This window comes from Quercus robur, chromosome 3 (genome assembly GCF_932294415.1).
Source record: "Quercus robur chromosome 3, dhQueRobu3.1, whole genome shotgun sequence".
Taxonomy (NCBI): Eukaryota; Viridiplantae; Streptophyta; class Magnoliopsida; order Fagales; family Fagaceae; genus Quercus; species Quercus robur.
The window spans coordinates 33,091,827-33,236,005 of record NC_065536.1 but is presented as its reverse complement, the minus strand read 5'-3'; the positions used below and the strand labels follow the sequence as shown (position 1 = coordinate 33,236,005).

The 144,179-nt window shown below is 34.0% G+C and overlaps 5 protein-coding genes and 1 long non-coding RNA gene across 12 annotated transcripts; 4 read left to right on the top strand and 2 right to left on the bottom strand.

Annotated features, from left to right (window-relative positions):
- The first annotated feature begins 16,595 nt into the window (after positions 1-16,595).
- On the top strand, positions 16,596-20,299 carry LOC126717841 (transcription factor bHLH111). Of its 6 annotated transcripts, none has more exons than XR_007652759.1 (7): positions 16,596-17,004; positions 17,652-18,399; positions 18,893-19,042; positions 19,170-19,235; positions 19,375-19,412; positions 19,832-19,870; positions 19,973-20,082. XR_007652759.1 is itself a non-coding variant. In XM_050419764.1 (7 exons), the coding sequence occupies exons 1-7, from the start codon at positions 16,679-16,681 to the stop codon at positions 20,138-20,140; spliced, it is 1,569 nt and encodes a 522-aa protein (XP_050275721.1). In that variant the 5' UTR covers positions 16,596-16,678; the 3' UTR covers positions 20,141-20,299. The 6 variants fall into 6 exon arrangements, 4 of the variants coding, with proteins under 4 accessions (XP_050275721.1, XP_050275725.1, XP_050275723.1 ...); XR_007652758.1 differs by having other exon boundaries at positions 19,164-19,235; XM_050419764.1 differs by having other exon boundaries at positions 19,164-19,235; positions 19,347-19,412; positions 19,973-20,299.
- A 23,796-nt stretch (positions 20,300-44,095) lies between these two features.
- LOC126717840 (uncharacterized) lies at positions 44,096-47,257 on the bottom strand. The gene is made up of 2 exons (XM_050419763.1): positions 46,829-47,257; positions 44,096-45,161 (listed from the first exon to the last, which is right to left on the bottom strand). The coding sequence occupies exons 1-2, from the start codon at positions 47,152-47,154 to the stop codon at positions 44,291-44,293; spliced, it is 1,197 nt and encodes a 398-aa protein (XP_050275720.1). The 5' UTR covers positions 47,155-47,257; the 3' UTR covers positions 44,096-44,290.
- Positions 47,258-71,963: 24,706 nt separating this feature from the next.
- Positions 71,964-89,944, top strand: LOC126717837 (protein CHROMATIN REMODELING 19). The gene is made up of 12 exons (XM_050419762.1): positions 71,964-72,671; positions 72,759-72,876; positions 76,367-76,407; positions 76,662-76,912; positions 76,986-77,166; positions 78,170-78,355; positions 78,443-78,616; positions 78,766-78,924; positions 87,146-87,223; positions 87,345-87,481; positions 89,203-89,421; positions 89,559-89,944. Exons 1-12 carry the CDS (start codon positions 72,156-72,158, stop codon positions 89,719-89,721), a joined length of 2,223 nt encoding a protein of 740 aa, XP_050275719.1. The 5' UTR covers positions 71,964-72,155; the 3' UTR covers positions 89,722-89,944.
- Positions 78,933-87,076, top strand: LOC126717838 (uncharacterized). The gene is made up of 2 exons (XR_007652757.1): positions 78,933-85,297; positions 85,332-87,076. It is a non-coding gene; the product is annotated as an uncharacterized LOC126717838 (long non-coding RNA).
- A 7,720-nt stretch (positions 89,945-97,664) lies between the features above and the next one.
- On the bottom strand, positions 97,665-98,174 carry LOC126719544 (uncharacterized). The gene has a single exon (XM_050422080.1). The coding sequence runs from the start codon at positions 98,172-98,174 to the stop codon at positions 97,665-97,667; it is 510 nt and encodes a 169-aa protein (XP_050278037.1).
- A 33,991-nt stretch (positions 98,175-132,165) lies between these two features.
- Positions 132,166-137,239, top strand: LOC126717836 (protein indeterminate-domain 5, chloroplastic-like). 2 transcript variants are annotated; one of them, XM_050419761.1, is made up of 4 exons: positions 132,166-132,330; positions 132,526-132,721; positions 132,986-133,382; positions 135,901-137,239. In XM_050419761.1, exons 2-4 carry the CDS (start codon positions 132,571-132,573, stop codon positions 137,090-137,092), a joined length of 1,740 nt encoding a protein of 579 aa, XP_050275718.1. In that variant the 5' UTR covers positions 132,166-132,330; positions 132,526-132,570; the 3' UTR covers positions 137,093-137,239. The 2 variants fall into 2 exon arrangements, with proteins under 2 accessions (XP_050275718.1, XP_050275717.1); XM_050419760.1 differs by having other exon boundaries at positions 132,174-132,330; positions 132,498-132,721.
- The last annotated feature ends 6,940 nt before the right edge of the window (positions 137,240-144,179 follow it).

Here is a 144,179-nt window from a genome sequence, read left to right as displayed (position 1 = left end):
ATATAAGGAGATATCAGCCAGATCCGACTAGATCTCTCTGTTTATATGAGGGTTCCTTTATCATCCACAATAATATTCCGATCAAAGTTTTTTGTTTTCTCTTTATTCCGGTAAGATTTTTCTATCTCTCTTCATCAATATTAGGAGATATCAGCCACATCCGATTAGATCTGACTTGATATGAAGAGCTCTCGAGATTCTCAACAGATTCAACCAGATCTGATGAAATCTTGACTAGATTTGGAAAAATCAACTCCCCCTACCACAAACCCAACACCAACTGCCATCCAATGAACCCCAATCCTACTCAATCTGATGTTCCTTCGTGGTTAGTGATGAGTTCCGTTCTTCTTCACAAGAAGTGGTTGGGTCAAGTTTGGGTTAGGCACAAACTCAACCCAAATTGACCCGTGAACACCCTTATCCATACACATCACCCCAAGTGTCATACACATATTACACACATCAAACAGGCTTATCACTAAGACTCCAAAAGGTAAAGTGGGGGTTGATCCCGAAATCCAATGTTGACACTATGGATAAGGAATGCCAAAAGAAGAAAAGAGAGGTAGGGAAGAAAATTTTTAAAGCCTAGTTCTGATATCATGTTAAAATCTAAGGAACAAAAGAGAGTGATGTAAATTTCATATTGAAAAAGAAAGGAATTAGGAGAAAAGAAGAACACAAGGGTTAATATAGTTTTGGCTAACAACTTACCTCCATAGTGGAAAGCTTAAATGAGTACATTTTTTTACAATGATAAAATATGTTTATGATAAACCTTAAGTAGGGTATTCTATAGGAGTTTGGTAAACCTTATACGTGCAAGTTAAATTTGTGCACTCGTATGAAGAATGGATGAGCTATCTAACAGTACATTTTGATTAAAAAACTTGAAAGTGATAAAAATGGAAGCTTTAACATCATAAAGTCAAGAGAAAAAGAAAGCATTCCAAGGAAAGTAAAGAGAATAATGGAATGTACGTGGAAAACCCTTACAAAGGGGTGAAAAACCACTAGTGAGCAAGGGTGAATGTCCCTTACTCCTTCAAGCTCTCTATTATGTAAAAAATGGAAGTTTTCCTTGTACAATGATGGTGTTCTTCCTAAAAAAGAGGTATTTTATCTACCTCACTTCCTTACAAACATTCTACTCTTTTCTCTAATGTTCTCTCCTAGTTCTTGCCCTAATGGTCCAACAACATGTTCCTCTTATAGTCCAAGGAATGTTTCTAGGTATAAAAGATAGGTGTCAAACCATGATTCCCCCATTTGAACCCTAATACAACTGTTGTACTGTGTAATAGCTGGAGGAGAGAAAGTGAGAACGCTGAAGTTAGGGTAGTGGCGTAGAGAATGACCCTACCACTACGTGGGGAGCAATTCTTGGACAAGGAAAGGGACATCAGAGGCATTAAGAGTGATGCACGTGTCCTTGATAGTGGTCTAGCACAAGCACAACCAATAAAAAGAAGGGATTTCATAACCTCTAACCACAGGGGGTCACTATCTCTCTTTTGTAAGTGCTAGATATCCATGTCAGGTGCAAATCTCACTCTTCTCCAAGATGGTCACGCCGTTAGCACAAACCAAAGATCCTTTTCCCCAACCAATGTTTTCTCTCCTTTGCTCATGGCCATTCCATGTGTACAGTCTGGATCCAGCCATGTCAGCATTCTCATATGCCTTGGCTGGTGTACTGTACATTAGCCCCCTAATTGTCAATGGCGCTTGGTGGCTAAAGTCTTTATAGTCATATTGTATTAGACTTTAATGCTTAAGCAATTATGCCTCGTGACTTTTGAAATTGGACACGTGGCTTTTGCAGGTGTTTCTATTTGTTTTGGCATCACTTTGTTTCCCGCCCTTGGCAAATAGACATTACTCTTCATAAATGTCGTGTCTTTTCACTTGATTCCGATTGGTGATTTAAAGAAGAAAATATCTCCCTTTATTCTTCATTCCTTTTGTATCTGCACAACTTCTTCTTCTTTAGAGTAAAAGAATCCCCCTTTATCAACGAAATAGCCAACTTTTCTTCTACGGGTTCTAACTCTCCACAAAATGACTCCACCTCCTCGAGCAATGACTCAAGTTCTTCCAATATCTACAATGCACCACCACCCAATCCTGAAGGGCAGGAGAAGGTGTAGAGCTTTCCAAGCAGGCTTTGACTCAAGCACATCGGCCTCCAATGAGTCTGATTCTGACTCAGAGGAGTCAGATTCTTCTAATGACTCCAAATCTAGAGATGATGAAGGTAAGGATGAGGAGGAAGAAGATGAGGAGGAAGAGGAGGAGGACATGGCTCCACACTACCCTTAGGAAGATTATGATTCTGAGGCAAATGAGGATGCCTACAAACCTCACTCTCCATAAGTTGTTCGCCTTTAAGTCTACAATTCCTTTTTTTTTTTTAGGTAGGCCATATTATTAGCCTTAGGTTGTTAGTCTTTTGTTTTGTAGTTGTAATGTTTATTTATTTATTTATTATTAATGCAAGAAAAGGGATGATAGGCCAAAAGGGTCATAAAATGTAAATTTGCCTTTCTTTTTGGAAAGCATATATATGCTTAATATAAACATATTTGTTTATTTTCAAATTTACTGTGTAATCAAAGTTTGTTTATTATTATTGCCATTATGTTGTTACCTTTTTCGTTTGGAATTGCTGCACAAAGGAACAACACATAAACATGTCAGTTAACCAAAACACAAGACAAGAGTAAAAATTAACTCGTTGGTGAAGCATCACACCTTTTCGTTGTCCCTGCAAAGGCCTTTTTTTTTTTGCTTTTTGTTAATTGATTCTGTTAAAAACTAACTCTTCCCTTGTTAACATGTGTCCATAAATTTGAAAAGGTTCCACTTTTGAACAGCTCTTTTTAGAGGGAAAGAGAGCTCTAGTTTGAAGTATAAAAGGAACGAAACTGCCTAGAGTATAAAAGAAAACAAATCTATCTCCTTCCCCTGTTTTTCTCATTCTTTCCTTATCTTCTCTTCTTTAAATCAAAACTTCAGAATCCTCCACAAGCATGAAAACCATGGGTTTCAAACGTAAATTGAGATCCAGTTTTTCGAAGATTACAGATCCTTTAACCCCTAAGATTAATAGGTCACAACAAGAGGGAGAAGAGAATCCTTCCACAGAGGAGCAATGGATCATCCCCCCTTTTTTCAAAGACTACCTGTTTAACAAAAATTTCGATTGGGACTCTGTTCCCTATTTTTCAGATTCTCCTTACAAAGCATGTGGGGAGCCTAATGATCTGTTGACTATGGATCTAGACTTGAAGCATATTCCTTGGCTTGGTACTTGTAGAGGAGATTTTGCTCCCACCACTGTTGTGGTATTCAAATCTCATACCTCTGTTTCTAAAGGCTGGAGGAGTTGTTGTCAAAGGGTGTTGACACATCCTCCTTTCATGGATATCTTACAAAAAGTATGTCTTGTGCACACAGTGTTGGCATTCTCCAGCTTGGACATCAGCAAGGATAATGAGAGTCTCCTTTCTCTTTTGTATCACTGGAATTCTACTACCCATACCTTCTTCATAGGGTGTCAAGAGGTCTCCCCTTCTCTTGAAGATGTTTATGAGATATTACGACTCCCCCTGTTTGGTGATGAAGAAGTGGCCAACATTTCCCTATCTCTTGATAAGGCCAAGGCTATGAAATTTCTTAAAGATGCAATAAAGAAAACTCCAAAGAAGCCTATTCTGAAGGCGGCAAGGAAGGGAAAATCCTCTAATGATGAAATGCCAAAAGACATCAGTTTGGTGTTAACAAAGGTTCCAGAGCCAACTTTTGGGGATGGATTAGATATTTTTGAGGAGAATATGCTAATGGCATAGATGAAGAAGCCAGCCCAGATTTTTTGAAGAAGGGTACAGACTTCGTTGTAGGAAAAGGTAACTCTAGCCCTTATGAACTTGAAGCTTTCATTGCTTTCTTGTTTTCTCCCCATCTATTTGAAAGGTATCCCCATGAGAAAATCTTAGGGAGACATTTCCCCTTAGTTGTTAAGTTAGCCAAAGGATATTCCTTTCCCTTTGCTCCTTATTTCTTAGGAACTTTATATTCTCATTTAGATCGTTTCACCCTTGACCTGCAATGTTCTTAAGGTAGATTTCAGATAGAAACATTTGCATCTATAGCATTTTTACAAATCTGGTTGTAGGAACACTTTAGGAACAATGCTTATGTCCCCAAAGCTTTGAATTCCTTTAAAACTAGCCTGCCATCACCCCAAGGATTGCCAAGATCATGGTGTTGGAATAAGGTTGTGGTATCCTCTAATAGCTTCCTTTGTAAGGTGCTAGATGACCCTACTAATTGGACAGCTAGACCTTATTCCCTTCTGGAGGGTACCCTCCCTCCTTTGTTCCATTATCTGATAAATAAAATTGCTTCTCGTTATAAAGATGTTCCTTGGTCTGAGGAGGAACTTTCTTTTATTGCATGCGCCTTTATTTCCCATTTTCAAGCGCGCTTTCAGGATGATTTTGAAACCCAAGCTTATAATCCTCAGAGATTTGCCCGCCAATTTGGTTTTGACCAAGGTGTACTAGGACATCTCTCTACCCCAACCCTTCCTGCTATAGTAGCGTCATTGGCTTTTAAGAGCAAAAATCTCATTATGGTGTTGGTGTCTGGTTCCAAAGTTCCTTTTGCCTCTCCCTCCAGAACTAGATTACCTTCACCCAAGTTTAAAGCATGGTGGTCTGGCATTAGGGAACGTGTTAGGAACTTTAGGGAGAGTGGGTCTCAACGTGTGGATATTCCACCCATCTTCCAAGGTGATTTGACTTTGAAACTCTCTGCCAAAGCCAAACCTTCAGCCATCAAGAGAAAAGGGAAGAACCATGCTTCTACTATGAAGAAACCAAGAGTACATACCTTCTTCTTTTACTTTGTTATCTTTGTAATGTTCTTCCTTAATCAATGGCGTATGTGACTTTACTTTCTCCTTTCTCTTTTTGGACCTTTGACAAGTTAAGGAACCTGTTCCTCAAACTTAAACCAAAGTGAAAACCACTCTTTTGGCACTAGAGGCCTCTGTACAAGAAGTGGTTTCTAAGGAGGAAACAAAATCTGATGCTGAAAGGGGGGATTCAAATTGGGTGTATACCAACAATTTCCAAGAAAAAGAAGATTTCACAGAAGCCACATCTAAAGATCAAGAGAGTGAAAGCACCGAGGCAGACCCCAATCCACTAATCTTATTGCTTTCTCCCGCTTTGAAAGTAGTGTGCTCTAAACTTCTTTCAAAGTATCTTGAGATAATGAGGGATAGTGACAAGTGGACACTACCTCCTAAGAGCTCTATGTTGGAAAACATTGGGTTTGTTGTGTCCCAATTATAGTATAAAGGTAAAGAGGACCATCTCACTCTCTCTTTTGATGAACTCCTTTCCACACTGACTGAAGTTGATGGCATGGGTTTCAATGTTGGGTGGCTGGTGAGCCGTGTCATGACATTGAGAGACCTAAAAAAGGTAGGGCACTTTGTTCATGCTTCTTTTTCCTTGCTTCAACAGTTGAGAGTTAAAAGAAACTCTTGTATCAATAAAGTAGATGAGATAAAGTTGGCCATGAAGGCATGCATCGCTTCAATCACTCAGCTCCAGGAATTCATAACCAAACTTCAAAGGGATTTGTCATTCACACAGGAAGACTATTCTGTCCTTCAAACTCAGTTAGAAGGTGTCAAAGCAGAACATGATTCTTTTGATGAAGAAATTAAAAAGTTGGAAAGTGAGCTAGGAGCTCTGAGCCATCCAGACTTCTCTCTTGAAAACATTAACTCTCTTACAAACATTATTTAATTTTCAAGTTGTAATATTTTATGGTCAGAGGAGAACTATTTGTTAGTAAACTCTATTATTTTTGTTATTCAGTTAGGATATTGAACTTTGCATGCATATCATAAATAGTAGAATATAAGATAACTAAATGGAAAGGGTTTTATTTAATAGAGATAAAATTGTGGAATAGAAAGTATCAAATTACAAAACTAAGCATAGTACTTCTTAAGGTGAGCTCCGCTAATGGGGCTATATGCCTTCATACTTGTCTGATCTTTCAACCAATAATGTCAAGTCTGGTGTGCTTTTGCCACACCTTGTACATGAGGTGCTGTCTTCCAAACAAGTTCTCCCACTTGAAACTTTCTTTCTTTAACTTGGCCTTCATGCCTTGCCTTCATGCTTGCTTGGTAAAGGCTGTTATGAGAGGCAGCATTGTCGTGTTTTTCTTCAATGACCTCCAGAATGTCTTCTCTGGGTATCTCTGCTAGCCTTACTAAATCTATTAGGATAATAGCCTCTGTGCCATAGACTAGGGAAAAGGGTGAGGCTCATGTAGCTTGTGATTTGGCTGTTCTGTGAGCCCACAGCTTTGTAAGAAGTTTGTCTCTCCATTCTTTTCCATTCTTCTTAGTTATTTTCCCCAATATCTTTAGTAATATTTTGTTGGAGGTCTTAGCTTAACCATTTCCTTTGGGATAATAGGGTGTTGATGTGTGAGCTATGGTGTATCATTCCGTTAAACGGTGCATATCCTTATTCAGGAATGGTGTGCCATTGTCCGAAATGAATCTACTTAGTACGCCAAGACGACATATTATATTTTCCCTCAGAAAGTTAGCCACTAAACTAAATGTTGCTTTCTTCATTGCTACAGCTTCTACCCATTTTGTAAATAGCTTAATGGCTATCAATATCCAAGCACATCCTTTAAAGGGGGATTTATAGGACCTATGAATTCCAACCCCCAATTGTGGAAAGGATATGATGCCATAGTTGGGTGAAGGCTTTGGTGGTTGGTGTGTATTTCATGCCCTCAGCTTTGACATTCTTGACACTTCTTGGTGAAATCTTGGGCATCTCTTTCATGGTGGGCCAGTAGTATCCTTGGTGCAAAGCTATTTGTCATAGCTTTCCACCAGAGTGTCCTGCTGGCTCTCCCTTGTGCAAATCAGAGAGAATACGCTTTACTTCTTTATTGGGAATGCACACTAACCATTTCCCTTGGAAGCTTTTCTTGAACAACTTCCCATCCACCAGTTTGAATCTTGTTGATATTTCTTCAGTTTCTCTCTTTTTAACCAATCAACAAGTAATACACCTTGTGAAAGGTATTTTACGTACGGATCCTGCCAATCTTCTTCTTGTATTTCACTGTTCAGCAATTCTACTTGGTCTGGGGGAATAATAGAACAAGTATTGCAATTTTTTTGCTCTTCCTTAGCATCACTAGCCATCTCTGGCCAAAAGACCCCTAGCCTCTGCAATCTTTTGTATAGGCCGATATCAAGGTTTACCCCCACACATCTCGTGGTGCAACCTATGCAGTCATGTTAGCCCTTCTTGTCTTGAGACACACCTCATCAACAACCCTTCTACTTCTATGAAAAACAAATTCCCATTAATCTTAAGGAAGTCCTTCATGTTTGATGGCAAGTTCGATCCAATATCCCTTCCCTGGACCATTGACTTCAATAAGGGTTCTCGCCAATCTTTTAGAAGGCACAATCCGCCTTTGATCAAGCCAGGTTATTTCTCCACCCTGAGGGTCATCTTCTCTTTATTTAACACAGACTTGGTGGCTAGGGTGGCCAGTGAATCAGCCAACTTGTTCTCATTCCGGTTAATCACTTTGCATTCTATAAATGTGAAATATTTCATAAGATCCTGCACTACGATCCTGTAAGCAACCAAGCTAGGATTCTTCACTCCATAGGTTCCCCCTACCTACTTAATGACTAACTTAGAATCCCTAAACACCTTTAATTTCCTTATGCCAAGTCTCTTGGTAGCTTTCAATCCCACTACTAGGGCTTCATATTCTGCTTCGTTGTTTGAATAGGAGAAACGTACCTTATAGGCAAACGTGTGTTCCTCCCTTGGTGACTTCAACACTACTCATATCCCTCCTCCCTAGGATGTAGACGAGTCATCGAAGTGCATGGACCATTCTTGCTCATTTGTCACCAAACCTTCCTGTTAGGGAAGTGAGAAATCACTGGTCCCTGGGAAGTTGGCTAGCAAGTCGGCCACTACTTTCCCTTTAATGGCGGATGGCCTTATGCACTCAATATCATAGCACGCTGTTAGGATGGCCCATTGAGCCATTCTCCTAGACAACTGAGGGCGGGTTAAGAGGTACTTTATAGGATTACTCTTGGTCACTAATTGTACACAATGCCCTAGAAAGTAGTGATTAAACTTTGACATAGTAAAAGCTAAGGAAAGGCATCCCTTTTTAGCCGTGAAGTATCTCAATTTTGGTCCCTTTATAATCCTGCTAATGTAGTATACTGGCCTTTCCATACCTCCCTACTCATGAGCTAATAATGCCCCCAGTGATTACTCTATAATTGCCATGTACAGCAAGAAAGGCTTACCAGGCAATGAAGCCACCATGGTATGAGGATCTGGTAAAATTGCTTGTATCTTCTTGAATGCCTTCTCACGTTGATCACACCACACAAAAGCCACTCCCTTCTTGGTTTTTTTGACTAAAGGTTTCAAGATCTTAGCTAACCCAAGGATAAATCTTCTCAACTAAGACACTTTTCACACAAAGCTCCTTAATTCTTTAAGGTTGTTGGCAGGGTAAAAGCAGCTATTGCCTTAGCTTTTGTTGGATCTAAATCAATCTCACTGATGGACAAGGAATCCTAAGAACTTCTCTAAAGACACCTCGAAGGCGCACTTGGAAGGGTTCATTCTCAAGTTGTACTCCCTGCACCTCTCAAAGACCTACCTCAGATGCAAAAAATGTTCAACCAAGCTCTTTGCCTTTACCACCAAATTATCCACATAATCCTCCACCTGCTTGTGCAACATGTCACCAAAGATCAGAGTCATAGTTCTCTAATAAGTGGCACTAGCATTCTTCAATCCGAAAGACATCATTTTGTAATAGAAATTCCCAAAAGGTGTCCTAAAGACGTTTTTCTGAGCATTTGATGGCTCCATAAATATCTGATTATAACCACTGTAGCCATCCATGAAGGAAAAGCGTTCATGTCCAACAGCTGCATCTACTAGAATATCAACATTGGGCAATGGGAACTTATCTATAGGGCATGCCCTATTAAGATCCCTAAAGTTCACACAAATTCCTATTTGCCCGCCTTTTTTCTTCACAGGAACTATATTGGCCAACCATTCTGGACATTTGATCTCTTCTATGAACCTTGCTTTCAAAAGCTTATTCACTTTAGCTTTAATCTTTTCCTCAACATCTAAGCGATATTTCCTTGCTGGCTACTTTACAGGCTTGGCTTTGGGGCAACATTCAGCTTATGTGTGACCACCTTTGGATCTAATTCAAGCATCTCGTCATAGTCCCAAGCAAAGACATCTTTATACTCTTTTAGGAAAGCTATCAATCTTCTCTTCTCCTCTTCTGGCAGACCTTTACTTATCTTAACCATTCTTTCTTTTCCTCCATCGTTGAGATTGACTTCAACGAGTTCCTCATGAACATTCTTCACGACATCGTTCATACATTCAAGGGCTTCCTTAATAGGTTTTCCAGCCATGCATTCCCCTCTTGGTTGTTGAGCAAGGAAAAAGGGATTAGGCATGCGATTCTCTTGACCCCCTTTCGTTAACCATCAAAACTCATAGACCACCTTGCCATCAGGCTTGGTGATCTTTTTAATCTTAGGAGGGCCTTCCTCTCCAAACGGCCTTCACACACTGATGATATGTGGAAGCCACTGTTTTGTGTGCATTAAGCTAAGGGTGGCCCAGAATAACATGGTACAAAGTATCACCATTCATCACAACGATAAGAGTGCATGCTCTGATAGGTTCTACCATCAAGTCTAAGGATACATGTCCTAGGGTACGCTGTTGCAATGATCCTATCCCTGCCACTTGGAGTGGTTCACAAATGATTCTTTCTTATGGAATGATTAAGGCATCAATGTTGGGAGAGGCTGAATATTGGTGGAGGCATCAGTATTTACTAAAGCCCTCTTAATCTGGGAAGCTCCCAAAAAAGTAGTAACATACAAAGGCCTCTCGCCATCCACAACCCTATTGGCTAAATCTCTGGCAGAGAAGGTCACTAATTTCCTAGTCTCTTAATATGCCACCTGCAATACACTTCCCTTGGAGGCAACTACTCCCTGGCTCCTTTCCACTACTCGAGTTAGGGCTTGAGCTGCCTTTCTTCTAGCCAATGGCTTGAGGCCCATCCCTTTGAGAAAGGCATGCATTCTATCATCTTACTGAATTTGCAACGTCATCTCTTCATCCTACTATGGCGCAGGTGCAACGCTGCTACAGGCTATATTCTCAGCCTCTCCTTCCATAAGGTCCTCACATCCTATGAAGAAAGTCATTGCCACCTCGGGTCTATGCATTCTTTGATCTGCACACTTTCCAATCTTGATGACCAAATCACCCTTGGCCACTTTTTCATGGAATGTGTTTCTTAGAGCATAGCAGTTCATGGTGTGGTGATCACTCCTTCTGTGGTATCAATAGTAAAGCGCACCTTGCTTTTCCTCTTCTGTTGGTTCACACTTGCACTTAGGTAGGACAACAACACCATCCTTCACTCAAGCTTCAAAGATACTGTATAACTCTTTCGCCGAGATAGAAAAAGGAGGAGGAATACCACTTCTCTATTTCTTTTTGCCCTTGGCAGCCTTCTTTGGCTCTTCTACCACAATTACCTCCACCTTTTTGCTCTCCTGCTACCAAGGCTGTCTAGGGGTACTTATGGCTTGTGAAGTCGAACCTTTGGAGGGCTTCTTCACTAACATGCTCGTTCTCTTGGATGCTTCTACCAGCCTTATAAAACTTGAGATTTGTAAGTTCTCTAAGTAGGGATGATACTCATATAGCATGCCAACAATGCAAATGTCCACCAATCTTTCTTCCTCTACAGGATCATAGCACATCAAAGAGAAGTCTCTGAACCTAGGGATGTAGTCTAGTAACTCCTTAGACACCTTCTACCTTTCCTGCTACAGATTTGATAAAGTAAGCTTCTCATCCAAAGAGAAAAACTTCTTCATAAACTGGGTAGCCATGTCATTCCAGCTCAAAATCGACCCTAGCAAAAGGCTGGTGTACCAGGTGAAGGCATGACCTTCCAAAGATTTGGAAAACTCCCTTAGCCTCAGCTCGTGGTCATGTGAATGAGCTGTCAAGGCATCCACATACCTCCTAATATGCTCTTTGGCATTCCCAACCATGCCATCATACTTAGGGAAAATGGGAGGTGTGTAGTTGGTAGGATAAGATTTCCTAAACATCTTTTCAGGGTAAGGTCTTGTATCAATGTAAGTAGAGCTTTCTGCTTTTTTCGTCTTGAGCAGAATGGCAGCAATGTCTTCCCTAGTTAGGTAGGGAGATGCTTGAGGTCCCTTGGGCTGTGAGGGTACCCTTTGGTTGAGAAGATGGTCAAGATTCAACCTTTTAGTCTCTCCTTGAGGTCCTTAGCCACCTTGTGGTGTCCAAGGAGTAACTGTCCTCTGGCATAAGGACTAGAGCTCTTCCCACATGGAGGCCTAAGAACGCTAAAGGTTCTCAATGGCTGCCATGAGCTTTCTGTTACTAGGCTGTCTAACCTCTTCAAATGATTCTGAGCCTTCATTTGCATAGAGACATTGTCTACATTTACTTCTGCTTGCTAGTTCTCTCTTGAGCCAGCCTAAGCGCTTGTGTTTTTATTTCTTGGAGGCATCGAATGACCAAGGAGAAAGATAAGTGAAAATAAGAATGCCGAAGAACAAATGGTATACAACTAAAAGGAAGAATAACCAGAGATTCTGGGTTCAATCCCTAGTGGAGTTGCCAAAAATGTATGTGCAAGTTAGATTTGTGCACTTGTATAAAGAATGGATGAGCTATCTAACTGTACATTTTGATGAAAAAGCTCGAAAGTGATAAAAATGAATGCTTTAGCATCATAAAGTTGAGAGAAAAAGAAAGCATTGCAAGGAAAGTAAAGAGAATAATGGAATGTATGTGGAAAGCCCTTAAGAAGGGGTGAAAAACCACGGGTGAGTAAGGGTGAATGTCCCTTACTCCTTCAAGCCCTCTGTTATGTAAAAAATGGAAATTTTCCTTGTATAATGATGGTGTTCTTCCTAAAAGAGAGGAATTTTCTCTATCTCACTTCCTTACAAATTTTCTACTCTTTTCTCTAATGTTCTCTCCTGGTTCTTGCCCTAATGGTCCAGCAACATTTTCCTTTTATAGTCCAAGAAATGTTGCTAGGTACAAAAGACAGGTGTTAAACCATGATTTCCCCATTTAAACCCTAATATAGTTGTTGTACTATATAAGAGATGGATGAGAGAGATTGAGCACGTTGAAGTCAAGGTAGCGGTGTAGAGAGTGACCCTGCCACTACATGGGGAGCAATCCTTGGACAAGAAAGGGACATCAAGAGCATTGAGAGTGATGCACATGTCCTTAATAGTGGTCCAATACAAGCATAGCCAATAAAAAGGGGGGATTTCATAGCCTTTAACCACAGAGGGTCACTATCTCCCTTTTGTGAGTGCTGAGTGTCCATATCAGGTGCAAATCTCACTCTTTCCTAAGATAGTCACACCGTTGGCACGGACCAAAGATCATTTCTCCCAACCAATGTTTCCTCTCCTTTGCTCACAGCTATTCCACATGTAAGGTCTGAATCCAACCACGTCAGCATTCTCACATGCCTTGACGAGTGTACTATACAAACCCTAATTAAACTTATAATAAATTTTCTCCTCTTCGATCATTAAAATTTTCCCACATAAATTTTACACTATATTTGACAAATTCCAACCCAAAAATCAGAATAAAAATCTCATATTTAAGAATAAAATCAAGAACTTACTAAATAACGGTAAAAAAATTAGAAAATAAAATAAAATAAAGGAATTAAACCCAAGAAAGCCAACCATTCAATGCCCTGTTCATACTCTAGACAATGCACCAAAAATAATGGTAACAATTGATGGATAATAATGTAGGAAAAAAAAAGAAAAAGAATAGAGCATTTTTATTGAGGGAAGTAGTATGGACTGTGGATTAATAGAGACAAAACCAACAGAGGCCTTAGTCAGCGTGCCATGGGAATTAAGTACTAAAAGCGGCTTTGTTGACATGAAGTCCACAAAGATAAGTGGGTAGTTCCAGCTTAATTTGGGCTTCAGCCGTAAGGACAAGCTCGACATTGACATCTTGCTTAAGCATTTATTGGACTTTAAAGTGTGTGTGGTTGATAGGGTTGTCCAGACCCGACCAGAGCCCGATAACCCGGCCAAACTACCCGACATTGACCCAATTCCGGCTCGAACTAAAGGTCCAGTGGATCAACGGTGGGTTTCCATTCTCAAAAACCGACGTCGGCAGGTTGAGTGGCGAGTTTGCATCTCCAAAACCCGAGCAACCCGAACCCGACCGAAGTTGTAAAAAAATCCGGCTAAATCTTGCAAAAACAAGCTAGATCTGGCGAGATCTCGACCAGATTTGGTGAGATCTCGACCAAATCCAGCTAGATTTGGTAGGATTTAGCCAGATCCGGAAAAATCCAAGCAATTTTTAGCAAAAAAATGCAGATTCTGGCAAGTTTTTCCAGTTTCTGGCGAAAATTTCCAGTTTCCAGCAAGATTTTCCAGATTCCAACAGGTTTTTCCAGTTTCCGGCGAGATTTTCCAGATTTCAGTAACACTTTTTTTTTTTTTTTTCAAATTTCAATGCCTTTTTTATTCCGACGACCGACCTGGCCCAACCAACGCTCACCCTCACCCGAAACCGACTCGAATGATTTTTCCAGTCGGTTTCGAGTTCCTCCGTCGTCTACCTGACGCAAGTGGGTCGAGTACGAGTTGGGTCCAAAACCGACTCGTGGACAGCCCTAGTGGTTGAGATAGGGTTTATTATAACCATTCTCTTAGAAGAGCATCTTATAGGTTCAATATTATTAGGTAGAATTGTCTTTTTCTTTTTCTTTTTCTTTTTTGAGAATAGTAGAATTATCTTTTTAATTCCTATATTTTGGGTACTTTCAATTTAGTCAAGTTTTTTTTACTTCATCATTTTGGTCTTCAAGTGAGGGACAGGGACCAAAATGATAATAAATTGAAAAATATATAGATTAAAATGAAGTTATAAAAACTTAAAAACTAAATTAAAAATACTGCCAAAATAAAAATAAAAATAAAAATAAATAAAAGAAGAAGAAGAAGAAGAAGAAGAAGAAGAAGAGATAATTCTGTTATAATAACGAGTAATGCAAGTCAACTGGCTTGAACCCAATGAACATAAATATAGTACGACAGGTTATAGGTCAAGTGAGAGACGCACTTCAATGAGTGCTAGAGATAAACTATGATTATTATTACTATAATTATAATACAACTGAAAAAAAAAAATGGATAGTACAAACTTCCAAACAAAAATGAAAAGGAGTTCTAATTAAACAACATTTAAGATCTGTTTTCTCGAAGTTACCAGTTGAACAATCGCACTCATTTTGTACTGAATTTGGTCAGAGAATTAGGGATATATTATAATAGTGGTATCTAACTACCTACTAAGATTTCCTCTCTCAGTCAATATATTTAGTAATTTACTTAGTTAAACAGGTACTGATAGTTTATGTTGTAGATAGCCTCCAATCTTAGTATGACCAAAATACGAAAACAAACATGCACATGTTAACAAAGACATGCAAGCACAGAGACAAACACATATTGGCAAAATGTCCAAAAGTGCATGCATATTTCTATTGTTGCGTTTGAAAAATCTCCATGAATAATGTGCCTTAATTTGCTTAATCTGGCAAAAGGACAAAGTTGCGCATATTATCCGCTTAGTGCCTCTGGGATTCATCTACCTACCTGATCCATGAGAACGATAATATTGCAATCTCATATTTTCTCTTTTGGTAACACTGTTCCTCTTCATGAAAATACTGTTTTACACCTAGATATATATACTGGTATCTCCTCCTACCAAATCTCGGCACGCGGCTAAGACCTAATCACTAAAAAGAGAAACAAAACTCACAGTTGCACCACTGTGGAAAGTCGTCGTTGGCTATTGAGACAAGCACTTATACTCCATTTGTTTTTTTACAAAAACGTTACTTGAAAAATGTTTTCCACATTTTTAGTATTTGGTGCGACTGAAAGTATAAGGAAATGGAAAATGAACAGAAAACAAGCTCAATATAGCAAAATATATATTTTTTGCTTTTTAAGAGGGGGAAATATTATTTTAAAATGTTGCCGACTCAATAATCCACAACAAGTGAACTTCACACTACAAAAAACTCTCCTAACAGTAACTTCTCTCTCTCTTCACAAACCAACCATTAAACATCGTTGATAATTTGTTGACTAATAGTTGACCAGCATTTACTTTTTCCCAAATGGCCTTTTTATTTCTCTTTTGGCTTAAAGTAGTTGTTTTTTTACCTAATTTTTCTGGTAGATTCCGAATTGGGTTTCGTTTCCCCATTTGAGACTCCTAAATGATCCAAAAAATAAGAAAATATTCTCATTTAGGCTTTGCTTTCATAAATGAATTTTTTATTTATAAAATTATTTGGAATTATAAGAATTATTGATGTTTTTTCATGTGGCTAATTTGATAATTGTGGGGAATTTGAACTCTAATTCTCTTAATTAATAAAAGATAGCAAATTATTCTACAGGAGGCTCTTGATAGAATTGATGAATTTAAATATTTAATTATTTAGCAATTATTCTACTATTCAAAATTTCATGTTTCTTCTTCCTCCTCCTCCTCCTCCTCTACTTCTTCTTCTTCTTCTTCAATATATATATATATATATATATATATATTTCTGGAAGGATTAAATGTGCCAATTAAATTGCTTATAATCGATTATTCTGGTAGGAATACAACAAATATACCTAACATTTAAGGTTGTTTCCTGCTCATAACACAAATTCTAATAATTTTTTTAAGGATAAAACTTAGTTACAATTCTCTAGGTACAATATTAGGATCCCATTAAATTAAAGCACATATTTCCATTGCATTTAATTATTCTTAGAAATCAATGATAATGATAATATTGTTTGTATTTTATTATTCAATACAAAAAGATGTTTGGATTTAATTGAAAATTTTAAATTATTATATCTAAGGTATTTTACTTGAAATTTATCTCTCTTTTTTTGCGTAAATTATAGCATTTACGAACCTCCACCCCCAAATAATAATAATAATAATAATAAACAGCAAAAAAACATGCAACTATATATATCCATTGGCTTACGAACCAACAGTGTTATGCACCCTATCCACCTGAAAAATTTGTGGAGTTATGCACGCCGAGAGAGAGAAAACTGAGAAAAGGTTGTCCAACCAAATTGGCAAATTGGAACCCTAAGGCTAAACCAAACTTGTCCAAAAACATTTTGGCAACTCTGAGCCAAACTCATGCTGGCCCATCCTCCTATATAATAATTACCCACGATCTCGAGACTTAGTGGAAAAACTCAGGTCGCATATTTTATTGTCTCCCCTATTATTTGATAAAACCTACAAAAACTCGTACGTCACCACCATCGTCTATATTTCTCCTTAAATTTCAACCCTCCACCATCATAAAAGAAAAATAAATATTAGAGAACCTCAACTCTATACCTATCATTTCCACTCTTAGTTCTTTGTGTATGTGTGAGAAAGAGAGAGATATGGCTGAAGAATGCATAGAAAGCTCTGTTGCTACCTCTTCTTCTACACCTACAAACTGGTGGGATATCCCTGGTGCTTCCGCTCTTCCTGCATGGAATAATAACCCTAACTCATGGCACCATCAAAACCCTAACTCCAACTCTTCTTGTGAGGAGGATGTTTCAATATCCACATCGTTTACTAATGCTTCCAACCACTCGGGCTTGACTGTCGAATCCTCTCGCCGGCTTGCTGAGCCTGCTTCTTCCAACGATTTGATTGGAGAACATGCCTCTGATAATAATCTTTGGAGCCATGTTCTTTTGTAAGTTTATTACTCTAATTATTGCACCCTTTAAATAATAAGAAATAAATATAGTTATAATAGCACATGAATATATTTCCATGACTACCGACTAGTTTCTATTATATCTTGATGTTTGTTTGATAATTTAGTTGAGTGGAATGAAGAATCTTTTAGCAAAAGAAAAAGAGATTGGTGCTCTAATGGGTAGGTCTACATTAAGGTGGTAGGTTAGGTTTTCCACTTTGTTTCCCACTTTTCTACCTTTTTCTTTTCTTTTCTTTTCTTTTTCTTTGAAAACACGAGGAGCTTTCTTTCCCTGTTTCCTGACTTACCTACTAACAAATCGGTATTGTTATTTATGGTAAGAATTATGCTTATTCTGAATCTTGTCTTCGTTATGGACGTAAGTTATCAAGTCGAATCATGTTAATTCTCTGTATTCTTTTTATTTTTTATATTTCTTATTTATAATCAATTCTCTGTATTCTCTTTGTTTCATTTTCTCTACGTTGTTTTATTTTCTTTCATCTATTTTCATATATGAAAATTAGTTCTCCATAACCAGCCTATGTTACTAGCTTGGGTTATAGTGCGAAATGATAGTTTAGTTGTTTTTCTTGTGAAAGATCACTAACGTATATATATATGAATATTGAACCTTGCAGAAGTGTTGGAAGCAATGGAGAATTGCAAAACAATCAAGATGTAGAAGAGAACTTTGTTGATGCATTATCATCCAAGAGTATGTCAACTGGGATGTTTGAGCCTGCCTGTGACTACTTGAAGAAATTGGACAACAGCTGGGAATTCACAAACTCTACATCATTCAACAATTTTGAAAAGCATATAAATGGGTTCAATGATAGCGTACTTGATAATGAAAGGTTAAACAAGTTGTCCAATCTAGTTAGCACTTGGTCTATTGCCCCTCCAGACCCTGATGTCAATCGCCAATTTGACCCCCAAACGTGCAATATATCTTTGAGTTCTTCCATGGATCATTACTCACAACCTGATCTTTGTCACATGAAGCATGCCTTCGCTGATTCCACATCATGTGACTTGGGAACAACTAGGAATTCTTCTTTATTTCCATGTTATAGTCATGAAATGAAAGTTGAGAATGAACGCCGTGAGACTGAAGCCCCAGTTGCTTTATTACGAAGATCATTCAACAATAATGGTCTTGGATATCAAATTGGAGTTAACAGCTCATTGATGGGAGATAATCCCAGATCATACTTCTATGGGATGCCTAATTCTTCTTCTTGCAGAAGCATAAAAAGCTTTGCAGATGTTATATCTTTCAGTAATCGCATGGGCAAGCCCTTGATGGACATTCATGCACCTAACAACTGTTTCAAATCTTTGAACACCTCTGATTATAAGAAGCAAGGGCTGCAAACTTCTATGGTAACTATTTTTACCTTTTTGGCCTCATTCCTTTATACCTAATTACCTATAGAGTAGTTTTAACAAGGTAGCATGAATATTGATATTTCAAACTAATAATCATATCATGTATATATTTAACACTTTTGATATAGATACTATTGGATACGATGAATATCTATTAAAAAAATCTCTCTCACTCACTTTCTTCATTAAAATAACAGCTTCTTAATTAGCTATTATTTTACGTTTTAGCATTTTCTATATATTTTTAAACTAAAATTAGCATAATATGTGGTTTAAAATATTAATTTATAAAAATTAATTATCCTTATTGTATCGAATCCTAATTCTTCAAAAATTGACCTATCCATCCTTGTGTCTATATATATACGATACTTGTAACCATATTAAAGCTTCCTAGGTGTACTTTCATGACTCTTGATCCATCAAGGGTTTTTTCGTTAATTTTTTTATTGTCTCTATAATTTGTTCTTTGTCACAAATGTTTCAGTTGAGAAATTCAAGTTGCTCCATGCAGACTAGAAATAATGGAAAAGGACAGGGAATTGCAAATGAAGGAAAAAGGAAAAGGTCTGAAGATGGTTCAGAATCAGCCCTGAAAAAACCAAAGCAAGAGAATCCTACAGCTTCATCAGTAAAGGTATATAATGAAAACGTTATTTTTCAGGTTTAAAATAAAATATTAAAAAATATATATATAAAAATTAAAAGAAGAAGAATCGTGTAGATTACTTGAGAGAAACCTTTTTCATACTTAATAGGTGCAGGCACCAAAAGTCAAGCTTGGGGACAGAATCACGGCCCTTCAGCAAATTGTGTCACCTTTTGGAAAGGTTAGCACATGAGCACTATGACTTTCTTTCTTTCTTTTTCCTTATCCTTTTTTGTTCTCCCATTTTAAAACATTAGCTTTATTATCGATTTATGTTTCAATTGATTTTCAGACTGATACTGCATCTGTGCTCTTTGAAGCTATTCAATATATAAAGTTTCTACAAGAACAAGTACAGGTGATTTAATCATTTGAACTCTTCCTTTTTATTAGCAGTAGTAGCAGCAGCATCAATTATAAGTATTTTCATTGCCACCATATACTATTTCTATATAAATTAACGCAAGAAAATATTAATGACACAAGCAATGAAAGAAATAAAGACTATAAGGATGACATTGACTAAAAAAATAGACTTCTATACTTGTCCCCTATTTGAATGAAGTGGGACGAGTAGCTGTAAAAGTCTTAGCACCAAAACAAAACCAACAAAAGAAATGATCCTGTTCCTGAAGTAGGAGCAGCACTTATCATATCAGTACTATTTACATTCTTTGTGACAAAATAAACACCGAGCCTATTGTTTGTTTGCAATTTCTCTATAAACATAAGAATTAAATCAATATTGATGATGCTACCTTTTGATACGTTTTGCAGCTACTGAGTAACCCTTATATGAAGACGAATTCGCACAAGGTAAAATAAAATAAGCAAGGCTGTAATTAAGTACGTGTTAATCACTTTCTAGGACTTGAAAATAGAACTCAGAAACGATTCTTCTCTTGGTGATAATTTCAGGATCCATGGGGAGGCTTGGATAGGAAAGATAAGGGAGACACAAAGCTTGATCTCAGGAGCAGAGGTCTTTGTTTAGTTCCTACCTCATGTACCCCTCAAATTTACCGTGAGAACACAGGATCAGACTACTGGAGTACACCAACATATAGAGGGAGTTTGTATAGGTGAACTTAATAAGTCTATACCTAGTTTAAATATCTTGCTATCCATTGTACCTTTGTTAGCAGAGGTGCACTTAATTAAGCAGCTCAAGAAATTAAAAATAAAATGTAATGTTAAATCAATGGTAAATCAAGAGAAGCATTAGGTTTCTTGGTTGCCATGGTAGGCACTTCATGTTTGTGTATCTTTTTGCCAAATTTAAGCAAAAAAATCAAAACAATTACAAAAAAGAGGTTTTCACACCCCCCCCCCTCACCCCCCAAAAGAGAGAGAGAGGAGCATAAGATTTGCATGGGTTGGACATAAACGTCTACATTCACAGGTAAACACGGAGAATTTTCATTAACAAAATATGGAATTTATAATGGTAGCAAAACCAATAATAGAATCGAAATACTAAATATACGCTTAAAGAACTCTCTACAACAATTATTACTTGCTGAAAGAATTTCTAGTTACTTTTGCTAGCTTTATTGTATTGCCACATAGAAAGAATTATCAACGGGCCGCCAGAATAATGTAGAATCATTAGATGCTTTGTTATGATAACACTATGTCAAAGTAGTCAATATGGTATCAATCCTACCTATGGTATGTACTGTATTGGATATTAACTGATATTGATTCTTTTCTAAAACATAGCAGATAAAATATCGAACTATATCGATTAAGCTATGGAGTATGGATATTGTGTTTCGGTCTATATTAATGTTTTTGGCCTATAAAATTAAAATTAATTTTAAAAAATTAAAAAATTATATATTATAAAACATGTAAATTAAGATAATTCATTAGGTTAATATATATACTTAAGCTAATATTTGAGCTTATCAAATATATTGATATTACCTAGTACCAATTACCAAAATATTTCATTCACCTAACCAAACTAAAACAATCTCTCGTAGGATATTGACTACTATATGTTATATACCAAACTATTATTATTATTATTATTTGATAATTGAAGAGGAGGGATTTGAACTTTAAATACTTTTATTAGAAGTACTAAAAAATGCTAATTAAGGTACAAAACTCTTGACCAAATCTATAGTAGCTCTTAAATATTAAAAGATCCATTATATGGCCTTCATTGCTCATCATCTAGCTAGAGTTGTCATATATTTACTATAACTATAATAACAACATATGAAATATTCGTTCAAGTATAAACCATAACATATACCAACTTCCAATTGCACCGACATAAGGAATTGGACACATGAGCTTCTCCTGAATCTCCTCTGATTTTGGTGGCAAAATTATAAATAGCTTGTGATTCTAGGATATTACAAATTTTAATTCATAAATTTTATAATTTGATTCGTTAACTTTTAAACATTCCAAAATTTTGTATATTATATTGTTGATAAACTTGCATACGACAATAATATTATTCATTATTATCATATTATTTTGTAAATTTTTATAATAAAATTGATAATAATTCTTTTTTTTTTTTGCTTAAATCACCAATATATATCAACTTTTACAGCAGAACAATAAAGTAAAGAAATAATGACTTAAACTTTTTTTTTTAAATTACTTTAAATAAGCAAATTAACATGAATTTTCATATCCTCTCATACATGGAATTTTCATTCACTCGTTAGGACCCACCACAAGAAAAAGAAGAAAAAGGGGTGTGAAAACTTTAATGCTTATAATTACTGTTAAATGTGTAGATTTGATAGGTGACGTTCATGTATGGTTAAACTCAAGATAAGTTCCTATCAAAAAAAAAAAAAAAAAACTCAAGATTAGTTGGGCCGGGTTCACATTATCCAAAATGAAAAGTTCAAGGCATGTTCACAGTAAAATAGACTCATCTTGACTTTCTTGGGCCTTTGAAGATTTTGCAACGTTGTTTTTAAAGGTCAACCTAGTACAATCATTTTAGGGAGACTTTTAATCAGTTGAGAGACAGACTCGGGAGTCATAAAAAGTTACGGGTAATTTCAAAAAGTCAGAAGAAAATTTAGCTTCAAAGGTAATTTTTTTTTTTTTAAATAGTTTGGAGAGAAAATTCTCAAACTTTTCTTATATATTTTTATTAAATGTGAATTTTAAAAAATTAACTATTAGATTGCTTTTTAACATTATATTTTCAATGTTTGTAAAATTTTAAGAATGTCAAAATTAATAGCTATGTTTTCAAATAAATGTTTAAATTTTAAACTTTTGTAATCTTAAACTATGCATAAATATGTTTATGTTATCAAACAAATTTTTAAATTTTAAGTTTTTGTAATTTTAAATTATGCATTAAAAATATATTTGTGAATCGAATAGTAATTAACATATAATTTGAACAAAATTTGACATGAATTTTTAATAACATAAAAAACATGCAATCTAATAGTTAAATTTTCAAAATATATAATCATGTTAATTTGCTAGTAGAAATTTGAAAAATTTATCTCCAAATTAATTAGTTTAGAGGGAAATTTTTTCCAGTTTCAAATCATTTTGGAACTATCTTCTCCTAACTTATTATGTGGTCATTGAAGAGATAATCTATATATAGTTTTAGTCACATGAAATTTTTAATTAATCATGATTTGTTAAAATAATACACATATATAGTCTTATAAAAGTCTTATAAATCACTACCTTATGAGTTGGAGAATATTCCTCTAATATGATTAAAGCTAAACTTTGTCCTTTAAAGTTCACTATCACTTTTTTTTTTTAATATCTTTTGACTCACCCAAAATGACATCATAATTAATTGTTCTATGATTCATTTAACTTCCACCACCGTGTCAACAATAGATGGATAATGAAGTATAATGCAATAAAATTTTATTAAGATTATATATATGGTAGATATATATAACACTTTAACATATATAAATGGAGGACTTTTTTTTATAAACTTTAGATGAGAAAATCTAAATTACCCTAAACTTTGAAAGTGTAAATTGCAATTTAGTCCATCAAGGATCTGTTGGATATGCATCTGTGATAACATACTGGTGACCATCTGGAGGCAATTAGCGCGGTTGGAGTAAGGTGGTGAATGGAGAATGGTAATGAAAATCCTGGGGGGTTGGCTGGAAAATATAACTTGCTCATTCAAAAAAAATATATATAAATATATATATATATATATATATATATTTCTGCGCGTATTAATTTCGGTTAATTCAATTCTTTATGCTCTATAAGATCACACTTGTTGGGACTGAAAGATTAGTATGTCGGCTTGATCCTCTAATTAACAAAGTGTAGTGCTAGGCTTCACTAGATAGGCCAGAATTATCCTTTGCAACTACACTTTTATCAATAATCACTTGGTAAGTTGTGAGTCATGACTCATGACGTATTCTTATCATATCAATTTGTAAAAATGATCACTAAACTATTTGAATGAAGAATAGTGGAGCAGCCAGCTTATATGCTTTTCAATGTGGCCGCCCTCATTATTTTGTCCTAGTGTGTGAACGAATTGTAATTTTTCCAATGCCACAAAACTAATTTCTAGAAGTATATATGTTCATGAAGGGAAAAAGTGAATGCCAATTAGCAAAAGTTCAAAGGGGAGATGAGAATAAAGTGCAAAAACCAGAGTGGTGGTGCATTTCAAGATGTTGTTGATGGTGTTTATAATGAGAATAGAAGAGACTACTGCGTCTTGACCACTACTTTTAGAGGAGAATTATGTACTTTCTTAAATGGCTGAGAGCATAGCCAGCCTCAGATTAATCTGAGAATTATGTACTTCTTTTAATGTTAATTAAAAATTTTTATTATTATTTTAATGATCACGTAAGCATTTTGTGTGTCAGCTATGCACTCTGTGTCATGTAAACAATTCACATTAATGAAATAACGGCAGAGATGACACTAAAAACGATTTCAAAATTTTAAAAATCAAAATAGGAACGAAAGAAATGTGAGGAAAATGGAAACAAACCCAAAATGTAGGAGGCAAAAAGGCTAAGATTTAATAGAGTAAAAAAATTAAAAGTAAAAATAAAATATATAAATATATAAATATATATATATATATATATATATATATATCCGGATCTTAGTCCTCGTTTTTATAGACAAGATAAAGCAGTGCTCAAAATCTCGTGGATGCTTGGCAGAACATCAATCATGCGGAGTTGGAGACTAGAGACCTACTCATTTAAAATCAGAATATTTGCAATTTCGGATCAACTTGTCCACGATCGGAATTAATGCTCGCAAGTGTTGTACAAAGGCTAGTTGTAGACCAAAGAAAGGGACTTTAGCCTAACTATAATGTTTGGCGTATGTTTGTAAATCATACTTGAGTTAAAAACCAAAATTTGAAATCTTCTAGAGAAGTATGCAGCACGGATGCAAATATCGATGGACATGACACAACCTGGGCATAGACAACAAATCCTTAAAAAAAGGGTCTCATCCACTTGCGAGCATATGTCCAAAACATATGTCCAAACACACACGTTTGGGTATTAAAATCTCTTGATGTCCATTTATGAATGGACCAGGCTCTAAGAGAGTAGGTCCCCCCCCTAATGTAAACACAAAATTTCAAGTTTGGAAATTAAACTATTGAAAGTGCCACAAATGTAAATATAAATTGATGAATAAGTGGGTAAAATTCTATGTAATTTATTCTATTATAAGGGAATAATTCTATGATTCAATCACTTTGAGAGAGGGAAAAAAAAAAAAAAGGTCTTTGATTCAAGAATTGTGCCAATGCAAATATTGATTCAAACAAAAGATGTCCTTTGTTTCAATAGGAAAATAGACTGTGAGGTCTTTGGAACAAAATTGCAATTAATTTCTACTTGTGCACTTGTTTGAGACTCTTCATTGTTCTCGATCTTTGTGCTCTTGGAATATGCTTTGTATTTGAAGACTTGTAAGTAGAAATTCTTTTGACCTTTAAAGCTGGAATCCGACAAATCTCTGATGGATCTAAAGTTACATAAGCTTTTGAAGGCCTTGGAGTTTGATTCTAGTAAAACTCTGAGACTTAGAATCATGATTTGAATGAATGTTTCTTCAAATGTTTTTCGAATTTAAAAGTTTCAATCGAATGAAGTTTTGAATGATGAAATTCTTGGAGGTTTTAAAGGTTGATTCCAGCAAAGCTTCAAAACTTTTGAGAGTGTCCCTTCTATAAGAAATGATTAAATATGTGCTTCTAAGTCTTGATGAGGTTCAGTGACAAATAATTAATTTTGATAGGCAACACATGTAATAGTTTAAATGGAGGGACTTTAAGTTTCGTTCTCTAAGAAATATATGGCATCATTTAATTTTTCAAAGTGTCTTAATTTCAAGTAGTAAATGAAAATATATAATCAAACTACTTCTGTTACTTTAAATTAAAATATTAACATGTGATCGGCACTTTCTTTTCTTTCTTTTTTTTTTAATTTTCAATTGGTGTCACTTAGCGAATTTTTGTGAGTCTTAAAATAAAAATAGTGGGCATTAAGTAGCATTTGACACTTTATAATTGGCAATTTTGAACATACAACATGGACTCAGTGGTATGATGTGTCAAATTGTGATTGGTTGAGAAATTTCATCTTTACACTTAATTTTACCTAGTAAAATCTCTTGACTTCATTCATGAATCTTAAGATCATCTTATACATGCCACAATTTTTCTCCTTTTTCTTGTGCCACTCATTCATCAAAAATGTAGAAGAACAAGTGGAGACCTCCCTTAATGCGCTTCTAAAATATTTATTTCAATAATAAGTCTAACAGCGCAAACATTTTCGTAACTTTTTTTTTTTCACAAACTGATGATATGGACAATGATGATTGGTGCATAATAATAGTAGTCTCAATGGTAAGGTCATATAAAAGAAATGTTATTCTAACCACAATGGATCACCTTAGAAAATTGTGAAATATATTTATAAAAATATTCATGTTTCTATCATTACACTATTTATTTATATGCTTGTTTGGTAATTTAATTCCAGGTCCGACTCCCCTCCCGTTTCAAATCCTCATGTTTTCTCCCGTTTTTATCTAGATGATTGACACGTGGCAAATGACACATCCAAAGGTAAAAAAAACACCATATCAACTATGAATTTTCTCTCAATTTTTGGGTCTTTCTCTTTCATTCTCTCTTTCTTTCCTTCTCTCTGCCTCTTCCTAGCTATCTCTCCAACATTATCACCTCTGCTTGAACATTAGAGGCTTCAAGATCAGAACTTGGGAAAAAGTGAATTCTGAAAGCTAAGAGAAAACCCAAGTCTGATTTTGTATTTTTTGGTTGACAAAACCCAAGTTTGCTTCCCTTTCAATCTTAATATACAACTGAACCTAAGAAAAGAAAACCATGGAGGGATAAAAATCAATTGAAGTTTTTGACGTCGAATAGATTTGGCCATTCGGTGGTAACGTGTTGGGTCTTCAATAAGCCCAAATCAACAAGAAATATACAGTAAATTATGCGGCCAAACAACTGCTCAAAACAATGAAGAAAAAAAAAACAAAATAAAGAAATTAAAAACAAGATCGAGATAGAATAAATGATGGTTTAACAAGTAAAATGAAAATGGCTCTACAAAAGGAAGACAATAACCTGCTGGTCCTGCACACCCACCTTGCACAATAGAGCTTCTTTGGCTTTTGGCAAAAGGATCTTTTATTCCCTTTTTTTTATTTCCTCATCTATTGTCCCGCTTTTACCCCCTTTTTTCCAGAGAGCTATGATCTTGGGGCCTTTGTTTCTTAAGCGACATTGACGATGTTGGAGAGAGGGGCAAAGAGAGAGAAAATGAAAGAAAGAATGAATGAAAGAGAAAGACCCAAAAATTGAGAGAAAATTCATAGTTGACGTGGTGTTTTTTAATAGGCTGTATTGACCCCTTGTGATAAATTAACCAATTAATTAGTCAAATGAATTAATTAAGTTAATTAACATGCAATATGCATGGTAGCAAAAATTACCAAATAACTAAATGCAGCAAAAATTAAATTGACACGGTAATTTGTTTATGAATGGGGAAAACCTATAGGGCAAAAACCCCACCAGGTGATTTTAAGGTCACCACTCTCGAGAATCCACTATTATCAAAACAAGTGGTTACAAGTAAAGGAATCATAGTACCTTATACCAACCTACAGTTGAACCCTTACCCCAATACCTAATTGAACTTGTTCTGTAGTGACAATCTCTCTTTTTTAATGCACGGCTTCCAGTACATGAGTAACCAATAGATGCGCGGATCCTAGTACACGACTTAATCACCAACTTGAAAAAGATGTTGGCTGCAAAGTTCTTCAATTCATCACATGATGAAGATCACGAAGCTCCTTGGTCATAAAACTCTAAGGTGTACAAACACAGCACCTTCTTCAATAGAAAGATGAACTAGGGCAAATTCTGTCTCCGGTCACAATTTGCATGAACACAACTTTGCTTCACACTCACACAACCTTTGACAGCACTTAAAATAATCCTTATATATGTTTAGGGTAGTGAGAAAAGAAAGCCCAAACATATACACACGGATTGGATGCAAAACAGAACTGAAAATCTGTTTTTCATAAATCTCGACATATAGGGTATCTATCGAGCTAGCTATCGAGCTTCAGGCTTCAGTAGCTTTTTACACCTCGATAGACACTAGCTATCGAGGTAGCTGTCGAGTTTTAAAATCCAACACTTCTTCACTTGATTCTCAAACAGACTTGCAAGGCTTTAACACAAACTTGAGACCTTATTCCTTGAAGCATTAAACACATCCTAAATCTACTCAATTACAAGTAAAGTGTGTTTTGTCAAAGGATTAGCTAATTACATAAAATGTTGACATATGTTCCTAACATGATTCACATATGTCCTAACAATCTTCCACTTTGGCAATCTGTGCCAAAACCACAATAAACAAATGAACATATGAGAGAAGTCATAAATCACTCAACTCATACTCACTTGTTGAATACAATAAAATCTATCCTAACACAAACTCTTGAAAAATTTTGCAAGAAGAGAGTTCATGGCAAGAAGATTTTGACAACCTGTATTTCTAAAACACTTTAAACAAAACTCATCAAGTCAACTTAGTGTGAAACAGAAATATAAGATTGCATACATTAAATAAGAAACATGTGTATAAAGAAATAAAAGAAACAACACATGGAAAGATAGGTGAAACGTGATAACAACATCATCAAATATATATCAAAGATAAGTACAATGTTTGCTATCACTAAGTGGTCACAAGACTAATGTACAAGAGATAATGTATCTAAAATAGAAAGAAAATAAAAAATACAAAAATCCTCACTACATTCCTCATATACACTCCCCCAATTACAAAATCTCCTATACTAACCCTCCCCCTATGAGTATGACTACTCTAATCTCAAAACTACTCCCCCTTTTTGTCATGAGTGACAAAGGGCAAGTACATCAAGTAGACATCTCATCCTCACTAGGTGAGCGAGCACCATCATCCTCATCAGCATCATCACTGTCAGTGCCATCGTCACTCTCATCCTCAGACGCCGGTGGAGATAGAGAAAAAGCAATAGTGAAACCACCCATGACAGCCTATCGTCGTGCGATACGACCAACACGAGTGTTCACCTAACACAACTCATCATTGAGAGTGTCAAGGCAAGCATCCATGCACATAAGCTATGCCATGATGGCCTCAAGTGTCACTCCACCCATAGAAGACAAAGGAACGGAGGTGGATGGAGCGATGGAAGTAGGAGGAGTCGCCGTCTCTGTCCGGGGCTGCCTCGGTCTAAGCTGTGCCTCGCTCCATTGAATGGTAGCTGCATCTATGGCACACATCACAGGAAAATAAGGAGACTCGAGATAAGAGACAAAAAAGTGGCGAAGAAGTCGCGTGATAGCTGAAAGAAAAATAAGCTTATCATGGGTCGTCGTATCTCTAAAAACATCTATAAGAGAAAGAATGAAGTGAGAAGGGAAGTCGATAGAGATATCCTCTAAGAGGGATAGCAAAAATCGAGCATGAGGCTCTGTGATAGCATTATAGTGAGACAAAGGATGAAGAATGAATGTCATCACCATGTTCAGGAACCTCAGACCTTTAGTAAAGGCCGAGCAAGGGGTGTTTTGACGGTCACCCCAAGAAGAAGGTGCCTCACAAAAAAGAGACGAGAGTTCGTCTTTGGACACTGTTCTCAGACGATTGCAACCAGGGTAGTCAGGATGCGCTACCTTAGGAACATGTAGTACCTTGGAGACAATCTTTGGAGTAACTACTATGCGCATATCTTGAACGCGAGAGAAGAAATGAGGTACAGAAGTATCAATTCTGTGCATATTGGAGTAAAACTCCTGTATTTTCATGGAAGGGCATGTGATCGAGGCGCCACACAGTGACTCCCAACCCTTACTGTAGATGACAGTGGGTAGGTCAGTATCAGAAAAGTCCGATAAGATGACTTGGCGTTCTGAATGAATGCCTCGTTTACAAAAGTTCTCCAAGAAGTCCTTACAGGCCTTCTCAGCACAGAACTGAACATGAGATGGAGTGGAGTCAGAGGAAGAAGAAGATGCCCCAAAACAAAAAGGGTTTTGGGACGGAGCGGATTTGCATTTGGGTGCAATAGTGTAGACTAACGCAAGAAAGAGAGAGAGAGAGGGAGAAAGAGAGACAATAAAAAAAGCACCAACAACATAATATAGAAGAATATAAAAGATTAAAGGTACATATGCATGAAAATGCATGAACATGTGATATGCAAACTTAAAATACATCATGGGCTTAGTCTAATCCAAACCTACCAGCACACATCATTTCAACAAAGTAAACACACATCTAAATGCATGAAACATTGTTATAATGCAAATGTGATGCAATGCATGATGTTTTAAAACTATCTGAACAAAAACCCATCCCAAAATTTTAACAAAAACTCAAAAGTTTTGAAAAAATCTCAAAAAATTTCAAAAACCCCAAAAGTTAGGTCAAAGATCATGAAATGCATGATAAAGAGGAAGAAAGTATCATACCAGATGAAAAACAATGATCTTGAGACTGAAAATGAAGTAAGGAAGATGAAAAGATTGAGTTTTGGGTTTTTGGGAGAAGTAGAGAAGCCTTTCTATCGAAAGAGATTGGGGAGAAATGAGACAAAAATCGCGAGGATCCTATTTATAGGAAATCTCAGTTTCTCGATGGATTGAAAGCTATCAAGATTTAAAAAGGCATTTTTTAGCTAACGAAGAGCTATCAAGGATTTAATGGGAGGTGTCCACAACAAAGATTCCCTATGGATCGAGGTAGCTATCGAGCATCCAGAAGGTTTCTCATCGAAGTAGCTATCGAGAGCTATCGAGAATGTGATAACAAGCAACTGAAGGGTCTCAATAGATAGCTTAGCTGTCGAGAGGTATCGAGAAGCTATCGAGATTACTTAAAAACAATTTTTCAAGAAGAGAAAAAACACAGACATGAATGCAATCAAACAAGCTACTCAACCAAAGATCCAAACAACATTTTAAGCTCTCAAAAACATCTCTCAACAAGAAAAATGTTAAGCACATAGATCCAAAACACACACACACACACATTAAATAAGTCTAGCCAATTTTATATTTCAAAAACAAGTTGAGACAGTTTAGTGAGCATACATTAACACAAGTATTCCTTGTGATGGCCAAACACATTGTACCTGCATGTGTATCAAAAGTAGCAAAGAATTTTGCGTGTTATGTGTGAAAAACATCGCAAGATTGCATAAGTGTCTACATGTTATGACGATTTGAGATATGAGAAAATCACTTTAACTCACACACAATCATAACTGTTTGATGAGGATTATTACCTTCAAAGTACATCCTATAACTCCCACATCTCCTAGAATACACGCTTGCAATCATATATAAAACATTTGATTCTTTTTGCTTTTTATTTTACTTTGCATATTTTTCTTCTAAGCAAACCATGCATGGGCATATAAGAGATAGAAAAGAAATACCCAATGATGTTAAGCATTTGACATTCCATTTTGCTATGCCAAAGCATACAAATGTCATTTTATGATTGGCGGGCAACAGTGGTGTGATGGTTATTTATGCCTTTCTCTTAGGATTTTCTAGTCCTTCCCGTCAAAAAGAGTGATACGAGTGTTAAGTATAAAAGATTACTTAATCTTACTCACCACAAACATGAGCCACAAAGCTCACTTGCTTAGTTGTGCATAGAGATGCTCATCTAAGCTACAAAAGATACAAAGTTTAGAAAACTTTGTTTCAATAGCCATCCAAGGTACACAAGTACCAATGTACACAAACACACACTGTTTTTGTATTTTTCTGATTTTTCAATTTTTTTTATAGGAAAAACAAAATAAAGCAAAACTAAAAAATAAACAAACAAAAACATGTTAAACAAAGCAATGTATAAAACTAGACTAACTCAAAACACGAAAGCAAAACACACAAGTAATGCAAAAACAAACACAAGAATGGGAGAGAGAGAAAAAGTGACAAAATCACTTAGAGCATTTTTCCTTCCACACCTTGGAAGAAGCATTCTGTTTAGCAAACCCTTAATCCGACAATGAGGGGGAAGAATTTAAACCGTTCAAGTTTGAAAGGAACATGAGAACTTTGAGAAAATCTCCAAGAGGAGCAAAAGAGGATGGAAACTGATTCTGTTTTCTCGATGCGATCATGCTGTTGCTCTGTTGAGTGGCTAACCACTTATAGCAATTAGGTCAAGTATGTCCAGCTACGCCACATGACAAAAATGTTGTTTTTTCTGTTTGGGATTTTGAGTATTTCCCTTCTTAGCCTTAAGGTTCTTAATCTCTTTTTTATCAAGCTTAGGGGGTACTCCCAAGATAGATTTACCCTTATCTATGTTCTCACTAGCTAATACATTTTTAACATTATTGTTCTCAATTTCAACATTATTTGCAGGAGGAACAAAAACAGTAGAACTAGAAGTAGCAATACTAGGAGAAGAGAAATCATACCCTAAACCGGTTCTATTGGAAGCAAATTTCTAAAGGCTGGGCATCTCATCAAGCTTTGCACTTGAAGTTCTTTCCAACTGGGCTCTGACTTGGAACAATTCTGCCTCAAGCTTCTTGGTTTTCTCAGCCAAGAAATTGTTCTCAATTCTCAGTACTCCAATGGTCTGATTTGCTTCATCAAATTTTGTGGAGTTTTCTTCTCGTTCAAGCTCCACTTTACTAAGCTAGTTGATGGTCAGCCTATACAACTTCCTGTACTTTTCTGAGACCTTGTATAACTTTGCATAGGCTGTGTAGATGTCATCTTGTTCATCCATCTTTTCAAACTTAGACTCCACCAATTCCTCTTCTTCATCCACATCTTCAACAATCCCCTCAGTAGAATTTACAATGGCAGTGAAGACATTTAGGATTCCATCATCCTTATTATCAGAATCATCCTCATGCTCAATGTCGCCAATATAGCAGCAAGTGCCTTGCTCTTCCCAATAGTCTTGAGATACGTAGGGCACTCTTGTTTCACGTGACCGAAGCCTTGACACTCAAAGCACTTTAGCCCTGAGGGAACAATGTACTGAGCGCCATCTCTAGCATCCTTCTTCCTTTTGTCTTGGTTTTTGAACTGTGAAGAATTGGACTGCCTACGGTCCTTGTCAAATCCTTTCATGTTGGCATTCTTCATAAACTTCTTAAACTGCCTCGTGATATAGGATTTCATCTTAGAATTTTCATCACCCTGAAGACTCATCAGTGTCACTGCTCTTGGCCTTCAATGCCATGCTTTTGCTCTTACTTGATTTCTCGATCCTTGTCAACCCCAATTCATAGGTCTGTAGGTTGCCGACCAATTCTGACAAAGAAATTTTGTCAATATCCTTTGGTTCCTCAATCACGGTGATCTTGGCATGAAATCTCTCGAGTAAAGATCTGAGCACTCACAATCTTGGGTTCAGGAATGGTTTCCCCAAGATTAAAGGATGAGTTCACTATGTCCTTGAGCTTGGCATAGAGCTCATTGAATGACTCATCCTTCTCCATCTTAATCTCTTCAAAGCTCATAGTGAGTCTATGAAGCTTTGAATCCTTGACAGCCTTGGTTCTTTCATAAGTTGTCTGGAGAATGGTCCATGCTTTCTTAGCAATTTCAGTAGAGGATATCTTCTTGAATTCCTCATTAGTGATGCACTGAATAAAGCATTCAATGCCCTACTATTAAAGTTTGCCGCCTTAATCTTAGCATTATCCCAGTCGGCCGGTGCTTCCGTATGCTTGGTCCAACCTATTTCCACAGTTTGCCACACTTTTTCATCTAATGATTGCAAGAAAGCTCTCATGCATACTTTCCAATATGCATAGTTAGTGCCATTAAATAAATGAGGTATAATAAGAGATTGTCCTCTATCCATGACAAACAGGGGTCAATGGATCACACAGCAAAGATTAACACCTAATCAGAGCGTGTCTGCTCAGATACCACTTGATAGGCCTTGAATGTATTGACCCCTTATAATAAATTATCCAATTAATTAGCCAAGTAAATTAATTAAGTTAATTAACATGCAATATGTATGGTAGCACAAACAAATCACCAAATAACTAAATGTAGTAGAAATTAAATTGACATAGTTATTTGTTTACAAATGAGGAAAACCTACATGGTAAAAACCCCACCAGATGATTTTAAGGTCACCACTCTCGAGAATCCACTATTATCAAAACAAGAGGTTACAAGTAAAGGAATTCCAGTATCTTATACCAATCTACAGTTGAACATTTACCCCAATCCCAACTGGACTTGTTCTGTAGTGACAATCTCTCATTTTCAATGCACAACTCCCAATACATGACTAACCAATAGATGCGTGAATCCTAGTATGCAACTTAATCACTAACTTGAGAAAGATATTGGCTGCAAAGTTCTCCAGTTCATCACACGATGAAAATCACAAAACTCCTTAGTCATGAAACCCTAAGGTGTACAAACATAACAGCTTCTTCAATAGAAAGATGAACTAGGGCAAATTTTGTCTCCAATCACAATTTGCATGAACACAACTTTGTTTCACACTCGCACAACCTTTGACAGCCCTTAAAATAATCTTTATATATGTTTAGGGTTGTGAGAAAAAAAAAAAAAAAAAACCTAAACATATACACACATATTTGATGCAAAACAGAACTGAAAATCTGTTTTTCATAAATCTCGACAGATAAAGTATCTATCAAGCTAGCTATCGAGTTTCGGGCTTCATTAGCTTTTTACACCTCGATAGATACTAGCTATCGAGCTAACTGTCGAGTTTTAAAATCTAACACTTCTTCACTTGATTCTCGAATAGATTTGCATGGCTTTAACACTAGAACTTATGACCTTGTTCCTTGAAGTATTAAACACATCCTAAATCTACCCAATTACAAGTAAAGTGCATTTTGTTAAAGGATTAGCCAATTACATAAAATGTTGACATATGTTCCTAACATGATTCACATATATCCTAACAATTTTTACCTTTGAATGTGTCATTTGTCACGTGTCAATCATCTAGACAAAACTAGAGAAAACATGAGGATTCTAAATGGGAGGGAAGCTGGACCCTTTAATTCCCACACCTTCTAAAATTAGAACAAATACAATCTTCTTTCTTCTTTTAGTGGGTCTTGGAAATCTACTATATAACTTTTTTTTTCCTATTTTTTCATCAAAAAAGTTAAAATTCTCTCTCTCTCTCTCTCTCTCTCTCTCTCTCTCTCTCTCTCTCTCTCTCTCTCTCTCTCTCTCTCTCTCTCTCTCTCTCTCTCTCTCTCTCTCTCTCTCTCCAGGAATTGTGTGAAGGGGCACTGATCTCGCTTATGCATATGTGTTCATTATTTGGTACCTCAAGCTTGACGGAAGGGCGACCAAGGGTGAATGTCATGTGACAACCACTAGCTCCTCGTGCAATTGCAGGAAGTTTGTGGAAGTAAACAGTCACTTGGGGAGTCATTAGTAGACCTATTTACAATGCAAAAGTAAAATGTATTAAATAAAATGTATAACTAACATAGTTGGAGTTGAAAAGGGGAATGGGTCCCACCGGGCGTGCCAAAAATTATGTTGACAAAAATTGTTAGCTGATGTTTAACAAAAATTGTCAAATTATATTTAACAAACATTATCAATTTATGTTTAACAAGAATTTTTAAATTATGTTTAACAAGAATTGTCAAATTATGATTAACAAGAATTTTCAAATTATGTTTAACAAAAATTGTTAAATTATGTTTAGCAAGAATTGCTATTTAGTAAAATTCATCAAACATAATTTCACCCATATGCCTTTTGGCGTATGAGTTTTATTGATTTGAGTAGTGCCCATTCAAGATAATGTATCTCTTAATTACAATCTCTTATTTCAAGAGAAGACCTTTTGATTCCAACCACGTCGTCTTTGTACATAAGTTTATTTATTTTCATGCTTGAGGGGATATGTGCTTTTATTTATTTGTACATAGGTTGCCTACGTTCCCTTGACGGGGATCAAGCAAATTCGTAGTTCTTAATGTTGCGGTTTTAGATTTAAAATCCTCACATATGGTTTTCTCCAATTTAAATGATGGACATTTAAGTCAAGTACTTGATGTTTAATTAAGCATTGACTTCATTTTGTTTTGGATGAGATAATTGATTTTAATCTCAAGATCCATTGAATTAGTTTGAAGAAGTTAGAAACTTGAAAGTGATTAGGAATGTCAAGAATCCTATTTTATTTTTATGAACAAGTTTTGGGAATTGGAAAAATTACTCAAATCAAATTTTATGGTCATTTTATTTTGAGAATTATTAACTCCAATCTTGATTAAGAAATTAGGAATCCCAAAGAATTAGTCATGTTGGAATTTGAAGGAATTAGAATCCCCACTTTATTTAAAATAATTTTGGGAGTCAAGGACTCCATTGTGTTGGGTTAAGATAGCTTGACCCCGGTTAATTAATTTAATTACCCAAGTTGATTAATTAGGTTCAATTGCATGCAAATCGTGGAGGCACCAACAAATCACCAAAAATACTAAATGCTACGGAAAATAAATTTGACACGATAATTTGTTGACAAATGGGAAAAACCTCACAAGGCAAAAGTCCCATCGGGTGATTTTAAGGTCACCACTCCCAAGAATCCACTAATCAACAATCAAGCAATTACAAATATAAGAAATCTTACCAACTGCCTTGGTGTATCTTGAAATACCAACCTACAATTGAACCTTCGCTCCAATACCCAATTGAACTTGATCTTATAGTAGCCTTCTTTCCCTTGATGCACAAACCTCCAATTTGTCACTAGCTCATTTGCATGAATCCCAATACGTGACTAACTCCAGCAACTTGAATTGTTGTTATTGGCTGCAAAGTTCTTCACTCTATCAATAATGAAGATCAAGAAGCACTTGATTACAAAACCCAATGGCGTACAAACGCAGTAGCTTCTTACAAAGAAATTAAGCACTTTTTCACTATATCCGTATATGATGGCTTTTAAAATAAGTCTTATATATGTCTAGAGTTGTGAGAAAAGAAACCCTACACATACACATAAGCTTAGGCCAAATTTCAGATCTGGAAATTCTGAAATCGTAATTCTCGATAGATCGAGCTGGTATCGAGCTTCGAATTAAGTCTCAATAGCAGTTATCTGTCGAGAATTAATGAGCAGCTTTTCTTCACTTGTTTCTTGGATCAATCTTCATGTCTTTAATACTTGACTTGAATAACATGTTTCTTGAAGTACTAAATCCATCTTAGATCTACCCAATTACACATAAAGTGCATTTTGTCAAAGAATTAGCCAATTACAAAAAATATGACTCTAACAATCTCCCCCTTTGGCAATCCATGACAAAGCCATAAACGAAAATTATAAGAGAAGTCTAACACAACTATCCCATAACTTACAAAAGTACATAAGACTAACCCTACCACAAACTCTAGAGAAACTTTGCAAGATGAGAGATCATGGCATGGTAGACTTGCAACCTGTCTTAACTAAAATTCTTAAATAAGATTTATTAAGGCATAAAGTGTGAAACATAGACAAGTTGTATAAAATAAGAAACATGTGTAGAAAAAAAGAAAAGAAACAACACATGTGAGAAAAGGTGAAAAACATTCATCATCATATATATATAGAAAGAAGAATACAATGTATGTAAAAATGGTCATAAGACTGCGGTACATGAAGTGAGAAAAGATACATCAAAACCTCACTACATCCCTCAAAGCACTCTCCCCCTATCTAGAATATCCTATGCTATCTCTTCCCTTAACATAATGACTACTCTCATATACAAAACTACTCCCCTTTTTTTTATTACGAGTGACAAAGGGTGCATCGCTGAGAGGTCGTCATCTCATCATCATTAGAAGAGTTAGAACCATCAGTATCATCATCATCATCTCCACCAAAAGAGGACTCCTCAACAGGTTCAGGTGAAGGTGAGGACGTGAAACCACTAAGGCGAGACTAGCAACGAGTGATGCGACCAATTCTAGTGTCCATCTGACACATCTCATTAGACAGATGGTCGAGATGACTACCAAAATTAGCACGCATGTGCTGAAGCTGATCCATGATGTCAATGAAAGAGACATCTGCCCTAGAAGAGGAAGAATGGGCAGATGAAGAAGAGGGTCGAGGGGTAGGGGCTGCATCCATTGTCTCCACATGTGGCCACTTCATAGCTAGTTACGTTGTACTCTTCCAAATAGACTCCTTGCTAATAGCACCCATGACATAGAAGAGAGGAGAGGGAGGAATGGTGATATGCATGTGTATGAGGATGCATGTGATAACTGAAGGAAAGATGAGCTTATCACGTGTAGCTGTGTTTCGATAGACCTCTATAATAGACTCTATCATGTGTGACAGAAAATCTATAGACAGATCCTCTATGAGAGGAAGAAGAAAACAAGCACAAGGCTCAATGATAATGTTATAGTGTAACCGTGGAGTGAGAATATAGGTCATCACTATATTAAGGATCTTTAGACCCTTAGCAAACTTAGTTGTGGAGAAATTTAGATAACCTACCCATAACATGGTCTTTTCACAAAATAGTGAGGCCAACTCGTCTCTAGAGATAGAAGAGAGACGCTTATGACTAGGGTAATCCGGATGATCCACCTTAGGGATGCGTAATACCTCGAAAATGAGCTCTAGGGTAACTACGATACGTGTACCACGGAATACTGTAGTAAACCGAGGCACAGAAGTATCGATGGCGTGCATATTGGAGTAAAACTTCTGTATGAACACGTAGGGACACCTCAAGGGTTTCTCACATAGAGAAGCCCATCCCCGAAAGTGAAATGCACTAGGTAGAAGAGTGTCTGGAAAGTCAGACAGAATGACTTGGTGTTCTGAATGAATCACCCAGCTAGAGAAATTCTCATCAAAGTCCTTTTGGGCATCTTCATTACGAAAATGAACAAAGGGAGGAATAGAAGAAGACGAAGAAGCGGAACGACGACATGAGATCGGGTTCCAGGAGGGGTCTGACTTTTTAGGTGCCATAGACAAGAAACTAAACCAGAAAAGGGAAGAAAAAGAAAACATGAACATAGCAGAAAGTTCAGGAAAGAAGGAAAGAAAGAACTATGCATGGTAATGCATGAGTATATGACGTGTAAAAGTATATTGCATCATGGGCAAAAACTCAATTCAATCTAACATCACTCACAAGATATAATCAGTCACACAATCCTAGAATGCATGAAACAATGTTGTAATGCACATAGAATGCAATGCATGAACATGTGATAACAATTAAACAAGACCCATCCCAAAAATTTTAGCAAAAACACAAAAACCCCAAAATTTTTCCAAAACTAGAAAACTAGGTCTAAATGCATGAAGAAGGTGAAAAATAGAGGATTAAGAACACTTACCAAGAAATTGAAGCTTAGGTAAGGCTGAAATCTTGAAGGGAAGAGAGATATAGGTGAAAAATGAGGTTTGGGTCGAGAGAGAAGAGATAGGTATTGAGATGTTTGAGAGTGAGAAAAATCGGGTCGAACCTCAACTATATATAGAAAAACGCAGCTTGATAGATCGAGGAGGTATCGAGAATTAATTCTCGATAGATCGAGAGATATCAAGGAAGTGTCGACGGCAAAAAGGTCTCGATAGATTAAAAAGGTGTTAAAAAGTTATCAAGCTGATAGAAGCTCCAGGAAATTAGCTCGACAGATCGAGCTATCTGTCGAGAGGTGTCGAGAACAAACCCAAAAATCTCGATAGAAGAGGCATGTGTTGAGCTGTTGTCAAGATGCTGTCAAGGAAGTATCGAGCAGCTATCAAGAGGCCAAAAACAAGGATTTTCAAGGAGGAAAAACAACACAAGATGTATGCAACAAGATAGACACTATAACAAACATCCAAGCAGCATGCTAAACACTCAAACACACTATCAACTCTAGATGCATAGCATTCCTAGATCAAAACATTCTAAACAAGTCTAACCGAATTTATTTTCAAAAACAAGTTTAGACAATTTAGTAAACATATATTACCACATGTATTCCTTGTGATGGCTAAATCACATTGTACTTGCACGTGTATCAAGGGAAGTAAAGAATATGTGTGTTGTGTGTGAAAAATTTGCAAGAAAGCATAAGTGATTCATATTATGAAGAGTAATGATATAAGAAGATCAATTACACCCATACACAATCATAACAATTTGATGGGGACCATCACATTCGAGATACATCATATAACTCCCACATCTCCTAGAAACACGCTTGCAACCATATTAAAAGCATTTTGATTATTTTTGCTTTTCATTTTCTTTGCATATTTTTTCTTTTAAGCATATCATGCATGGGCATATAGGAGAAAGAAAAGAAAATACCCAATTATGTAAGCTAAGCATGTTGATTTTGCTTTGCAAGTGTTATACCTTACCGAGCACGGCTTTTATGAATTGCACGCAGATGTTTTATGATTGACGAGTTTTAGTGGTGAGATGGTTATTTATGCATTTTTCTTATGATTTTTTTGTCCTTCCCATCAAAAAAAGTGATATGAATATGAATGATAGAAGATCAACCAACCATACCCATCACAAAAATGAGCCACAAAGCTCACATTGCGTAGTTGTGCATTGAGATGCACATCTAAGCTACAAGTGATACAAAGTTTGGTGAAGTCCTTCTTCTTACCACCCTTGCTTTTCAACTTAGCCTTAGAAGAGGAAGCTTTAGCCATATTGGTATCAACACTGGTTGTACCAAGGATGCCTTCTGCTGCCACTAATTCATTCATTAATTCAGACAAGGTATAAATCTTTTTGTTCATATTATAATTAAGTCTGAATTCTTTGAATGATTCTGGCAAGGATTGGAGTATCATATCCGCTTAGGATTCTCCATCAATGTTGGCACCTAAAACCTCTAGTGTATTCAGATAAGAGATCATCTTAAGACAATGCTCTCTTACAGGAGTCCCTTGAGCCATTTTGGTATTCAAGATAAGCCTCATAGTGTCTTGCCTAGCTAAACAGCCTTGCTCACCAAACATCTCCTTCAAACTTAATATTATGTCTGAAACTAGTTCCACATCCTACATTTGATGTTGTAGAACATTTGAAATAGATGCTAGGATATAGCACTTAGCCATCTCATTAGATTTCTGCCAACAATCATATCATTGTTTTTCCTCGGAAGCAGCAACTAATGAAGGAAAGTTTGGACATGGTTGATTAAGCACAAATTTGTGCTCTTCAGCGGTGAGGACAATGTCTAAGTTTCTTTTCCAGTCAACATAGTTTGATCTAGTAAGTTTGTTTTGATTAAGAATAATAACAAGTGGGCTAAAAGATGCCATGATTAAATCTAAAAACAATAAACATGAATATAATTAGTAAACTGTACATTATCTATTTAGCCTATAAACATATAGTATGGAACCTCAATAAAACCATAATATAAAATATGCAACAACAACCCAATCCCATATTCAATATCCCTCAGCATAGAGTGAACATTAAATACTATGATTGATTGAAAATATCTTTCATTATTAGTGCTATCTTGATAACTCTTACCAAACATTATTAATATGCCATTATTCATTTAGCCACTAAATAATAATAGTAAGAACTCAACATAGAGGATAGTATAATATTTAGTCTAGTGTACACCATTACCTAGATTCATATGTAGCCACATTTCATCTATCATCAAAAGTTGAATCTAGTAGTACCATGATACAAAACACCCTCCGCATGGAATGCAAGGCTCGAGGACAAGACAAGGTGTTTGCTCACACCACTATAAAACTAGAAGTTCAACCTTATAGTACTATGAAATAAACACCCTCCACATGGAATGCAAGGCTCGAAGCCAAGACAAGGTGCCTACTTCACTCTACTATGAACTGGTAATGGAGGTCATGAGAGTCAACCCTTGAATCTCTCTCTCACTAGAAATTTTAAAAGAAAGGTTTTTATTTGGAAAAAAAATGTGTAATCTCATCACACATGGCTTTGCACTTTATCTATGTTTTAACACTTAGTGAAATTTCAAAAAATAGTTCATTCGATCGGTCGAAAGGTATTTCTTGATCAATCGAAACATTTAATAAATCCATTTCAAAGTTTCTAGATAACTAGATCAATTCTCTATTCCTATTCGATCGATCGAAAGGAATATCCGATCGATTAAAAGGAATTCTCGATCAATCAAAAAATTGAAGAAATTCATCACAAAGTCTCTGGATGACTCGATCGATTCCCAATTCCTGTTTGATTGATTAAAAGGAATTCTCGATCGGTCAAGACTCATGAAACTGAATTTTTCAAATTTTTTCTAGTAACTGTTTTTGACATTTCACTTGAACAAAAAATAGTTCCTTGATCATATCAGAATGAGATTAAGATCAAAACTAAATTTCATTGATGTTATAGTCTCTAAGTTCATTATGACAGGGTTAAACTCAAACTTAAACAACATCATAACATCAATATCAGTTTTATCAAACAATAGTTCTAAAATACGCAGAAAAATTATTGCTAAATTTTCAAAAACATGAAAACGGTTTTCTTTGATTCTAAAACTCACTCAACACGTTATACAAACATGAGATTGAAGACCACTCTGATACCAAATGTTGGGAAAACACTTGGAAAATACAGTTTTGTATCTCATACAAAAACACGTAGCAAAATATAAACGAATCTACTTCATTAATGAGAGATAACATGCAAAATCTAAAGAATAAAGTTTCTCTCTAAACTAGTTTGGAGAGAAACCCTACAAACTCCTTATATATCTTTATATTGAGTGTGAATTTTGAAAATCTAACCGTTGAATTGCATGTTCTTATTATATCCTTAGTGCTTATAAAATTTCAAGAAGATCAAAGATCAATTACTATGTCATCAAACAAATATTAAATTTTCAAATTTTTATGATCTAAAATTATGTATAAAATATAAGTTTATTAATTGAATAGTAAATAACATCCGATTTGAACGAAATTTGATATGCATGTTAAGAACCTAAGGAACATGAAATTTAACAGTTAGATTTTCAAAATTCAAACCAAAAAAGATATATATGAAAAGTTTGAAGAGTTTCTCTCCAAACTAGTTTGGAGAGAAACTTCGTTCATTTTAGAAACAAAGAACAAGACAGCGTACCTTGATGCAGTGAAATTCAAAACAAATGAAGATTAGACTTGGGATGCCTTTCAATCTTCACTATAATTCCACAATGTATCCAAAATGTGCAGTCTCTCAATCAGTTCTATATGTACTTATTTAAGAGAATAACCACGTGTCTCTCTTTAAAAAAAAAAAAAAAAAAAACTTAGAATCTTTCTCCTTTTTAATCATACATATATTTCTGCACTTAGCGGTTACTTTATTTAATAACTCTTATTAAATAAATAACTGATTATCTAATTGGGTTAGCCTTTTGGGCCAGCCCAATTAGGTTTTAGTGTGTGGCTTGGAGTGGGACCAAAATGGACAAATAAAGCTCTAGTTCCAATGGACTTTGGACTTATCTATCAATTCTTGACAAACTCAAAGTTACCATTAATTATATTCAATACCACTATATAAATATAATTGCACTCTAGGTCTTATTAATAAATTATATCCCAAAACTTTATTAAACATATAATCCCTTCATTAAAATATTCGTAGTAATACAAAGTCATAATATATAACTGTCACTTTGAAGATTACTACATCTTGATCCTTAAGTATCCGGTTTAATCCTTTAAGTTATTTATATATACTTTATGAAATCTAATTTCATAAAATACAAACTTTAGTAACTCTTTACTAAAGTGGTTAGGCCTAACACTCTGAATAACCAAACTCATTAAACTTATCTCAAGAAAATATTTTATATCTCTATAAAGAGACTGAATTTCATCTTGAAAATATGTGTTCCTTCAACATTACGTGTGGTTGTCTAACATACTGAGATTTTAAACGTTTGTCTAGATCTCACTCCTGATATATTAAAGCAACTTACATTTCATGATCGGGTTTACTATTCCCTCGTGATTGAGAGTTTATGTAAATGAGAAATCGTGAGATTTATTATTCATTTGACAGTTGTTAATAGAATAATAAATCTCACGATTTCTCATTTACATAAACTCTCAGTCGGGTTTACTATTTCCTCGTGATTGAGAGTTTATGTAAATGAGAAATCGTGAGATTTATTATTCATTTGACAGTTGTTAATAGAATAATAAATCTCACAACGATCCAGTTTAATATGTTTTATACACTTAAAACATATTAACATATCAACTAGAAGTCTTTACTTCCATAATCAAGACAAATCATTTTAATTGACATGTTATAGTCTTCGCAGATGAAATACCCAATTTCATCGCCGACTACGAACTAAGATTTTGAGTTTACAAAAAACGTGTGATTTATATCTTCTGTGACTAAATCACATACAATGCATCTCAAGAACTATATTATAATGTCCAAACATTCATACTACCATTATTTTAAATAATAATAAAACAAATTTATTATATAGAATATAATGTCATACATAGCATACAATAGGATTTTATGGCACTAATCCTAACATTTATCCTCTCAACCAAACAGAACTCTTATTAATGAACAACAATACAATCAAATTTATGTAGAAGATGAAAGGGTTGCCAACGGTGCTCCAAAGAATAGCAGCAACTCTTATTCCCATTTGCATCTAATCTGATGAGTGTGCTTAAAATCATAGTTCAGTACCAAACTTCCATGGAGTTGCTTCAATACAAACCTCTCAACCAAAACATAGCAACCAAATTTCTTCCACCCACCTATCCCCCCAAACTCCTCTACTCTTTTCACTGTCACATGCCTTTCATTCCCCCTAACCCACCCAGCCCTTTCCTGCTCCCACTTCATTCTCTCAACTATTGCTAGACTCAAAGCTACACTGCTTTGTTGTCCCACATTACTAGAACTCCTAAACCACACCAACCCGTCAGCCACATTTCCATCATCAGTTTGAGCTTCTCTTCCAGAAACTGTAACCACTTCTACTTGAACAACAGCATCCACAACCACAGTATTGCCATAACTATAATTATTCTCACATGAAAATATTTGTTCCCATTTTTGCTCTAGTGTCATCTCATAATATATTGATTTTCCCATGTTATCCTTCAATGTCTTTATTCCTTCCTTAATAAACATGAAGGGACAGTACCATTTTCCCACAACCACAGGTTGTGAGCTCATATTGGATAATGGTAAGTTGAATTCTGGTAGGCGCGCACGGAGGGCAGTGTCTAGGCCTTGTGCTTCACCTAACTCGAAATCAGGGGAAGTTGAGGCACGTACTTTCCACCCTTTTTTCCCCAAAAAATATGGAGGAATTCCATCTAGAGCTATGGATTTGGCAACAAAACCACCCCAATTATTCATGGTCCCTCCTTTACGACACATTTCAAATTGCTGATATACATTATTGGGATCCAAACATTGTGTTGGTAAATCACAAGTGTTGCCACTAAAACAGCAGACGTCCATATGATCCTCCTTTGAATTTGTGAATGCCTCCCTAGAAAACAATTGGAATATGAATTAGAGCAATTAATTAGTAAAACATGTCTTCTTCTTGGTAAGTAAATTTATATTAAAACTAAAGAAAACCAAGAACAACATCACTGGGGCATATAGGGCCAGGCATACCCCAGGGAAGAAAACAAACTTGCATTGACACTAGTTGACTAGAGGACTATGAACCAGAAACGCATCTTAACTTAAACACAAGTACACAACAAAAGGATTTGGCTTAGTCTGCAAAAGAAAAACTAAACTAAACTATACGGTGTCAATATGATAATAGTTTTATCTCAATTACTCAGTCTTTGTTGTACAGTAAGAAACAAGATGACCATGTTAAGTGTCTAGGAATGGCTTTCTAAAAACAGAGAAGTATTTCGCCAAGAAGGGGAATTGCTGTCTATATCTAATTAGTTCCCAAGCATTGCTGATAGAGAAGCATCCAGACGGGTCTCCCACCCACATTTCATCAATCTTAAACTTTCTATTTTCATTTTTCTTAAAATTGCTAGGCACTCCTCCACCTCCAGAAACATCCACTACGTATATTCAGCAGCCAGAAATTCCTATCATTGGGCAAACAAGTCACCAATAATATTGCCTATCAATGGTAAAATGCAAGTTGCCAAAACAGGCAAAATTAATTAATGTCGGAGCTAGAATTTATGTCATCAATGATAGGCTTAGATCTATCTTATTAATTAGGTCATCTTAACAGCTGCTTTTAAAACAATTGTTAATAAATTATTTTAAAAAACTTCTGACACTACTTTCATAAGATATATAGAAAACAGTAAAAAAAAAAAAAAAATTAATTGGTTTTTTTTTTCTCATGAAATATTTCTAAAAATATTTCCTAAACCAATCAACTTAGTCATCAATTAACTTTTCCCTTACTTTATATGGCCTGGCAGCCTACAATTCAGGTCGTTCAGTGCTCCTAGTTGCATCAGTCTTGGGCAATTCTTTTGCATCAGGATAGGTAATTAAATTGTAAACAAAGATAGTTTCAACATATAATAAACAAATATCAATAATGAGTAATGATTGTCATAATCTTAAGGGAAAAAGTACGTAATTTGCTTGTAAGAAAATAATTATGTAATCAACTAATTAGGCTAATAAAAAGTGATAAAAAGAATTACGGATCAATTACAGGAAAAAGTTTAACTACAAAATTGATTGTAATGTAAGACTACAATTTTACTCAATATCTTTTTATTGGAGGTGAATTTTGATAAATTCACTATTGAATTACATTTTCTTCTTATATCCTTCATACTTGCAAAATCTTTAGAAAATTAAATATTAATAGTTATGTCATCAATAAATTGTTTAAATCACAAGTTTTTGTAGTTTAAAATTATGCACAAAATATAAATTTATAAACCATATAGTATATAATATATGATTGTCACAAAATTTGACATTTGTATTAAGAGCGTAAATAACACGCAATTCAACATTTAAATTTTCAAAATATATAGTAATATTAATTTTTTTAAAAAGAAGTTGTAGCCTTATTAGGCTAGAACGAATTTTATAACTAAATTTTATCCTTAGAAAAGATATTCGGCTACTAAAACTAACCTACAGAGAAACGAGAAATCAGCAATAAGACTATGACATAAGTAAGCGTTCTTTGTGATAAGTAATGCATACCCTTTATCCTTCCCGTGTGGTTGTATCGCATAGTAGAGGTTGGAAGACAGTGGCTGATTGAGGACTGGAATGAAGATAACATTCTGAAAATGATGAGCTGTGTTACACGCGACCCCGATGCCTGTTGTGTATCGATGTTCTAGGCTCTTGTTCTGGGGAAAAGGAAGGTCCTTGATGTCATTACTCCTAAACAATCCGAAACATGAAGTGGGTTCAGCTTCTTCATCTTCGATGACCAAAATACCAGAACTCGGACCCTCTGGTGGAGGCAAGGAAAGCGCATCAGGAGACTTTCTGTATAATGAAAGAGGCCTCGTCACATACATCTCTCTAGAGTTCAAATGAACTTTGATTTTTGCTTTACCACAATTTCTTTTTGGCTTTGTAGCTTGTTCTTTGTGGTCTTTGCTTGAGTTACCGCTTAGCTGACCTGACTCCCGTATATGTAGGCCCCTTTATCATGATTGTTTTTATTAATATACCGGTGAGTCCAATTATTCTTAGTATGTCAAAATTGACTTTGACCAAATTTATTTAAGACTTAGCCTTAGCCACTTGCAAAATGGCATTACCAGAACTAGTCACTGTCAACATGGAAGGAGTCCAATATCCTCTCACTAAACCAAGACTTTTTTTTTTCCCTTCGACGATAAGAAAAATAATTATAGATCAGTTGATTACATAGAGGGAAGCACAGATAACTGAAGGATTGGAATCATTCAAATAAGGAGGAATTCATCCCGTCTTGTGGTATTGTTGGTATAAGCGTGTGTTCCAAACACTTTTATTCTTATTTATTTTTTAGCTGTTGAAAATTTATGAGAAAAATAGTTATTGGGTAATTATGAAAAAAATAGACGTTAGGCAATAATTGATAATATAGTCGTTGAGCTTTTAAGGGTTATTAGTAACCAATAACTATAGACTGTTATCTTCATAAGTAGTCTATATAATACTCATCATAACACCTTTTCTAAAGAGTCTTTTTACTACTTTATATTTTAGATATACACAATTCTACTATCTTTCTCTCCCACATATTTTTCTACAAGAATATTTGTTTTTTTTTTTTTAAGAAAATGCAATAGAAGGTTGTTCTTAAACCTTTTGTGAGTGGAAGTGCGTACATCACAAAAGTCAACGCTATAGTCTAATCATGGAGGGTTGTTTGGCCAAGAGAACTAATCGCACCAAATTTTACTTTGAGTAGCACGAATCAACCTTTAAGGACAACACTCTTTACGTGATTCTATAACACTGTGAGATTGTTCCTAAATTTACTTAAATTTATATTATTATTGCTTATTTACATTCTTGCTAATTATTTGGGATATTGTTTGTTGTATCAAACTTGTTTATTCATTATTATTTTTCCAACAATCTTAAAGGTTGATTTAGTTTCTCAAAATGGATAAACAATCTTAGAGTCATTTCAAAAATTACCAAGCTTGAACCTTTTGATGAAAATAATTTTAAACATTAGAAAGAAAGAGCTTTGCCCATCTTGGAATTTACTAAAATTGATAGCGTTCTCCATGAACCCAAACCCGATGATCTTGAAAAATTAGCAAAGTGGTTAAAAATAAATATATTATGTACACATACTATTAAGTGTGGTTTAGCTAATAAGTTATTTGATAATTATTGTCATTTTACTTATGCTAAAGATTTATAGGATGAACTTAATGGTCGTTATCGGTTTGAGGATGAGGGTGCTAAAAAATTTGCTACGGCTAAATATATGTTGTTTCAAATGTGTGAAGAAAAAATTGTTTCTAACCAAATTGAAGATTTTCAAAAATTAGTTTCTGACTTAGCCAAAGAGGGTGATAATTTACTTGAAAGGTTTGTGGCTCATGGCCTTGTTTATAAGTTGCCGGACTCTTGAAAAGAGTATAAGCACCAGTATAACCATCATAGAACCTATTTACATTTTCAACAAACTATTGTTGATATTCAAATAGAAGAGACTAATAAGATGTCCGAAATTTCTTCTAAAACGAAGAATTTGCTTCCAAGGCTAATATTGTAGAGAGAGAACCCTTTAGACCTCCACAAAACAATAAGAAATATGATCCTAGAGGCAAAGGAAAGTTTTATAACAAAAATAACCCAAATCCTCAAATCCAAAAGAAAAAATGTAATTGTTTCAATTGTGGTAGGACAGGTCATTATACGGCAATTTGTAGAGTGAGAGGAAACTTCAAAAACAATAACAACAATAAAGGCTCAACATCAAACAAAGCAAATGTGGTGGAAACCGAAGAGGTCATTGCGGCAGTGGTGTTCGAGGCACATTTGGTCTCAAGTGTGAAAGGATAGGTAGTAGATTCAACTTACACAAGACATATTGGTGCATTCAAATAGTAGTTTACTTCCTACACTCCAATAGTGGAAGGCATCGAGTTTGTTTATGTTGTGGACAATAGGCCTGTACCAATGAGTGGCAAAGGGAAGGTACTCTTGAAACTAACTTTCAGTAAAACTCTTTCACTGACCAATGTCCTCCATATACCTCATTTTCGACACAATCTCATCTCGATACGTTTGCTTGGTAAAGCTCGTATTAAAGTTCTATTTGATGGTGGCATAGTTACTTTATCTAAAAATGAAATCTTTGTTGGTAAAGGTTATGATAATGATTATCTTTTTGTACTTAATGTTGATCAAGTCATTAGTGAAAATGGTTCATCTTCTTTTTCTTACTTGGTTGATTCTATTGATGTGTGGCATGGTAGACTTGGACATATAAGTCTTGGTTACATAAAGAAAATGAAAGAAAGTGGAATCATAAACTCACTAAGTGAAGCAAACATGGAAATATGTGAAATTTGTGCCGAAACTAAAATCACTAAGAAACCTTATAAATCTGTAACAAGAGAATCCAAACACCTTAGTTTGGTACATAGTGATGTTGGAAAAATATATGTTTGTATCACATACAAAACATACGCAGCAAAAAAATTAACGAATCTATTTTATTCACAATTGATAACATGTAAATTTCAGAATATAAGAATAAAAGAGTATACCTTGATGATGTGAAATTCAAAACCAAATATTAGAAGTACTTAGGAACACTCTTAATCTTTACTCCAATTCCACTTGTGCCTAAGAAGTGTGGTCTCTCAATCAGTTTATATGAATGTGTTTAAGAGAGAATAAGAGAGTGTCCAACACTCACATACAAACCATTTCATTCTCTTACAAAATTATGTATGTTTCTCTCTTTGTATCTAACTGATTATCTAATTGGGTTAGCTTTTGGACCATTCCAATTTGGCTTAAGTACGTGGCTTGGAGTGGGAACAAATAAAACACTAGCTCCAATGGGCCTTGGGCTTTTATGTTAACTCTTGACAAGTCCAAAGTTATCATTAATTATATTTAATACCACTATATAAATATAATTGCACTCTAGACCTTATTAATAAATCATATCCCAAGACTTTATTGTACATGCAACCTCTTCATAAAATATTCATAGTAATACAAAGTCATGAATGCAGACTGCCACTTTGAAGATTACTACATCTTAATCCTTAAGTACTCAGTTTAATCTTTTAAGTTATTCATCACATATTTATAAAATCAAATTTCATAAATATATACTTTAGTAACTCCTTAGTAAAGTGATTAGGTCTAACACTCTGAATAACCGAATCCATTAAACTTATCTCATGGGAATATCTTATATCTCCATTAAGAGATTATAAATTTCATCTTGAGAATATATGTTTCATCAACACTAAATGTGGCTGCCCAACATACTAAAGTTTTGATCGTGGCTTTATATCTCACTCCTGATATATCAAAGCAACCTACACTTCATGATCAGGTCCATTATTCTCTCAGAATTAAGAGTTTATGTAAATAGAAGTCATGAGATTTATTATTCATTTGACAGTCATTAGAAGAATAGTAAATCTCACAGTGGTCCAATTCAATATGTCTTAACTCTTGAAACATATCAACATAACAACTAGAAGTCTTCACTTCCATGATCAAGACAAATCAACTTAGTTGATATGTTATAGTCTTCGCAAATGAAATGCCCAATTTCATCACCAACTACGAACTAAAATTCTGAGTTTACAAAGAACTTGTGATTTATATCTTCTGTGACTAAATTACATAAATTACATACTATGCATCTTATGAACTATATGATAATTTTCAAATATTCATGTTACCATTATTTTAGATAATAATAAAACAACTTTATTAATCACAACATTAAGTCATACATAATGTCATACATAATATCATACATAACATTATACAATAGGATTTAAGGGTACTAATCCTAACAAGTGACTTGGGTGATTTAAAACACAAAATGACTAGAGGTGGTAAAAAATTTTATGTCATCTTTATTAATGACCATTCTAGATTCACTAAACTTTATTTACTAAGAACCAAAGATGAAGTTTTGGAAATTTTTATAAAGTATAAAAATGAAGTTGAGAACCAAAAGAATAAAAGGATTAAAAGACTTAAAACTGATAGAGAAGGTGAATATGAGTCTAACTCTTTTAAAGAATTTTGTGAACAAAATGACATAATTCATGAGGTAATTCCTCCTTATTCACCTAAATCTAATGGAATAGCCAAAAGGAAAAATAGAACTCTTAAAGAGATGATGAACACTATGCTTGTTAACTCTAGGCTATCTTCCCATATGTGGGGGGAAGACATTCTTTCAGCTTTCCAAATACAGAATAAAGTACCTCATAAGAAAACTGGTAAAACTTCTTATGAACTTTGGGAAAAACGTAAGCCTAACTTGGAATACCTTAAAGTGTGGGGGTGTTTGGCTAAGGTTATACCACCTGAGCCTAAAAAGAGAAAACTTGGTTCTCGAACATGTGGTTGTATGTTTATTGGATATGCTAGCAATAGTTCATATTATAGATTTCTAGTTATCAAGAGTGATATTTTAGAATCTTATACTATTATTGAATCTAAAAATGCTATAATTTTTAAACATTTGTTTCCTTTAAAAAATAAGGAAAAAGTATTGCATGAATCTATTGATACTTCTAATGATCTTGTTGATGACGGGCAAGAATTAAGGAGCAAGCAAGCTAGGGAGGAAAAGAGCTACGGTAATGATTTCCTTGCCTATATTGTTGAAGATGAACCTGTAAGTTATTATGATGCAATTAAATCTATTGATGCACCATTTTGGTTGGAAGCTATTAATAGTGAATTAGATCATGTTTGAGAATTATGAAATAAAAATTCTCTCAAGTTTTGGTTCAATGTTTTCTCAACTAGAATCCTTGACTCTACCAAAATCTCTCTCTCTCTCCCTCCTCCTTAAATCTAAATTTTTGTTTGGTAAAACAAATTGGGTTGGGTTTCATGAGGAGTTCCTAACTCCATACATAAAGCTTTAGATACGAGTCCTTGACTCGTAGATCTTGTTTGAGAATTACCAAATAAAAATTCTCTCAAATTTTGGTTCAATGTTTTTTTAACAAGAATCTTTAACTCTACCAAATCAAATTCATCAATGGAGTCCTTGACTCTACCAAAATAAATTAAGTCCTTGACTTTACCTGTAAATACTATATTTTGTTCACCCTCGATTTGCGTGTTGGACCTCAAAAATTCCAAAAAAAAATATTAACTTTTCTCCATGGGGCCACGGAAACATATAGATTGAAATGGTACAACCCGTTTAGGCATTGGAGCACCCAAAGTGCCATTTTAGGTCAAAATGACCAAAATATCCTAGTCAACCCTAGGTTGACCAAAAGTCAAAATTGGTCAAAATCATCTCAAAACAACATTTTTTATATTTCTACATTAAACCCAAGCTACTTAGAGGTTTTTGTCAACTTTGACCAAGTTTGACTAGAGATTAACTCTCGGAGGCACCAAAAACTTTAATTTTGATCCAACCATAAAAATAGGTTGAAACTAGTGTCATTGCAAAGATTATTGAATTCTTTTTCCAACGACTATTCATGGGTCAAAATCAGAGTTAAAACGGTTAAGATATCTTGAAAACCGTGATGGGCGCATCAGCTCGCTTCCTAACGTCATAACATTTGATCCAACTATTGAATTTTCAATTTCTTTAGTGTTCTGAAAACTAGACATCTAGATCTTTTCAAGGACACCAAGATTGGCTTAATTAGAGTTCAGGAAGGCCTTCAAATATGTGATCGAATCAGAACCGAAAAGCTGGAGGAAAAGGACAAAACTGCTAACATCAGTAATTTTGGGCTTGCATCCTTGCCCTTGTTACTTGCGCCTAGGAGGTTGTGCCCTTGCTCTAAGCATCCTCACTCCATGCATGTACATGCAACAAACAAAGAAAGCATCCAACAGACAAGCAAAGGAGATAACAAAGAGGTAAAGGGAACATGAAAAGAGACATACTAGCAAAGATAGCCAAACGGGGGCAAACAAACATGTTATCAAACAAAAAGGGGTGTCCTAGGAGGAAAATGTAGGTTTGAATCGAGTGTCCATAGTTTCATGAGATTGGAGTATGGATGACACTTGTGCTATCAAACAAAATTCCTATTAGGGACTCGAGGTCTCGTGTTAAATGATGGGACGTGTGGCTGAGTGAAATAACCTCCTACCACATGCCCCACTCCCTTAAATAATTTCAAAAGAAAAGAGGCATGTTGCTGAAAATCAGCTACAGCCTACACCAATTACTCGTGAAAGATGCAAGTGAAGTACCACACATTCTTTGCAACTTCTACCCCTTTATCTAGTTAGTTGAGAAAATTAAGGAAGTAACTGCTCTTCAAACTCCCTATAAATTAAAGAGGTCTGGCCAAGTCAAGGTGGCATGGTGTTGAACTTTTGTTTGTTTTCCAAGTTGACATAGTCCACACACAGCATTTGTCACCTTACTGAGTTTAGGCATTCCCAGAACAGCATCATTTTTTGACACAATTGATAGTTACTTGTAGCTAGCATGCCCCATCCTTTGGTGCCATAGGTCTTCACTTGGCATTCGAATGTTGTTACATACAATCTCAGCATCAGGAAGAGCGTAGCAATTGTCTAGTGTGCGAATTCCACTTATAAGTTGCTCACCTAAGTCATTTAAAACTAGACACTTCCCTTTTGAGAACAACACCATGAAGGCTTGATCACAAATCAAACTTAACCTCACTAGATTCACTCTCAGCCGTTCCACATACAACATATTTGCAATATCCAATAGTCCTGGTAAAGAGATGGTTCCCTTTCCCTTTATCTGGGATTTGCTTCCATCACCAAATGTGACATTACCACCTTTCTTGGATTCAAATACTTTGAAGAGAGTGCTGTCTCCGGTCATGTGTCTTGAGCAACCACTATCAAGATACCATAGACAAGTGTTCATAAATTTGAAGGCTAAGTGCATAATGAAGCATACTTTGTGCTTATTTTTTAAGTCATCAAGTATGGTCTTTTCTTTGATTCGATAGCCACATGATTTTACCTTTGCCTTTATCTTTCTGAGACGTATACCCTTACAAAGAGCAATAATTAGCGGTCTACATGTGGGATATAATTTCATATATGTCTTTCAAACAAGTTTCCTTGTCACCAATCACCTCAATTTTAAATTTTTTAAATTTCACTAGATATGTGTTCGTCAAGTTTTTATTCATTTGTATTAATAAAATTGTAACCTGTAACTCTTGTCAAACAATTTCTCTGCCATTTCTGTTATCATCTATTGGGTAACATCCTATCTCATTTCAACAACATTTGAAAATACGAGCTTTAGTGTAGTCATTAAGTTTGCATCCCAACCACTAAATAATGCATCAAAATCAATAGTATCATTTGTCTTTCTTCGATCCCAAACAATATTTCTTTTTTTTTTTCTTTGATCTATAGTAGCTCATGAAAGAGTATATTTAGTTATTTATTTTTGAGGTCCCTTTGAAATAAATAAATCATATGAAATTTAAATGGTTTTAGATTATATTATTAGGGCAATTGCACAATGGGTGTTGCAAGTCTCTCATTTTCAAGTGACATATTGTTTAGTACCTTATTTTGTACCTAGCATCATTTTATAAATATTATGCACAAAATAAGGACTAGGATTAGATATAACATATAAAATACTTTTAAATTCAATAAGTATAAAGAGCTTTTATACAAGTTGGGAAAAAAATATTATTTATAAATTTGAAGTGAACATAAAAATCAATTATCTTTTTCATATGTTTAAAATTTAAGTTTAGATTTGTCAATAGTCTTGTAGATCAATTGGCAACTCCTGGTATTTTCCACATAAATGAATAGGTTTCAAATCCTCCTACCCCATAGTTGTAGCAAAAAATGATATTATATGTTTATGTTTATGTTTATTTTTTCGTATACATTTATTTTTTTAAAAAGTGCTTTTAAATTTCTTAAAACTTTTGGGAGTTGAGTTTTAATCAAATAGTATTTCAAATATCTTTTGTTTTGTTATTATCTTTGATTTACAAATCAAATCCAAGAAACCTCTCTCTTGAAAGCTCTTTTCTTTGCATTCTAATGATAATGATTAGAAAAGTACACTTGGTTAACTTCTTTATTTTTATTTCTCTTTCTAATAGAAAGCCCTATACGTTTTGAGAAGGAACCTGTAACACCCCAAATATTTTTTTTAAACAATTTTTCCAATGACAATTTTATCTAAATTTGGAGTTTATTTTATTCAATGTGGTTAATTATTTTATGGAGGAGTTTTGAATATCTGAGCATATGATAATATTTAGTTAATTTTGGAATTGGCCAATTTAAATATGGGAGAAACTTTAAGGGTAAAATTGTAAATTTTATCCCAAGATCTTTATGGAAGTATAAGAATGATCATTTTCAGGGGGTTAGGTCACGGGTTCATTCTTCTCTTTCCCAAAACCATGAATACCATATTATGAAAATTGAAATTGCCTAAAAAAAAAAAAAAAAAAAAAAACTAGGTGGTAATTGAAAGTATATGGCAACAACCTGTTTCGTGTTTTTTCCCCCTTGATGTGGACATTTCCAAGTTGTATTGAGAAAATTAAAATTTACAAAACTAAATGAAAAACAAAAATAACAATTAGGTGATGATTATCTAAGTATCAACATATCACATGTGTGCCTGTATATTTCTAAGTTTCTTTAATCTATCCATATCACCCTAAAATTGGCATTTATGAATGTTTTGTGAATCAATAAATGCTTGTGACACACGGATCTTATCTAATATATATCTTTATTCTTGAAATTCAGATTAAATAAGCATCTATAGTTTAAATAAAAAGAAAATAAGAAAAAACAATAAAGGGAAAGAGAAAGAAATAACATGCCTAATGTTTACAAGGAAAAGAAAGATTATTTTCATCTTAGAGCCTTAAAAGGTTTGATTTGTTTTATTCAAATTTAATTACTTAACTTGTATTCATTTCTAATGTAATCATTATGGTTCACCTACAAGGTATAGGATGCCAAACAAAAGGTCATTGCAGCTATATATAAGGATTTTAAGGAGTCGTATGTGGAGTTGCCGCGTTTTTTGGCAAGACTGAAAGATTCAAGTCTGAGTACAAAGTTTAAGTAACTAGTGGACGATAATTATGAATGGGAACCTGTACATTCAACTTTGTATTTTGGGCATTTGGTCCATCAATTGTTGGGTTTAGGCACTGTAGGCCCGTGATTAGCATTGATGCAACCCACCTATACGACAAATATAAAGGGAAGTTGATGATTGCAATGGCAACAGACGCTAACAACAAGATTTATCCACTAGCTTTTGCCATTGTCGAAAGCGAGAGCACAGAGACTTGGGGTTGGTTCTTGGCTTGCATAAGAAGGTATGTTACCAACCAGACAGATCTATGCATCATATTTGACAAACACCTTGGAATACAAGCTATCTTTAGAGACACTAGTACTCGATTTTTGTAGCCTCCCATGACACAACATTGTTACTGCCTCCGTCATCCATGCAGTAATGTCAACACTAGATGGAAAGATGAAATTTTAAAGAATCTAGTATGGAGGGTAGCAAGTACTACCCAAAGGCAAAAGTTCAATACCACCTTCGAATTAACTGAAAATCTCAAGTAGGAAGCACACCAATATCTCAGTGATGTGCCTAAAGACAAATGGGCTTTGGCTTTTGACGAGGGTTAGCATTATGGGGCGATGACTACAAATGTTTCCAAGTGCTTCAATGGTGTTTTAAAGGGTGCTCGAAGCCTAACCATTACGACAAAGGTGATACACATTTTTCAAACTGAATGCTTACTTCGATGATCGTTGCAATAAGAGTATAGAGCAATTGAATTCAGGTAAAAAATGGTGTAAATATGCCTTGGTTATCTTCATGAGAAAGAAGGCGTTAGCAGAGTATCACAGGGTGACGAGATTGAGTGCGTAACAACAATCCTATCAAGTAGATACACCACATAATCCAGGGAGTACTGGTGGGAGGGATCACACGCATGGAGTTAATTTCCTGCAGAGAACTTGAACATATGAGAAATGAAAACTGTACAAGATACCATGTTTAGATGTCATTGCAGTTTGTAGTAGATATTAACATGATGCAAAGCAGTATATTGTCCCATGCTATAGCATGAATGCATTGTTCTGCAGCTATGCACCTATTTTCCTAGCATTGAAAGATAGATTAACTTGGTTGGATCTTGAAGAAACTAGAAGGGTCATCCCTAACCCCCGATTAATCCAAGAGAAAGGTCGCCCTGTATCAATACGAATTAAGAATGAGATGGATGAGGGAGGGAAACGGCCAAAAACCACACCATGGAAGGAGGGGGGGAGGAAGGTGCAATGTGGTTTGTGTAACCAAGAGAAGCATAACCGAAGAACATGCCCTAAACGGAACGAGATACCGATGAGTAGTGGTCTTGCGAACTAGGTACACTAAGTTTTACCTATGTTTTTAGTTTATGATTATATTGCAAAAGTTCCAGATTTTTTTTCTCCCCTAAAAAAATTAAGATATTCTTTGAATTGAGGGCCTTGACTTAGATTATCTCAAAATGTTGCTTGATTTTATCGATATTGATACCTAAATCGAAGATAGCCAAAGATTTAGAGTATCAAAGCAACAAATGTTCTCTTATGTTAGCTCTTAAAGTTGTATATTGTGGTTTTGTTATTTTAATTTTCTATTCACTTTTTTATTTAACATAATATCTATGTTTTCAACCAACATCAATGTAGTGGTTATCTTTAACATAATATTTTTGCTTTAAATCAAGCTTCAGTATGACCAGGCTGCTTGTCTTGTGCTATTACTCTAAAAAAAGAGGTCGCACTAGAGAATGATGCTTCCTATTGGTAGTTAAGGAGAGGTGATTAGTTAAATTCATTTTTTTCATGGTTATGTTTCAATCTTCCATTCTTTTCATTATAAATGCATACATATTTGAAATTTAATATTCATAAATTATCATATTAGATGTTGATTTCATTTATTCTTTTTCCCCTTCTGTTACAACATCACCAGCGTGTATTCTTGACCACTTAAGAAGATTGGAATGTCTCTAGGAAGTTTCCTAAGTCCTACATGCAGCCCATATAACTGTGAGTCAATTTTTGTCATTTACTTTCTGTTCAACTGTGTTTGCCATTTTATCATTTTTATGAGTTATAAAGAGTACAAGGGAAATACACTTTATTTTAAAGGCTTTATTCTCTTGTGATGAAATCAATCAATGTCGAATATATTTAATTTGTAGGGAATTTATATATTGCAATCATAGGAATGGACCCTTTATACATGTGCCTGATGTTTTTACTTGCATGAAGAATCTTTATGCTTAAGAATTTGTGGTATTGTTTTCAAAAAAGATGAATGCTCTTAACAATTGAGTGAAAAGGCAAAGACCAAGTTGCAATTTCAAAAAAAGTCCCTAATTGCCCTCACTTCAGCTCCTAGTATTTGCTTAGGCCATTGAGGTATGTTCATAAGCATTACTTTGTGTGGTCTTGAATTAAACTATTGAAAACTCTATCAAAGTTTGATTAACCTTATTATAGATCGAACACTTACTTTGAGCTTTAGGTTGATAAAACAGTCACTCGAAAAAAGCCCTGTCAGAGGTGATTTATGCATAAATTAGCTTGTAACTGTATGTGCCTGGTCACGAGATTGTTACTGCTTAGGCCAGGGCATTTATAGCTTAGTGGGGGCCAGGTTAGCCAAAAGTAAAGGCATTAACTTATAAATTAGTGCACTTGACCCACAGCTTTTCATAGTCACCTTGTCACCAAATTAATCAACCTCTTTTTCTCTACATTGAATTATGATCATACATTCTTATATTACTCTCTCCTTAGTTAGCCACATTGTTTAGGCCAATTTTATGTATATTGCTTCTCTCTAATGAACACACTTTTTTTTTCTTTATAATATAATCTAGGGTCTTTTTTTAAGGGGGCAGTAACATATTTAGTTGAAGGAAAATATATGTATATTTCAAATAAGGTATGGCTACAAATAAAATTTTAATGGAAGTAAAAATTCTCTTAGTAAAGACCAATAATTCTCCTGGTGTGCCTTTGATGTTACCTTAATCCCATCAAAACCTCTTACTTTCAAATGGGATTATGTGGTTTTGATATCTAAAAAAGTGGAAGAATTGGGGCATATAGTACAAAGGTTTATCTCTCTCTCTCTCTCTCTCTCTCTCTCTCTCTCTCTCTCTCTCTATATATATATATATATATAATAAATATTAAAAAAAAATCAATCCCATGGGAGGCAATAGCCACCCTGGCCTCCCTTTGCTTTGCATTTGATCATGGTCTACTTAATTCATATCGGTACTACCCCTGCCACATCAGTTGAGATGTTCAGGAGGGGACATGTGGAATTGCAATTTTTTTTAATATCCTACTTAGGAAGAAATAAATCTTCATCTTCCTTTTGTGGTATTGTTGTTCTCTTGCCAGGGTTACCATTATACCTAGGTGTACTATGACTTGAGCGTTGTTGCAAAACCTTGGGAACTGAGTATTCTGATGAATTTCTTTGGTGTTTTTTTCCTTATTGAAGCAAAAAATTTAAAGTCTGGTTTGTTGACAATTGAACATCTTGCCTTTTCAGGTTGAAAGGGCAACCTTAGAGCCAAAAAATGCTAATGAAAGAGTGTTAAGGTTGGCAAAGGAACATAAGGTGTGTTTTACATTCTTTCTCTTGAGCTAGATCTTAAAGAAGAAAAAATTAAAATGTGTATCAATTATATAACTTGCATTATTTATTTGTGTTTGATTGGCGATGGCAGAGAGAAAAGGATAAACTTCATAGCAAAATTTTTGACCTGGAAAAGAAACTTGATGCTAGATTGATTTGGAGATCTAGCAAATGAGAAGGTCTTCACACGTGATGAAACATATGGTGAAGATGGGGATATGGAGTTGAAGAAAAATATGGATGCAATTGTAGAAGATTTTAAGTGTTACATTGGGTGTTTATTTATTTTTAGGTTGTATAGAATGAGTTAAATATTTTACTAAAAGAAAAGGTGCATAACTGTGAGCCTATTCGGTTGTGTTGTTTAAATAACAGTATTCGTTATTTAAACAAAATAACATGTATTTTTACAATACTTTTTCACCCACACGTATTTCTACAACACATAAATAATGTTACTAGAACAACATTACTAAATGCGCCCTGTACCATTAGTAATTACTTACATGTTACAAACTAATTACAAACTTAGTACGAAACACATCCACTTCAAAACAAGTATCCCACATGTAGGTAGTAAACAAAATGACTATTAGTTACCCTTGTTTGGAAATAGTGTATAGTTTTTAATGCCCACTAAGATGGGTGAATTGAGTTGCATGATTAAGAGCAATATCGTGTATCTATAATGGATTTGAATTTTGACTCCGGAAAGCCTCTATTTCCTCTCACAAATATTATTATTAGTGATGATGCAAGAAAATCAATAGGTTGAATGCTACGGGCTATAGTGATGACTTGATGACCTGAACAGAAAAAGAAAGACTGTCAAGGGTGACCGATGTGAACCGACCAAGGACCCTCTGACGATTAAGTCAATTTTCTCTCTAAAAAACAAGGATGGTGAATTAATGAATAGTAAAACTTACGTCAGTTGAAAGAGACTTAATCCTTTTATAAAGAGTTAGGAGTGGGTCTACTTGTTCGGGTCCACTATCATCGTGGAAGATGTGTGGAGTTAATGGAGAAAATGAAGTGGATTTCGGGGACCCTTCCCACATTCTAGAATGACAAATCATGGTCGGATTGCATAGAGTGTGTAGAAAAATCCTTCGAAATTTACTAAGTGTTATTTAGTCATTTGTACCCCTATATGGCATGGATGACTAGGTTTTCCTAGACAATCATGAGGTTTGTAGACGAACCTTATTTATATTCATGATACTTTTTGTTGGTCCCCCTCGTGAATTGTTCTAGACATGGTTTGGTCATGAACGGCACACATGGATGAATTGGACTTTACTCAGCCCTCCATCAATTGCCCCCTTGTCCTTGTTTCATCCATACTACTATTGAAATTATGGTTGCTACTATTATTATTTTACACGTGGTGATTTTCCAGTGGTTGATGGATTTTCCACATGGCATTTTTGGTGTGGCTTGAGATTCGACGTCCTAGATGAAGACACGTGGCTTGATCCTAGCAGTCTACATGTTGCGTCATTTTGTTCTTCAAAAAGGTTGCCACGTGGCGCTTCCTGGTTGGCTCATGTCACTTCAATGACCCTTTTGGTTTCCTATAAATAGCTCAATCCCTCTCTTACCCTCTCACTTTCTCATATTTCCTTGCTAGAGTGTATGTGAGTTAGAATAATGTATTAAACCTGCCTTTAATGAGATTAAGACTTGGAACACAATAAGTGGAAGCCGACCCACGGGTCGGGTGGGGTTCGATGCCTAACACCTTCCCATCCCCATACCTAAATTTCGAACATGTGCTTTGGTAAAAGATCAATCTTTCCACGAAAAGTGCTATATTTATGGTTCTTAGATTTAATCTAGGTGGCGACTCCATTTCTCTGCCATGGTCCAACCTAGGCCAAGGTGTACTCACCCAACTGCGAGGATGACACTATGCATTGTAGGCACTTGTGCCCACAACGCACACAGCAAGCAACACGCATACATGGGGCAGGGTGCAACTCTCTGCAAAGTTGCGTGGGATTCGTATGTCCAAATTTCCACCTTTGTAACTCGGCAAACGAGCAACAACAGGTTCACTATCCAAGAACTTGTTTTGCTAGTTGCAAGCAAAAGACAAGTGACTTACCATCCTAGAGTTATTAAAAAAGAAAAACAAACATGGCCAACGACCTCAACTATCAACCAAGCAAATAAGGTGAAATTATAAGCTAAAAGGATACATCTCTATGGTGTCCATTTGGGGCTTTTGCCTTAAACTTCTCTAGATAGTTTCTATCTCTATCTTAATCTCTTCTGATCTGGTGAGGATATTGCCTCTGTGTGACTTCTATCTCTATCTCAATCTCTTCTATTCTAGGTGGCTCTTACCTCAATTCTAATGTACATGTTCAATTCCAAGAAGGATATGTACTCAAGTTCTATATTCTTCTTTTCTTGACTTGGTGCAACCCATTTGGGCATCGAAGCACTCAAAGTGCCTTTTTCGATCAAATTGACCAAAATGCCCCTAGTCAATTCTAGGTTGACCAAAAGTCAAATGAGTCAAAGTCCTCTCAAAATGAAAATTTTCATGCTTTTACATCAAACTTAAGCCACTCGAAGATTTTTGTCAAGTTTGACCTGACATTGACTCTTGGGGGCACCAAAAACCCTAATTTTGATCTGACCATTAGAACGGGTTAGAACTAGTGCATTTTGAAGATTATCTAATTCCCTTTCCAACGACTATTGTTAAAACGGTTGAGATATCCAGAAAACCGTGCAAAGCGCGTCAGCACATTTTCTAAAGCCATAACTTTTGATCCAACCATTGAATTTCCAATTTCTTTGGTGTTTTGGAAACTAGACATCTAGAGCTTTCTAGGGACACTAAGATCAGCTCAATCCAATTCTGAGAAGACCTTCAAACATGCATTCGAAACTGGACCAGAAAATCTAAAACTGTTGATGTCAGCAGGGGTGGCTGGCGGCCCTTGTGTGGTCGGAAGCCAAAGGGTCAGAATCAAGCTATAAATGCGTCCAGACCCCTCATTTTACAAAAAAAAAAAAAAAAAAAAAAAAGATTTTGGGCAGTTTTCTAGGTAGATCCTTTCTCTCTTTTCTTTAATTTCTCTCCCAAACATATCCAAACACTTTTGATTCTTCTATTTTCCCCTTAAATCACCGGGTAGTGTTCTTGCACCTAATCTTCCTCTCCTTGGTTCCATACCTTGGATTTGAGGTTTAGGGGTATAGATGTAGCTCTTTAGCTACAATCCACACCCTTTTATTTTCATAACTTTTTCTAACTTTTTCTTGTTCAATAATATGTTTTATCACTTCTCCTAGCTTGTTCTTACTTTATTTTGCTCCCTAGCATGTTTTATGGTTTTTCTAGTATGTTTCCTTGCTTTTTGCCATGATTTATTGCTTTGATGTTGTTGGCCTAGCCCAAGAGGGTTAGGATATGTCTAATTACATGTTAGTGCTTAGATCTACATGCTTATGCTTTATATGCTATGCTTATGCTTAGATCTACATGCCTATGCGTTCTTTGCCATGTTTATGCCTAGATCTATGTGTCTATGTTTAGATCTATGTCTCTTTGGGCCCTGTGTCATGCCTATGCTTAGATCTATGTGTTTATGTGCTCCATGCCACATTTTTGTGCTTAGATCTATATGTTGGTAGCTTATACCATGTGCTTTTATAACCCTTTTGTCCCTTGATATCTTCTCTTTCTTGTGTTTTGGCCCTTATTCGTGGGGTGTAGATCTAGATCACGTGGTCTAGATCTACATCCACACACCTAGGCCTATATCAAAGGGTTTGGATCATTTCCTTATATGCATATGTATGTTTACTTACTTCTATACTTTATGTCTATGCTTGCCTCTCAGATCTAGGCTTTGTCATGCTTTGTGCCCCCTGTGGGCTTGTCCTTGTGTGGTTACATCCATCCCTCTTATGGCTTGTTGGAGTGTAACCACTTGTGAGACGCATCCTAGTGATGTTGGTTTGCTCGATGCATACCCTTTCTCTACCCCATGCAATGTTCCTTGCCATGCTTGCTTTGTGCCACCAGTTTGGCTTTCTATGCATTCTTTTTGTATGCTTGCCTACATGTTCATGCATGACTCTTTGCTTATCTGTGTCGTCCATACTCTAATATAATGGAGCTATGGACACTTGTCTATACCCCTTATACTTTTCTTACTCCTTGCTTAAGCCGCGTTCCTTGGGTATGTCAATATCTGTTTTATATCTCTTATACCTTATTGGGACATACCCTTGGAACATTGGCAATGTCTGATTTACTTTTCTGCTCTATGTGGTTGTATTGTGCATGATGTATGTATATCTATATCTGTTTGTATATGGGTGATTGTGCACTTTGTATGATGGACTCTCGTGTCTACGTGAGTGACCTTCTCTAGTCATGAGAGCTCTTAAACTTGTAGTATAGGTATGTGCTCAAGGCGATTGTCATAGGTTCAAATTCATGCTATATTGTGTGTGGGATTAATTGTAATTTGATTGTAATTTCTTCAATCATTTTCCCTGTATGTATGTGTGATTAATTGTAAGGGATGAGTGTGAGAGATCGATGAAGAATCAAGCTTCAAAAGTTGAACAAGTGGATTTCGCAACTGGCTCGCAACTGTCTCCCAAGAAGCAACCTGCAAAAAGAGCCACGTATAAAGCATATGACTGGAAGATGAAGTGTTGTGCCATGCTAGATTTTTCGCGACTATCTCGCGAGTAAGGCTAACCCGCGAATGACCTGCAAAACTTTGTTTGGCAAAAAGTTGTGTTTTGCTTTACCAAGTCTTTACCTACACTATATATACCCTCATTACTCACAAATTTTAAGGAGTGATTTTCAGAGAGAAAACCCTAGAAAATACACTTGAGAATCAGATATTGTTATACCCACAATCATCTATACATTTCCTTGTGGTCTTCCTCAACTCCTACCTCTCTATCTCTATATTCTTGAGAGGTTGCTAGCCCAAACACTTACCATACCCATTATGAGTGTAAAGTGAGATTTTGGTGCTGCTGGGAAATATTGGAAGGAGCCATTCATTGGTGAATGCAATCGGGCTGAATTGTAGGATCCGAAAAGCTAGAGAAGACAAGGCTCCGAGAAGTCAGTTAGAAGCAGGAGCTTGGAGGGCTCAAGTACATGGGGTAGACTAGGCTTGGAGGGTCTTTTGTTATTTGTGTACTCTAAATTTGACTTGGAGGGTCACGGAGAGGTTTTTCGTCGAGTTCTTCAGTTTCCTTTTCTATAACACATCTCAATGTTATCTTATGTTTGCATCTCTCTTCCCTACTTTTTTAGCTTTCATTTTATTGTTGATAATGGATGAATATGGCTTAGGGTAGTGTTAACGGTTCTTTGCGCTTATTTACTCTTATTCTGCACTTAGTATAAGTTAGAGTAAAAGCTATCTAGCCGTAATTTTTAATTAGGGGTTTAAACAAGCTCTTGGGTTTTTGCACAAATCTGAGCTTTCAGTATGCACGATCATTGCGGTGTGATTGTCTCGATGCATGTCACCCAGTGACACTGGTTTCCCCGTGTATGCAACACGCATTAACACGCTTGATACTTTGAAGGGTTTTGGCTCATCTCAGTACGAGCATGTCGATACATGTTGTATACACAAATGCAAAACCCTGTCGATGCGCCATAGCGCACAAAATGCGAAACTTTGCCGGAATTTCGCCGTGAAAATGAGACACACTGTTGCCATATTCTCACAGTGAAAACTTGGTGAGAATAGCGTTTTGTGTGCTATGATGCACTTGCGGCAAAGCATTGCTAGATTTTCGCCACAAAAATAAGGTGAAATGTTGCTGGATTTTTGCCGTGGAAATTTGGCATTGATTCCAAACGCGCTGAGAAAACATCGACTGGGACCATACTCATTCCAAAATCAAACCTCAAAGCCCAACACATTTAAAGCCCCATAAGCTAATGCCAATAGCTTATTTTCAATTGCCAATGTCTAAAAATTACGGTTTTACTAAAACAAAGGACTGTCCTTGGACAGACGTTGTGGGGTGTCTAACACCTTACCTACATTTAACTAGACTTCCGAACTCAAGAATCAAGATTTTTTACCCATCCATATTAGATTAGGAAAAATGACCTATATTGTGTGCACGATCAGCGTGGTGTGATTGTCCCGATCCATGTCACCTAGTGACACTGGATTCCTTGTGTATGCGACATGCATTAACACGCTTGATACTTTGAAGGGCTTCAGGTTGTCTCAGTACAGCATGTCGATAGGCGTCGTATACACAGACGCGAAACCTTGTCAATCGCCATAGCGCACCAAATGCGAAACTCTGTTGGATTTTTGCCGTGAAAATGAGGCCCCCTGTTGCCATATTCTTACAGTAAAAGCTTGGTGAGAATAGCATTTTGTGTGCTATGATGCACCTGCGGCGAAGCGTTGGGGGATTTCCACCACTAAAATAAGGTGAAATGCTGCCAGATTTTTGTTGTGAAAATTTGGCATCGATTGCATATGCACTGAGAAAACATCGACTGGGACCATACTCATTCCAAAATCAAACCTCAAAGCCCAAAATGTTTAAAGCCTCGTAAGCTAATTCCAATAGCTTGTTTTCAATTGCCAATGTCTAAAAATTATGGTTTTACCAAAACAAAGGGCTGTCCTTGGATAGGCGCTATGGGGTACCTAACACTTTCTCCACACGTAACCAAACTTCTGAACTTAAGAATCAATATTTTTTACCCATCCATATTAGATTAGGAAAAATAACCTTTTTCTTAGCTTAGGATCGGTAATAAAATCAAATGAAGTTAGGTGACCAATCATACCTTAGAAAAACCCAATGATTGGTGGGGACTTCACTTACCCTTGGTAATTTCCTTTAAATAGATTTATATTCCAATCACACATCCAAGGTACAACACACCTCCATAACATTTATTGCATCGAGAGAAAGGTGCACGAGCATTGCCATGATGGGTGATCAAGTAACCAAGAGGCGTCGACATATGTGTTCACATACTTAAAAGGCATGCGTGCATGTGTGTGCATGCTTTTTCCTACACATTTCTTTACCAAAACATTCTTCTAAGTTAAAGTTTCATAAGATTAAGCTCTAAATCAATCCTAGGCCTTTGAGTGATGTCGTCATTGGGAAACAGGGGCATGAGTTGTAAGGGGTACAAAATGAGATGTCTACGAGTATTCTATGATGGACGATCCATTGTACTTAACCTTATATATTAGCTTACATATTCTCCACTCAACTATCTCCATATAGAAAGAATTTGTACACCACACCCAAGGATCTTCCTATATATTTGTATCCTCCAAACATGGGAAGTTAAACATGAAGATCTCAAAGCATTAACTCTGTATGCTCCCTGTAAGGAAAGAGCCAACATTCAAGGGAAACATGGTTAGCTCTACATCACTATATAAACACCAAGCCTTCTCCTTTCTAAGGTACATAAAATTTCCTAGTTCTCATACTTTTAGATTTATTGGAGATCATTCAGTTACTGAATTAACCTTTGGAGGGTCTTTGGCTGGCACCTCATCGGTGCTCTCTATAGGTTCTTCACCTTTCATTCTTTTGGTACCCCCATGTTACTATACGCCTGGATGATCGACTTATTGAAAATTTTGTGCATCATCACCATCTTTCTTCTCAAAAAGTAAGATTTATATGATAGTTTATCATTGTATTTTTCCAAGACCATGACCTTCATTACTATTAAACACGTTCTTAATAAATGTCACATTTGTGAAACTTCATTATGAAGTATAAGAGCACAATTGTGGACACAAGGGAGGCTTTGGAGTTGTCGCCTAGTTTTTGCAATGGTTTAGGAACCATATATATAGCGTTTTCCCAAGGAAGGACCTTTTGATCTTACTACCAGATATATGAGTTCAGAGTTTAGGTATACTCTTGGAAAGGTGTTAGGCACCCAAGATCACCCAACCCTAAGGTTGGCCTCCCATCATTGTGTCTTACGTCTTAACCTTGATAAAACCACGTTCAATACTTGTATCTTAAACTCACACACACACTAGCATACATCTAAATATACAATGATGGCATCATTCATCCCAAAACAACATATCATACCTATCCATAAAAGCAATAAAGAGCCAAACCCATACCCAAATAAACCCTAGCATACATCTAACATGTGAAACCCCATCATACATATCAAACAAAGTAGCAACCAATCATGGCAGCAAGCAACATCACATTATTAATTAAGAGCATGGTATCTATTTTGTATATTCATCAAGAAAAGATTAAATCAACCAAATGCATGTTCATATGAATGCATGACTTACCTTACTTACCTTGTAGCACATTAGCACTTATGACATCATGAATGGGCATGTGAATGCATCTTCATGGCATCAAAGCAAGAAACAAGCATAAAACCCTAATTTAGGCATGTTAAAGGCAAACAAGCATGTGAACAAAGCAAATAGAAACTTATGGAGCATAAAACATATAAAAAGAAGCTAAATAGAACAAACATGTGAAAACAGAACTACCAAACAAATAAAATTAGCGTTTCTGGGCTGCGGCCTGCGCATGCAAGAACAAGCTTGTGTGCACATAATTAAGCCTGCGTTCGCAGGCAAGATTATGTGTATGTAACCTCTTACCCAAAAAACCTAAAACACAAAAACAGAGCAGAACCTTAAAATGAAAATTCTAACAACCTAACATGCATAAAATATGAAGACAACTAAAAAACTAACCTAAGCAGATATACATAAACATAAATAATGCAAAGAACTAGATTAAAACAAAAAAGAAAGACTAAAAAAGAAAAAGAAGGGTTGAAGTTTGATACCTCAAAAAGGAGTTCCCAAGCTTTGATTTTGACCGTTCACCTCAGTCAAATATATCACAAGTCACCAAACAAGCAATTAGCAACGTTAAACTAAAAGGATTGGGGCTAGAACAGATCCCAATCAAATAAAATTGACTTAAGGGTGGTTTGTGAAAAAATCCCTTTTGATTCACTATTTTCTAGTGAATCTTAGGTTTTTCCCATGGGATTTTTGTGTGTTTTGAAAATGTATCATGTAAGGCTTTATATAGTGGAAAAAATAGGGTTTGGAATGGCTCCCAGACGATGTAGGATTCATTCCAAACCTAAGTCATTATTGCAGAAAATTGCATTTTTTATATTTTTGAAACCTTAGCTGCGTACGCAGGAGAGTGCCTACGTACGCATGCTTTGGCTCACGTAAGCAGGCCACTGCTCACATACGCGAGCCGAGGGCCACTTTGGTCTTTTATTTCCAAAAATAGATTTTTGCTCATTTAAAATGTTATATTTTTCATTTTAACACTCCTCAAGTTAATTTGATATCTAATTGGGCTTTAAACTAGCCTTGGGCCTTGGAGTTTGAGCATAATTGGGGAATGGGTGTCCAAGTTGTAAGGGGTACAAAATGCGGTATCTACAATAGTGGTGGAATTAAATTTTTTAGCTTTTAGCATCTCAAAAACTCACTTGATCTATTTTAACACACCGCTTTATAACACACCCAATATTAAATGGTTCTACTTTTTTACCACTTGATTAAAATAATATAAGGATTGATTAAAATAATAAAAAAAATCACCACAAACCAGCCACAATCATCACAGCCCACGACAAAAAAAAAAAAAAAAAAAAAAGCACAACCCATCACCACCAACCACAACCCACTGCCACAGCCAAACATAGGAAACCCATAGCCAAAATCAACCACCACCACCACCACCATCAACCATACCACAACCACATCGCCACTAACCACCAATCCAAACCATCCAAAGCCAACACAACCCAACCGCAACTTTGCCGAAACCCAGCCACATCAAAAACCACCACACAAACTTAGCCACACCTAAAACCCACCACAAAATCTAGCAACCTACGACCATGATCCACTTAGAGAGGCACGACGGTGACGATCCACTGAGAAGTACAAGAGAGAGAGAGAGAGAGAGAGAGAGAGAGAGAGAGAGAGTAAAGAACAAAGAAGGGAGATAGGGGCAGAGAATGAAAATAGAGGTTGAGTTTGAAGAAGTGAACGAAGAAAGAGAGAGAAAAACGTTTGGGTATTAAAAAAAAAAGGTTTCATTGTTTGGCAAACAGCTATAGTAATTGCTACAAATAATAGTTTATTGTAGCAATGAGCCAAAAAAATTTAGCTATGGCACCATTGATGTAAGAGTTTTTTCCTTTATTTATTTTATTTTTATATATATTTGAGGTGCTAAAATAGTTTTTATATTTTGTTTTAATTTTAATAATGTCAAGTAAAATTATTTACTTAACAAACAATACAAAGAACGAAAATTAAAATGTGTATAAAGATAGAACTTTAAATGAGAATAGCCACTAAAAAGAAGAAGGAAATATTAATTGCTAAATATATGAGATTTTTTCGAGCATCGCACGATTTTGTAGCTAGATAAAACTCTTCCTATGGCTGAGTAGTAGTGGATTTAAAACTCTTTAGTTTACTGAGTAGTAGTTAGTTTAAAACTTGCATTTTGACATAATAAAAAAATTAAGAAAAAAAATCATGTGCAAAATTGTGAGATTACCAAAGCTTATGTGGCAAAATATTAGAAGATAAACTAATAGTCAAATGAGCAATTGGTTTAAAGTTTTCAGTTTGCTAAGTAATAGTCAGTTGGAAACGCTTATTTTGACGTAACAAATACATTAACAAGAAATGATGTATAAAATTGTGGGACTACCAAAACTTATGTGTCAAAATATTATAAAATCAACAAATAGTCAAACGTCTTTGGAAAGAATTCAAATATTAATTTATGTCCCATAAAAAAATCATTTATGAGATGGTTGAAAGCCTCCAATCACATTAATTGTCACAAACTTTTATGTAGTAAAACCATAGTTTTAAAAATCGGACCGGATTAACCGATTCAATTGATACCAATCCAATCCGGTAAAAGATTCCCCAAAACCAGCCAAAAACCAATCAAGGACGGATGAAAATAGGGAACCATGTGCTTTTTCGACTATTTAACGGTATTAGTTTTTAAAACCATATGTAAAACTTTGGCAAAATTTGCTAAGCAGTAACTTTTTAGAAAATGTTTTGGTGAATAGCATGTGGCTGAAGTTAAGTAGTTATGTAGACTATTTTTGGAATTCGAGTTTATTAAAATCGAGTTCCAACCCAAAATTGAGTTTAGCAAACTTAAGGTCCAACTAGTCTAGATCTGATGTTGAATTATAATTAAAAAAAAAAAAAAAAAAAAACCATGTGGAACTCAAGTTTAGTAAACTCGAGTTCCAGCCCGGTAAAAATAAGGCATAAAAATAACAGTTTGCGAGGCCAACTACTTTGTGGGAAATGGGAGTGCATTTCATTTGGCTTGAGATATGGAAGAATCTAATGTCATACATATTATCTTTTTCTATTGAGATTGAGTCACGTAGAGGACACCAAATACCAAATCCCATTGAAAACTCAACACGCAATTAGGCTTCAATAGAGTTAATTGAGAAACATTTCTTCTTGGGCTAACAAAGAAACTAATGGCTTAACGTCTTACTAACGCCTAGAACTTGAGTTTAGCAAACTTGAGTTCCACATGTTATTATTATTATTTTTAAAATCCATATCAGCCAGTTAAACCAATTGAAAATCGAGTTTAGAAAACTCGATTTTAAGGTGCATCTCGATTTTAACAAACTTGAGTTCCAAAAACAATTTATTTACCTAATTAACTTCAACCACATTTTATCCACCTACTAAAAACTACTCTATAGCAAATTTTGCCGTAAAATTTTGGTACCATTAGCATTTTCTTGCACGGAAGACACAGCTTCGCTGTAACCAATCAAAACGCAACGTATAATTTCGCGGGGCCCGCCCTGCGTCACTTTCGAGTACCGCCCTTTTTTCCACCTCGTGTCCTTCTAGTTTCGCCCAACCAAAAGAAAAAAAGAAAACAAAAGGAAAGCACAAATGGCGCTTCGTCTCTTTACTTTCAGTTTCCAAGTACATCCTCCCAGTCGTTCTAGTCCCTCTCTCTTTTCCTACTCTACGAAGTCTAAACCCTCACTTGCCTAAACCAAAAAACCCCCCAAAACGCACCGTTTTTTAATCTCGACGAAGAAGAAAAATGAAGCGAGTGTTCGAGGAAATCTCCGACGACGAGTGGGAGAACCACAGCCACTCCTTCAAGCCCTCTCGCGTCCTCAACACCACCACGAACCCCACCCCTCCGGCGATCGAATCCTTCGCTTACGGCTCGTCCAAGCAAAACCCGAAGGAGGACATAGTGTTTGATTTGGAGGACGACGATGAGGATGTGGTCGAGGCCGCCAGACCTTCCGTGGCGAACCGTGGCCGTCGGTTCGTGGTGGAGGATGAGGAGAGCGACGGCGACGACGGCGATAAGGACGCGGATATCGCGCAAGTGTACAACGTGAAGTCAAGCGATGAAGAAGGAAATGTTGAAGCGGAAGCGGAAGAGGAAGAGGAGGAAGAGGAGGAGGAGGAGGATGTGGTGGCAAAGGCTTTGCAGAAGTGTGCGAGGATATCGGCCGAGTTGAAGAGAAACCTGTACGGCTCCTCTGTCACCGCCTGCGACCGCTACGCCGAAGTCGAGTCCTCTTCAGTCAGGATTGTCACTCAGGTCATTGCTTAGTTGTGGTGTTGAATCCAATATGATTGAAAATTTTGCTTTTTTTAATGGTAGCTGATGTAGTTTTGGTACTTGTAGGATGATGTGGATGCGGCATGTAAGTCACAGGATTCGGATTTTCAACCGGTTCTCAAGCCATATCAACTGGTTGGTGTCAATTTTCTTCTTCTGTTGTATCAGAAGGATATTGGGGGAGGTACTGTGCTTTTGCCTTTGATAGTGCATAATAACTTTTTAACACTTTTTGCTAAAAATTAAGCTGTTGGTGCTGAGGGTACACTAAGAAATGCCATATTTTTATATTTTGATTGGTAAGTTGCACATGGGTGGGTCTTGAACCCCGACCTCATCGCCATTCCCATATTATGGGAGGAGGAAGTACCAGTTGAGCTATATAGCTTATTGATTATATAATTATAGTTTTCATGAATCTTAACAGGCTGTATTACATGGACCCATTGATATTTAGCTGCAGTAGCGTGCTTGTGAAGTTCTTGGAATATTTGTGTAATGCTTAGCAGTGAAACTGGCTTAGAAAATTTTGAATCTTTATTATGTCTGATTTGATGTTAGAACAGAGATTGATGTTTGCAGAAATTATATTTGACAACAAGTAGTCAAATAAGCTACTTCTAGATTTGCAATTAGTCCAGGCTCTCTCCCTTGTGGCCTTGCCGTTGAGGCACCTTGGGTGAGGCAATTTGCAAAATTCCTCATCATAAAAAATAAATAAAAAAATTGCAAAATTCCTCGTCATCCAAAAAAAGAAAAAAAAAGAAAAAGGAAAGATATGTGGATAATAGGGGTACATATTTGGATTCTAAACAAGTGAAAAATTGAAGAAAGTTTACAATAAGCTCTAGCTCAAATGAGCTTCCTCTCTACGTAGAATGGAGTGAAGGGTGAGGTTGTGAGATTCAACTTCAAGGCCTACTGCGTGTATGTGTTAATAAAAATAAAAATAAAGGAAAAAGCACGAGAAGAATGTCAGGGCTTATTGGGGCAGTGAACAGTAAACTAAAATGGTAGTAGTTCTAATTTTTTTTTTAATATGTTAATTAAAGCTGATTTATTGAAAAAAATAGTTAATGCGAGGTGGGTGTTAGGGTTTCTATCATGAATGTTTCTGATGAAAATCTAAGAAACTATGACTATTTTGTTTTTTTTTAAGTTGGATTCAAATTGAAGAACAAGAATTAATCACACTTGGACTTTCTTAGGCCTTTTTCTTTAGGCTTCCTTTACATCATACCTAAGGATTACACAAGGGGTTTTACTGTTGGCAACTTTTATTTATTTTTTATTTATTTTATAGATTGGATTAGAAAGTTGCATCCATGTACACAAGCTACTAATTCTAGTGTAGTAAGTTGTAGGATGCTAACTCATTGTCAAAAAGTAATAGAAGTTAATTTGTAAACTACTAAATGCCAATCATAAGGATCCGATAACATAATCTGACCCGTACTAAGAGCCTCGAGCCACAGGTATGGTCCATGCCTTGTCAGGAATTGTAGATATTTTCCTAACATTTGAAACATAAGAAAACATAAATATTGTCATTGTGCTATATAGCTCAAATATATGGTGGAAGTGAGATTGTGGGTACAAAATCATCACATGTATTTGTAACTTACCGATTGAAGTAAAAACTGGGGGGTTTGGGGGGATATCTTCCTACTAGAGAGATACATTGAAAGAAGAAAAGGACTTTATGGTAACCAAAATAGCCTAAGGATTTCTCTAGGTCCTGTGAGCATAACATTGGATAGATTTGGTCTTTAGCATGTATTTTGAGAGTTTTTGCTACCTGCATGACTGGGTGTAATTTTTGGATTTGTATCCAATTATTGGATTATGAAGTTTTCCTAAGATTTTCCACCATTTCTTACAATGCTAGATAGTAAGAAGAGCATTTCGCAGAGCCTACACAGCATGATGGAATACCTGAACCATGTGTAGTAAATTTTACTCAGCCTCTTAAAGAGACAGATATTTGGCTTACTGCAGAGAAGGAAGATTTCCCATTGATTGATGAGAAAGTTCAACTTGAGAGCGACAATTCAGAGGGTTGTAAAGAGTGAGTTTGATGCATCCGTTACTGATCCACCCATTATGGTGCATGAAGTTAAAAAGCTTAATAAAATGGAAAAGATTAAAACAATGGTGCTTCCTGTGGCCCAAGATAAGTTTGTAATGTTTGCAACATTGATTTGTAATTCCTGATGAATTTAATGATGTGGTGAAACATAAAGTTTCCTTGTTATTAGTGCTACCATAGGTGATTCCAGAATTAAAGCAAGTATCCAGTGCTGAAATTCTTATCATTCAACACTTGCCTTGAGGAGGATTTTTCTCCAACCAAGATGATGCGCAAATAAATATTATTTTTAATTTAGTGTTATTTAAATTTGGAGTCAATTATATATTTATTGGTCATTACATTTTTTTTTTTAATTTCTTATTATTTAATAAGGTTAGCAGTATTTTATTAATTTTCTAGAGTTGAGGGTATTTTTGTAATTCAGTAATTCCAAGTCAATTAGAATTAGGGTTTCCTAAGTCAATTAGAATTTAGGGTTTAGTTTTGGTAGTATATAAACAATTGATTAATAAAATTTCTCTTTATCTCTCTCTCTCTGTGTCTCTCTTTTTAAGTATTAATTGTTATTGATGAGAAAATTTATACATCAAGTATATAGGGCATATACCAGATGAATAATAGCACATTTAGGTTCTAAGATTACTATCATCCATAAAATTGTAAATTATAGAAAGCACATGCTCCTGCCGCCATCATTAACTCGAGGATAGTTCTGAAAAATTGCATCTTCACTTCTAAGATAGATCTCTAACAACCCAAAAAAATTCTAGCAGTTCTTTTAAGTCAAATGCACCACATCAAGCAATGAGGTGTAGCCTTCATTATTATGCTATTTCTATGTCTTCCATATTGTGATATTTCTCTTATTTTTTTTAACAATCTAGTGTTGACTCCAGCCAACCCGAAGTGTTGACTCCTTGGTTTTCTATTCCATTGGGTGTTGACTCTAAGAAAACTTAGGTGTCGAATCCTAGGTGATTTTTATAGTTTCTACTTTTCAATTTTTGTGTTGCATTAAGTTTTGGTTTTGTTCTGTGTCAAATGTAGGAAGTACATAGAAATATTTAGTTTAATTTACTTTTATTTAATTTTGGAGTTTATTGTGTTTTTATTGGTCAATTTGAATTTTATTTTAGGTCTTATTATTGGTCAATTTGTAATTCAATAATTGGGATGTTCAATTAGAATTTGGATTTCTTGAGTACACAAGAATTAGGGTTGACTATATAAACATGTTATTTTACTCTTATGGAGACAAGGTTATAGTTGCTTGATTAATAAAAATTTCTCTTGGAATTTTCTAACGGTTTGGTGTTGACTCAAGCAAATCCTAGGTGCTGACTCCTAAGTTTTTTACCTAGCTTGGTGTGGACTCCAAGCTACCCTAGTTGTGGACTCCTAAATTATCTATTCTTATATTTTTTGTTTTTTCAATTTGTCTTATCGTGTACCATTCTATGCTTCTTAGCTGAAAAGCATATCTCTAGCATATTATAAGGTTTAATATTTTGTTTTCAATATAGGTTTGAGATTTTAGTTAATTGTAAAGATTTATAGTTGATTACCTTTGTAATTTCTACAGCCATATTGGCGGATGAGATGGGCCTTGGGAAGACTATCCAGGTATGTTGGGCTCCATTATTTTGCCTATGTCTTGCTAGTTCTTTTGACCCCATGAAAAGAAGGTTCTTATTATTTTGGACTGGTGAGTTACACATTCACCTTGTGGGTTTTGAAGCCATGATCTTTCTCTCTAACCATTATTGTAAGAGGAGGAGAAAAGAAAATGGTGCAACTCAAGTATTTGTTGTTTTTTAAACCCAATAGGTGTCGATCATTGTTTTTCTGAATAGTGTAAAATTGTTCTTTTCCGACAGGCTATTACATATCTGACTTTGCTGAAACACTTGAACAATGATCCTGGTCCACATTTAATCGTATGTCCTGCTTCTGTTTTGGAAAACTGGGAAAGAGAACTTAAGAAGTGGTGTCCATCGTTTTCTATTCTCCAGTATCATGGGGCTGCGCGATCAGCACATTCAAAGCAGTTGAACTCTTTGGCCAAAGCTGGAAAGCCGCCTCCTTTTAATGTTCTTCTTGTGTGTTATTCACTTTTTGAAAGACACAGGTTTGTTTGACTGTGTTCCATATGCTATTTGACTTGATGTTGGTTGAAATCTTATAAATGATGGTGAATGCAGTGCACAGCAGAAAGATGATCGTAAAATTCTGAAACGTTGGCAATGGAGCTGTGTGCTGATGGATGAGGCCCATGCCTTGAAGGATAAAAGCAGTTATAGGTGGAAAAATCTAATGTCTGTAGCAAAGAATGCAAACCAGCGTCTTATGCTGACAGGAACACCACTTCAAAATGATCTACATGTATTACTTGCAAAAACCTCTTGCCTAGAGTCGCTTAAATTTTCCATAGTTCTTATTGCCAATTAAGCCTAGAAACATTCCACTGCTGCTGCTGCCTTAAGAAATGAATTTTAGAGATCATGTAGTTGAAGGCTTAGTAATATGATGGCTAGTTACTGCTAATGAGCTATAGCTTAATTGTCATTTCCTCCTTTCATAATAATGATATGGAGGGTGAGGTTCCACAAAGCAGCCAACCAATCATTTTTATCTCTTCTTCATTTCCTAGATTCTTGTAATTTTTGTTCTTGATTGTTTGACCCTCTTGTACACTCCCTGTGTACTAGGGTGTTCCCTTTTTGATATCAATAAACTTATTACTTATCAAAAAAAAAAAAAAATGGTATGGAGGGTGAGGTTGTGGGTAACTTACCAATCAAAATAAAAAATGATGGGTAGTTACTATGTTGTATAATGAATTCTGAGATATGGTCTTGTGATTGTTATCACCTGGTTTAAAGGGAATATGTTGGATTCATAGAGATTATCACGAACTTAGAACAAAATATGGGTATATGGCTCCTTCTATGAAATTTGGTGTGGGGCCAACTTCTTGGCTAAGAGAGGGGAGTTAAGGGTGGGAGAGGGATTTTAGGTTATGATTTTGTTCTTTGGTTGGATTATGTGTTTCCTTTATTGTTTTTTTCAATCTGTCAATGTTTGTTGTCATCCAATAAACACTTTCTTTTGCATACAAAATACAACAGTTTTGATTGTCTTTTGTCAAGAATGTAATTATATGGCAAATTTCATCTTTTTGTTGGTGGTAATTGAAGGGGGATGGGGACTGATCTTTAATGATGTTTGTTTTCAGTAATTTGCTTTGCTCAATAATAGATTACATTTAAGTTTGGTAATTACTCTTGTATGTAACATCAACTGTTGGAGATTATACTGCAAGGCAATCAAAAATTTCAGTGACATGCAGTTTTTATGTGGTTGACTTGCTGGGTTTTTGTTCCAGGAGCTGTGGTCGTTATTGGAATTTATGATGCCTGATCTTTTTGCTACTGAGGATGTCGACTTGAAAAAGCTTTTAAACGCAGATGATATGGATTTGGTTGGTCGTATGAAGTCTATTTTGGGACCGTTTATTTTGAGACGTTTGAAATCTGATGTGATGCAGCAACTTGTTCCAAAGATTCAACGGGTATTTTAGATGATTTATTTAAAATATAATTTTTTTTTTCTCTCTTGCTTATAATTTACTCCTGTAAATGCTTAAACTATTATACAGGTTGAGTATGTTGTAATGGAAAAGCAGCAGGACGATGCTTATAAGGAAGCTATTGAGGAGTATCGTGCAGCTTCACGAGCTCGTATCGCAAAAAATTCAGAGATAAACTCAAATAATATTTTTGGAGTTCTTCCTCGGCGTCAAATCTCCAACTATTTTGTTCAGTTTCGTAAGGTGCTGCGATTTCTATTTATCACATTCTCTATGTATTCAATTTATACACTTCAAACCATTCATATATTATGTTTATCTCCTAACTTTTTTTCTGTTGTGTGTTTTTCTTTTTCTTTTTCATTTTGCCTCCTTTTACATGCTTATTCCAGATTGCAAATCATCCTTTATTGGTTAGGCGTATTTATAGAGATGAAGATGTTGTTCGTTTTGCTAAAAAGTTACATCCAATGGGTGTGTTTGGTTTTGATTGTACCTTGGACAGGGTAATTGAGGAACTTAAGAGTTATAATGACTTCTCCGTTCACCGGGTAAATTCATTTTTGTCCTTTCGATATCTCTTCTTATTTTTTAAATGCTGAAAAATGTGATGGACTATCATTTATATCTTTTGCTCATTTTTCATCTTAATAGGTTATAATTAAATTCTATGCTTCTAGTTTATTCTAGAACTCCTAGTGCCTTTGATTTTATTATATTTTTGTATAATGGTAGAATCTCCATTTTGACATACATGACAGAGATCTCACATTTTGTTCATTCTAGATCAATGCATTAATTAGTTTCCATACAGTAGGGAAGCTTGTGAATATGGAGGTTGCACACAAGATTAATTATGTGTGATTGTATGTCTGCCTTAGCCAGTGTTCATTCCACCACTTCTGTAGAATTGATTGATAATTTAAATTTTAGAATGTAATTCTTTAGGAGTTGTGGTAGTTTTTTCTCTTTATTCTAGTGTTCATTTTTAAAATGATTACCTAGTTATCAAAAAAAAAAAAAAAAAAAAAAAAGAGGAAAAAATAAGAATAATTTTTTGGACTCTCATCTGTATTTCAGTTTTGAGGATTATTTTATATTAATGACTTAAATTAGCATTAATCAGCCTTTCTTAGATGTTGCATCAATGATACATATTTTGATGAAATAAGCTTAAGCTGATCCTAATACGTTGATGGTGTAGTGGGTGGCCTTAACCTTACCATCTGCATGGGTACTTAGATCAGAATCTCTGGATATCTCTCTATTTTTGAAGTCAGGAATTAAACAGTATGTTAATTCCTGTTTTATTTGATTCCCTTGGTTGGAAGAATGACAATGCTGAAGGTTGATAATTTGAGTTTGATTAAATATGTTATTTTTATTTATTTAACCATTGAGTGCTAACTGATGATCCGCTTTCCTAGTGAGAAATTGGGTGGTCGCAACTTTAGTCTGGAAATGTAAAAATTCTCCTAGTTCATTGTGGACATGAACTTGATTGATCTACCTCTTGAAGGAGGGTCTTACACATGGATGAGTGGTTCGAATTCACCTTTGATGTCTAGGATTGATAGGACATTGGTGTCTAAGGATTGGGAAGAGCAATTCCTTGATGTTATTCAGTGAGTGTTACCACATCCGATTTCAGATTATAACCCTATCTTGTTTGTGGTAGGAGGAATGGAGAGAGGTAAAAGTCAAGTCCCTGATGTTATTTAGTGGGTTTTACCACGTCTGATTTCAGATCATGGCCCTATCTTGTTGGAGGCAGGAGCAATGGTGAGAGGGAAAAGTCCTTTTAGATTTGAGAATATGTGCTTAAAAACAGAGTGGTTTGTGAAAAAGGTACATTTTTGGTGGAATCGTTATTATTTCCAAAGCACGCCTAGTTTTGTGTTAGCTAAGAAGTCGGAGGCCTCGAAGGAAGATATTCGCTTGTGGTATACAAAGGAGTATGGAAATTTATAGGTGAAGAAAAGGAGGTTGTTGGAGGAATTGGTGAGGCTAGATGGGAAGGAAGGGGTTACAGTGATCACACTTGAGGAGAAGAGGGAAAAGGATAGAGTGATTTCAAATGTGAAGCACTTGACTTTGTTGGAGGAAACATTGTTAAGATAGAAATCTAGAGATTTATGTCTAATTCCCATAGAAAGAATAATTATTTGGGTAATTTAGAGGTGGATGGGTATATGATGATGAGGGTTGAGGTGATTGATTAGGTGGTGGGGTGGGATTTTATTGAAAGTTATATAGGGAGATAGAAACATTGCGACCGGTGGTGGATGATTTGAATTTTGATACTATTGGAGGAAGAAATTCTACAAGTTGTGCATGACATGGAGGGGGACAAAGCCCTGGGACTTGATGGGTTTACGATGGCTTTTTTCCATCATTGTTGGAGGGTTGTGGAGAGTCATATTTTAGCCTTCTTTGAGGAGTTTTATGAGTAAATTCTTCATTTATTGTTCTTATTTCTAAGAAACATGAAGCCAATAATATTTGAGATTATAGAGCAATAAGTATGTAGAGTAGTGTCTATAAGATTTTGGCTAAGGTCTTGGCATACCGGTTGAGAGGGTCTGAATCTCAAAATGCTTTCATGGGGGGTCTTCATATTTTGGATTCAAGTCTTTGTTGCAAATGAGTGTGTTGATCGTTGTATTTGAAGAAAGGTACTGGATGTAATTTATAAATTGGACATAGAAAAAGCTTATGATCATGTAAACCGAGAGGCCTTGCTTTACTCGCTAGAAAGGATGGGTTTTGGAGTTAGATGGCGACAATGGATCCATACATGTATCTCTTTTGTCTAGTTTTCAGTTAGTCAATAGCCCTTTAGTTGTTTTTTTCCCCTAATTCGAGAGGCTTAAGATAAGAGGATCCTTTATCTCCTATGCTTTTCCTTTTGATGATGGAAGTGTTTTCTAAGATTCTTAGGCGAATGGAGGAGGCTGGTATTATTAGGGGTTTCAAGGTGCATGGAGTGGGAGGTGATGAGTTATGCGTATCTCATTTGTTATCTGCGGATGACACCATATTGTTCTGTGATACTACTATTGAACAATTTCTCCATATTAGAATGTTGCTAACATGTTTCACAACGGTTACAGGGCTTAAGATTAATGTAAGTAAAAGTGAGATGGTTCCAGTTGGTGAGGTGGATAATTTGGACGAGTTAGCTGATGTACTGGGCTGCAACATTGGGGTTTCATCTATGACATATCTTGGTATGCCTTTGGGAGCCTCCTACAAGTCGTCCTCTATATGGAATCCAGTTTTGGAGAAGTTGGAAAAACACTTGGTAGGGTGGAAGAAAATGTATCTTTCTAAGGGGGTTCGCCTGACTTTGTTCTGTAGGGGTTCACATGGGTGTGGTTTATGGAGGGGCATTTGAAAAGGTTGGGAGAGTTTTAGTAAGTTTATTTACTTTGAGATAGGAATGGGGAGTAGAATCCAGTTCTAGCATGACTATTTTTGTGAAGCTTAGTCGTTGAAAGGAACTTTCCTGGATTTATTTGAGGCTGCTACTTATAGGGAGGCATTTGTTGCAGATATGGTGGCGAGCCACACTTTGGAGGAAGGGTGGAGTTGGGATGTACGGTTCCAATGTGGTTAGATGGAGTTGGTGGAGGCCTTTTTTCATACTTTGGAGTCACTGAATCCTCCTATTGAGGATGGAGATAAGATGTGGTGTTTGGGGCTGAAGGGAGAGTTTGATATAAAATTCTTTTATGGTGCATGGAGGGGATCTAGCTCTATTACTTTTCCTTGGAAGAGTATTTGGCCTGTGAAGGCTCCATGTCGTGTGACTTTTTTTGGCTGGGAAGATTCTCACAACTAACCATTTGAGGAGAACGGGCTTCGCTATTATGGATTGGTGTTGCCTTTGTAGACGTATTGGAGAGAGTGTTGATCACGTGCTCATATTGTGGTGAGGTATCTTGGTTATGGAGCTTTGCTCTTAGATTGTTTGGTGTTTTTTGGGTTTTACCCAAGAGGGTTATCAACTTATTGGCTGGTTGGAGGAATTGATTGGGGAAGCATTCTTCAAATATTTGGATATCACATTGTGCGAAGTGGATTCTTTGGAGGGAGAGAAATAATTTCATATTTGAAGATTCGGTGCTTTCCAGGGATAAGCTCATAGCTCTATTTGTGACAACTTTGTTTGATTGGTCACGTGCGTGGGGATTTACTTCTAGGGAATCCATTCCGCTGTTTTTAGATTCCCTTTCTTGTACATAATTGTCTGTTTTTCCTAGTTGCTTGTACATATCTTCTTTGCCTACTCCCTCAAGAAATGGAGTAGTAGTTTTATTCAATACAATTTTTCTTACTTATCAAAAAAGAATTAATGGCACTTCCTCCCTCCCCCCTTCAAAACACAAAAGGTGAGGTGTCAATTCAAAATCTACTGCATACGTGCTTTATGTGCACCCGTAAAAGGATGTCACTGTTATTTATTTGAGTTATAGAGTGGTATGCTCTCTAGCTTAAAAGGCTTAGGAGCACCCTGGGGAGAGAACAAGGTTGCAATTCATGACTTGAAGCAGCTTTTTTTTTCCAGACTATTTGAATGGACAAATGCTTTGGGCGTTTTCACTTTTGATTCCCTGGTTGATTTGCTTGATTGTTGTAATTTTCATGCACTTTAGTTTTTCATTTTTTTGTCCTTAGCACACTACCTGTGTGCTTTGGTTTTATTTTTTTTGTGCTATTTTCTTTTTAATCAGTGAAGTATTACTTATTTATTAAAAAAAAAAAAAGGCTGTAAGAGAGGGAGTATATGTGGTGCTTACAGGGGAAGTCGCATTATCGGCTTCTAGTCTTGAGAGGATTAGGAGCTGTCCTACCTTGAGATGTGCCTAAGGTGGTTCCATGTAAACCTGTTGTACGCTTGTGTGATCCCCCTTAGTTCTCACCCATTTAGGGATGAGAATTTTCTCCTATTTGGTTGCCTCTCATAATTGGTGCTTTTGCCCTATAATGCTGCATATTCCACTTTCAATGGTTAGGATCATCTTCTCTTTCAGATCACAAGATATTTCCTCTCTTCTATTTTTATTTTACTATTCTGCATTCTTGGGTGAAAGTATTCCCTGATGTAGCTCTAACGGGAGTTCCCTGACTGATTTAGGTCATATTTTAAATTTGATTAGAGCCCAAACTTTGGTCATTCTTGTATTTGTTAATAGATTTTAGTGTTGTATCCTTGAGATATGAATCATGGGTGTGGTTCTTTTTAACTTGTTGGCAGCTAAGAAGGTCAAAGCTGTATAGTATAAACTAAAGTAATGGATGATCCTTTTTGGTGTGGCTGGAAGGAATTTGATTTTAAACTGGATTAAATATTTTGTTGCCCAACAGGGTTTCGTCCCTTGTTGTCTTGTGAATTGGTGGCAATAGCAAAAGCAAAGTATTAGTTCAGGTAACTTGACAGAAATAAGTTAGTATTTGATTTAACAGGCCATGTCATAACAAAAGGCCTTAAGGTTAGATGAATTGAATTGCACATAAACGACAACATTCAAACCAAGAGCCTTGTAACTCAACTGGCATTTCAAACCGTTTGTATATTTTTATATTATGTTCACTATCTGTCCCCTCAAAGGTAGGGACAAAATTTAACATCTCATTTGTACCCTCCAAAATACCTGAAGACTACTTTGCATTATTTTGGCACTCTGAAGGTTCAATACCTTCACTAGGTGTATGCTAAAGCTTGAGTTTTTGCCTGCTTGAGACAATGTTCCCACTCAGTTGATCTCACTTGAAAAGAAACCACCAAATCTTTTGACCCAACAATTGACATGATACGTAGTATGGTGACACTAGGGGTGGCAAATGGACAGATTGGATCATAAATGGGTTGGGTGTGTAATTACCCATTTATGACCCGTTTATATATAAATTAATTATCCATTATCCACCCAACCTATTTAATTAGTAACCCGCCCATTTAACCCAGTATGACCCAAATAAATAAATAACTTGTTATTAGATTTTCCCATTAAGTTAGCAACTACAAAATTTCTCATAAACCAAACAGGACCCTTGAAAATTGTATTAAAATCTTTTAGCTTTAAAACAACATCAACCACTTCATTTTCATTTATTTTCCCAAACTTTCTCACAAACCAAACAGAACTTCTCCTTACCCAGACCAATACCTAACTAATCAAACAATCTTTTAAGCAAACAAACACTCATAGAACTAACTTGAACTTTAGTCTAAACTCTGAAATACAGTTTTTCCCTAATTTTCTCAAAACTTGCTCGGCAACCAAACAGAAAAATACAAAAAAAAAAACCTGTTACCAGTATCTTTCTTGATATCCTCATGCTCATGCCTCCGCTTCCGATGGCGAGCCCAATCGGCGGTACTATTACAGATACTTGTACAACCTTCGTTATCGGGCTAGTTCTCGAGCAGGTTGCCAATAATCTCGATCCGGAGCTGCCGGTCCGAGAAGTTACTATCGTTGAAAGCGAACGCGAAATCAGCATCTGTAGAAGCTGATACACTACCTCTGGTGAACTCCGATTCCATCCCCGTTCTCTCTCTAGAATTTCCTTTTGTTTGGTTACTGAGAAAATCTGAGGGAAAATGTTTGGGCTTAGAAATCTAGAGGTTAAAGTGTTTGGGAAAGTGTTTGGTTACTGAGAAAATCTGAGGGAGAGTGAGACTGAGGACCGAATGTTTGGGCTTAGAAATCTAGAGGTTATACTGTTTATTTAAGTTTTAGATTTTAGAAGGGCTTAGTGGGTATTAGTGGGTTTATTTAATTTTAAATTTTAGATGGGTTTAGTGGATATTAGTGGATTTATCCATTTAGACCCATTTAATTAAATAACCAAATGAGTCTTTATTCATTTAACCCAAATACTCAAATGGGTTGAGTTAAGACTTATCCAAATAAGGTGTGTAATGGACGGGTTCATGGATCCAAATAAGGTGTGTAATGGGCGGGTTCATGGATATAGATAAAAATTGCCACCCCTAGGTGACACGACATTTCTTAAAAAACTAGGATATGATACGTCGAGGATACAACAATTAATTAGTGAATTAATTTTTTTTTTAGGTATATATATTTTATATTTGGAATAATTTATGTTTATTTTGGATGTAAAAATTATGTAACAACTATGAAATGTTTGGAAATATATCTAAAATTAATTTAAAGACAATAAAATATTGTTTAAAGTACGAACAAGAGAGTTCAAATAAACCAGACGCCCATAAAAAGAATTCAAATAAACAACATTCAACATCAAAATAGAACAACCGAATTAAAAAATAATTTTTTCTTCCTGAGTGCATGCTTGACACGTTTGTGTCCATGTTAGATACATGTCTGACACCAGTACGTTGGCAATTTTTCCTCGTCTGTGCTTCCCAGGCTGCACCTTGGGTGGGCTAGTTTTCTTCCTTTATTTGTGACCATAGTTGTGGGCCTTACATGCTCAAGATATTGATTGGTTGTATGCAACTGTGTGTTCTATCATCTTCCACTTGGATCACGATCTTTACGTAATTGATATTTACAAGTGATTGTGATCAATTGTTCGTCAATTTGGTGGTTTTCAATTTTTCATCAACTCATCAAAAATGCCAAAGAAGCAGTTCTTTACTCTATTAGGCCACATAGATGAACGTACAAAAAAAGGGTAATTTTGGCAGCCCAACCACTTACCAGTAGTATCTCCTCCTTGTCGTCCACAAATTTCAACCGATCAGTTCATTTATTCTAGTGGCGGGTGACTTGTGAACTCTTTGAACCTTCTAGAAGGAATTTGTGTCCTGCATCTTCAAAGGTTTTAACATTGTGTTCTTCTTTCCACTTGAAAGCTAATCACATGGGTTTGTTTCCCATACTAAGTTATTAAGTGTTGGAGAAGCACATTGGGTATCGTCTATTTCTAAGACTCCCTTCATTCCAATACACAAGTTTTCCTATACCCCTAGATATTTGAAGTGGTTGGAGGATATTCTTAGCTCAGCCGCTGCAACCGCAAAGTGCTAAATGATGCTAGGCTTTATGAAGCGCTATATGCCTCAGTCTTCACCTGGTATCAAAATGTGTTCATCGTGCAAGCTTTCTGTGAATGTTGGTGCCCTGTTAAAAACACTCCGCATACTTCTATGGGAGAAGTCTTTATTGCCCTTTGGTGTGGTATGTCTTGTATGTTCACATCATATCCCTATATATATATATATATATATATATATATCATATCTCTGCATACTTCTAGATATCATATCTCAATTGAATGTTGAATGTTGTCAAGAAAGGTACTCCATGCTAAATGTTTCTGAACTGACCAACCCCTTGCTAATTGGCTTCCAAGCCTGAGTCGCAACAGTGTTTAAAGCCTTCCATCAGAGTTTGTACGTTGCTTATAATCTTTAACGGATGACTATGACCCCCCTCAATTTTCTTTTTTCCAGATTATGTAAGATTAAACCAAGATGTTGAGTATATTTTTAGGAAGTGATGAACCTTTGTTTTCATTTTTCAATGAGAATGATTATGGCTATATTATAAAAATTTGTGATTGTTCATTTCTTTGGTGTGGTATGTCTTGTTCTCTTAGGTGCATACTACTAAAGAATAAAGATCCAACCGATGGTTTATGCTTGGGACCTTAATACAAACATAAATCTAATGATGAGCTGAATTTGATCTGGTTTCTTTGGTATCATTTTGTTCTAGAATTGTATATTCCTTTCTGACATCAGTATATTTTCCATCTACCTCAATGCAGCTTTTGCTTTATTATGGTGTCACTGATACAAAGGGAATCCTTCCTGACAAATATGTTATGCTTTCAGCAAAATGTCGGGTATGACCAAAGTAATCGTGCAAGTTCTTTTGGAATAAGTCTGTTTGATCCTAATTGAAGGTTCTAGTATATGTTCTTTATGGTCAAAATTTTAGATTGAGTTGTTTTCTTAATGATATAGGCGTTAGGTGAACTTCTCCCTTCACTAAAGCAAGGTGGTCATCGAGTTCTTATTTTTAGCCAGTGGACGTCAATGCTTGATATTTTGGAGTGGGGTTTGGATGTGATTGGGGTTACGTATAAACGACTTGATGGAAGGTATGCTGATCTGACATTTATAGTTTGTTCTCTTCTGACTACATTTTCTAGCATGTTGCTTATCTACATTTAATAAAAGTTACAATGCATGGATTGCATTCTTGTATGATGGATTCGTGTCAGATGCCTCCTGTTTTATAAAAGGAGATGACTGTCATTATCAATTTTTTGCACTTAATTATGGGCTACCAATGGTATTTTTATTTTATATGGTCCAAGGACACATTCAAACTCACCTGTAACTTGTAAAATATTCATTGATGTGCTCTATTAGCTTTGTATATTGTTTTTTAATTAGTTAAATCTATGAAGTGCTACTTCGGACAGATATTGAGGTCATCTGCTCTGGTTAATATATTTCCCAACATCAATTAACATATATTCTTTAAAAAAAATTCCCTTCTATTTACTTTTTGGTGGGTGAATGTGTGTTTAAGAATTATTAAATATTAGTATCAGGATTGAGAGAGGTTTCTAAGTTTTGGTTTAGCTGGATTAAGGAACTTGCTAAGATATGAATGAGATCCAATTAGAGAGGGGATGGGATGGGCTGTTGGACTTGTGTAGGTCAGGTTAGATTCAATTATGAATCTGATTATATGTAAGGGAATCCAAAATTTATAACAATAGAAAGGTGAGTGTTAATTGATTTCAAGTAGTGTAGTTCTTAACAACCACCAAGCCTTAATCCCAAAATTTTGGGTTTGAGTGTGGATCCTCAATTGACATTTCAGGGTTGGCCACATTTTTTTTGGCCATTCTACTCCATCCAAAGTCATGCTTTCTATTTATTACTTATTTGACATGTCATTTTTTACTATTTGTATTATTGTTATTTTTGGTTTTCCTCTATCTTTTTTGTTTCTTTAACTTAAAACTCACTCTTTCTCATTGTTGCATTAATCGCCCTTCTCTGAACATGAACAAACCACAATCTCAAGTGTCTCTGTCTCTTCTTTCCATTAATAGGGGTCACCCCTATCTTTATGAGTCATTTCAAATCCTATCCTTCCTTGCATTTCCCACGTGTCTATCTTAACATTCTCATTTTAGCTACATTCATTTTATATGTATAGTGCTTCTTAACAACCTAACATTTAGTATCATAGAGCATAAATGGTCTTATAATAGTCATATAAAATTTTCCCTTCAACTTAATTGGTATTTTTGTGATCAAACAATACTCTTGATACGATTCTCCACTTTATCCCCTATGTTCTTATCCTATGACACATTCTCTTTAATCTCTCAATTTTATGAATATTGTCTATTGATCCAAGATATTGAGTCTCTTGGGTACCTAAATATATGTGTTATTTTGCTCTCTTAATTTAGAGGTTGAACTTAAATGGGGAGGTGAGAACCAAAAATGTTATATAATTTGAAAAGGAGCTTGAATAGTTTGTTCCATAGTTTGTAGATCATCAATGATGCTTATTCTTGGAGCAGGGACCAAATTATGCTTCCATTGATAATAGTATCATAGTGTAGATCTTACAATAGTTACCCTAATTTGAGAGAGAGAGAGCGAGAGAGAGAGAGAGGGGGGGGGGGGGGGGGGGGGATGTTTTACAATCTTTATTTTAGTCTCATTTTTTCAGTCTGAGAATTTCTATTTCATGCTGACTAGATATTTAAACCGCTACTTATAGTTTGTTTAAATTGATTTTTTTTACCTTGAATTGTATATTGAGATTAGTGAAATTCTCTTCCAATGACAGTACTCAGGTGACAGAGCGACAAACAATAGTTGATACGTTTAATAATGATACTTCTATATTTGCATGCTTGCTGTCCACAAGAGCTGGAGGGCAGGGTTTGAACCTGACTGGAGCTGATACAGTCATCATTCATGACATGGATTTCAATCCACAGATTGATCGGCAAGCTGAAGATCGTTGTCATCGCATTGGCCAAACAAAGCCTGTTACCATATACAGGTGCTTGTGGTTCCATCCCCTTTCTTCCCAAAAGAAATTCTTCAACCTCTTTTCCAGAATACTAATTTAAATTCTTCAGTGCTGTAAATTTATATGGTAAATGGTTTTTTACTCTTATCCAATCAAATTCTTTGCAGGCTGGTTACCAAGGGTACTGTTGATGAGAATGTTTATGAGATTGCAAAACGGAAGCTAGTACTGGATGCAGCTGTCCTTGAGTCTGGTATAGAGGTGGATAATGAAGGTGAAACATCTGAGAAGACTATGGGGGAGATATTATCGGCTCTTTTGTTGGGTTAGGACACTAATTATCCTTGAGATACACTGCAACTAGAAATTCTTGTTCTGATTCTTTTGCATATTCTTCGTATAAGGTCTATTGTTGTACTATAAGTCAGGCTAGTTAGAGGAAAAAGGCCATAATTGATGGTGCATATGCCATAGGGATGTAAATTAGCCAAACAGTTAATGTAGCAGTGAAAATCAATGTTAATATAGATATTTTGAGTCGCTTTGGAAGACATTAAGATTTTTCATATAGGTACACAGTTTTTTTCCCCCTTATGGTGTTTAGTAGGATGACTTCCCCACGCAGGGCAATTATTAGTGCCAAATTGGGCAAGTTTTATTTGCTTGAGTTCCCACTCCTGTTTGTTTGAATTCTGCAGGTGATGGGAATGAGTCTCTTTGTTCTAAATGCATACACCAAATTTCTTGTTATTAAGGGTCCGTTTGTTTGGAGAAGTGGAAAAGTGGGAGGATGGCAAATTAGTGGGAGGATGGAAAAGTAGGAGGATAAAAAAGATTTGGTTTTCCCTCGTGTGTTTGGTTGGAGGGGTGGAAAAGTGGGAGGGTGGAAAACTTTTTTGTTTGATTGGAGAGAAAAAGGGGAGTATAAAAAATGTAGTTGATATAAATTGACTATTATGTCTTTGTTATATAATAGTGGGAAAGTGAGAGAGGTAGATGAGTGTAATAAAGTAGGGATATTTGTGTAAAATGCATTTCTCATCACTTTTTCCTCATTTTCCTCTCAATTTGGAAGGATAAAAAAAGTGGGCCTAGGAGGGAAAACTTCCTCCCCTATTTTTTTTTCTCAACCAAACAGTGGAAAACATTTTCCACCCTATTTTCCTCTTCCTATTTTTCTTCATTCCTGTTTTCACCCCAACCAAACACGCCTTAAAATATTATTATTGTTCAATGTATTAACTCATATTTGTGTATAATTTTAAAATATAAAAACTTGAAATTTATATTTATGGATCTTTGATTAGCTTGATATTTTCAAGCATTGAGGACATAAGGAGACAATGGGATCAAATGCTAGATTTTTAAAAGTCATATCCTACAAAGTTATCATAAAAAAGTTATAAGTAATTTGAATATACTCTTTAAATTTGTAGTTAACCTTGTTTCTTCAAGTCTTTGCTTCTACTCCATGATTAATATATACATACGTACTTTGTATTTTTCATTTGTTTCCCCTAGGCCTATGTCCGCTGGCAAAATTTGAGGGGCTATGTTTGGTAATTAATTTTATTTTGGTTTTCAAAAACTTGTTTTTAAGAATGGCAACAAGTTCTTTTTTCGAAGTCCAAAAAACGTTTGGCTAGTTGAAAAGAAATAATAGATTTTTAATATAAAAAAAATTAGAAAATTTGTTTTGGTGCATGTTTTAAAAAGGAAAACGTAAGTGCTCGAATAAAGAATAGAATAGATTATGACTTCTTGGGCAGTGTTTAGGATAGATGTGCTTGGTACGGCCGGGTTACTAACTAGCCATTGAACATTGTCCATCTCTTTCTCCCCTTGCTTGCTTTTATCATTATTTCGGTCTGTATTACTATTATGTGGAATACAGCAGATTCATCATTCATCCCAATGAAACGACAGTGGACAGCTGGAAAAAAAAAATCAGCATAATAGATCTAGTAAGTTCGAAAGAGAGGCTGATTATACCTCAATATTAAATGGATCACTACACTTGAAGTTGAAAACTTTCATCATCTTTCTGTCCTGTTGTTGATAAAATTTCTAGCTGTTGCTTAACTCATTTTGTTCCTAATAAGATATTGAAGAAAGAAAAAAAAAATCGAAGTAATCCCCACCATTTGAACATGTATTTGAAGAATCTATCACCTTGACCAAATCAAACAAGCTAAGGATCACTTTGTTCCCAACCTCGATCTCTATTGCACCCTCCCAGCAAGTAAAGCTATGGATCACGCCGTTAGGGACTCCATAGGCATATCAAAATACGATCATGTCCTGGATGGAATTAATGTAATTGGCTAATCTACTCATGGCAATTTAGAAAAGAACAAAGAGAAGAGGACGTGCAAAATGGACATTGTGATCTGAGGAGCAATAAGGGCCAGGCAAACCAATACCACCGCGAAAGACACAGATCAAATATAAAATCAATCACAACTGGATGGGCGTGCCTAACTATTCCCATCCTAACATCAATACTATCATCTAAAAAGAAGTGTTACCCATTTAGAGAGGCAATCATCTCTCCATTTATTGCGCCCCAACTAAAATTCACATTTAATACTGTAAATTTTTATGGAAGCAATATAAAACAAAAAATATATTTTCATTTAAAGATTGTTGTACCACACAATCATGGATTCTAAATAGAACAAAATTGCGTACCTTTCTTAGCAACCTAAGCATGTTGCCTCCCAAGGTATTCACGTCTTTCTCTCTATTTCTTTTTTGAGTTTTTAGAAGAATGCAGTATCATTTAGTAGTTTTGATGGCCAACCACTACTATAATATTTTAAAATCTTATTTTATTTAAGACTTCTAAAACCCAAGAGAGAGATTGGACGTAGGATCCTTAGGGATCCTAATCTTTAGCTGTAGGATTTATCAATAACTTTTTGAACGTTATTGACTTATCTTAAAACTCTTTCAAAATTATTTCTCAATTTTCTCAACCATATGAAGAAAATATTTGAACTTCTACAGATTGCAATAATGTCCATCAACACATTGCAATTGACCCCTGAAGATTAGAGAATTACAAATGAGGTCCCGTTTCATACAATTTTATATCTATGTCCTTCCACCATACTATATTCTCACAAGCCACTATGATTGGATAAATATCATTGTCATGTCCCTAACTTATGTGACCCTTAATTTCTTGATTTCATAATTTCTATTGGACTCTAAAATATCTTTAAAAAACTCTTTAAATATATATATATATATATATATATATACAATATTATATATATGAAAAACATTTTTGAAAAATGTTACCGGCCAGTTTTGTTTTGAGTCCAACTTCAATATGAAAATCAAATAAATATACTATCTTCTTTAGAGATTGATGGATTCATTGTTGAGCATTTATATATTTTACTCATTACACACATAACCCAACGTGTCTATATATAGCCTTTAAAATTGGCATGACCAGTTGACATTGTCAAAGTTATGTGCATAATAAATAAATATACATAAACCCCTCATGTTTGAGGACAATAAAAAAATTGTGATAGAACAACCTTTTAATTAACAATGATCACTCCATAACGTGTCTTTGATCGGATCCAGTTCAGTATATGTACTTGTTACATTGCACCCACTTGTTTGCTTAAAGTCACTACTTCAATGATGGAGTAAATCATCCTATCATATAGCAGCACAACAAGTGTAGGTTTCAGTGGTAATATTCAATTAATATTCACAGCCTAGAACAATTTAATAATCTATGAAAAATCATTACTCCCCGTTTTTAGTTCCTTAACCATTAACATGATTTTTTCTACAGAGGTGACATCACATGTCATATTTAAACAATGAAATATACCTATACAAGTTATGAATGTGAAAATAAAATTTTATCATCAAATAAAAATGCATAGTATTATTTTTTAGGGCAAATAATTCTAACCATTTTTATTAATTTCGTTTTGTTCCGGTCGGAATGGCCGGAAAATTTCGTATCGGTATGCAAACCGGAATTGCACACCCCTCTGTTCCACCTCGGATAAAATTTCGGCCTATTCCGGTGTGTTTCGGGCATTCCGGTTCATTTTGGTGAAATCCGGCCGAAATGCAAGATTCGGCCGGTACATGTTCAATAGCAAAAGATGAGCCTCAGTGAAAAAAAGAAAAGAAAAAAAAGAAGATGAAGATGATATTGACGATGAGAACATAAATTAAAAGATAAGATGAGATGAGTGTCAAGAAATTTACACAGAGTAATAGACCCGAAAAGGCATCCTTAGAGCTGAACAAAGCTGAGAGAGAGAGAGAGAGAGAGAGGAGATAAGAGAGACAAGATGAGAGTATCAGACGTTTTTAATAGGAGAGTATGGTTGTGATGAGGTTTTGGATGTGGGAATATTGGGATTTGGTGATAGATTGGACTTGAAAAGAAAGATGAAAATAGGGGAAGAGAAGACCAAAACACGTGAGATAGAAGAAAGAAAAATAAAAAAAAAATGAATCAAAAGATATGGCAGTGGTTGGGTCAGATAAAGAAAATGAATGAATAGTAAAAATTAAAATCATTATTTTATATAATTAGATTAAATTTATTATTTTATATCTTTATACCACTTTTTGGAATTGATACTTTTAGGTTATATATATATATATATATATAAAATATTTTTTTTTAAGGAATCCGAAACACCTTAAAACGGTATGCCGAAATAATCCGGTACCGAAATATTTCATTCCACTGGACAAACCGAAACGGGGTCCGAAACGGAATTAATAACATTGATTCTAACAATCTCTCACTTGCATTCAAAACCAATCATACATGTATTTAATACCCATTGCTTCCAAATATTTCTCAAACACCTTTTGAGACAACGCCTTTGTGAGTGGATCTGCAACATTATTGGTGGAGGCAATCTTTGTTATTGCTACATCACCTCTTTGTATAATATCACGTATCAAGTGATATTTACGTGCAATATGTTTTATCCTTTGATGAGCCCTTGGTTCTACTGCATTTGCAACAGCCCCACTATTGTCACAATAGATAGTAATGGGTGACTCAATAGAAGGAACAACTTCAAGTTCTTGAATGAACTTGCGAATCCACACAGCTTCCTTTGCAGCTTCACTTGCAGCTTCACTTGCAGCTATATACTTTGCTTTTGTAGTAGAGTTTGTAGTAGTATCTTGCTTGCAACTTCTCCAACTTATTGCTCCCTTGCCAAGAGTGAACACAAATCCAGAAATTGATTTTCTATCATCAATATCAGATTGAAAATCAGAATTTGTATACCTTTGGACAGTCAAATCCTCACCACTAAACACCAAGAAATAATGTTTGGTCCTATTTAAATATTTGAGGATATGTTTCACTGTTGTCTAATGCTCAGAACCTAGATTGGATTGATATCTACTCACAATGCTCACTGCATAACAAATGTCTGGCCTAGTGCAAAGCATTGCGTACATGAGACTTCCTACAGCCGAAGCATAAGGACAATTTCTCATTCTCTCTCTCTCTTCTTGCGTTTTAGGACACATATGATTAGAGAGATGAATTCCATGTCTAAAAGGTGAAAACCCTTTCTTGGAATCTTACATGCTAAACCTAGCCAATATCTTGTCAATATAATTGACCTGTGAAAGTCCAAATAACCTTTCTTTCGGTCTCTAAACAATTTGATTCCGAGTATATAGGACGCTTCACCAATATCTTTCATTGCAAAGTGACTAGATAACCATACTTTTATAGATGACATTACTCCTACATCATTGCCAATGAGTAGTATGTCATCTACATAAAGAACTAAAAATGTAATAGTGCTCTTACTAACCTTTTTGTAAACACAAGGTTCATCCATATTTTGTGAGAAACCAAACGATTTAATTGCCTCAGCAAAACGGATGTTCCAACTGCATGATGCTTGCTTTAGGCCGTATATAGATCTCATCAACTTGCACACTTTTGATTCTTGACCATGAGATATGAAACCTTCTGGCTGGTCCATAAAAATTTCTTCTCGAATGTGTCCATTCAAGAAATCTGTTTTAACATTCATTTGCCATATCTCATAATCATAATGTGCAGCAATTGACAATAGAATCCTTATGGACTTTAGCATGGCTACTGGCGAAAAGGTTTCCTCATAATCAATTCCAGCCTTTTGATTATACCCTTTTGCCACTAGCCTAACTTTATAGGTCTCCACCTTACCAGTAGGTCCTATATTCCTTTTGTAGACCCATTTACAACCAATAAGCTTAATACCTTCTGGTTTTTCTACTAAGGTCTAGACCTAGTTGGTATACATTGAGTCCATCTCTGATTCCATGGCCCTTTTCCAATTCTCAACGTCCTTATTAGTCATTGCTTCTTGATAAGTAAAAGGATTATTATCATGCTCCTCTGACACCATTAGATAAATCTCATTTAACAAAGTGAGTCTAACTGGAGGTCTGATAGTCTTTTTACTATGTCGAGTCTCTCGTATTTTGCTTGGTTCAATAGGCACTATTACTTGCTCTTCATTATTCTCATTCAAATCAGCCATTGGGTTATCAGTTTGTTCATCAAGAGAAACTTTTGCTCTACTTTCATTTAAGCTATAATCTTCCTCAAGAAAAATAGCATTGCTGCTCACAAACACCTTTTGCTCACTAGGATTGTTAAAATAGAAACCAGTATACATCTTGGGATAGCCAACAAATAAACATCTATCACTCCTAAGTCCTAGCTTATCCATATTATACTTTCTAACATGTGTTGGACAACCCCATATCTTTAAGTGATTTAGACTTGGTTTCTTACCAGTCCATAACTCATATGGGGTATTAGGAACTAATTTGGTAGAGACTCTATTTAATAAATAAATAGTAGTCTCCAAAGCATAACCCCAAAATGAAATTGGCAACTTTGACATGCTCATCATAGAACGAACCATATCTAATAATGTTCTATTTCTTCTTTCAGCTACACCATTATGTTGAGGTGTGGCAGGGGGAGTCAATTGAGAAATAATCCCATTTTCTTTTAGATATTCCTTAAATTGATCCAAGAGGTATTCTCCTCCTCTATCAGAGCGAAGAACTTTTATGCATTTTCCAGCTTGTTTCTCAACCTCATTACGAAATTCTTTGAACTTTTCAAAGGATTTAGATTTATGTTTCATTAGGTACAAATAACCATACCTAGAATAATTATCAATAAAAGTAATGGAGTAATAGAAACCACTTCTTGCCATGTGATTCATAGGACCACAAACATCAATGTATATTAATCCTAATACATCAGTGGCTCTAGCTCCCTTTCCTGTAAAGGGACTTTTGGTCATTTTCCCCTGTAAGCAAGGCTCACAAATTGGATAAGGCTCTACCTTCAAAAGATTCAATGGCTCATCCCTTACCAATCTATTGATTCGGTCAATTTTGATATGACCAAGCCTTAAGTGCCACAAATAGGTAGGATTAACATCTCTTTTTCTTTTAAGAGATAACACATTGGCAACAATATCATTCTCAACACAATTAATAGAATTATCAATAGAACTCAAAAAATAAAGACCATCTTGTAAAATGCCAGAAGTTACAAATTTATTATTAAACTTAACAACAAGTTTAGAAGTAAAAAGAAATGAATATCCTGAACAACCAAGTTTTGAAACTGAAACTAAATTTCTTCGCACTTCTGGCACATATAAGCAATCTTCTAAGACAAGAGTTCTACTAGAAGATAATTCTAAATAAAAGGTTCCAATGGCAATGGTTGCAATAGTTGCACCAGTCCCCATCTTTAGGATCACCTCCCCTTCATTTAGCCTTCGGGTCTCCTTGAACCCCTGCAACATATTGCAAATGTGTGAGATTGTACCAGAATCTACACACCAAGAATCAAATGGACCATCCATTAAATTTGTTTCAATAATGAGCAAATTAGGCATACCTTTTACAGGTTTTTCATTCTTCAGAGAAGCCAAATAATGGCGACAGTTTCTCTTCCAATGACCAGGCTTACCACAATGGAAACAATTTCCTTTTGCTTTCTTTTTCTCAGTGTCCTTATTCACTTTGTCACCTTGAGCCTTATTGAATGACTGAGACCCTTTTCTCTTAAAGTTCTTACCCTTAGGCTTCAACTTAAGAGAAGTGTCATATTTTTCAGCCAACATTACAGTAGGCTTTTCTTTCTTAATGAGATCCTCAGCTGCTTTCAACATATTAAGCAGCTCTGACAATGTCACTACCATCTTATTGATGTTATAGTTCATGATAAACTAATTAAAAGAATCAGGTAAAGATGCTAGGATCGCATCAACTTGGGTCTCACTATCAATTTCTGCACCAAGCATATCCAATTCGTTGATGAAAGAAATCATCTTCAGGACATGTTCCCGAACTGGAGTTCCTTCCACCATTTTGGTGGACATGAGATTTTTCATAGCAGTTTGCCGTGCACTTCTGCTTTGTTTTCCAAACATCTCTTTGAGGTGCAACATCATATCTTGTGTTGTAACTAGGCCTTGGCATTGTTTTTGCAACACATTGGTCATAGAGGCCATTATGTAGCATTTAGCCATTTCATCAGCCTCATGCCACTTATTAAATGCATCTCTTTGCTCCTCAATGGCATCAACTAAAGCAAGTTTTGGTGCCTCAGTATTAAGGACATGAGCTATCTTATCAGTAGTGAGAACAATGATTAGGTTCCTTTTCCAATCTGCATAGTTTGGTCCAGACAATCGATTTTCATCCAAAATCTTAGCTAAGGGATTAAAATTGGTCATAATGAATCTGCAAAATAATATAAAATAATATTTTCACATACATATATCCATTATATTTAGGTTTTTGAATAACTAATGATAGCTCCCACAAGAACAAAATATCATAGATTCCCAGAATAGAATATAACAATTATATTCATAAATAGTTCGAAGTGGGCATCGGGAACCATTACCTTGCATGCTCCAATAATTTCTTTTGAAATATACTGTGCACACCATATAAAGGCAAATAGATACTATTCATCATAATTTCATCTCATGTTTCTAATTTTATTTAATTTCTCTATGACTCCCGATTTACTTTTGGCCTCAAAATCAAACATGTTTTACACTATTTTAGTGGTCATGTTTATTTGGATAAGTGCAAACCATTATCTGAGTGTGATACATGTACTAGTTGTGAGAGACCGCGCCCCAGCCCGTTTTTATAGGATGTTGGGCTAAACCCATATGAATGGGTGGAGTCGTGTTATTGCCTCTCAAAATGGAGATTCGACTAGTTATATTTTCTCCTTTAGATTAAGGGTTTTACAATGGAGCCGCCACTTATTTAATAATTGGAAAAATAAGAAAACCATAATTGAAAAATTATTCATTTTATTAATTTGAAATTGAATTTACATTGATCATAGGAAAATTACATGGCTTTAGTCCTAAATACAATCTAAGATAAAGTACATGGTTTTATTTCCTAGTTACAATCTAAAAACTGAAAATTACATAGATAAGCATTTGATCTACTAACCCTTGATCTAAGTTCGAAGGCTATGTTACAAGGTGGAAAGGTATTAGGCACCCACCTTGCTCGGTGAAACCGGTCTTCTAGATTATGGTGGCCAACATTCATATCATATCATCCAATATGTTATCAATCAATTTGCATGTTGAATTTAATGTGTGTGCATGTGATAAACCCTAATTTAATTTATTAAGCATTGCATTTGGATTGAAAAATAAATTCTAGTGAATGTGTGTGGATGGTGATAACCTAGATTTAAGGATTTGAAAAAATTATTAAACAAACATGTTTTTCATACTTTTGATGTGGATTTAAGATTAAATCTAGTGATATGCATGAACATGTGATGAATAACCAATAACATGTGAATAACACATAAGAACAATTAAGAACTTTCAAACATATTCAAGGAAATTATCATTCTTTAATATTAAATTTTCATCATGGCAACACAAAAAACAAGTTAAGGGAAGGGATTATACCTTCATGCAAGACCCATATGGTGGAGGAGAAGACTCTTGGTAGAGGTCCTAAGGGTGGAGGAAAACAAGAGTTAGGAGAGGAAGAGTAAGTCTCACTCAATACCTTGAGTCTCAGGAAGACCAAGATATGACAAGTCTACTCAATTTCACTAGAACTCAAGAGAGGGGAAGAGAAGGGGTTTTTGTGTCTTGGAATGAAGGAAAGGGGGGGTTTATATAGTAGTGATGAAGGAAATATGAATGGAATGCCATTTAATGAGGGTTGACAAAGAATCATAAACCTAGACTTCATTTTAGCCTTTGGGGAAATCTGGTGCATTAAATATGGAGATTGATGAGAGTGAAGAGTAAGCAAAGTTCGGTTTTCCCGTAGATACTGTAACAGCTTGTAGAGCCAATTTTGACAAATTATATCTGCCTCAATTCTGATCGGAATTGTCTCATTTTTGTGCTTAAATTGAAGCCCTGGATGTCTAGTTTCTGGGAAAATTAACCTCATTCATAGATTCAAAATATTCTGAGGGATATCAATGAAATGGTGAGCAGAGGTCATTTGTTAGAAAATGGTTTTAGCATAATTAATATTAATAGGTCCCAAATTAGCTCCCAATTAACATTAAATGACTCCAATCACTTCCATTTCAGACTTAATTTGTTCCAAATTCACTCTAATTAAAAGATAATTGCACAAATTACTCATTGAATAATTAATGTTTAACTATCTAGTTAATTAGGTGTGTGCAACCCTACCATAAAATGTAGTCCTAATCAATCAAATTATGACACATCATCGATCTCAAATTGATTATACTTATAACCAATTGAAATCAATTGTTCATAATCACGTATAGTCGGACTCAATTTGTGATAGTGCATCTTAGTCATTAAAACTTGATTTGATGATAACTTTTAATCTGATGGTCTGATTAGGGCTCATGACTAGTCGATTTGATTGTTACAACATCAAGATCATTTTGGTGAAATGAGATTAAAGATCTAATGACCAGAATCAAGATGCATATTTTCAATGTGAAATTACCCTTTTACCCTCCATGTGAGGTTAAATACAAGTTGCAAAATAGGGTGTCAACACTAGTATGATTATGTTGCTATTTTAGCCACACCCCCACCAGTCATACACACACCTGTCTTCCCAAGAAGTAAACAAGAGGAACTACTAAACCAAAATCAAGTCTATCCTTTTGGCTTCGACATAATTTTAATTTAATAGAACCTATATTCACTGACAATGGAGGGCCATAGGAATTATTCTGTAAAATAATCCTATTTAGCACTTAATATATATTACTACTGGGACTATTTAAATATTATTCTTTATGTATCTGATACAACTCCCACTAATTGAGATTCAACACCTTAATTCGGTTATACTCAAGATTTTATCAACATAAAAAGGTGAGTCAATGAACCAAAATATATCAACATGAGTTACACAGATAAGCACATATACATGAAACCATAATAGACAATCTATAAAGCAATTATAGCACTACGGCGCACAACTCAAGATTAGATGCAAGAGACATGCCACTTCAGCAACATATTTGTGAAATATAATCAAGAATACGAAAACAAATCGGAACCAAACAATCAACATATCACATATATCAATCACGGCACAGATTTTTATTGTTCTCCACTTCTTTGATAAATAAAAAACAATTAACATATCACATATATCAATCACGACATATAGGAAATAAATCTCGGCACACATACTAGTACGAATAACGATTCAGAATCCATGATTAATTGTGGTTTGCTCTGATACCACTGTAAACTTTTGCGGAAGCAATATAAAACAAAAAATATATTTTCATTTAAAGATCGTTGTATCACACAACCATGGATTCTAAATAGAACAAAATTGAGTACCTCTCTTCTTAAGGTATTCACGTCTCTCTCTCTATTTCTTTTTGAGTTTTTAGAAGACTGCAGTATCACTCAGTAGTTCTGATGGTCAACCACTAATATTTTAAAATCTTATTTTATTTAAGACTTCTAAAACCTAAGAGAGAGATTGGACATGGGATCCTTAGGGATCCTAATCTTCAGCTGTAGGATTTATCAATAACTTTTTGAACGTTATTGACTTATCTTGAAACTCTTTCAAAATTATTTCTCAATTTTCTCAACCATATCAAGAAAATATTTGAACTTCTACAGATTGCAATAATGTCCATCAACACATTGCAATTGACCCCTGAAGATTAGAGAATTACAAATGTGGTCCCATTTCATACAATTTTATATCTATGTCCTTCCACCATATTATATTCCCACAAGCCACTAGGATTGGATAAATATCACTGTCATGTCCCTAGCTTATGTGACCCTTAATTTCTTGATTTCATAATTTCTATTGGACTCCAAAATATCTTTAAAAACTCTTTAAATATATATATATATATATATACACACACACACAATATTATATATATGAAAAACATTTTTGAAAAATGTCACCGATCGGTTTTGTTTTGAGTCCAACTTCAATATGAAAATCAACTAAATATACTATCTTCTTTAGAGACTGGTGGATTCATTGTTGAGCATTTATATATTTTACTCATTACACACATAACTCAACATGTCTGTATATAGCTTTTAAAATAGGCATCACCAGTTGACATTGTCAAAGTTATGTGCATAATAAATAAATATACACAAACCCCTCATGTTTGAGGAAAATAGAAAAATTATGATAGAACAACCTTTTAATTAACAATGATCACTTCATAAAGTGTCTTTGATCGGATCCAATTCAGTGTATGTACTTATTACATTACACCCATTTGTTTGCTTAAAGTCACTATTTCAATGATGGAGTAAATCATCCTATCATATAGCAGCACAACAAGTGTAAGTTTCAGTGGTAATATTCAATTAATATCCACAGCTTAGAACAATTTAATAATCTATGAAAAATCATTACTCCCTGTCTTTGGTTCCTTAACCATTAACATGATTTTTCCTACAGATGTGACATTATATGCCACATTTAAATAATAAAATATACCTATAAAAGTTATGAATGTGAAAATAAAATTTTATCATCAAATAAAAATGCATAGTATCATTTTTGAGGGCACATAATTCTAACAAATAAAACGTGAACTGCCCCTCCAGAGACAAGCTAAAGGGCCACCCAATTGTGCCTTGCAAGCCCACATGCAAGAAAGACAGACATCATATCAACTAAGAGGCCTTGGTTTTGGGATTGTTTTATAGAGAGAAAAGAGCCCATGAAGAGCTAGCAAGTATAAATGGAAGCCCAATAATGAAATAAAGGAATGCGACTCCAACATAAAAGACCCATATTGTTATTATGAAGAAATTGAAAAGCACGTAGTACTTGACTACTCTATCATCGGAGAGCTGTCAGCATGCCCCACGGGGACGAGCCGATCTTACAAAGATTTTCTTTAGTGTTTGTGCTGGAGTGATTATCCCGAGTCACCCCTAATCCAACGGTCTTCCTTTGTCCTAAGAATCTGATCACATCCTAGAGTGTGTGTGTGGTGTGGAATACATTTATATATGTCCATTAGTTCTGCCAATGACAGATTAACTTAAGAGCGATACGTATTTCTACTTCAAAACTTCAATTGGGGAGTTAGTTACTACTATGAAAATGAGGCATTGTCAGCGTCTATATAAAAGTTAAAACTCATACTTGTTTGTCATCACATTCTTTGTTAAATCTTTAGTAGTAAAATATATCTTTTCCTTTTACTTACTCATCAATACTCTTGTCCCTTTTCCATCCGATTTGTCTGTGTTTTTTGACATTTTATTTTATGAAAATGTTCGTACATCGTTACTTCAAAACATTCTCTGTTTCTTTTTTCCTTGTCTTGAGTATCAGTTTAGTACATGATATGTCTGTCAGCCTCTCTAAATGTTTGGGAATTATAATTAAGAACTGTTTAGAAGTAGGTGGTCCACGACAGTTGATAGTTTAAACGTGAACGAGAGGGCATGTGGTGTGTGCATAGGTTTTATTTATGGATTATACTCGCTGTACACATATTCCAAAAAATAACAAAATTCCTGACTTCAATTTTCAACTTGAAAGTCATAGCTTTAAGTTACGGTTTTAATTGTTGTTGAGATTTTGTAAAACTATGTAAAATAGTTTATGTGTAATAAGCATTACTATTTTATTTATAGTCTGTAAAAAGTTTTTTTTTTCGCATAACACACACTGCACTTTTATAACTAAAAACTTGAGTTAAATTCATAGTTTCAGTCTATAATAACATATATAAGGGTTTTACTAAAATATATATGCTCTTAAGAGTATATATTAGAAAATTATTTTTAAAAAAAAATTTACAAAAAAATAAAAAAGTGCTTAACCCTTATAAATAGTTTTTAAAAATGAATGATTAATATATGTTCTTAACTGAACTCAACGTGTAAACAGAATGTGTGGAAGAGTATTTTCCCTAGTTTACAAAGTGTACGTGCATGTCAACACAAAAAGAAAACTAGAAAAGGGAAGCAGAGGAAGAGGAGAAAGAGAAAGAGAAGAGGGGGGTGAGGTAGAAGGAAAGACAAGTTCTCCTTAGTTTGGACAATCAACGAAAGAAAGGCGAAAGCAGGAAAAAGCTGTTAGTTGTTATGTCCTTTTGGTGATAATTCCGTTCTCAAAGATACTTGTTACGTCAACAACTTAGAAAGTTAAACCCCAGTACGAATTTTGTTTTCTTTTATTTATTTCAAAAAAAAAGAAAAAAGAAAAGGTTCTTGTATTTTGCTCTTTGAAAATAAAAAAAATGGTTCTTTGTATAGCCTACAATCTACATAGCTATTGCTTAGATTCTCTCAGTACTTGTCACTGCATGTTTCTACTTTATGAGTCACTCCAAAAGAAAACCACACAGAAAAGGCCCCACAAATGACCCAACACCCACGTGTTCTTCCAATGTCACCATCACGAGTCACATGCATCAACCAGGCAAATCACATGTTTTTGTGTGTTGCCTATCTATCTCGTCCTATATATTTTCGTCCAACTTTTCCATGTCCATGCATATATATGTTCACACACATCACTATACATCTTCGGGTTTTATCTTTACAATCATGATTCATTAGTAAAATCCTATTACATTTACACCCCAATAATTATTATTAATATGGAGGAGGACTTACTTTCACACATTTTTGCAATTAATCTTTCCTTGCTATATATATTACGAATGGATTTGATTATAGTTTAGTATTTTTGATAATTTTTATGTTAGGTGTATTACAAAATATTAAAAATTAGTTTATTTAAAAAAATAAAAATTAAATTATTTGTTAAAAAAAGACAAAAAGCAAAAAATAAAAAATTTTTTTTTTTTAAAAGAAAATCCCAAACACACTCATAATTATAAGCAAAATATGCTTGTACCAAGGATGAGTATGAAATTTTCTAAATAGAAAAGGAAAGTACTATTTAGTTCAGAAGTTCACTTCAACTCCAATTTTCTTCTAATCATTGGGGAAATAGTCATCACACATCACATCGACTTCAACTCCAATTTCCTACTTTCCAATAAATATATCTGAATTTAATGCAGAAGCCCATTGGTGGTGAATTATTGGTACGGCTTAAAATTGTTCATTTTATGGAATAAGAGAATTCGATTTGCATTATTCATAAAATTAATTTGAAATTGACATAAAAAGTGGTGGATGATTAAATCAAGTGGTCACTGTAGCCTTGTAAGTTATCCAAATGGTTTTTGCTTGTCTTCCATTTCAAGGGAAAACTTGATACCATTTGAGGTATTGGAGTACCATTTTAAATAATGTCTTTGATTATATTAAAATATTAATTAAATCATATTGAAAAAATTTATTATAATTTTTTTCATCATTTTAAGATGTAAAATTACTAATTAAGTTTTGTTATATGTTTTAGTAACATCTATCTTTCAAATAATAATAAGACTATAAATTATACATGCATTTGGAAAACAAAAAGATGTCGGTAAATATCATGCATGGTTGAGAAAATATTAGAGATTAAGAAAATACTTTTACAAGTTATCATTGTCTAGTACTTTTAATTTCTTGAATAACACATTTAAATATAATATAAATGTGTAGCATATTCGTACGGTATTTAGCTTAATTAATAATCATATTTAAATTAAAGAAAATTCTCAAAATTTAAAAAAAATTAAAATTTTGAAACTTTTGGCAATAAATTTTTATTAGGATAATTTTAAACTTCTTGGACTTTTAGTAGCAATCATATGCAATTTAATATAGTAAAATTTGTATTTTACACATTCATATTAGTGCTACATTTCTTTTTTCTTTTTTTTTTTTTTTTTTTTTTTTTTGGAGAATGCTACATTTCATTTGATAAGCTTATGTCACGTGACTCACTATTAAACATATATTTTTAAAGATAATTTGTTTTTCTAAAAAAAAAAAAGTTTTAATGAAACCATATTACTAAAGGGGTAATTATAGAATATTTCTAGAGTATCATAAATGTATATTTTCTCCTCTTACACAATAGTGGGTCACACTAATTTAAGTCTTGTTGAAAGCTACAATTTATGTGAGAAAGAGGAGTTCACATTTAAGATTCTCCTAAAATATTCTATAATTATAAGTAATTGCTAAAGTAATTAGAAGTCTAAAATTAATATTAAGAGAGGTGTTAAGTCCACAATATTTTCACAACAAATCATAAGTAATTAGTTGTTATTGGTTCTAATTTGAACCTATCACTGAAATTACTTTTCTACCCCAACAATAACAACCTGTAACAACTTGCCACATAAAATTTGTTGTGAAAATGTTGTGGACATATTTAGATATATTGCCCAAAGTTTTTGTCGTATTTTCATTATAAAGCACCAAACTACCAATAGCTTTAAAACACTATTAAATCTAATTAAAACTTTATTATAATGGGTTACATCAATGTGAAAGAAGTTTCATTATGCATTTTCAATTATTTTAATTATTTACTATTTTTAGGTTTGATAAAATCTAAGTACCGATTTTCTTCTATCTCGTACTTTAAGGTAATGTTTTTTTTTTCCTTTTCTTTTAACTATTTATTTTATTGGTGATTTTTGATGAAATAATGAAATAATTTTATATATAAATTTAATTTTTAATTAACTCATGCACTTGACAAATACATTGTTAGTTATCTCAACAATTTTAATGCAATTATGATGAGCCATATGCTAGAAGCATCTTATATAATGTGTAATACATTAATTGAGTTGTGCACAAAACCCAACTATTGCTATATTAAATATTTTACAGGCTCTATTGCCTTTCTGTTCAAAAAAAAAAAAAAAAAAAAAAAAAAAAATTATAGGCTAAAGTATTCTATTTTCTTCCATAAAATTTAAAATGGTAAATTGCACCAACCTCTTTAAAGGTTCCACAAAACACTCTCTTTGTGAAAACTATGGATGAAATGACGGGAAATTATTGTGTACTCCCGGAGTACCATAAATGCGTACTTCCTCCTCTCACATGAATGGTAGGTCCCATTAATTAAATTCATGGTAGGACCCACCATTCATGTGAGAGGAGGAAGTACGCATTTATAGTACTCCGGGAGTACCTAATAAATTTTCTAAAATGACAATCCTGTGTGAGGTTTCTATAAAAAAAAATAAAAAAATAAAAAAAAGTCAATGTCTATATTTCCTAAGGAATATTCTACTTTAAAAAACATTCCTACCCAAGTTATGGACCAAATTACCCTCCCCTTAAGTTTGTATAAATGACACTCCTTGTTATACGTCCCAATTAATAGGATTATTTTTTAAATAAAATATTTCATTAGAGAAGTAATGATGTTAGAAGGCATGAACTTATTTGTTGCATTTAAAGAAACCTAAAGTTAATGAGTGTCATTTTCCCTATTTTGATAAACCTAAAGAGAATTTGGTGCAATTTTCCCTATTTAAAAAGTTCAATTCATCGTTGAAATTTAATATGTTTTACATTTTTCCCTTTCTGACATATAGTTTAGGTAATATTTTCTTCCCAAAATTATAGTTTAGGTTTTCCTTTTATCCCAAAAATACATATTCTACTGGACATCTTGAAAAGAAAAGAAAAGAAAAAGCTTATTCAATAAAGGTTGGTTCTTTGATCAAGTTTTGAATGAATTTCTAATCAAATTATTCCAGAGTTTTAAAGTCTCATTTGAAGTTTTAGACAAAAGTTTAATGAAAGTAGAAGAAAAGAAGAAATGTGTGACATTTTAAATTTTTAGAACACTATAGAACATTTGCTATTTCAAGGATCGATGAAAAAAGAATATTGTTGCCTATTTTATAATTTGGAATGATATGTGTAATGTGCAATTATCCCCCAAAAATACCATTATTCACAAAAACTAATCAAAAGGACTATTTGATCAATATGATTTTAGTGTGATATTTAGATCGGTAAAATTATTGGTACTTGATTTGACAGATTGGACCAAAATGTCAATCTTGGGTTTTAAACATTACCTTGGTAAGTAATAATGACTTTTATAAATAGAAAACAAAAAAAAAAAAAAAAAAAAAAAAAAAAAGGATTGGAGAACCTGCCCATCAACATTAATAAGAGCTCGAGAAAGGATAGAGTTGATTCGCTGGGTTCCCTAAAACAAACAAGATGAGACCTAATTGAACACTATGACTACCATGATTTATGGACTTAGAGATTTTCTTACTCTCAATTGGAATTAGTACTTATTATTTCTAACTTTGATGTCTTACTTACACATGTATTCTCCTCCTCGTCATGTACAGCATCTTAGTTTTTTTTTTTTTTTTTTTTTTTATTTTTTTATTATCAAATTTATTTTACCCTAATTACCAAAACCCATAATAGTTTCTATTTCTATCCCATTTTTGTGCATCACACGTGGAAAATGGCATCATGACTATGGTGTTTGTTGATTCTCTTAATGATCATTGCAATTTGCAAAAGATCACCATGGAGATTCTGGGTAAGCAAAGGTGATAGGCACATGCAGTTTACATAAACATCATGGTAAAACATTGTTTGGAGTAACAAACTAATTTTCAGTGCAGTTCGCAATAAGAAACTATATGCGAGACAGTACTTCGCACTAAAATAATAAGACTAATGAAAAAAAAAAAGAAAAAAAAAATCAAGGAACAAACTAGATATTCTTATTGATAATATAAAGTATTACAAACTCCGAGTCACGTGATTACAAAAATAGAGAACAGAACTTAAGTAAACAAGTCTACATTAGATGACTATTCTTAGAAAGTTCATGTGAGGCAATGACACACTTACAAGCATGAAGATAACTGTCTGATTGATTGGGAACGAGTCTGGTTTTCAGATAATGTGTGTGTATTATTAGAAAAACCAATCTCTATTTATATTCAATCTTTGACAATTATCGCATAAAAAAGTTATTGCACCACGTATGTTCTTCAAATAACTGTTCGCATGTTCATGTGCATCTCATGTGTTTCTAATTTCTAGATAATTAACTCTGCGATCCCTCTTCTCACACGTCTGTGTACTCCTCAAGTATTCAATTTAAATGGATCTGTGATATCTTAGGCTTCTTAAATAACTGATAATGGATAAAATACCCAATGCCATGGTGCCCCCAAAAATGGTTTCATTTTATACTTGACAACAATTTTATTCAATATATTAATAATGATAAAACATAAATATATATATATATATATATATGAATGTATATATGTTTATGTATTATCCTTATTCTTATCGTGTGCAACTATATTTATTTTATGAGAAATATTATGTTTACAATATTTTCACAACATTTTTACAAAAAATTTTAAGTGATAGATTGTTATTAGCTGTGGATTCAAACTAGAACTAATAACAACTTATTACTTATGATTTGTTACAAAAGTGTTGTAAAAATGTTATGGATATAGCACTTCTCTTTATTCATAAGCCCAACAAACACACATTTAAATTTATTTTTACTTAATTTATAAAGTTGTGATTTACAACTATATTTTTGTTGACTTTAATATCGTGTTAAATTTGATTTTATTTTGTTCAATAATTTTTCTTTATGGTTGTGAGATTTAATATAAGGGTTGAGTGTGAGAGTTTGGTGAAAACAATGAAGTTTGCGACTTGCTCGCGACTGGCTCGCAAGTGGACAACCTGCAAAATGCCACATGAGAAGAATATGCTGGGATCTGAACTTGCCAGGCTGCATTTTGTGTGTCACTTCGCGACTTGACCAACCCATGAGTGACCCGCGAAACTCTTTGCCTATATGATTTAATTGTGCTTTCCTCATTTCTTTACCCACATTATATAAGCCTACATTACCTACGAAATTGTAAGGAGACTTTAAAAGAGAAAATCCTAGCAATACACTTGAGAGTTAAAGATTGTTAACCCACAATCATCTATACAATTTCTCTTAGTTTTTCTCTACTCCTACCTCTTCAATAACAAATCCTTATGAGGTTCTTAGTTCAAACACTTATTTCACCAATTCTAAGTGTTGAGAGAAGTTTTGGTGCGTGTGGAAAGTATTGGAAGAAGCCATTGATTGGTAGATGCAATTTGGAGCTAATTGTGAAATCTGGATAACTAGTGAAGACAAAACTCAGTGAAGTTCGTTGGGAGCTGGAACTCAAAGGGTTCAAGTACATTGAATAGATTAGGCTTTGAGGGTCTTTTTGATATTCTTGTACTCCAACTTTATTCACTAATGGGTCATTTCGGTTTGGAGAGTCATGGAGAGGTTTTTCATCGAGTATTTCGGTTTCCTCTTCGATAACATGTCTCGGTGTTATCTTATTGTTTGCATCTCTCTTTCCTTACTCTTTATGCTTTATACTTATTGTCTATCGTATATGCATATGCTTTAGAGTAGTTCTGGCCTCATTGCGTTACACTTACTCTTATTCCGCACTTAGTTAAATAGGGTAAAAGCAATCTAGTTGTACGTTTAAAATTGAGGGTCTAAACAAGTAATAGTGTTTTACATTATTTGAGTTTTCACAACTTATTTTTGAAAGTTTATATGTAACGATAATTGTTGCCATTGGTCGTAGGTAATCAAGTGTGGTGCGAGTTGCTGTCATTATATTTTAAGTCATACACGACGCAAGCTAGCATAGAGCTTAACTTATGATATCTTGATTCTAGAAGTAAGAACCCATATCTATAATTTAGAGTTTGAAAATAGTGAATTGTGAAGGATATAATGTAGAAGAGCGAGGTGTCAAAGACTCAAGCTGGCATAGAGCTTAACCTATGATATCAGGATTCTAGAAGTAAGAACTCATCCCTCGCCGTTTTGAGTTTTAGAAATACATGACCCGGAGTTTTGAATTTGGGGGCATTTGAATTATTCAATCATAGAAGGTACTAATCGTTAATTTATGCAATGTATAGGAAAGTTTGACAAATTTTTTTTTTTTTTTTAATGATACATATTTAATTAATAAGTTTAATAAATAAAAATTCAAATGAGATAATTATAGAAAAATAAAACAAACTTCATTTAATCAGAATTTATTTAGAGGATATATAAGAGCAAACGTCATTTGATTAGAATCTCTGTATAATGTGGGTTGTTTTATCCAAATATATATATATATATATATATATATATTGCACGAGTTCTGATTAATTTAAAATGACATATTTTAGCAATACTTTTTAACTTTTTTTGAAAAAAAAAAAAAAAAATAGTTACATATTAAAATAATCAAGTTGAAAAACATAAGATTTTAAAAGCTTATATGACAATATTTAGGGGTGTGCAGCGAACCCGTCAATCTGCCAAAATTGACCCAACTTGACTCAACCCACCGGGTTGGTGGGTTAGGTTGGGTCATGATTTTTTTTTACAATGGGTTTGGTTGGGTTTAGGTTATGAGATTTACAAATCTGCCTAACCCAACCTGACCCACCTATATTTAATATATTTTAAATTTAAAAATATATATTAAAAAATATATTATATAATTTTGTTATTTATTTTTTTGCCACTCTTCCTAAATAAAACTCAAACCCTAAGTTTTTCTCATATAGTTTGTGTTTGTTTGGCATTATGCTCATGATTATTTAGTTATAAATTTGCTCTTACTTGTGGTGATGTTGTTCTAATGCTGAATTCAATAATAATAATAGTAATTAAAAAAAATTGTCTAACTCATAGGTCCAACCCGATCTAACCTGATCCACGTGGGTTGGGTTGAAAAAGTTTCTCAACCCTACCAAATCCGATCCATGCACATCCTTAACAATATTTCTAGAGAACATTTTTTGGAAAACTATCTCATTTTTTGGTGTTTGGTAACAACCTTGAAAATGGGCATGAGAATGTTTTCTAGTGTTTGGCATCCACAATTTTTATAACATTTCTTGTATAATTTAAATCTTGTATAATATTTGTATTGTGTAAACCTACCTAATGTAATCAATATAGATAAATAATAGAAAAACCAAGAATGAATTTGGTTTTTAAACTAAAATTTTGACAACAAATATAATCAAAATTAGTTGTCCAATTTTCATTATCTCAATTCTCAAATGCTCATCTTGTTCATGTATATGAACAGTATTTTTGATAAGTAATGTAAGAAATTTTATTAGAAAAAAACCAACCAAGTACACTGAAAGTGTACTATAGTGGTACAAATCAACATCAATATATATATACACCATACTTCTCATAATTTAAAATAACCATTATACCCATAAGTTCCATTTTAAATAGTTCAAAATGCCACATAGGCCAAATAGTTTGATAAATACCAAAAATTGTTATAGAACTGTTGACGGATCTGTGAGGAGAAAAAAAAAAAAAAAAAAAACCTAATTAAAAAACGGTGTTATAGAGGGGAGAAGAAATAGGGAGAAAAAAGAGAAGAGAGGCAGATAGAGAGAGAAATTTGTGGGAAGAGAAGAGGCCAGAGGGGGTGATAGTGAGGGTGTGAGAAGAGAGAAAAAACAAAGGGAAGAGAAGAAATGAGAGAGTTTATTGTGAGAAATGCTGAATGAGCAAAATAAAATATTGTTTCCTGAGTTAGAAGAAGATAATATTTATAGGAATTATGTGCTACATGAGAGAGAGATTGTTTTCCATTTTTTTTTTTTTGAAAAAAAAAAATTTATAGAAAATAAGGCTTATTTTTATATGAGTTTTCCATTGATCAAATATAGTCTTCAGTTGACCAATTTTTTTATTTTTTACTTTATTTTATATTACCAAACATTGGAAAATTTGGAAAACTATCTTTATAGAAGGTTTTCCAGCGAAACAAATAAAGCGCAAATGTTAAAAGGTTTTATTTTATACACTTTATAAATTTTAAATTTATACATGGATTACTTATCCTTCCATGCTATGGCGAACATTGCGGGTTAAGATGAGGCATTTGACTATTTGGCTTTAGGATACCAAAAACCTTTAGTTTTGTGTATTTTAGTATTAAAAAAAAAAAAGAAAAAAAAGAAAAAAAAGAGAGATGAAGAATAAATGAACGACACAATAATTTGGATTATACATGAAAATCGAGATGGACAGTGGTCTGGTTCAAATATTTAATTGTAATAAGCAAGAACAAAAAATAAAAAAGAAGATAATATAAGGAAAATAGTTTCTGGCCAAGCCCACTCACGGACCGTTTGTGTGGGACCATGTGAGGCCCACAAGTCCAGTTGGTTAGGTCCAAATAAGGCCTGATGGGGCTCACTTGCTCACTGCTCAGAGTGGCCCAATGGACCCAAATTTTTGTTTGTGTATTTTTCCGAAAGTGTTTAATATGGGAAGGCTATTAATGTGTACTGTCCGTATTTTCATGCCAAATTTTGTGCGCTATTCAGCAGCAACATTTTTTTCGTCCTCTTCCCTTTGAGGTGTTTTAGGTCATTAGGTGAAGATTTTTCATGTACATTAAATAGAATGGATTGTTTTTACCTAAGTAATAAATATATGGAAAAAGTTTAGCTACAAAATTGATTATAGCCTAAGTCTACACCTTTACTCAATATATTTTTATTTGAGGAGAATTTTGATAATTTCACCATTAGATAATTTAGATTGCTTATTCTTCTTATATACTCTGTACTTGTAAAATTTTAAGAAAATTAAAGATCAATAGTTATGTCATCAATAAATTGTTTTAATTGTACCACTGCGCACTTTTGGTGCGGTGGTCACTTTACAAGTATAAATGCTTATAGGGTGTGGGGGGGTAAGAGCCGATGTTCAAGTTTACAGGAAAGAGCTTCACACACATATACACTTTAGATTAGATTAGAGTAAAAATTCTATTTTATATCAAAGAAAAAAAATTTGTTTTAATTGTTAGTTTTTGTAGTATAAAATTATGCTTAAAATATAAGTTTATAGATAATATAGTAAACAATATCCGATTGACACAAAATTTGACATGTGTATTAAGAGTATAAAGAACATGTAATTCAACAGTTAGATTTTCAAAATATGTAGTAAAATTTATTTTATTAAGTAAGATTACAACCAATTTTGTAGTTAAATTTTGTCCTAAATATATTAAAGCTAAGGGTGTCTTCCATGCAAAGAAATTATGAATGAAATTGGCAAATTCTCTTCTAAATTTTTTTTTTAAAAAAAAAAAAAAAAAAAGAGAGAGAAAGAAAGGAAATTGGAAATTTCTTTAAATATTTCTTGTTTAATAAAATTCCGAGCAATTATAATTCTAATGAATTATGAGAATCTTAACTCATGTCAATTGCCAGATTCTAACTTACGTTTTAGGAAAGAATTGTCAATTCTTGCATACCTGTGTTCAACTTTTAAGATGAAGTCAATTTCATTCTCAAGTAGTCTTGTCTCTGTTTAAATTTTAAAAAAATTGACACTTCAAATTGATTTTGAATTTTCATACTTTTCATAATAAACTTTTAATATATGTCCCATTTCTCACATAAACTAATTTTTCTATTTTTTTTTAAATGAAGAGGAGATTTAATAATGAAAATTAATTGATTTTGAAAGTTGGGAGAATAAATTAACACATAAATATTTGAGAGAATTACAATTAATAGTTTAGGGATTTAATTGTACTTAATTATCCAATAATTGAAGGATTGAATTAGTAATTTAACCTAATATTTTTTTATTTATAAAATCAATAGGATAAAAAATTCTTAAGCCTTGTTTAGTGGTCCTAACATCTTCTCGTAACAAGGAGACTTAAAAATGAAAAAAAGGAACCTTTATTAGAATAAGAAGAAAAAGAATAAGGTTAGGTAAACTGATGTGACTAGGGTTATATCCTCGGATTGTTGTTTAAACAAGACAATTCAACAAATATATATATAGAAATGTAAGGGTACAACTAAGTCACACTAGCTTCTGTAGTTAAGGGGCTGGTCGCTAAATTCCAATTTTCCACAGGCGCACATAAATATCATAGGCATAACAAAGCCAAGTCATATTTGCGTGAAAATATATAAATGTTGATAGGCTCTTGCTTTCACTTGTGGATCTTGAATTTTGATCTGATTTAATCACATGCTTACATAAAATATTTTCACTTTGTCTAGTTAACATGGCCTCTTTCACTTACAACACCATTTGTGACTTAAATTCAAAGGATAACTTAACTGTAATAATATCCTTTTGTGGTATTTATGTTTACTGTTCGAACTCCACTTTTTCTTCAATTTAGGATGCAAAATGATCCTATGATATGTAAAGTAAATGAGGCCAAGTAGTGGTTTATAAGTCAATTGATACTTTTGGATATTTTTAACTGAAATGTTCAAGATTCAAATATTTCATTCCATAATGGAATAGTTGAATTATCAAAATGATATAAAAAGTAGAGTAATGCTACAATCACAAATTATTTTATAATATTTTTATAAAACTATTAATATGAAAATTCTTATTGGTTCTCTTTTGAGTCTACTACTAACATCATTTTTTTACTTATTAATAACTATCCACTAGATCAAACGTTTGTAAAAAGAAAAATACTACATCCATAACATTTTCACAGAAAATTATAGGTGATAAGTTGTTATTGGTTTTAATTTAAACATACCACTGAAATTACTTATTTAATTTACTTATTAATAACAATTCGTAATAACTTGCTACTTATAATTTATTGAAAAAGTATCGTGAAAATGTTATGAACATAATATTTCTCTAATACTAGTCGGTGAATTTAGCATTTTCTAAGTAAAAGGATGCATCATGCATGTCTAAATTCAAAAGAATGAGTAAATGAGAGGAGTTAGGAATTGTAAAAACAAGAGTGGGGGGTGAAAACAATTTCCCAAGCATATAGGAAAAAGGGAAAAACACAATGAAAAAGAATATAAGAGTAAAGGACGAGGGGGAGCGGAGAGTGTTGTCTTTTATGGTGTCCTTATTATGAAGCCGGCAAGGATTCTTTCAAGGTACTGGTAGGACCTACACCTCTTTCCAAGAAGAAGAAGAAGAACCGAAGAAGCAGCATTTCTCTGTGGGGTTCACTTTCTTGCCACTCAACCGTAGGACACTGGGAATCCTTACAAACCGCAAAAAGCTTCTCTATAAGATAAACCATGTCCCACACTATAATTCTTCCTTGTTTCCTTCATTTATTTTCTTTTTTAATAATCTTTTTTATTTATAAATTATTTTAATCATATATTTAAATTTGTGGGGGTGTACCGTGTATGAGAGATGACTATTAGTATTAATTAAGTGATTTTCAAAGACCAGGACTGAATCGACGTTTGGTACTTCTGTCACGGAGGATTGGAAGTAAGAAAATTCTATAATAAAATAATGCATGATTTCCTTTTAACTTTGTATGAAAGTATAATATCTTAATCATGACAAAGTCTTTATTATTCTTAATCATACCAAAAAAAATTATATTCACATTTTGGAATGTCAGTACTTTTGTTTTCATGGAATTATTTATAGGCAAGAGTTGTTATCTTGATTTTGGTCTGATTCTTTTGAATAAATAATCTGTTGTAAATAAATAAATAAACAGCAGAATAATTGACACGGTTGGTAATTCTTTTTTCGATTGTTTCTTTCTTGTTCTTCTTCATTTTTTTTTTCTTTTCAATTTTATTAGGTGTAGAGAAGACTTGACGTGAAACATGAAGATACAATCACGAAGACCATGTGTCTCACGAGACTGATTGAAAGCGGAAAATTTAAAAGAAAACCCTTTTTTTTTTTTTTTTTCATTTAATTTTGGGGAGTAGAATATTCTGTGTTTACAATTATGGAACCTTTTCAAAAGTATCCTTGATGGTCAAGATGATTTTATTACTTCAAATATTGTAAGTATGCAATGGGTTATATAAATTTTTTTTACTAGGTGAAATTATTGGAGATGAATTCATGTTTTGTTTTGTTTTGTTTTTTGTTTTTGTTTTGTTTTTATTGAAAAAAGTTATTTATTTATTTTTTTTTTATCAAACCTTGTGATGATGTAGTAACTGGTGAAATTGTTAAGTGCACCATATGTATTATACATTTCTCTCATATGTAGAACCATGTGTAAATCATGTACATAAAATCCCTATTTATATGAGTAGAGGGAGTAATACATCGAGCATACCAAATAATTTTTGTTGTGCCATGATACAGCTATATGAAGCAGTAAGCTTCCTCTATGCCCCCCCCCCCCAAAAAAAAAAAAAAAAAAAAACAAAATAAAGACATGTTGAAAAGAAAAACAAGAAAAAGAAATAATCTTGCAACAACAATATAAGGTGCTAACCCTAATCATTTTAATTTTTTTAATATTTTATTTTATTTTATGGACATTTCGTTTGGGATTAAGATTGTCTAGAATTTTTAGAGTATCTCCACTATGAAATCCTTAAAATTCTATTTATTCATTTTGAAATGACTATTAGTACTATTTTGGTATCTATTTAAATAATTGTAATGTTGCAAAATCCAATACACTCATTTTTAAAATGCATCGATAAGTACAACCATGATAGAATTACCTTAAGAACTCTTAAAGATCCTAATTAATCCTCTCGTTTGCTTCTTGAGAACAATAATGTGATAAATTACCAATTGTGCCAAAAGTTTAAGATATTAAAAGATGCTTAATTAATTAATCTTATAATTTGAACACTTTTGATCCCCCTTAAGTTTGCCCCTAAATAAAGGAGACCCAATAGGTGAGATTTTTAACTTTTTAAAAAGGAGGTAGAATGAAGGTAAGGCTTGAAGTTTGAAGTCATGCTTACTTACTACTCGATATCATGATAAATTACTAATTATCTCAAAAGTTTAAACGGCTAAAAGTTATAAATGTAATCATTTACATATGATTTTAACACAAATGATAGCAATGATTTTTCTATTTTGTTGTAAGGAAAAAAAATAATTCTTGAACTGTTTCAAAAATTAATTAACTTACATGGAAGCATTTTTACAAATTTTTATTCATTTTTTTTTCTAAATCCAATCGTTTGAGAACAGATATTTATATTTGCTTTCTATTTTTTTTTCTTTCATATAGAGTTAACATTGTTAATGTGAACGAGTATAATTATCATTATGAGTTGTAAAGTAACATTTCAAGCAAAATTTACAAAAGTGAGTAACTATAGTATATTTGGACTTAAGACATATATGTTTATGTTTATTGAGTTATGGTGATGTTCCATCATATTATACAAAATTATATGAAAGTATCATTTGAAACTCCTCCACCTATTTATCTATTTTGCAATTGGAACATAGGCAGGTGTGTATTGCTCAGACAAGACTACAAGCCCACAAAGATGATCCTTGAAAAGACACAACTGAGGACAGTTTGATAGGAATAACTCTTGGAAGCTTCTGATTGAGAGGAAGTAGTGCTAATGTAGTGGTAGAGACTTATATGCTTAAGGGGAAAGGTTGTTGAATATATAAACATGAATATAGGTTGGTTTCTCATATTAAGTGAATTTTTTTATTTATTTTTTATTTTTTATAACTTTCATCAAAGGAAAGAAACAATTTATTCGTGAACTGCTTCAAACATTAATTAGCTTAAGTTTGGAAGAAATTTTCCAAATTTTCATTCATTTCATTTTTTGTTTCTTTCTAAAATCCAATTATTTGAAGAAAAAAAAAATGTAAACAAATATTTTTATTAAATCCTTCCTATTATTCCAGAGAGAAAGTCAGATAGAGTTTAAAATTGTTAACTTGAATGATTAGTATAACATGTATGTCAAATTTTATTGAATTAAGATGATGTTCCAACATATTATACTAAATCATCATTTGAAGCTCCTATACATATTTATTTATTTTGCAATTGGAATAGGGATAAGTGTAAATTTAACAGACAAATCTACAAGCCCACACAGATGATCCTTGAAAATTAAGACCCAACTGAGGACAGTTTGATAAGAATAACTCTTGGAAGCTTTTGATTGAGAGGAAGTAGAACTAATATGTGGTGGTAGAGACATGCATACATTGCCTACTTTTTTCCGTCCGAGGAATCTGGTTTAATTCTCTCCTCGTCCTTCTTGTGAGCCAAAAAAAAAAAATTGTTTTCGTCAAGGTGAATGGCAAGATTTCATTCTGTAATTATAAATTCATATAGCTAATCTTCGTCCAACGAAAAAATCATCTAACTTGAACTGGTTATAAAGGACCCATTAGATTTGACTGCATTTGAAGTCATATGCTTAATTATTAGGTGATCCAAATAAAATCCAAGCTAATCTAAGTATTGAATCATTAGTTCACAATGATTGAACAACTTGGGGATGCACTTTTCTTTTTTTCTTCATACCTATCACATACCGACTTACTCTTTTCTTAAAAAAAAAAAAAAAAAAATGATTGCCTAGTAGGCTCGTGTCTCCTAGGTCCTAGAAAATACATTATTATTTATTCTCTTATTATTCTTTACTTATATGGTAAAATTTATAATACCTCTAATATTACCCTTGTTTTTACAAAGTAGGCATTTTACATAATAACCATCTTAGAGAGCTACAAACATGATATAAGTAGGTCTTGAAATTTAATCAGAACAATCAAATTAATATTATCTTTCTTATATATCTATTTAATTAGAACTTATTTTTGCTACTATTTATGAGTCCCGTTATATTTTTTTGTACTATTCATGGGTCCCACTGTACTATTTTAGCTAACTTTTACTTTTATTTACAGTACTTTCAACTAAAATTTTTTAATTTCAAATAAATAAATTGTACCAAAACGGACACTATGTATAATTGTACACACAACACAACATTAATTCATCTCACTCCTATATATGTAGAACCCATGCATTTGATTTGTACATGCATTTGATTTGTACATGCATGTGAGAAAATCGTAATAATACATGTTGAATAATAACACGTTTCACCATAAAAAATATATATATATATATATATATATTTATAATAATAATAATAATAACACGTTTAGGTTGCCTAATACAATTACTGATCACAGCTAGTCATCCAAACGGTGATACAATGATGAACCACTAAGCTGGATCAGTGGCACAAATAAAGCTGGATCTGGTGGTTATTCAAGAATCAAACTCACGGGAAATGACTCGAAAGTCCTTACAAATTAAGACTCTTAACGGCAAAAGAAATTGACCCCTTTAGATATCCTGTCCATTGGATCTGCTTTTAGCACTGGTCCACCTTGTCTAAGAGGTGGATCCCACTGATTTTTGTAAAAAGGGTCACTATTTGACAACCAGTAGTTCTCCGTGCAATTTTTTCTCTTTACTTCATTTAGACAATTGGAAATTTGGAATTCCTTTGGCCCCATGTATTGGTGAACAGATATTTCACGTAAAGGGAATAATAAAAGGGGTGTGCGATACATTACATGACTAAGTCACTGAGGTTGACAGAGGAAATACCCAAAGAACTTGGGCTTTCACAAACCAACAACACATATATATTGTCTCCATCTCAGTGAAATATGGTCATGAAAAGGCAGGCTAAAGAGGCTTTCTTTAGTAATGAGTAAAAAAGCAACGGAATGAAGGTTCCTTTGCAGGTGAGAACAAAAGATAATCACAGATCACAATTCAGCAAGGAACAAAACTTGTTAAAAAGTGCTTGTTGGAAGCATTCTTGCAGTTTGATTTTTCTTTCTTTTTTTTGGCTGAATCTGCCTTCGTAGTCTTTCATCTCTCTCTCAAAAATGCCTATGTAACGTACGTCAACTAAACAGAATTTCAAATAAGCAATCAGGTACAAATCATATCCCCACATTTCTCAAACCAACATTAAAAAAAAAAGAAAAAAAAAGAAAAAAAAAAAGGAAGTCAAGCAAGTATTTGAGAATCATTATCCATGAATATTGTTTCACAATGAGTAGGCCATTAGGGAATTAAGAATAGGTTCATTCATCATTTATGAATGTTCCACAATCATACATTCCAAGAATTTGATTAATGTCACTTAAATAATATAATAAATAATTATTTATTTTTATGATTCTTGACATCTTATTTTGTAAGATTTATATAGTAAAATTTGTAATATCTCTAACATCACTAGTTTTTAGTGTGTTTCCAAATTCTATCTTTATTTTAAATGCTTACATGTATTTCATATTGTCAATGAATTGCCTACATGAAAAAAAAAAAAAAAATCCATATGGAATTTTGTGGAGGTTCTTTTATGCCCATATATCTATATTTCATATTATATCATTGATTATTAATTTTTACCATTAAAGTTCTAAACTCATGAAATTGTTTCAATTTGAACCTTTTACGCAGCAATAACTCCGTTATTTTGAGTAGTAACAAAGCAAAGAAAAGCAGTTTGATGTATCTTGTTTTCCTCTTAATTAAGTTTCTCAAGATGATTCTATTTTGGCTTCTCATTCTTGAAAATCGGACTTTACTTTTTTACATTACAAATGCAAGCTTCCATCACCAGGCACCTTTGTACCTAAGCGGATATGGTACCTTTTCTGTTTACAAGGGCTAGAGATTTCAAGGTCTAACTCATTATTGATTAAAGATCCGAGTCTCTTGTATAACTATAGTCAAGGTTCATTATATCTATTCATACTTTGAGTGTATGCAAAACAATCCGATTTTACTTGGAATTGAAGCAAATTAACTCTTAACCTATTTGTAGTGTAAGTATAGTAATTTTGGTATAATTTAGAATTTATCTTAGGAGGTTGGTTTAGTGGTTCCTAAAACTTCATGATATCCATAAGATCTTAGGTTTGAAACCTCTCACCATCATTTTGGGACTATCTCTATGAAATTCCTTCCTGTTATAACTTGGTACGTTGAGGATGGGAGAATTGTATACACTTGACAAAATAGTCGGATACTCGATGTTTGAAGAGGTTTGGATACTTTTGTTTGTCCAAAAAAAAAAAAAAAACCCTAATATAAATACTCTTCAATAATTTCATTATACAACATAAAATTTGATAATAAAGATATTATAACCAATAATGGTTTTTTTATTATGGTTGTAGGTCTCTAAATTTGAACCACATTAATTCCATTTTCTCTCTCTCTCTCTCCTTTCTTTATTTTTCTTTTCATAATTTCTCATATATTTTATTATGGTGTCAAATCTATGTCTCACATTAGTTATGTTATATCTTTTCCAATAACAAGGTCATGGATTCAACTTTATTGGGGAATTGCATTAGCCATTAGGGTTAGAGAAGGCTACACATTCATATAGGCATAGCTATTATATGTTGACAATAGAAAGGGGGTGGGGGGGGTGTTCCTTCTATTTTTGAAACCCAAATTCAAAGATCATATTTCGAGTAAATTTTGCAGTGAATGGGATTTCTAACCACAAAAGAAAATGCATCTTGTTAGGGTTTTAGGACCTAGTTGTCACAAAATATATTAACCAATTTTTAGCTAAGTAATTAATTAGATTAATAATGCTTTAGATTTGAATTGAATAACATCCCACAAACATAAATCACATAAGACACCAAAATGATGATCTAGAAAAACTAATGAAATAACCCATTTTATAGTTAAAAAAAAAAACATAGGGGAATTTAACATAACAATCCTTAAGGTAACAAATTGACTAGAATATAATGAAAGTTTACACAAAAGATTTAACCCTAAATCTAATGATACATCTGTAGTACTTACTAACTACACATAGCTCCGAGATCCATGAAATCTTCTAATTTGACTTGTTGCACACGAACTCCAATTTCATAAATCTGAGATCAACACTCAAATATTTGTCCAATAATCGTAGTCAATTGGTTGTAGCAATTTCACTTGAACACTAGATCTTTTGCATGCACGTAGGCTCCGATTGATGCTTCAAGAGGACTTGAAAAATTCCAAATCTGTGTACAAAAACATTGCCCTCTTATGTGTGTAAAAACATGCTCTAGGGTTTGTATATATAGTGTACTTGAGTTGCAGTAAACCCTAGTTGAGAAGAATTGCTGAAAAACCAAAATTTCTGAATCTTGATTAGTCAAATCATTTAGTTCAACTGATCAAGTTAAATGACTCTTGACTTGTTGAGTTGCAGTCGAAATGCTGTGCAGTAGTTGTTCAGATTTTGCAATCTTGAGTCTTCAATTGTTCTGAATTTGATTTGTCTTAATTCAATAAAAAATCAATACCAATTAATTAAAAAAAACTAGGTACTGAATTGATACATTTGTTTATGATTGCCAACATAAAAATATGGACCTAACACATCTCATTCCTAATGAGTGTTAGAAATATAGGTTTTGTCTAACACGTCTCATTCCTCATGAATATTAGAAATATAGGTTTTGTCTAACTATTCATCTTAAACACATCCCATATATTACATATAGGGACTCTTTGTGCTCCGTCTGAGTTTGTACTCGATTATATCTTTGGCTGTATCAAATATAAGCTGGCGAACCGTATATCCATATAACAATCTTTCATACCAAACTTTCTTGCTGCTACGAACTTTTCATACCAAAATACTAGTTCCATTACAGCCACAACATCTGTAAGTACATTATTAATGAAAGCAGCTAATCTCTGAGTCAATTCAGTGACTTGTTGAGACTTGATAGCAGTGTCATGTATTATTAATATTCAAGACAAATTATATCAAACTACCAAGGCTTGCCATGGTAGATATTTTTGGTTTTTGTTCATTAATGAAATTTACTCTTTTTTAAGAACAGACGAAAAGAATTCTCACAATGAAAGCTAATTCAATTTAAACTATTAATAAATTAAACAGAACTTAGAAAACAACAGAGTAACAAGAGAACCACTTCAATTGCTAGGTTTCCTTGTTTAAGAATACTTCTTCACATTGACATGTTAATTTCTTTAAGTTGGGTTGATAGTCCTTGTCATTCATTTACTCTGAAAGATTCATCTTCCTTTAGCAGGGAAATACTTTCTCAAGTAATTCTTGAACCATTTGGTGAACAAATTGACCCATGCAATCGGCTACTTACCTAGAAATTCACAACACACTTTTTTAAACATAAATTTGCGTCTTATAAAGCTAATTCTAAGTCTTATGTTGCTATTTTCCTTTCTATTTTACTTATTTCTATTATTTCAACATTTTAGATCTGTATTAAAATTAAAAATGAATTTTAAAATGTCATAATTTTAAAAACCAAACACATGTATTCATAAATTACGTGTATAATATTGAGAAAACATTTCCTCTTGTATTTTGCTCAAAAAATTTTTTTTTTTGGTTGTTTTTTTTTTGAGTTTTATATCTATCCATCCAAAATCCTATCTAGTGCTTTCAATTATATAAATACATACAACATCACAATGGTGTGAGTGATAATTTATTTAAATATATTGCATACACACACATATTACTTATACATAAATTATGTCTATAATATTGAGCAAAACTTATCTCTTTTATCTCTTATATTTAGCTTCTTAACTTTTATTTATTTATTTTAATTTTGGCAAAAATATGATTTTGGTCTATACATTTTGGGCTTATAGTCAATTTGATCCTTACATTTTAGTAGTAGTTAATTTAGTCCATGTTATTTTCAACTTACAATTAATTTGATTTCTACTATTAACTTATTAACAGAAAATGCCTATATAATTAATAGTGTGCACTATAGGCATGATGAATGTTGACGTGTCTATATTTTAGTGTCCACATCAGTGCTTACATGGCAAAAAAACATCAATATTTAAAAATAGTTTTCTTATTTTTTATACCAATTTTATCATTTTCTTTATTTTTTATTTTTTAGTATTAATTTTCTTACCATTTCTTGGTAATAAGCATATTTTCTCTTAATTTCTTTTCTCAATGTTTTTTTATTTATTTTTATTTTTATTTTTATTTTTTACTTTCTTGCAATTTCTTGGTAACCAAACATTATCCAGATCCACCACCACCATCCCAAATTGCCACCACAACCTCAATAGTTTAGCATCACCACTTTTCCAAATCCACCACCACCAAGCCCAAATTACCACCTCCTCAATAGTCTAGCCCTACCACCAAATATAGATCCACCATTACCAAACCCAGATCCACCACAACTAAACCCAAATTACTACCACTCCCACAATATAGCACGACAACAAACTCAAATCCACCACTACCGAACCCAGTTCCATCACCAACAAACCCTAAAATCAAATTTCAACCACAATTGAGACATATATTGAACCATCAAACAACCTAAACCCTCACACCATTACATATTGAAAAAGGAGAGATTGAGTGGGTAAGTCCAAGAAAAGTATAGATAGAGGGAGAGAGTAAGGAAACCACCTCAATGGTGGATCGTGGTGGTGAATGACAAGGAAGGAGAGTGACTGACCGTGGTAGGTTCGTCGTTATCAACAGTGCAGCTGTTGTGGTATTATTTAATAAATTAGTGAGTTAACAAGTTAACTTATTAATGTTAATGAGTTAACGGTATGGACCAAATTAACTACGAATTGAAAATAAGTGACCAAATTGGTTGCTACTGAAATGTAAAGACCAAATTGATTGTGACTCTGAAATGTAGGACTAAAATGATATTTTTGCCCTTAAATTTTTTGTATTATTTATCCATCTAAAATCTAATCTTGTATTCTTAAGTATATAAATACAATGCGTACAACATTCCAATGGTGTGAGTAATAGTTTATTCAAACATTCTGTGTATTTCAATATGATGTCAAAGCCATTTCACCTTCATGGCCCATGGCCTCCAACTCTTCCTTCTTATCTTCCTCTACTGTAAACAATTTTTTTTTTTTTTTGGGGGGGGGGTGGGGGGTGGGGGAGGTGGGGGAACCCTACATCCAGTGGGGAATTTTGCAAAAAAAAATATAATCATGCTATAGTGAACTTGTGAATATACAAGTCCATGACCTTCATACAACACACCACTTTTTAGGTATTGAGTCCATTCCATCCACTGGCGTTTTAAGTATCTTAGTCTAAGTATGTCTTTAATATTATTGCACATGCTAGCATGGACAATTACAAACCCATTCTTCCTTTCTCCACTACAAGCAAGCTTAACAACAATTGTGGCACATCATTTCACAATCCCAACTTTTATCATGAAACTGTGGGTACAATACCTAATAGTCACTCGCTCAAGCACACTATAGATCATGACCTCTTCATCTCCGAGACCTCAACTTGGTTATGCCACCTTTTTGAGTAATAATCTCATCTCATGGTTCTGCAAAAACTAATGTGCAATTGCACACCTCTCTGCTAAGTGTTCATTTAGGAACAACTTATTTAATTTTTTGCTAAAATTTTTTTGCTGAAAGTGTGCTAAAATATATTTATACTTTGAAAAAATGAAAAAAAAAAAAAAAAAAGTAAGAAAACAAGGTTTTACAAAGTTGTATATAAAAACTAAAAAACTGAGTTTATAAGCTCAAGTCATACTAAAAATTAATCCGAATATAAAGCCTTCGCTGAACTTGACTTCAATCTTTGCAATCTGAACTTGGTGTGATGCTTCCTCATGTTCCAATTCTTTGGTGTGATAACATTGGGCTCCATTTACCTTACAAAGGCATCTCTTCTTGTACTCTCAAAATGTATAAGTATAATGCAAACACTCCAATGGTGTTAACGATGATTTAGTCAAGCTTTTTGTGTCTTTCAATTGTTTGCAACAAGATGTAACATATGATATTTTTTAATATATAACAAAAATGTAAAGCAAGTTAGTTATATAATTCAAAATATTTTTCTTCCTACAATAAGTGGGTAAAATATGAATTATTTTTAAATCATTTTGATCATCATTAATATTCTTCAAACAATTTAGATCATCATTTTTTTTTTTGATAAATAAATTTGATATTTTAAAATATATTAAAAATTTTAAGACTGAAAAATATAAAAATTAATTCACTTAAAATAATTTAAATATAAATATCATTTTACATTCCTAAACATGTACAAGCCAATAGAAAAATATATCGAAAAAAATAAAATAAAGGAAAACTTTACCTTTCATAGATGACAATTGCAATAAAAATCTATATAACGTCTATAACCATCAAAACCAAAAAATATCATTTCTTAAAAATAAAATAAAAGCCGCACACACACACACACACACAATGTCTCTATCTTTAGTTCTCTCAATGCCAAAAAAAGAAGAAGATTTTTACTTAAGAGATTTACTTTTCTATTAAGAACATACCATTGAATATATTTGGGTTTAATGAATTACGTATAACATGGAGTAATAAAAAGGAAAAATATATCCATGAGTCATTTAAATAAATGTAGTACATTTTAAAAAAAATATAGGGGGCTGCAATTAATTATATATCGAATGGAACAATATAGGAGGGAGAGGGGGATTTTTAAATGGTATGAGAGTCATGGTCCCCATCCCTCTCCCACTGATCTTTCATATCATTGCCTGAGCCAAAATATTCTTTAGAAGTGGAATTAAAATTGTAATGACAAAATAGTTTCTTACTTCTCTTTATATGCTATATCAACTATATATAGTACGTAATAAAACAAATATTACATACAACTAAAAGTCATAAAATATAAGGACTAAGATAAAAAAGAAAAACTCATAGATGAAAGATTAAAAAAATAAAAGACAGACTATTATGGAACACAAGCAAGGAGTACAATCAAACAAATAAATGCTACACCAATATTCACATATGATTTGCTTGCTCAATTTAATTTAAGGTAAAAAATGCACATACAAATATTTGTACCTAAAAAATATTTAAAAATAAAGTTGTTTGTTTGGATGTCACGCATCATTATTATATAATTTATATTATTAAAAGAAAAAAAAAAAACACCAAAACTCTGATGGCCATATGTTATTTTATTTATTTATTTATTTTTGTTCTTAATACATTTTGAATGGAAAAGAGATTATTAAATAGGAATATCTTCATTAGAAAGATAAAAAAAAAAAATGCCAATTAACTTAAAGGTGATTGGACTTGAAGAAAGTTAGTTTTATTAGGTTTTATTAAATTGCTCTTGTAGTTAGGGAATAAGTATTTGTTGAAAAACTGCTGCTTAAGAATTTGGGAAATTTAGCTAAGAATTTTGTAACCCAATTAATTAATACCTTCTAGTATTTTCAAATGAGTCATTTAGGATTTAAATTCTCTTATCAACTATTAAATTTAAAAAGAATTTAGAGAATGAGATATATATATATATTTATATATATAAAGATTTATTTTTTAAAAATAAAATTGGAGGGATGGTCCCCTTCTCCTAGCTCGCTCTGCGACACTATTTCAGATTAAACTTTTGTCTCTCTCAAGTAGGGTTTGGATATTCGGTTTTCTATGGAAATCCATATTAATTATATGAAAGACAAATCAATGAAAACCACAGTAAAAGGAGAGCACATTGTCTCGTTTATTTTTAAAATTTTTTTTTTTTTAGAGCTGCATAGTCTTATTAGTATAAGAGAATGGTGGTAAAACTCGCAATACATGAAACTTTACTATTCATTCATATGGGTAAACAGAAATTAATAGAAAATGACAAGTGCAATAATTATAATGCTCCTTGGGCATAACATAGTTTTAAACTATTCCTACAGCATAAGAAACCCACCTACAAGTTTGTCACATATATTACCTATACTGCCTTTAACGAAGATCCAAAAAGCTCTGCGCCATAAGTAATTGCTCATACTCAAAATTGTATTAACATAATACAAAGACGCAGGTCTTATACTATCCTGTCTATAAAATGCTAGCTACAACAAATAATGTCTACCATTTATAGGAAATGACATTATAGTTGACACATGAAAAAAACTGTAATGATTATGTGGGATAACGACTTCAGTGCGTCTAAAATAGGAGGATACTCTTCATTTCAAGTAATAGTTAAAATTTATTTCTTTTATAAAATAATGTATATATTGTTTGATTATTTATTTAAAATTTTAATAGATTTATATCGTACTTATATGCTATTCTATTTAAGCATAAGAAACAAATCTAGCATTTATTATCATATTTCTCTCTCTCTCTCTCTCTTCCCTACAACAAGTGAATAAGCAGGAATTCTAATCTAGGTTTTCGTCCATGGGAGAACTAGGTAATATAACTCAACTACAATTTAGGTGTCTATATCTACAAATTAACACCCACCCTAATTCTATATATTTTTTAGAAAAATTATTCTATACATTTGGTGTAGGTAGTATACCTCTCTTTCACATGTGTGCGTGAAGCATAGGTTACATAATTCAACTTTTTGTATCTTCGTTATCTAGTGGAGCCCTTAGGTTTATCCGGAACAATATTGAAAATTAAACTTAGTTACCATATGATAAACATTCTCAAAGTCTTCATATGTTAACTTGCAAAAAAAACAAAAAACAAAATACCTAAAATTATTTTTTATTTTTAAATTTACCTGTTTTTTCTACCCTAAAAAAATATAATAAACATTCTAACTTAAGAATCCTAAGAATTTAGGTTCAACAAAAATAATTTGGGCACCAAAACATAATCTTTAACCCCTTAAAAAAAACCAAAAATGGGCTCAAATAAAAAAAAATAGTGAAAATAACAGCAAAAATAGCCTAAACAACAATAAGATTAGGAAAAATAATAATAAGTAAAAAAAATATTAGCCATTCAAAAACAAAAAATAAAAACCCTAATAAATCAATTTTGTAATTTATTCCATAAAAATAATCTATATTTTCATTTTTCCTAAAATAAAGAAAATCAAGAGAGATACTTGAGTTCTCCTTAGCAGTGTCAGTAGCTCTTCTTTCATCAGTTTTGTTGTCATAGTGTACAACTATCACACACACACACACACACACACACACTCTCTCTCTCTCTTTCTCTCTCATCTTTTCAGATTCTTTCTCATTTTATTACTCTCATTTCAGCATTTTAAGTTCTTACTTTATCTCTCATCAGTCAATTTTTGCTTTAGTTCTTAATTTTAACCCTTTTTATCTTTTAGGTTTCGCTCAACTCCTGAGTTTTTATTAGTGCTTTATATATAAATATATCTATATATATATATATATATATATTTATACACACATACATACACTATAAGTTAAAAAAAAAAAAACTATTAGACTATTTTAAATGTTAGTGTTTTGGCAACATTTTAGGTATATTTTAGACTAAAATGTAAAATATACTCTCCATGTTTAACCAAAATTTATTTCAGTCTTCTAACTTTGTTTTCGTTCATTTTAGTTATCTAAATTTCAAGTTTATTCAATTAAGTTATTTCCATTAACTTTTGTTAAATGTTGCGGTTAATTGTCCAAATTTTTAAATTTTTTCATCAAAAAATTTTAAATTAAAAAATAAAATTAATGATTGAAAATTTTTTTTTCTAGATTCTTTTTGCAAAAATTTTAGCAGAAGTTAACAAAGAGGTCTTAATTGAATAAACTTGAAAGTTAGAGGATTGTAATAAATTCTGGTGAAACTTAGAAGATGTGTTTTGCATTTTAGCCTGTATTTTAAATAGTATAACAATTAAAGTAGTCTAATAGTCTATTATTTATTTATTTTTGGGAACAAACTAATAGTCTATTATATATTAAAAGAAATATGCACTAATAAAAACTCAAGAGTTGGGCAAAAGCCGAAAGGAAAAAGGAGTTAAAATTAAAAAATAATAAAATGAAAAAGCAAAAAGGGAATAATGAGAGATGAAACATAAACTAAGAAGAGAGAGAGAGAGAGAGAGAGAGAGAGAGAGAGAGAGAGAGAGAGAGAGAGAGAGAGAGAGAGACCTGTTGCAACAACAAGTCAAGCTACCAACGCCACCAAGGAGAACTCATAGTTACAGTATTTCTTTTGGTAACTTTTTTTAAGGCAAAAAAAAATTAAAAATTAAATTAGTGTTTTATGGAATCGGTTGAACAAGTTACAAATCTAAACAATTAGTTTTTTTTTTTTAACGAGATTTTTATTAAATGTTTTGTTTATTTGTTTATGTTTGGCTTTACTTTTTTGTTATTTGGACTATTTTTGCTATTGTTTTGGCTAATTATTATTATTGTTATTTCGGTTTGTGTGCTGTGTAAAAGATTAAGGATTATATTTGGAGGCCCAAGATTATTTGTTGTTAACCTCAAATTCTTAGAATTCTCAAGTCAGGGTGTTCAATATATGTATTTTCTATTCAATATATATTAAACACCCTGACTTAAGAATTCTAAGAATTTGAGGTCAACAACAAATAATCTTGACTTGAGAATTCAAGTTTTATAATTTTCAAGTCAAGGTGTTCAATATATATATATATAAGTTCGAGTGTTGATATAACACCTTGAGCCGCCACTAGGAACGATATTGAAAATTAAGGGTATATTTGGTAATAGTTTTTTCTCATTTTTTGTTTCCAAAAACAATTTTCTATTTTTAAAACTAAAAAACTTGTTTGGCAATCCAAAATAAACAAAAAACAAAAACTATTTTCAAAACTCAATTTACAAAGGAAACTGAAAACATACAAAATACTGTTTTCAGTTTCTAATTTTCAAAAGTTAATGAAAGCACATTTAATTTAATGAATCTGTCTCATTTAATGAGTTAGCATTAGACTTTAAACTCTAATAACAATATATTTTAGTATTTTTTATTTTTTTTCTTCAAAAAATTATTTTTTTAATTTAAATGAACCAAACAGGTTTTTAATTTCAAAAATACAAGAAAATTATTTTTTCTTTATATACCCAAAAACAAGTTTTTGAAAATATAAAATAAAAACTGTTTCCAAATATAACCTACACTTGTGACATATTTGAATTATGATATTCAAAACCCGATGAGAAATGGTGGAGTCATATCATAAATAAAGCTTGAATTAAGGGTACAATATATTTATGTAGAGGAATCAATATCATATGTGGAGACCACGCGGAAGGAAAGGGAGAGTGACGAAAGAGAGGGTTGTCCTGATTCTAGCGAGAAGATACGAATTTAGAGAAGGAGAGATAGGGAAGGCTGAGGTCCACACCTCAGTGGCCCCAAACTATCGCCGCATAACGACACATTCAGCTGCGTGAGAGAGAGCTGCATGAACAGGAACACCAACATCCACACAATTATTTTTCTTTTTTTTAATAAAATTCCTTGAATTTTAATGGTAATGGAAAAGGAAGATAAAAATCAAAATAACCCTTGATAGTGAGAGAAAGAGACAGTAAGAGAGAGAAAGATAGAGAGATATGGGTGTTGCATATATGGATGGATGTACATGTATGTGTTGGTATATATGTACATGACATAACATGATTGAGGAACAATAAAAAGTGACAGAAACAATTTTATCCTTTAAATAAACAACAGCAAGTAAGAAGCATAAATAGGTCTACAGATTGATTGTTTTCTTCTCTTCATTCCCGGATTGTAGCTGTCCCCCTGAGATACTTTCTTGTTGGTTCTTTGTGGGTATAGCTCAAACTTCAAAGGTAATGATACTAATAAAACCATCGTTTCAGTTTGAATATTGTTGTTTTCATTTTCACTAGATTTACACGTAGGTTTTTTTTCTTTCTTTTTCTATATCTTTGAGAGCTCAAAGATAAGTAGAAGAGGCTAAATTCTTTGTGGGTATTTGTAATTTTTATTCTTTCAGATTGTTTTTTTTTTTTTTTTTGGGGAAGAAACAACAAGAGCAACAACTAGCTTGAAGATAGAGATTCTTGAAGATGGCCTCGTCTTCCTCATCCACACTGTTTTTTGGAACCAGAGAAGAGAATCAAAGCCAGACAGCACAACAACCTTCTTCTACAATCACTTCCTCAACTACTCCAACCACAGCTCCTCAAAAGAAAAGGAGAAACCAACCTGGAAATCCAAGCAAGTATCTGTTTAGATCTATTGTTTATAGTTCTTCATTTTTTTTTCTTCATAATTTTGCCACAAGGGTTTCTTAGGCTTTTGATTTTGGACATTGATGGGCTAGCTTGATTTGCATGTTACTTTTAATTTCGTTTTCCTTTCAACTTTTGTAATTAATTTTGAACATTGCTGGTGGAATTGACAACAAGAGTAGGCTTCTGTTTGTCATTTTTATCATTGAATTATTCTAATAGTTTATTGTTTGTCATTTTTCGATGACAGATCCAGATGCGGAGGTAATAGCACTATCTCCCAAGACCTTAATGGCAACAAATAGGTTCATATGTGAGGTATGTAACAAAGGGTTCCAAAGGGAGCAAAACTTACAGCTTCACAGAAGAGGGCACAACCTGCCATGGAAGCTAAAGCAAAAGACTAACAAAGAACCGAAACGGAAGGTGTATCTGTGCCCCGAGCCGACATGCGTTCACCATGACCCTTCACGAGCTCTCGGCGACCTCACCGGCATTAAAAAGCACTACTCTCGAAAGCACGGGGAGAAGAAGTGGAAGTGTGAGAAGTGTTCAAAGAGGTATGCCGTGCAGTCGGACTGGAAGGCTCATTCCAAGACCTGTGGCACTAGAGAATACAGATGTGACTGTGGCACTCTTTTCTCTAGGTAATTCATCTTATCCGTATATAATCTTTTCACATTAATCATTATGCGAAATTATATACATAGTTATCATTCATTCATTCATTAATAAAAGTTGACAAAGAGGGTAGAGACGAGAGAAAACAGTGAATAACAAAATGGGGGATATAAAAAAACAAAAAACATAGGAATCTCTTGCAAATATATATATTCATATTTATGTCCCTCTTGCAGTGTGTCCTAAGGCTATGGCAGGACTGGTTCCACGTGAGTAATCTGTAGAAATGCCGTGGTCTACTAGGGGTTTCAAAAGGCAAATGAATTGAAAAGTTGTTTGAGAACTAAAAACAAGGAAACTTCATGTTTCTCCCTCGAAAACAACGCCGCTTCATCTTTTTCTCGTTCACGTGTTGTATTACAATGTTTGAAAGCATATTGTTACAGAATTTGTTTTCATGTGACTTGGATAAGTTATTGGTTTTGTTCTCTTCTATCTACATGTAGTCAGGGCTCAGTTCTTCCCGCTACTTCTTCCCATGAAAACAATACTCTCTCTCTCTCAGTGCAATGATAATATGGTCCTCCATTGGTGGAGCACCAATATTCCAGCTATACAGTCCTTTTTTTTTCTCCTTTAAAAAATGTGACCTTTTATTGGCGATTTTCATGGTTATGGAATCAATCTTTAAATGGAAAATACAATGTTCATGAGTTTTGCTGTTTTAAAGTCAGCTCCAGATTGGAGATTCACTGCTAATTTTCTGGTTTTCTTTTTTTATAAGTTCCTTGTTCAATTATTTAAGAGCCAGTCTTTAGACATTCGATATAGAATTTGGTTCTTGAATAGTCAATGCTTAATAATTTTCAATAATCCAGTAAATTTATATGAGCCATCGAAAATCTTTGTTCTTTGCTCTTGGGAAAGTAAATTTCTTCTCGCATTTCTGATTTCTAACTTCCTTTTCGACTGTCTCGGTAAAAATTGTATGATTTCTCCTTCCTTCAACTTTCCTTTCCTTTTTGCTTTGTTTTGTGTGTAAGAATTGGTCCAAATCCTTAATATTATCACTGTTCTTAAAAAGGAAAGTTTTCCAACAACATGATTGTTCAAGTCAATTATTTGTTCTGACTACCATAAGACTAGCAAGTTTTGACCTTTCTTGTCTGGAGGGATCAATTGATAATTCTCCTGTTCAAGCTTTTAGGGTGTGTTTGGAAATAGAATTCAATAACTCTTAGAATTTTAAAAATAACATGATTCAAATTGAGGAGAATTTAAATTTATCAATTTTAAATTTATTTGTTTGGATGAGTATATCTAAAAAATAAGAAAATTAAGTATTATACTAATTACAAAAATTCTAATATGGTGATGGTAATAATTTGATAATGGAGGTGCCACAGTGTCATTTGTCTTGGTGTTAGTGATGATAAAGAGGATGATGGCGGTGATGAGTGGCAATAATGGTCATGACTGCAGTCATGGTGGTATTTGGTGGCAACGGTGGTGATAATTAATGGTAGTGCTTGTAATGGTAGCGGTGATAGCATGGTGATTATGGAAATAGTTGTGATTGCAGTGGTAATGGTGGTGGTGCTCTCACGGATGGTGGTGAGAGGTGTTAGTGATTGCGGTATGGTGATGGCAATGACAATGGGTGTGATAACATAAAGGATAATGGTACTTGCATGAGAATAGTAATCTTGGTAGATTGTTGAATAACACATTCTCCTACGGAATTTTATGTTCAAAATTCCACATAAAAATTGTAATAACTCTTTTGTTAAACCCAAAAAGGGAAATCAGCTTTGAAAAACTTTAAATTACAACATTAATTAAAATCTTACCTCAAAATCGGTCATCCAAACATAATATAAGAAAAATTAATCTATTTTACAAGTTGGCATTCTATGATTCTATCTCAAAATAAAAATGAACTCATTATATTGGGCTCACAAAGTATTTAAAATGAGCTTGTAATGTGTCAATACAACATTTAAGAAGTCTCTAGTTTTTTGGATTAACACCATTTTAAAAAAATTATGACCTAAGTTATTATTCTTTTCTATTGTGGTGTTGGGTTGAGAGGGTGGGGAGGATTTGAGGGAGAACACGTTTTCTTCATATTATTCTAAATTGAATAGAGAAATCCATTGTTCCTATGTACTTCACAATGGAAGAAGTGCTCTCCCTTCTTTAAACCCCATTTCTTTGTGAGTCAAGTCCATTTGTTTGATGACAAAAGACACTACTAGTTGAGTCGATTGATACCAACAAGTTTGTTTCAAAGAGTATCCCATGGGAAGTGAGCACAAATTCATACTACATTATGTTGAAGGGCCTCCCTCAATTATCGTTCTTTAATCTATGCGTACTCCCACCCTGTCATGACAAAAACAAAATGACCCTCCATTGCCTTTGGGTTTTATTTTACCCTCAAATAGTCACTTTACTCATGATCACCATTTCAAATTCTTTCCTATTCTTTTACATTCTATTATAAGTTATCTATTGACTTTGTTTCCATTGTAATTGTTGCAGGCGAGACAGTTTTATCACTCACAGGGCCTTTTGTGATGCACTGGCTCAGGAGAGTGCTAGGCATCCTACCAACTTAAACACAATGGGGAGTCATCTTTTTGGAAGCAACCACATGAGCCTAGGCCTATCACAGCTTGGTTCTCAGATTCCCCCACTGCAAAATCAGAACCCTCCATCTAATAATATGTTACGACTAGGCAGTGCCGGTGGGGCAAAGTTTGAGCACCTAATTTCTCCATCAAATCCTTCTTCATTTGGCCAGCCTCCACAATCAATGCATTCATCTTCCTTATTCATTCAAGACGCAAACCAAGGCTTTCCAAACAAGCCACAGTTGCATGGACTCATGCAACTTCCTGATCTTCAAAGCAATAGTAACAATTCGTCACCAGCTGCTAGTCTCTTTAACCTTAGCTTCTTTCCTAATAATAACAGTTCCCCGGGTGGTATAAGCAGTGGAGACAATGTCAATATCTCTAGCACCAATTTATCATCTTCGGGCTTATTAATGCAAGACCAGCTCAACAATAGCAATGGTGGCAGCCAAGGGACAACGCTATTCTCTACTAACATGGGTGATCATGTTGGCTCTGGTGTCTCTTCTCTCTACAGCAATTCTTTGCCTCCTGAAAACATAACTTCTCATATGTCTGCCACTGCATTGCTTCAAAAAGCCGCTCAAATGGGATCAACTACAAGCAGCAACAATAGTTCTTCTATGTTTAGAGGCTTGGCTAGTTCTAAATCCGAGAAGCAAAATGTGTTGGCCAACTTTGGTGTTAGTTTTGGCAATGATAATGGAGGAGAGAGCCTAAGATCACATATAGAAAGTGGAAACCATCTTCAAGGGTTAATGAATTCTCTTGCTAATGCAAGCTCTTCCATGTTTGGACGTGGACAAGACAACAACTTTGGTGGGTTCAATGGCAGTGGGGTCACGTTGGACCAGCACCATAGTAACACGAATTTCAGCACTGTGGATGAGGCCAAGTTACATCAAAATCTGGCTGTGAACTTTGGAGGGTCTGACAAGTTGACATTGGATTTTTTGGGCGTGGGAGGAATGGTAAGGAACATGGGTGGAGGGTATTCACAAAGAGAACAACATGCTATCAATATGAGTTCTTTGGAACCCGAATTAAAGACAGCCCAGCAGGCAAGTCAAGCATTTGGAAGCACAACAATGCAATGAACTTATTATATCCAATAGAAATAAAACAAGTATTCCATTCTAGTTAGGTTTTGCATGTTCGTTAAATATGTATGAACAAAAATATAACCCTTTTTTTTACCCCTATAGGGTTTCATTCCAAATTATGCATGCCTAATTTCTTTGCTACGTTCAACTTTTTATTTTTTTCCTTTTGGTCAAACGCTTTGATCCCATTTCAGCTATTATATTAAGTTATACTATATTACCTTTCTTGCCTAGTTAGAGGTTACAAAAAAAAAAAAAGGGGGACTTCGAAAGCATGTTCTTCTCTCAAATAACGATGCATGTGTATCCAAAATATTCGTAACATATGCAATTAATAAAATTACTTTACATAGAAATTTCTAGCTCTTACAGGTTTGTTTTGAAGTCCACAAATGAGGTAAGCCATGTTGAGTAAGACTGTCAAAAATAAAGACTCTGTCCCTTCACTCTTTGAGAATCTTCACAAGCATGACTACCTCTCAACAGAATCGACAAACGAGAATTTTATTACTTATTTGTCCGATTGCAAAGTTCTGGCACACATGGTGAGATGGATGTTGATATATATACATCAACAAGAGAGAGAATAGAAAATAATGCTGTCCAAGTTTTCTTTAATATTCAGAAGAATTTGTTCGGCCACCTAATACCTAATCCTAATACACTAATAATAAAAACAAAGTATTGCTGAATTTAAGGGCTCCTTGTTGAGTGTTGACATTCTATTGAAACTTTTTACAAACTTTTCTTTTAATTCTAGTTTCTCACCTCGTTGACCCATTTTGAATTACGCTCTCTCTCTTCGATAACAAGCACTCCCATGAAAAATCTCACGTTAGAATTCACTTTCATGGTATCTTTGTGGGTTTATTTATTTATTTATTTTTTCTTCCCCAATACTTTTGACAGACTGAGAGTTGAGGTCATGTATTCTGCATCAATCAGAGACAGCAGAGAAAAGCAGCGAGCATTGTTTTTTAGAGTAATTATTAGAAACTCATGTGGCAATTTTGTCGTGTTTGCTGTCTCTTCTTTCCATTCGTAGAATCCTCAGTCCGTGACTGTCTAACTGTGGGGATAGTTTTTCCTTTCAAATGTTCAACTACAGCACTACAATAAGTTAATTACATTGGTAGTTAATTTAGATATAATTACTCTAAATTATAAGGATTTTGATCTCTAGCTATTACACCGTGTAATTACTACATCAATATGAGGTGTAAAAATTATAATAGGATAAAAAAATTAAAAGATTATTTTTTTTACCCTATCAACTTTTATATCTCACATGAATGTAGTAATTGCATGGTATAATAACTAGACCTTAATTCAAATTATAAAGTAAATTCTAATGTATATTTTAAATTACAAAATTTTACAATTCGTTCCCCCATTAATATTGTCTATCCCATTATTCAAATTAATAGTTTAGGCTTTTTGTACTTAGACAAAATTCATACGACCAAAAAAAGTTTTGGAGATCTCATTCAGTGCATTATGTAGCAATCATATTATCATTTACGTTTAATTATTCAAATTATTGCTTAAAATATTTACACAATTTACATGACTAGACTTAAAGTACATATGCTTCATCATTTCAATTGTAACTTAATGGGTTTGAGGTTTTTCCCATTAAATCAATTTGAAGGAAAATTTTAATGTATATCCTAAAATATTAAAGTTCTTTTATTAGCACCCTAATTTGAGATTAATCAATCTATACACTAATTTGACATTTTATTAATTGATTTGGATGGTATATAAATATGATAAATTAATTTCAAATTAGGTTATCGACTTCAAAATTTTGAAATATGTGGTGGATACCTTTAGAGTTTGGGAATAGATTTAACTTTCGAAAGTAACGATTAGACCTATACAAGGTTTAACCACCAACTTTAATGGATTGATGTAGTTAGCTAATCAATGTTTAAACAACAATAATTAATATAGATGGACGCATTCAAAACAATAAATCACGTTAACCATAAAACACAAGTACATTGAGAACATATGTTCACAAGGTGAAAACCCAAGACAATAAAACACTTCAGAGCCAGGCTCAAATCAACAAGTCCACTTAAAGGTGTTTTGGCACATATGATACTTACATGACTTTGCATGTATGTAGTCAGAATAAGTACTAGAGCCCTCTAAAATTCTATTGGAAAGTGCAAGTCATATCCTGTGTCTTCTAAATCAATATGCCACTTCCAACGACTCAATCCAAGACTCCTTAAGACTAATAGATGTGTTTGTACTTTCAACAGCATGTCCAACACAAGTATGGTGATCTAATATTTGTTACTATAGACCTCTCAGATGAACAATGGAAGAGTTAGGAAGATAAGGGAATTCTTTCTCTAAGTACCCCCCCCCCCCCAATTTTGTGGCTGTTTTACTTTGTATCTAATTAAAGGTTGAATTTTGGTTTAAATAGGTGTAAGGTTTTGGGGTTGAAAGGCTACAGGAATGCCCACGGAAAGCCAAGTCATTTGTTTTCATAATAGGATTGCTCGAAGGTTGGGGGAGCTTCAAGAAAAAGTTTTGGTCAAGACTAGTTTAGATTGATCAATTATCCATTCTCGCTTGACCAAAATGTTTATATTAGCACTTTGAACAGAATCTTCAATCTTTAACCTTCAATGAACCCGCACACAATACAATGGAAGATTTTTCAATATTTTTTTTATAAAAAAAAAAAAAAGAAAAAAAAAAAAAGAAATCATGAAATTAGGCAACACTAAAAATCCTAACTCCCCATTTCGGCAATTCTATGACAAAACATCCTAATATAGACTGAAGAATGACTCAAGTATAAATGCAAGCATATGAAACACACATTAAACTCGACTTACACCAATACTAGAGACTGAGTTATAAGCATGGTTTGAAAACCAAACCGGACCTACCGGTCGAACTGGGTTGGCCGAGAATTGTTACCAGTCCATTTTTTAAACACAAAAAATCGAAAATTTAATTTTTACCAGGAATTGCTCAAACTGTGGTCGAACCGTCCGGTTTGATAAAACAAGCATGGGTTTTCCAGTCAAGCCAGGGATTTTTATTTTTGAAAATATTTGCTAAAAATTTACCAACCAAAAGTTTGTTTTTTTCATCGTGGGGAGGGACATGTTTTTCGTTGGAAGCTGAAAGTGACTGATCTCGATGTTTTGGGGGAAGTTTGCTCAAATCTGTTTTTGAGAGAGAGAGAGTGCGTGCGTAAAAGAAAAGAAAAAATGGAGAGGAGATTTGATAGGTTTTTATGGAATTAATGGGGAATAGTGATGACTGATGTGTAAGTAGGTGAGTATGTTTGGGTGATGGGTAAATTAAATGCATGACTAAACCTTTTCTTTAAGAGTCCGTTACCATTTCTCTTTCTTTAATGCATTTATTTTAAATGTTAATTTTAAACTTAAAAGATACTACTACTCTGTATTTATTTGGATTATTTTAGTAAATTTTTATATTTGTACTAATTTGATATATTTAATTATTTTTTAAATAATTATTAAATTAATTAAGATATTATCACGATTCGACCTTGATCTCACCTCAAAAATCTTAAACTTTTCTTTTTGTTGATTCACTAAACAGTTTAAGTTTCAAAACCATGAGCAAACTCATTTAATTGCATTAGATAAAGACAATACAAACAAAATCATAACGATCAAGTATGTCAACACATAATTATCATTGAACAATTGAACTTGACCATACACTTACAGTCAAGCATTGACTACAATGGACGGTGAAGATGTTATTAACTGTGAACTAATATTGGGTTATTTACACAAGGGATGGAAAAAATTGTGGAAATATACAATATGGACTCCAGCAATGCAATGCAATGTAATTGGACTCTCATAGTGATTCGAATGAATGCACTATTTTAAAAATTAGACTAGACTAGCCAGTTCAATCGAGAATCAAGCACCAATTCGATTTGGTAAAATCCCCAAAATCGGTTCTTTGACCATACCAATTTTCAAAACCATGCTACAATGATCAATCAAGCAGGGAATTGATTGATCATTTTAACCACGTCATAGAAACTAAATCCAATGTGCAAAATATTAAAAATTAATTACACATCTATATGAAGACTTATAATAGAGTACATTGAAACAGTGCATAAATCCTAATAGAAAACTATCATCTCAATGCATTTATTAAATATCCAATAGAAAATTTTTAGTGATTACAAGTAATATATCAAAGTAAATATCAAAGTAAATCAATGTGTACCATAGAAAAAATTATATATATATATATATCATCTCTCTCTAAATTTGTACTCCCCCTAACATGTGTCTATCAAAAAATCTCTATCGACCAAAAATTGTTCTTTTTCCTAAAAATGCAATCCAAAAGACCAAAAATTCATGCATAAGGTCAAACTCATTTTTGTATACATATTCAAACCTATTCTACAATTAGGAATGACAATGGGTCAAGTTCGAGGTGAGTTTCTTTATGCCCGAACTTGCCCTGCGAGCCCACCACCGAAACCTAAACCTGCCCCGTTTAATAAACTGGTTTTTATATAACCCCCAAACCCACCCCGTCAGGCCCCGCCCAACCATGCCACTTCAGGGCCGAATCCATGGCCCAAACCGTGGCCAAATAAAAAAAATTATGTTTTGCATGAATCTATAAGCCCTCTATTGTTGCCCAAATGAAACATAAACTCAAATCAAACATAAATAAGCAAAAAATAAAACATAAAATTTGAATTCTTGGTCCTAATGGGCCCATTTCGAAATCCTTTTTTTTTTCAATCAGTCACATGATAAACATAAAAATTATAAATTATAAAAAATAAAAAATAAAAAAAAAAGCTACAAAATAAAGTTCAAAAGGCTACAACATCATAAAACTAACATCATAAAATACCAACATCATAAGAAACAAAAGCTAAAACTTCAAACTAATCTTTCATCCTCTTCATTAGGATCCACATAATCAAGAATTTGCACCTAGTGCTTGGTTACAATTCAAACTAATTTGACTCTAACTATCTGTTATAGCAGACACTTCCAGCCTCCCATGCTCCCTCCAATTGCTTGCAATTGATTTGGAAATTGCTTGGAGAGTTAATTAACCTCCTCAACAGAACCTGGCACAGTTGAAGAACCTACAAAAAAATGAATTAAAAAATAGAATAAACTTCATCAAATTATAACCAGCAAATATAAACATACAATTTTTCAAGATGAAATAATACATAGAAATCCTAATATTTTTCAATATAAAATAATAAAAAAACCATAAAACACCAAATAATATCACACAAATATACAATAATTTCAAACGTAAAACACTAAAACACTAAAACAAGAAATTTAACACAACTAATGCATGAAGCCACCAAAAATTTAACACAATCCATGTGAATATATTTTCAAGACTTTTATTGAAGCCAGTTATTTGTGTTAAGAATCATTAGATATGGAAATGAAACCAAAAAATAAAAAAGATGGAGAACGAACCTGTGAGATAAAGGGGTAGATTGCGTCAACAAAAGGAGGAGGGAGGGCTTATGGGGGGTGGAAGGCGGCAAGCTAAGAAAGCGAGAGTGAGGCCATGAGGGTGGGTTGTGTTGGTGTCTCGGTGAGAGTGAGAGCTTGAGGGGAGGAGGCGGCTGGGAGAGATTGAGAAGTGACAATGTGAGATTAGGGTTTGAGAATAATTAGTTACTGATATATATATACTTAGGGTAGTTTAGTAATTTTAATATATACAAGTCGGGTTTAGATTCGGGGCAAGTTTGCCTAATACCCGCACTCGACCTGAACCTGCTACGGGTTGGTTTATTAAAACCTTAACCCACTACGGTTTGGTTTATTAAAACCCAAACCTACCCCTAATGTTTCATGGGTCGAGTAAAACCCACTCCAATAGGGTCAGTTTGGATCAAGTACCCGCGGGTCGGGTAAATATTGTCATCCCTAACTACAACAAATGAAGTAAAGGCCAAATATTCTCTCATATACTTGCACACCTTTTCAATTTCTTTTTTATTGAATGCAAAACCACAAAAAAAAAAAAAAAAAAAAAAAAAAAATGATTTCATGATACACAATGCAAGCAAATGCAATTTCCAATGCACAAGAATGTCCTACAAAAGGTGGGAAGAATTTGATTTAGGACACAAGACCTCTCAAGTTAGAGACTCTTTCCCTCACGCAAACAAATCGAATCTTCAGCTTTGGGTGACAAAGTATTACATGTAGATGAATATCTATAAGAAGATGAATATTTGGATCCAAACTTACCACAACTCAAGGAATTTATAAATACAATATTTTCTTCAAAAGTTGACCTTGGTATGTGACACCAATCCTGGAATTCTTTTGAATGGCTCCTAGATAGGTATAATTCTTGGGACTCCTAGTAGTTCTCAGATGTGATTGATTTGATACTTGTTTTCTAGTGTTTAGCTTGAAGAAATTTGGACGTGTGTGCCCCAGAACACCATAATGGTGATAGAGAAGTTTAAGATCTAGTACAAAAAATTTGTCATTAAACTCTACAATCTTAGTAAATGAACTTATAGTAGAAACTTTCTACTACATCAGAACCTCTAAACTCTTCAATATATGAATACCTTTATAGATGGCGCACCTGCAATCACAACTTGAACCTTCGACTAACTCCAAGAACTTCTTGAAGGTTTTCTTCATAGTAGTAAGTCTGTGATGGTTGATGTCTTCAACTTCTTCACTAAACAAAATTAAAAAATTTACTAGAAACTCTTTGGTATGGTGAAATTGAGAGAACTTGGTTAAAAAAACCATAGCCGCACAAACGAAGTGTTTCTCTCTTTATAATGCCTTCTAATATAAATACTGGTTCAAACGGATCTCGAATCGGGTTTGAAATAGAAAAGTTATGGGTTTTTTAGCGTCGCTGATTTTTCTTGAAATGCGAAGCTAAATCGATAGATCGAGAGCTATCAAGGAGGTATAGAGACAAGTATGAAAAGGTATCAAGCCAATTATTGAGGTACATGCTGAAAAATACACTTTTTTTAGCAAACTTTGCATCTTTAACTTGATTTTCAATTACAACT

What these genes read in the sequence shown, in the direction of transcription:
- LOC126717840 (XM_050419763.1), bottom strand. Translation starts at nt 47,154, where the DNA reads ATGTATGTGACGAGGCCTCTTTCATTATACAGAAAGTCTCCTGATGCG. An exon ending in CCACACGGGAAGGATAAAGG is followed by an intron (nt 45,162 to 46,828) that starts GTATGCATTACT and finishes ATTGTTTTCTAG; the next exon opens with GGAGGCATTCACAAATTCAA.
- LOC126717837 (XM_050419762.1), top strand. Translation starts at nt 72,156, where the DNA reads ATGAAGCGAGTGTTCGAGGAAATCTCCGACGACGAGTGGGAGAACCAC. An exon ending in ATTTTGTTCAGTTTCGTAAG is followed by an intron (nt 78,617 to 78,765) that starts GTGCTGCGATTT and finishes TGCTTATTCCAG; the next exon opens with ATTGCAAATCATCCTTTATT. An exon ending in TGCTTTCAGCAAAATGTCGG is followed by an intron (nt 87,224 to 87,344) that starts GTATGACCAAAG and finishes TTAATGATATAG; the next exon opens with GCGTTAGGTGAACTTCTCCC.
- LOC126719544 (XM_050422080.1), bottom strand. Translation starts at nt 98,174, where the DNA reads ATGACCAATTTTAATCCCTTAGCTAAGATTTTGGATGAAAATCGATTG.
- LOC126717841 (XM_050419764.1), top strand. Translation starts at nt 16,679, where the DNA reads ATGTGTGAGAAAGAGAGAGATATGGCTGAAGAATGCATAGAAAGCTCT. An exon ending in CTTTGGAGCCATGTTCTTTT is followed by an intron (nt 17,005 to 17,651) that starts GTAAGTTTATTA and finishes TGAACCTTGCAG; the next exon opens with AAGTGTTGGAAGCAATGGAG. An exon ending in CTACAGCTTCATCAGTAAAG is followed by an intron (nt 19,043 to 19,163) that starts GTATATAATGAA and finishes CATACTTAATAG; the next exon opens with GTGCAGGCACCAAAAGTCAA.
- LOC126717836 (XM_050419761.1), top strand. Translation starts at nt 132,571, where the DNA reads ATGGCCTCGTCTTCCTCATCCACACTGTTTTTTGGAACCAGAGAAGAG. An exon ending in AAACCAACCTGGAAATCCAA is followed by an intron (nt 132,722 to 132,985) that starts GCAAGTATCTGT and finishes TTTCGATGACAG; the next exon opens with ATCCAGATGCGGAGGTAATA. An exon ending in TGTGGCACTCTTTTCTCTAG is followed by an intron (nt 133,383 to 135,900) that starts GTAATTCATCTT and finishes TAATTGTTGCAG; the next exon opens with GCGAGACAGTTTTATCACTC.